The sequence below is a fragment of the Humulus lupulus genome, chromosome 1 (genome assembly GCF_963169125.1).
Source record: "Humulus lupulus chromosome 1, drHumLupu1.1, whole genome shotgun sequence".
Lineage (NCBI taxonomy): Eukaryota > Viridiplantae > Streptophyta > Magnoliopsida > Rosales > Cannabaceae > Humulus > Humulus lupulus.
This window is the reverse complement of record NC_084793.1, coordinates 272,742,246-272,886,424: the sequence shown is the minus strand read 5'-3', so window position 1 is coordinate 272,886,424 and position 144,179 is coordinate 272,742,246. Positions and strand designations below refer to the sequence as shown.

The window sequence follows — 144,179 nt, the reverse complement described above, 5'->3', positions numbered from 1 at the left end:
ATATTGGAGATTTTTAGACATTGGGGAAAATAATTGGTGATTAATTAGATGACGAGATTTAAGTGGTAAACGTTAGGGACACTCGAGGAATTAGCGAGAATTGGGAGCAAATGACCAAAATGCCTTTAGAGTGATTAAAAGACTTGGATTTAATTGGGAGGGGAAAAGGGTCTTTTGGGTTATTAAGGGATATACTTGATTTGTCTGATGTTTTTTAGAGCTTAAGGGGGAAAGTGGTAGAAATTGAAGGAAAGGAAAGGAAAAAAAGAAAGAAAAAATAGAGCTCTCTCCCTTCTTCCTCGAGATTTCTTCTCCTCTCACTCTTCCTTGAGGATTTTGAAGTTGTGATCTCAGAGGAAGTCTAGGCTTGCTTTGGGGTGTTGATCCTTGGAGTAGCTAAGCGATTCAGTTGGAGTTATTTTCCAATTAAGGTAAGTGTTTACCCTAAAAACGGCTACTGATGACGTGGCAAGGATTTCTCCTACGTAGTTGACATGTGGCAGAGAGTACTGCTCGACTATCGACCAGAAGCACACCGCTTCGTCAGGGCTTAACTTTTAGATACGACCAGGCTAGTCGTATAACTTGATTTGTTTCCTTCTTAAACTGTAATCTTATAATTAATACATTGAATATTTCCTCATTATGACCTTGATACGCAGTTATTAAGGAAAGATATGGCCTGTTGGCCCATGTAACCCTCCTTGAGCCTATAAATATGGATGAAATAGCTCAAGGAAGGGACTTTTGATTGCTGAATCTTTTTGCTAAGATAGAGAAAAAGAGAGAGCTATAGTGCAATTATCTATCGTTTTATTATATTTCTTCGAAGGTTTGTGAAACTCAAGAACTCTAGTTTTGTGATCACTGCTTGGAGATTCAATCTTAATAATAGCACTAAGTGGACGTAGGTCATTACCATCTTTTGGGGCCGAACCACTATAAATCATGGTGTTCTCCTCTCTTCCATTGGATTATCTTTCTTACTTGCTGTTTTATCTTTTGTCATATATCTGACTCTATGTCGTTGGCCAAATCGTGGGTCAACAGTAAGGTTTATGATTTTTCTGAGTTACTGAATTTTGTTAAGATTGATCTCTGAATTTGAATATTGGATGGGAATTTAAGGACTTGAGCTTGGGGATTTGAGGAGTTAAAGTCTGGAAGGGCATTGAAGGCAACCTAGGGTCGAATTCACTCAGCTAAGATAAGAAATTCTGATCTTGACCATCTGGGTTTTCTGGTTTTCAGATAAAGTTCTTGAGCTTCAAGATCAATTATGGTTTTCTGTGTTAGATGATGCTATTAGCTAAGTTTTGATGTTGTTAGGTTATGTTGGATGAGATATAGTCGATTGTAGGCTCAATTTGGAGTTTAGTTGAGGTTTGGAGTGGATTTATGGAGTTTTGTCTTGGAAAAATTCGAAGGAAAAACCCAGAAACTTTGCATGTGCTAGTTGTAGCACTGTAGCGCTAGGGTAGGAGCGCTACAGCGATTTGCTTCGTTTTCTGGGGCGGCTAGCTATCTGATTGTAGCACTGTAGCGCCCCTCTTGTGGCGTTGTAGCGCTACCTTGCCTCAAGAACTTAGTTTTTGGGATTTCTTTTAGGGTTTTTGCTTGGGGCTCGGGGGTCAATTCCACTGTAACGCCCTAGATAGCCAAGACCGTTACACTGTGTGTTTATAAAGTGCCAGACTTGCTAATCAAGTCATTTAATTAAAATCGTGTTACTGAAACTATAAAGAAACTAGGGTTAAAAATGTTTTGGTCTCAAAAGCCACATTTTCGTTAAGAAGCATCATCTGTTTACACGGGATCCCAAAAATATTAAGTTTAAAGACTGTTTACAAAAGACACAAGGTTTATATACAATATCAAGCCATATTAAGGCAAAACAGACAGTTAGGCAATCCCTGTCCTGACCCACTCCTCGACCATGGCGATCGAACAGCTGGCTATGTACATTCAACCCCGCAGATCTCCACCTCAGGACTGGTCCAACTTGCTCTTGCCTTTACCTGTACCACGTAGCACCCGTGAGCCAAGGCCCAGCAAGAAAACACAACAACAGAGCATAAGCAATCAATAGACAAGTCAATATCCCACATTGCATCACATAATCTCAACCATATAGTCATTCAGTATAATCAAGTATTTAACATGCTAAACATATCAACTCATATCACATAACACTGCACAAATGATAACTAGGGCTAGCGCTCTCAGGTTGCTCCCTCCGTTATCCCACTGACTCCGGCCCGCTTAAACCGAGCTCAGTGAATATTAAGCTGTCCTTGGCTACCAGTGGCCAAGCCGCGCCCTGTGCGCAAATATAGTGTACGGCGCCCTTAGGCCGCTTTTACAAGTCCCATGGCATAATACCATCATTGACACGATACAAATATCGGGAGCACTTAGTCCCATCACAAACATATAACCGGGTGCAGTTTTCTTACCTTTCAATTCACTAGCTTTGATCCCTCGACTCCTTGAGCACGATCCCCCTCGAGCCCTAGCATTCACCTAAACACAATCATGGACCAAAGTCATCATCAATCCTCAAGTCCAAAACCTAGCCTCGGGGCCAATCCCGAGCCCCCGAGAAGTCCTAGTTCCACCAAACAAGGTGGTGGAATCAAACCCCAAACCCTAGGTCAAAAACCCTTGCAAACAACCCTAAAATCCCCTTCAGAAGACAGGGTAGCGCTACAACGCTCATGGGAGGGCGCTATAGCGCTACAAACAGAAGCAAAACCCCATCAGCAAGCCTAGCCTAGCGCTGTAGCGCTAGTCACAGACAGGTTAACACCAGCTTTTCCCTCCTGCGATTTCCTTGAACCAACCTCAACCAAAACTCCTCCAAATCTTTCCCAAACTCAAAAACAACCTTATGACCATACTCCACTCATCCCAAGCACCCCAAATACCTAGAACTCAAGCACATGCATTCCTAAACTCAAAATTCACCATAGCCACTTCTAGACAATGAAACTCAGCAGGAACCAGTTGAACATCAAAGTTAGAGCTTAGAATTTATACCTTTGATGAGATTTCAACCACAAGTTGCCTCTAGACTTCCTGGGCTTGCTCCTCCTCAGCCTTAGGCATGAATTCCCTAAAGTTTCCATCCAATTCAACTTAAACACCATAGCTCAAAAACCAGAAACAGAAACTGAAGAACTCTAAAGTCTTACCTCAAGTGTTAGTGAATCCTTGCTAAACCTCTGCCAATTCCTCAACCCCAGCTTAGGATCCTTGATGTTCAGTCTATCCCAGCTCTCCTCTGAGCTTTGCTCCAGAAATCCTCAAGATATTGATGAAGGAAGCTTAAACCGACCCTAGAAAACTCTCTCTGTTTTTCTCCCTTTCTTTTCCCTTCATTTGCCTTCTTTTCCAGACTTCTACACTTCTCTACAATTCCCACTAACATAAAGCCTTGGTAATACTTAACTCCTGTAAGCCAAATGACTATTATGCCCTCCCTATTAAGTCTAAACCCTTTAATCCACTTAGGGGCATTTTAGTCATTTTACCCAATTCCCGCTAACTCCTCGAGTGTCTCTAATATTTCTCGCTTAATTCCCGATACCTAATTAATCACCAATAATATTCCTCAATGTCAAGATAGACTCCAGTATACTCACTAAATTCCCATATTTACCCCTAAGCTCACCCCGAGCCGGGTATAAATCCCCGCTATGACTTTTTTGCTACTTTGCTCACTAGGATTGTCTCGAGTCGCAGATCACAGATATATCCACATAATAATGTGGTCTCGACAATTATCACATATATCAATACATTTATGCCCATAATGGCCAAAATTACGATTATGCTCTTCTAACCTAATCAGGGCCTATATGCATACTAATACACATAGTCATGCATCTCAGATATTCAAATAGTCATATAACATGCTTTTACATCATAATCATGCATCTTAATCATTAAAATCACACATAATTCCCACTATTCCCTCCATGCACGCTAATCAAGGCCCTTAAGCCTTATTAGTGAATTTGGGTCGTTACATCCACCACCCTATTTGGTGGAATAAGGCTTCCCGAGAGCTTGGGATTGGTTTCGAAGTTGGGTTACAGAATTGAATGTTAATGAGGGTTCTATTTTACAGTTATGACTAGGTGTACGCTAGGGTTCAGATGGGATTGTGCTCGAGGGTCATCTCAATTAGCCAAAGCGCCCAGACTCAAAGGTAAGAAAACTACCTGGTTATGTTGGGACTAAGAGTTCCCTATACTTGTATGTAATATTGTATGATGGTATTATGCCATGTGAACATGAAATAAATGTCCTAAGAGTGCTGGAATTAATATTGGCGCACAAGGACGCGGCTCGGCCACTAGTAGCTGAGGTTAAGTAAATAATCACTGAGCTCGGCCTAAGCGAGCCGGAGTTAGTGGGATAAGCAGAGGGTGCGGCCTAAGGGCGTTGACCTTGGATATTGTGTGATATATTTATTGTTATTAATCTAATGATTATTGCATGTTTATTACCTAGATGATTGATTATTGGTTTGCAGATTGATATCATTGATTATGTGAACAATGTGGTCTGCTGATTGATGATTTGTGAATTATCTGACTATTGATTATTGTTTATGTTCTACATTATGGTTTTCTTGCTGGGCCTTGGCTCATGGGTGCTACGTGGTACAGGTAAAGTCAAGGGCATGGGCAGAATGTACACAGTCAACTTATCGGCCACCACAGCCGAGGGATGGTGCAGGGGCAGGAGAACCTAAAGTGCCTATTTTGCCATTAGAGTGGCTGGTGGTTGTACATAAACTTTGAAATTTTGTAACTGTCCTTTAAAACCTATTTTGGGATCCCATGTATTAAAATGTTTATTTTAATGAGAAATTTCCTGTTTATGACCAAAATATTTTAACCCTAACCTGATTACAACTTTAGGGTCACGTTTTCAAATATATGACTTGATTAGCAAGTCTGGCACCTTTATAATCACAAAGTGTAACGACCTTGGTTATCCAAGGTGTTACAACTAAGGTTATTTTATAACCTGAACTATGTAAAATCTCAGTGTTAATCTTCTTTATTTTCTTTAAGTTATGTTATTAAGTTGATAGCAAAAAAGACAGTCAACATTTTGGTGTTTTCATTGAGAGCTTGAAGAAACAGTCATGGTGACCACCCATAGAAACACCCTAGACGACGTTGCTCCTGACCACCGCAACTGAAAGGGGAGAACCCAGTCGACCACCTCCACATGACCTCCTAGAGATGGCCCAGGAGGATTACGTTGAGAATGCTGACTACAACAACGAAGATGACGGGTTCTATGAGGAGGACTATTCTCAGCCGATGGACGCGGAGGATCCACCAAAAGTGGTGGTGCTTCGCAGCCAGGTGGCCTCCCACCAGCAAAAACTTGATGCCCATGAGGGGAATATCATCGCACTACAGGAGATGGTGAAGGCCATGAGGACTACTCTAGCAGTGCAAGGGTTACGAGTGGACCCCCATGGCAAAGTACCACCTCGGTAGCCAGCTGGCATGCCACCTGCGCACCTTGCCGTAATGTCACTTGTCAATGAAGCGGGCATGCCTTCTGAGCACCCCGCTGGTGTGGCGCAAGATCCCACAGATGGCCTGCCACCTACACACCCAACTCGAGCTGGAGCCCCACCTGTACCACAAGACAGTGGCAAAGGAAAATTAGTCGAAGATCCTGCTCTGGGACATAAGAGAACTCATCAGGCTTCCGAGCCCATTCATCCCTTGAAGAGGGCCAAAGATAACCAAGGGCGTGGAGCCCAAGGACATGCCTGCTAGTGTTCGCAGAGCCCAGGGCGTTCTGCCCAAGCGCGTTGTGACATATTGCGTTAAGCCTGGAGGTGGTTTCTTGCAGAGACCTCGCCAGCATCGCAGACACCCTAGCCAGGGGCCAACAAGAGAAATGTCTTCACCAACCGAGGGCAAAGGATTAATGTCTTGGTCAATAACGAATATGTTGACTTTGAGGGGGAAACAGAAGTAGGATACCCCGAAGGCAGTGGTTGCCACCAAGCACAACCTGATTGAGAGATAACTTGAACCCTCGTAGGGGTAGGACAGCTCCCGAGGACAATCCTGGGAGACAACAACAACCAGACCTCCGATATATCCTTAATTCTTAGAGGAGAGAGCACCTAGCATAGAGTGCCAATCAAAATCACGACTCTCTCTGCGCAGAATTGGAGAGTTTGAAAAGGATAATGCTGAAGATGGCCCAGAGACAAGGTCATGACTTAGACTCCGAGGAGGATGATGGGGAGTCTTGTACTCCCCACATTGTGAAGGCTCCACTTTCTCGGGGCTTCAAATGACAAACATCGATCCATACATTGGAGGCACATATCCCACCAACCATCTCTCAAATTTTAATAGATTGATGTCGATCTACTGCATCTATGAGGATGCCAAATGCCACGTTTTCCTGTTAACCTTGACGGGATCAATAGATGAATGGTTTAAGAAGCACAAACTAGGATCAATTCACACATGGCACCAACTCTCCTCCTCCTCCCGAAGAAAATTCATAGCTGCGCTGAAGGTGAATTTTGAGGTCAACGCGTTGGCCAACATAAAGCAGTGACCACTTGAGACCCTTAAATCTTACATCAAACGCTTTAAGGAAGAAGCTTCCAGGACCAAGAGGGTTGATGATGGCCAACAACTGATGGCCCTACAATCTGGCATTCGAGCTGGTTCCCCACTATGGGGTGACTTCCAGCGAAGAGGATGTCACAGGCTCGACGACTTCATACGTCGAGCCCAAGAGTATATCGACTGGGAGGAGGCTTAGATTGGAGCGTTTGGAGTACCATTCCCTGTCTCCGTTCTTTTGTTCCCAAAATTCGTGGCTCTATCCCAAATGAGTGTTGTGAGTGCTCCATAGTTTAGCCCGACTGTTCAACCAGCAGGTTTCAACACCATGCAAAATTTTGGTTTTAGTGTCGCCCCAACAGGCTGAGCAGCTCCCACTGGATACAATGATTTTCTTCCTGCATTTAGTGCTGCAATTGCGGCTCCAGCCCAGTCCGAGGCACCCAGCGAGACCCTTAGGGGGAGCAAACATGGGGGAAAATGCAAGGGAAAGAAGCCCAAGAGAACTGGAGCTGCCCCTCGACAAGAATTATGCTCCACGATATTCCAAGTACACGGACCTGGTGGATACCCGAGAGAATATTTTCCTGGCCACTGAGCAGCAGGTCCACTACAGGAAACTACCACCAATGTGGAGGGATCGGGAAGAAAGATACTCCACTAAGTTTTTCCAGTTCCACAATGATATGGGTCACTAGACCAACGAGTGCATGCAACTTAGAGATGAGATTGAAAGTCTCATCTGTTGGGATTTAGTGCTCTTTAAAGCATATGTATTGAACAATGTTTTATGAAATAAATAATTGAAATGAATTTTAGCATATATTTATTGTTTATTATTATTATTAGAATAATATTATATCAACATCAAAAATTCCCAAATTCATTATTGTGACTACAATCTTGTATTGGTACAAGAGGATTAAGATTGTAAGAAATGAATTTAAATAGTTTTCAATAAAACAAAGTTATATGGAATCTTTGGATTAAATATTGTAAGTACGGTTCACTAGTATTATGAATACATGTAATCTAGATCCGGATTACTGATATAGTAGGACATCTTAGTGGAAGTACTTTATATAAAGTGGTTATACATGAACGAGACCCGATATGTTATTAATACTTAATAACATCGTTTACTTTATAAGTATTAAATTAACATATTAATAAGATGATCATATACAAATTGATCTTAATCCTAAAGTTATTATAAACTCTTGTTAATGTCATATGAGTTCTTTGATTCACTCATTATGGTTTGTCAGAATGATCAGGCTGAAAACTTTTGTTTTGGGAACTCATTGATGTAGATGGCTGGGGACATAATGTACAGATATGGAATCAATACATTTTTGAGAGGAATTGAATAATGGTTCACTTAAGGGTTGGCTTTTGGAACTGAAAGGTTATTGAGCTTAAATTCATAAATCAGTTTATGAATTAACCTTCACTAGTAAAGTTAATGGTACTTATGGAAACAAGATATAATTAAAGAGGTTAAACGGTAATTAATTCCTACTTTAATTATAGACCATTAATAAATGATTGAATTGTATGCCGTGATTAAATTGATGGACACTTTTTATATATTTAAAAGTACTCAATAAATAAATGTTTATAATTACAAGAGTGTAGTCTCATATTTTTAGTGGAATAATATTGAGATTAATACATTAAGGTTATTATATTAAAGAGTTTTAATAAATAATCTAAATTTATTGGAGCTTGAAATTATTAGTCCATAGGTCCCCGAGATGACTCTCTCAACACTATTCAAGGTAAGAGTGAAAATTGTGAACAATCAAGATGATGAGATATTTTGAAGAAATTTATTCTTCAGGGTCAAATATGTAATTGAGACGAATTATTTAATTAATGTGGCAATTTTCAAAATTGACATTTTAATTAAAGAAATTTTCAAAATTCTTTTTTTTTTTAAATAAAATGAGGATTTCGAAATTGGCATTTAAATAATTGGACTAATTATTTTTGAATTAATTGATTTTATTTATTTAAATAAATGTGAAAGATATCTTTGATAATTCAAATTAGTTGTGAAATTGAATTAATATTTATTCTTTAATTAATCTGATAAGATAAGTTATCAGGTTTAGATATTTTAGAATAAATAAATTATTAAATATAATTAAAAGAAAATTGGTTGGAACACATCCCTAGAAATAGAGATGCTACACGCCAACCACGGTCAAGGGACTATAATTGGTGTGTAGCTATAGTAACTAATCAAGATTGGATCTTGATATTTTCCTTTTATTTATTTAATAATAATATATTTATAGTTGAGATTTTAAATTTTGAATTTAAGTAATTCTTTTATAAATCTATTAGATAATATAGTTTAAAAAAGATACATAATATTTCAGAATATTCAAGAGAGAGAAAATATATCGTAATATTTTCCCATCCCAAAACTTTGTCTCAGACCTAATATTCCAAGAACTCATGTGTTGAGAATATCTTGTGAATTAGAAATATTTTCCTACCATACGTGCCCACACACATCTTGAGGTGTAGAGATATTTCTTGGAAGATCTCGGTCTGAGTATTTTAAAGAACTACTTTGGATTGGATGTCCGTTGGAGTTACAAAAAGATAGCTAGGATTCTTGATAGTTCTTCAACTGGTAAATCCTCATCTTTTTATTTCTCTATGATTAATGTTTTGCATGTTAATGGATCCGATTATTTAAAGTTTGTTTAAAGAATTTTTTTTTTAAATCTCTAGGCCCAACACCAAGTGCTTTCCGCTACGCATATGGTAAACCAAATACCAACATCATCAAATTGGGGCACCTCCACCAGTATGCTAGGGTCGATGCGTGCCTAGCCCAGGCTCCAAGCCCAGAATTGCCTCCTCAGCAGGTGGTTCTGCATCCCTTTGTCCAAGTGCCTGTGACCCCGCATCAACAGATAGCCCATGGACCTCCCTCGATCAACAGGATAGTAAGGACTATCTCTGGAGGACCCCACCTGGGGGGCACGTTTAGGGGCTCGCAGAATCGATATGCCTAGGCTCTAAACCATGATGATGAAGTGTTGGTGCTAAATTAGTTACCAACATGAATTCCCCAAATGACTGATTGACCAAGTCATCACTTTCTCCGAGGACGATGCTCCATGATCCTTTGGTGGTCGAGAGATAGATTTCCAACAAGATGGGTGGCTTGGACCCTGGTGGACAATAGGAGTTTGGTGAGCATTATGTTCAAGCTAGCTTACGAGAAGATTGGGTTGACTGCTGGTGACTTGTCCCTTTGCACCTCCCCTCTTTACGGGTTCTAAGGAGAAGGTCTCATTTCGATGGGGCAAATCAAGCTACCAGTGATGCTTGGAGAAGTGTCTCGCCAGGACTTCAAATACTGCACCTTTGTGGTCGTGGACTGCTCCTCCGCGTAGAACGCCATCCTGGGGCATCCTACTCTGGTAGAATTTAGAGTTCTTGCCTCCATACACCACATGTGCATGAAGTTCCCTACGGATGTGGGAATAGGCACAGTCCGTGGAGACCAAAAGGAGGCCAGATAGTGCTACAATGTGTCCCTCAAGCATCCAATAATGGTAATTAAGGCAGGAGCCCCCGAACAGCCTCCTCCCGAGGAGATGGAAGTCCAGGCTGTTCAAGAAGAAAGGGAGTCCAATGAGATGGACCCCAGAGTTCAGGAAGAGAGGAATATTGATCCCATGGAAGAGACAGAGGAGGTGATCCTTGACGCCTCCATCCCAGATAGAAAAATGAAGGTCGGTAAAGATCTCAAGGTGGATGTCCGAGAAGCCTTAATGAGTTTTCTCAGGGACAATCCAGATGTCTTTGCCTGGTCTCACTCCGACATGACAGACATTGATTTGAACATCATATGCCATGCCTTAAACATTGATCCTAACCTCGCTCCAATACAGCAAAAGCGGAGAACAATTGACCCGACCCCAATAGAGGCTTTAATGGCGGAGGTGGAAAAGTTCATCGTGAACGGGTTCATCCAAGAAGCTCAGTACCCGAGGTGGTTGTCTAACCCGGTCTTGGTGCCCAAGCCAAATGACACTTGGAGGACATGTATATATTTCTCCGACCTCAACAAAGCCTGCCCAAATGACTATTTTCCTTTGCTCAAGACGATCAGATGGTCGATGTAACGTCCCAAAGTTCCTAATAAGGCTTAGTGGCTTGATTAGGGGCCATGAGGGCATTATTGGATTATTATGTGTTAATATGTGATTTAACTGGATATTTATGTGATTATATGAATGTCATGAGTTATATTATGATATGATTGATGATGCATGTTTAAGCATAAATGTGCGTAACAGGCCCGTTTTTATTTAAAGGGGCATATGTGTAATTTTGACTCGCTGAGGGTATAAAAGTGCTTATATGATATTATATTATTGAGACCACATTATTATGTGGATATATTTGAGATATTCGCCTTGAGTCAGTCCTTTTGATCAAGATAGCGGTCTAGTCAAAACAGAGATTAATACCTGGCTCGGAGCGAGCCAAGGGGTATTTTGGTAATTCGGTGAGTTACCAGGACTCAGTGGAGTATGAGTCATATTTTGGGAAAAATAGTGATATTCTGAGATTGCAATAATTAATTGGTAATTATAAGTGTAATGTGAGACAAGAGAGTAAAATGTCGATTTTGCCCTTAGTGGGCTTTGAGAGGAAAGTAATTAAGTGGGGGCATTTTGGTCTTTTCGACCATTTGAATGTATAGGCTAAGGCTGAGTTTATCAACTCAGAAAACAAAAGTCTCATTCTCTCTCTCTCTATTCTCTCAAACGTTCTCTCTCCTTCTCTCCAAGTTTTGAGTTTTTATGAGATTTATTGAATTCTAAAGTTTGGAAGCAATTTTTAGTGGGAATTGAGTAGCTTTGGGAGAACTTAAAGGCTATTAAGCTTATTGAACAACTGGGAGTCGTCCGTGGCAGAGGTAACTTTGTTTTTTTAAGCTTTTGGTTTTGGTTTTGAAGGTTTCTAAAGAATTACTTAGATGTTGAGTTTCAGTTAAGTTTTAAGGTTGTTTATTGTGTTTCTGAGCTGTTAGGCCATTATTATGGTCAAAACTGGGTTATGTGATGGATTTGGGGTCAATTGCATTTTCTAGAATCGCTGGTATTTGAGTTCGCAGGGTCGCATCACAGCGCTATTCTTGGGGCGTCGCGGCCTAGATGAACTCCCATGCCTCTAACCGCCTTAGCACTGCAATGCTTAGCAGGCTGCGCCTTAGCACAGGTGCAGGGATTTTTGGGATCTCTTCCTAGTTGAGCGTTGTGGCCCTTTTAGGGGCGCGCCACAACTCAAATAGAGAAAAGTGAGGAAAATGTGTTTTGGATTGTGAGAATCCAAACCTAAAGGCTCGGGAATGGTTCTACTACCTGGTTTAGTAGAATTCAAGGTCCCAGAGTCTAGGAGTTAGACCGGAAGCCTTTATTGGTTCATTTCTTGATAGTTATTCCTTGTTATGGTTGTGACTAAGGTTTACTGTTAGGCTCGAGAGGAAAGGATTGCACTCGAAGTCACCATACTCTATTCGTTCAATACTTGAGGTAAGAAAACTGCACCTGGACTGTAATTAGGGCTTGAACCCAATTATCGAACATGATTATAACCATACTTAGAATGTTTTATTAAACATGTTGGTTGCATTGTGCCTACTTGTGTTAAGTGATGACCGTTTATCTGTTATACCTGATTGAAAAGCTTGGCTTACAAGTCGAGGGTGGCAATAGCATGCGGAACGCAAACCGATGTTGTTTATCTGTTCTACCTGAATGAAAAGCTTGGCTTATAAGTTGAGGGCGACAACAACGTGTTGAACTCATGTCAATCTTGTTTGTCTAATATATCTGATTGAAAAGCTTGGCCTATAAGTCAAGGACGGCAACAACGTGCTGAACGCAAGCCAATGTGGTTAAGCAAACCCAGAAGCATCATATACGCTTGAACGCCTAATGGCCGCCTAGAAAATAAATCTCAAGAAGTGTTGGGCTAGCTCTAAGGTTCATTAGATGGGAATAGGGAAATGGGCCCCTGATGTGACTCTATAGTCAGTTATGTGGATTAAAAAGCTTGGCTTATAAGTTGAGGGTTACATTAGCATGCAGAACACAGGCCAAAATGGCAAGGCCAATATAAAAGCTCGGCTTATAATCCGTGGATGGCATTAGCGTGCAGAACGCAGGCCGAGATGGCAGGGCCAACATAGAAGCTCGGTTTATAAGTCGTGGACGGAATTAGCGTGCAAAACGCATGCCATAATGGCAGGGCCAATATAGAATCATGATATACATGGTGCTACGTAGTGCAGGTAAGAGCAAAGGAAAGTTGGACCAGCCATGAGTTGGAGAGCTTTAGGGCAAAGTGTACATATGCGGTCTGCTCAACCGCCACGACCTAGGATATTGGTTGGAACTAGGGTTGGACCCTGATTTTTCCGCTTAGGTCGGCCTTTTGTATTTACTTTGGGTCTGTAACCGCTATAAACTCTTTTTGGGATCCCGTGTAAAAACTTAATCCATTTCTAGTAAAATGGTTACTATTTGACGGAAATTTTTAGTACCTAAACCTTGTGTTTGTTTCAATTACACGATTTAAGACAAAATGACTCGTTTAGTGAGTTAAGCACTATTTTAATTACACAGTGTAACGGTGCTGAATTATTAGGATGTTACAGCCGACGCTACCTTTGGGTACGAGCTCTTGTCCTTTATGGACGCGTACTCTGGATATAACCAAATTGATAGGAACGAGTTTCCTAATACGCAACGGAATGGTTGTGGGGTTGTCCTAGTGTACAACAAAAAAATTTGTAACATATTTAAACTACCTTTAAATATGCGGATCCATTAATATACATACATTAATCATAAGCAAGTTAAGAATAGAAACCATACCTCTTGAAGCCTATCAAGTGTCCTTGCTATCTTTTCGTAATTAGAATGATCTTCCTATCCAAGCTGCTCCCAGGTACTCACACCAAGATCTTCCACATCGTTCTCTACACCTTAAGAAGTGTGTGGGCACTTAGAGAATGAATGATAGTTTATTTGTGATTCTACTTGACGTACTCAACACATGAGATCAAGATAATAGGCCTCAGAATTGGTTCTTTATTTTTCAGGGAGAGAAAAATATCGTTCTATTTATCATAAAGCGAATAGACTTAGTTGTCTTAGTTATCTGTATATTTTATGATTAGTCATACTTAAAAGAAAATATTCGAATTTAAAAAATAAATTCGTAACCAACTTAAAATTTATTTTTGAATTAATTAATTATTTTATTAATGAAAATATCCAAAAACTAATTTTTTGAATTATCCATTAATTAATTAATTAAATAAATAAAAATGAAAATTCTATCCCTGAAAAATAACAGTACACGCCACTGTGTGTGCACGTGTACCACCCCTATTTTTAGGGATATTTGATTTTTCTATTTTTATTTAATTATTTATTCAAACTACTTTGTCAGATAAGATCTAACAACCTGATAACTAATTCAAATGTGAATTCAAATTTAAATTAAATATCTTTTTAACTAATTATCAAATATAATTAATTATTTGAATAAATATTAATCTTTTAAATTCAAATCCAATTTGAACTTATTAGATTATCATCTCCCACTCAAATAAAGATATTCAATTAATTCCACTAATTAATTAAATCCAATATTTTTTAAAATAAATATTTAATTCATTATAATTTCAAAAATTATAATTAATTAATTATTTAATTAAATTTCAAAATTAATTTAATTATTTAATATAATTTTGAAAATTATAAAATAATTAAATATTAATTAATTTTGTTAACTATAACTAATTTATAATTAATTAATTAATCACTATTATCATATAATTGCATATTTGGCCCGAAGAACAAATTTCTTCTTAAATATGTTTTTAAACTATTTTTCCCTTCATATCAACTCTTACCTTGAATAGTGTTGATAGAGCTGCTATGGGGACCTATGGACCTATAATTCCAAGCTCTAATAAATTTGAGATTATTAATTAAACTCTTTAATTAAATAATCTTAATTTATAAATCTCATGATTATTCCACTATAAATATGAGACTGCACTATTGTAATTATAGACATTTCATTTACTGAGTACTTTATAATTATAAAGCGTCCATTAATATAATCATTGCATACAAATTGACCCTCTAATAATGATTCATAATTAATCGGGAATAAAATTACTGTTTTACCCTTTTAATTATCTTTTGTTTCCTTAAGTACCATTGGCTTTACTAGTGAATGTTAATTCACAACTAAATTGTGAATTTGAGCTCAATAATCTTTCAGTCCCAAAAGTCAACCCTTAAGAGAACCATTATTCAATCTCTTATGAGAATGCATAGATTCCATATATGTATACTATGTCCCCAGCCATCTACATTAATGAGTTCCTAAAACAAAAGTTTCTAGCCTTATCATTCTGACAGACCCTAACAAGTGAATCAAAGAACCCATATAACATAAACAGGAGTTCATAGTAACTTCAGGATTGAGATCTATTTGTATATGATCATTAATTGATATATTTAATTAATACTTCGAAACAATATTTAACTAAGTATTAATAAACATATCTTGTCCAGTTCTATATATTCTCTAATATATAAAGCACATCCACTAAAATGTCCTACCACACTAGTGATCTGAATCTAGATCACATGTATTCATAATAATAGTGGACCGTACTTGCAGTAATTAATCTAAAGATGCCATAACTTTATTTTACTGCGAACTATTCAAGTTCATTTATCTCAAACACAATCTTCCTGTACCAATACGTGTTTGAGATCACATATATGAACTTATGAATTTTTCTGATATTTACATAATATTATCACAGAATAATATAGTCCATAAAATATAGGCATAACAAATTAAATTTATTTATTTATTTCATAAAACAATATCTACTAAATATGCTTTCAGGGCATAATTCCTAACACAGATTACCATGCATGTTGCGGATCACGAGCACACCAGCTCGTAGACCAAAAAATGGGTGTATTACTACAAAGTGATGCCCTTCGGGCTCAAGAATGTTGGTGCCACCTATCAAAGATTGGTAAATCATATGTTCAAGAACCAGCTAGGCCAGAACATGGAGTTTTACATAGACGACATGTTGGTAAAATCTAGAATAACCCTCGAACACGTGACAGATCTGGCAGAAGTGTTCTCCGTCCTCTGCAGATTTTGGATGAAGCTGAATCCTCAGAAGTGCACTTTTGGGGTTTCCTCTGGGAAGTTCTTGGGCTTCATAGTTAGCGCACATGGAATAGAGGCAATTCTTGAAAATAACAAAGCCTTGATCGAAATGCCATCCCCTCAAAAGCATAAAGACATACAAAGACTCCCCGGGAAGATAGGAGCGCTAAATCTCTTTGTCTCCAAGGAAATTGATAAGTGCATCTCGTTCTTCAATATCCTCTGACAAGTTTAAATATTAGAATGGATGGACGAGTGCGAGCATGCATTCCAGTAATTAAAGGCGCATATGACTAATCCGTCGATCCTGTCAAAACCCATAGATGGAGAGCCCCTCCTCCTCTACATGGCTGTCTTGGAGAATGCCATCAGTGCCGCCCTGGTCCGCGAGGAAGGCCGCGTCCAGCACCCGATGTACTACATAAGTAAGAGACTCCTTGGGGCGGAATCTAGATATCCACTCATGGAGAAGCTAACTTTTTGCTTAATGGTTGCTTCTCAGAAGCTAAGGCCATACTTCCAAGCGCATCACATCAAGGTCGTCACTAAGCAGCCCTTGCGATAAGTCCTCCAGAAGTCGGAGTCCTCGGGGAGATTCCTATAGTGGGATGTTGAAATAAATCAGTTTGACATCACTTATCACTTGAGGACTGCCATCAAGGGACAAGCACTAGCGAATTTCATTGTCGAGGGCACAGGAGCACATGAGCAACTTGGGAGTACCTCAGTGGTCAGGCCCACATGGAAGTTGTATGTAGATGGCTCCTACAATGAGAGTGGAGTAGGAGTGATACGCTGAAGGTTACTTGGTTCACAGTGCCCTAAGGTTTAGGTTTAATGCCTCGAACAATGAGGTCGAGTACGAGGCTCTCATTGTTGGACTCTGGGTGACCCTAGAGCTCAAGGCCCTAGAGCTCAAGGCCTTGAGATCTTCAGTGATTCTCAGCTCGTAGTGAATCAAGTCCTCGGAGAATACAAGCCCAGGGGACAAAGATGGCCAATTACTTAGCCAAGGCCCTGAAATGCTACACAACTTAAAAAAAATTCCATCTGAGAAGTACCAAGGATGCTGAGCTGATCAACATGGTCCCGATTGACTACTTGGACGCTCCAAGCATCTCAGCCCGCGAGGAGGTAGAAGCAGTCTAACCTCAGGATGGATGAAAGAAGCCTATTGTGAAGTACCTAGTCTCTGGAGAGTTACCGCAGGACAAGAAAGCAACTCGGAAGCTGCTTTACAAAGTCCCCCCGTACGTCAAAATGGACAGTAAGATTTATAGGCGGGTATATTTGTAATGCCCTACTACCTTAGAGTCGTTACTAAGTGAGTTTAAAATGTGCATTTAACTTGCTAATCAAGCATTTAGCTCAAAAGTGTAACCTAACTGTATTTAAACCACATAATTTGAAAATTTAATCGTTCATTAAAAGTTGTAAGTGTTTTACATTTAGGGATCCCAAAATACTGTTTATAAATATTTACAACTCAAAATATGTTTTAAGTCAACTAAACGACAAAATAGGATTCAGTACATAGCATCTCCAAAATATACCCCTGGCCGTGGCAGCCAGGCAGACTAGACATGTACGCACCGCCTCACGCTCTCCATACTCATGGTTGGTCAGCTTTCCCATTGCCCTTACCTGCACCACATAGCACCCGTGAGCCGAAGCCTAGGAAGAAAACTCCACAATTATAGATAACATATGCAAATCAATCACTCAGTATATAAGAAGTCCGCCAACAGGCTAAACACATACGACCATGACGTCCCAGGCGCTTTACCAGGCCCTGGGTTCGCGATCTGCACCGTAAGGATATCCCAGGTATCCTTTAGGGTCCTACCCTGGCAACTCGCACTCTGCGTGCTAAACGCTTCTCCCGGCCCCCTTGCCGTTCTCGACCCTCGCCATTCCCAACCCCTTGCCATTCTCGGCCTTCACTGTTCCCGGCCCCTTGCCATTCTCGGCCTTCACTGTTCTCGACCTATGTCGTTCATTCACATATATGCATACATAGCATGATTAATGAAACACTTAAACACATTAACATAATCAATGGGCTATGCCCTACACATAATCATATAGGGTCGTGCCCTGCAACACAACTAGGGCCTCGCCCTGCTATGTGGGTACATCAGTTTTCTTACCTGTGTCCCGAGCATCTTGAGCACTGAAATCTCAAGCACGGTCCTCTAACCCGAGCCTCGCTGAAAACCTAGTCATAACACATACATAGTACTCTCATTACTAATCAATTCTTAATCATCTCCTGGAACCAATCTCTTGCTCTCGAGACCCCCCGTTTCCCCACACAAGGTAGCGGAAGCGTCCCCCGAGCCCCCTGAGCCAAAACCCTAAAAACACACTTTTTTCCCTGCTCAGAAATTGGCCTAGCACCGCGGCACAACCCTATGGGGGCCGCGGTGCCCAGAATGGTGCCCTCCTCCTGATTCAACCTAGTGCTGCGGCACAGAAGAACAGGGCCGTGGCACTCATACGCGAACCCAGAAAACTAGGTTTTTCCCCAACATTTTCCCGAGCCAAAACTCTTCCAAATAAACCCCAAGGTACTCCCAAGTCCCAAATCAATCTAAAACCCCAAATAAACAGTATGGTAACCCAGAAACAACAACAACTAGCTTAAATACACATTCAAACCCATAGTTCACCAAATGGTTTAAAACTTCATAAAACTTAAACCATAACAGAGCATAACCTCAGAAATGCATGAAACTCTCACCTCAAATGGAGATTCAACCTTGAGCTACTTTCCCTATCCAATTCCAAGCTTAATTCCACTAATCCCAATCTGAATTTCACTCCAATAATCCACAAGACAACACACAATTCAACTCTTAAACCATAACAATCTTATCTGAATTCTACAAAATAATTACTCATATTTACTTACCTCAATATGCAGAACAATCCTCTAGTTTTTCCTTGGCTTGATTCCCCTCTTGATCCCACAAAACTCCAGAGATCATCCTTCCTTCCTCCGTGGTTTCTAGTTCTCTTTAGAGCTCCCAAAACACAATTCTTGCATAAGCCAAAATGTGAGAACGTTCCAAACTTTTCCCTCAGCCAAAGCTTATCTACCACCTAAGCCAAATGACCCAATTGCCCTATTTTCTAACTTAGATTCTAGCTAATCCTTAAGGGCATCCTAGACTTTTCCTTAATCTCTTGCAAGAATACCACTTTCCCACTTAAAGCAACTATCCTCAAGAGTTACCTAAAGTTACCCAACTTACCAAAGTGCCACTAACCATTTCTCAATAATTCTCATACTCAAGTTATAATATTCCCAAAATACCCCTAGGCTCCTCCCGAGCCGGGTATTTAACCTCGTTGTGACTTTTAGCGAAACAGCTCCCTAGGACTATCTCGGAACGTGCATCACAATTATATCACCACTCACACGTCATATCAATCACAATATATACAAGAATTACATTTATGCCCTCAACGGGCTAAAATTACAAATATGCCCCTAACAACCAAATGGGGCCCACATGCATATTTAATTCACCTAAACATGCATTTCTAATCACATATTCATTAAATGCACATATTTAATACAATATAAAAATCATTGCCCTCCATGCACGCTAATCAAGGCCCCAAGCCTTATTAGCAAATTTGGGTCGCTACAACTATCCCCTCCTTACACAAATTCCGTCCTCGAAATTACCTGAACAACTCGAGATACCACTCCCGCATATCTGATTCAAGTTCCCATGTCGCCTCCTCGACTTTGCTGTTCCTCCATAGAACTTTCACCAAGGCGATGGTCTTGCTCTGCAAAAATTTATCCTTCCGATCAAGAATCTGAACCGACTTTTCCTCATACGACAAATCCTGGTCCAGCTCCAAATTCTCATAACTCAATATGTGTGTCGAATCTGATACATACATCCGGAGCATGGATACATGAAATACATCATGAACCCCTGATAAGGCTAGAGGCATTGCCAATCTGTAAGCTACCTCCCCAACCCGTTCCAGAATCTGGAAGGGGCCAACAAACCTAGGGCTCAGCTTGCCCCGAACACCAAACTGTTTCACTCCTCTCAAAGGTGAAACCCTAAGGAACACATGGTCACCAACCTAAAATTCTATGCTCCTGCGTTTCAGGTCCAAATAACTTTTCTGGCGACTCTGGGAGGCGAGCATTCGAGATCTAATCTTCTTAATCGCCTCATTGGTCCTGCGTTTTAGGACCCAAATAACTCCTCTCACCCATCTCATCCCAATGGATAGGTGACCTGCACTTCCTCCCATAAAGCATCTCATACGAAGCCACTCCGATAGTCGCCTGATAACTATTGTTGTACGAGAATTCAATCAAAGGGAGATACTTACTCCAAGATCCCCCAAAATCTAGCACACAGGCTCGCAACATATCTTCCAGTATCTGAATCATCCTCTCAGACTGTCCATCTGTCTAAGGATGATAAGTGGTACTAAACCGTAACTGCATCCCCATAGCCTTCTACAGACTCTCCCAAAACTTGGAGGTGAAGGTGGGGTCCATGTCGGATACTATCGACCTCGGAGCCCCATGAAGTCGAACAATTTCCTTCACATATAATTTGGCATATTGCCCCACAGTATAAGTCGTCCTGACAGGTAAAAAGTGGGCGGACTTGATATACCTATCCACAATCACCCACACCAAGTCATGCTGTCCCACGGTCTTCGGCAAACCAACTACGAAGTCCACGGTAATATCTTCCCACTTCCACTCTGGAATCCCTAGAGGCTGCAACAACCCTGCTGGCCTCTGATGTTCAGCCTTGACCTGCTGACAAGTTAAGCACTTGGCCACATAATCCACCACATCCCTCTTCATGCCTGACCACCAATACAAAGCTCTCAAATCTTGGTACATCTTCATTGTACCTGGATGTAAGGAATAGGGAGTGGTATGCAATTCATCCAAGATCTCTCACTGGATATCAGAATCCATCGGAACACAGATCCGACCCTTGTACTTCAGTAACCCCATATCTGAGATAAAGAAGTCCTTAGTCGCTCCGACTAAGACATTCTCTCTGTAACCTCTCAACTGAGAATCCTTCCCCTGTGCCTCCTTGATCCTCTCAAGGAGCGTAGACTGAAGAGTGATGTTGGCTAATTGACCAACCACCAACTCTATACCCACTCTAGTCATCTCCTCCACTAACTTATCGGATATTTGTCTCGAACTGAACAACTGTCCTGGGCCTTTCCAACTCAATGCATCAGCCACTATATCAGCCTTCCCAAGATGGTATAGGATGTCACAATCATAATCCTTAACCAAATCCAGCCACCATCTCTGGTGCATATTCAGATCCTTATGAGTAAAGAAGTACTCTAAACTCTTGTGGTCGGTGTATATCTTGCACTTCTCACCATATAAATAATGTCTCCAAATCTTAAGTGCGAATACCACCGCTGCCAACTCCAGGTCATGCGTGGGATATCTCTGCTCATACTCCTTTAACTGTCTCGATGCATAGGCTATCACCTTTCTAGCTTGCATCAGCACACACCCTAAACCCTGTTTGGAAGCATCACAGTAAACCACAAACAAATCATCATCTATCGGAAAACTCAACACTAGTGCGATGATCAGTCGCCGCTTCAACTCTTTGAAACTGTTCTCACACCTGTCTATCCAAACATACTTTGTCTTCTTCTTTGTCAATTTTTTCAACAATGTAGCTATCCTGGAAAACCCCTCAACAAACTGCCAATAATATCCTGCCAATTCCAGAAAACTTCTAACTTCCGGAACGTTGCTCAGTCTAGGCCAATCTCTCACTGCTTCTATCTTACTGGGGTTAACCAGAATCCCCTCCTTATTGACGATATGGCCTAGAAACATGACTTGCGGTAGCCAAAACTCTCACTTACTAAACTTAGCATATAGCTTATGCTCTCTCAATCGCTACAATACCAAGTGTAGATGCCGCTCATGCTCTGTCTCCAACTGTGAGTACACCATAATGTCATCGATAAACACAATAAAAAACTTGTCCAGATAGTCCTTGAAAACCCTATTCATCATATCCATAAAAGCTGTTGGGGCATTGGTTAATCCAAAGGACATAACCAGGAATTCATAGTGTCCATACCTCGTGTGAAAAACGGTCTTTGGTATGTCCTCTTCTTTGATCCTTAACTGATGGTAACCTGATCAGAGATCAATCTTGGAAAACATTGTCTTTCCCTGTAGCTGGTCAAATAAATCATCGATCCTAGGCAGTAGATACTTGTTCTTAATGGTCAACTTATTCAGCTCTCTGTAGTCAATACACATCCTAAGAGATCCATCCTTCTTCTTGACGAACAACACTGGAGCATCCCATGGCGAGAAAATCGATCTTCAACTCTTTCAACCCCGTCGGAGCCATTCTGTAAGGTGTCCTAGATACTGGCTCCACTCCTGGCACCAACTCAATGACAAACTCAATCTCTTGCTGTGGCGGAAACCCTGGCAAGTCTGCTGGAAATAAATCTAGAAACTCACATACCAATCTGGTCTCCCCCGGTCCAACCATCACAACCCTAGAGGTATCCACAACATTCGCTAGGAATCCTATGCAATCTCCCTGCATCAAGTCTCTAGCCTTCAATGCTGAAATCATAGGTACTTGTGGTCCACCAGCTGTACCCACAAATAAAAATGGTACCTCCCCTTCTGGTTCAAAAATTACCATCATGCGCTTGCAATCAATCGTCACCCCATACTTCGATAACCAGTCCATCCCTAGGATTGTATCGAAGTCATCCATCGCAAGCTCAACTAGATCAACAGACAACTCCCTACCATCTATCTCTACTGGCAAAGCTCTAATTCATCTCCTAGAGACTGTCAATTCCCCAGTTGACAACAAAGTCTGAAAACCCCTAGCATACAAATCACTAGGTCTACACAGCTGATCTATCACTCTAGCAGACACAAATGAATGGGTAGCTCCCAAATCAATCAACGCAGTAAAAGATGAACCAGCACTAGAAATCTGACCTGTTATGACTGAGTGGCTAGCCTCCTCCTTAGTCTGAGTCAAAGTGAATACTCTGGCAGGAGCGAGACTATCACCCTGCTTCGGCTCTTCTTTCCTGACTTGTGGGCAGTCCTTCTTCAGATGATTGGCACTCCCACAGACAAAGCAGGCCCTGATCCTGCACTCACCCTGGTGTAGTTGTCTGCACCAAGGACACATTGAAAAACTCCTCCAGTTGTCACTTCTGCCCTGTCGGCCACTAGAAGCACCCCGTGCCCTCCTATCCGAGCTAGGAAGAATAAAGGAATCTGGTGCCTTTTTCTTTTGCTCACTGGAGCCACTACCTCGACTGAATCCAATAAAAGGAGGCACCATCCTCCTGGCATCACGCCTAACAGCATTCTCTCTCCAAATCTGATCCTCAGCCCCCTCAGCTGTAAGGGCCTTGTCCACAACCTGAGCATAGGTAGTAGTCTTTGGATCCAAGGTGATCTTTACATCATGGGCGATCACAACATTTAACCCCCGTACAAATCTGCCTCTTCTTGCCGCATCCGTCGGCACCAAGTCCAGTGCGAACTTCACCAACTGGTCAGATTTCAAAGCGTACTCCATAACAGTCAACCGGTTCTGGGTCAGGTTGATGAACCCGTCAACCTTTGCAGCTCGGACTGCCACACTGTGGTATTTCTTGTTAAAGATGTTCCTGAATTCTTCCCAAGTCATAACTGCCATATTCCTTCTCTGAACTACTACATCCCACCAGATGCAGGCATCCTCTCTGAACATGTAGATGGCACAAGCTACCCTCTCGTTCCCTTCAACCCTCATAAAATCCAGGATGGAGGAAACCATATTCATCAACTGCTCTGCCCGTAGTGGGTCTGGTCCACCTCAAAGGTGGGAGGATGCTGCTTCCTGAACCTTTCATACAAAGGTTCCCACCTGTTCTCCATAGCAGGTTGAACCGGCACTGGCGCCCCAACCTGCTAAATTGGCAACCTAGTGACCTGTGGAGGGGCCTGTTGCCTCAACTGTCAAAGTTCTTCCTCTATTCGTTGCAATCTTGCTTCCATTTTGGAAAACATTTCTTGCCAGTTCTGTGGGGCAGGTAGAGGGTCCTGACCCTGAGTGTCATCCTCGGCCCGACTACCGCGGAGTCTAGATGATTGTCGAGGCATCTCAACTATATGCCTGCAATCAACGACGCCACTCATCATGCATGATAACAAAATCCAAAACCACCTCCCAATTCACACCAGCCAACCATAACCAGCAGTCCACATAGCACAAATAGCATATAACACTCAGCAGGTCATGCCCTGGCATCATGCATATGTTAACTCATTCATCATGCTCTATATGAAATAAGCATGCAAACAGAGCATGTAAGCACATATTCAAGCATGTAAATCAATTATTGCCAACCAACCCTGAGTTGAGCTTGTCATTGACGGCGAGCATACATGTTCGGTCAATCTCCAGGAACCATAAACCTTGGCTCGCTCTAATACCTATAACTCCCTACTACCTTAGAGTCGTTACTAAGTGAGTTTAAAATGTGCATTTTACTTGCTAATCAAGCATTTAGCTCAAAAGTGTAACCTAACTGTATTTAAATCACATAATTTGAAAATGTAATCATTCATTGAAAGTTGTAAGTGTTTTACATTTAGGGAACCCAAAATACTGTTTATCAATATTTACAACTCAAAATATGTTTAAAGTCGACTAAACAACAAAATAGGATTCAGTACATAGCATCTCCCAAAAATACCCCTGGCCGTGGCAGCCAGGCAGACCAGACATGCACGCACTGCCTCACGCTCTCCATACTCATGGTTGCTCAGCTTTCCCCTTGCCCTTACCTACACCACAGAGCACCCGTGAGCCGAAGCCCAGCAAGAAAACTCCATAATTATAGATAACATATGCAAATCAATCACTCAGCATATAACAAGTTCGTGAACAGGCTAAACACATACGACCATGTCGTCCCAGGCACTTTACCAGGCCCTGTGTTCGCGGTCTGCACCGTAAGGATATCCCAGGAATCATTTAGGATCCTACCCTGGCAACTCGCACTCCGCGTGCTAAACGCTGCTCCCAGCCCCCTTGCCGTTCTCGGCCCTCGCCGTTCCTAGCCCCTTGTCGTTCTCGGCCTTCACTGTTCCCAGCCTATGCCATTCATTCACATATATGCATACATAGCATGATTAATCAAACACTTAAGCACATATTAACATAATCAATGGGCTATGCCCTACACATAATCATATAGGGTCATGCCCTGCAACACAACTAGGGCCTCGCCTTGCTCTGTGGGTACAATAGTTTTCATACCTGTGTCCCGAGCTTCTTGAGCACCGAAATCTTGAGCACGGTCCTCTAATCCGAGCCTCGCTGAAAACCTAGTCACAACACATACATAGTACTCTAATTAGTAACCAATTCTTAATCATCTCCTGGAATGAATCTCATGCTCTCGGGACCCCCCGTTTCCCCACACAGGGTAGCAGAAGCGTCCCCCGAGCCCCCTCAGCCAAAACCCTAAAAACACATTTTTTTCCCTGCCTAGAAATTGGCCTAGCGCCACGGCGCCCATAATGGTGCCCTCCTCCTGATTCAACCTAGCACTGCAGCACGGAAGAATAGGATTGCGGCGCTCATACGCGAACCCAGAAAACTGGGTTTTTCCCCAACATTTTCCCAAGCCAAAACTCTTCCAAATCAACCCCAAGGTATTCCCAAGTCCTAAATCAATCTAAAACCCCAAATAAACACTATGGTAACCCAGAAACAACAACAACTAGCTTAAATACACATTCAAACCCATAGTTCATGTAATGCCCTAAATTTCATAATAAGGTTTAGGACCTTGATTAGGAGGTCGGGAGAGCCATAATTGATTTATTATGATATTAGATGGTTATATGCATGTTTATGTGAATTATATTATAATATGATGATAAATGCATGCATATGGGTTTATTTTTAATTATAAGGGTATTTTGGTAATTTGGCATGTTGAGGGCGTGATTGTGTATTTTTGTGCATATGGGTGAGTTATGAATGGTACCACATTATATGTGGATTTTCTCGAGCCTTTCGGCATGAGACGATCATGAAATGTAAGTGTTCGGTCTGGTCATAACGGGTTTAAGTTCGAGACTCGGGGTGATTTTAATGATTAGAATATTACTGGGAATTAAAAGGGTAATGGGATATGATTTAATGCTATTTGAGAATAATGAGAATTGGAGGATGTTAATTATGATTAACAAAATAGGTGCGAAAGGACGATTTTGCCCTTGGTGGCTGTTAAGGTTTTATTTTAGACTTGAGGGCATTTAGATCTTTTCACCCTTAAGGATATATATTAGCCATTAAGGCTGTATAAGCTTACCAAAAACAGAGTCTCACTTCCTCCTTCTCTCCCGATGTTTTTCTCTTCCATTTCTCTTTGAATTTTCTAGCTCTTTTTGAGGAACCAAGCCAGGGAGCCAAGCTGTGATAAGCTAGGATTATGCTCTACCATTGGAGAGGGTGTGTTGCTGAAATTGAGGTGAGTTTTTAGCCATTAAAACTCTTGTTCTTGCTTTGTTTTCCTAGTTGAGTTTCAACTAGTTTTTGAGTTGGAAAGTTGGGAATTGATTGGAGTTTTGGCTAGGGTTCTTGGGGTTGTGGTGCCTAGGACATGTGGGGATGGTTTTTGGGTTCATTTGGGACTTAATTTGATGTTTGGAAGCTTTTGTTTTGCTTTAGAAATGGTGGAATCGAAGGGAGAAGTTGTTGGGCATTTTCAAGCTGAAGGTAGCGCTACAGCGCCCACAAGGGGGCGCTACATCGCTACCTGATGTGGCTCTTGGCAGTTTTGGTTCTGTGAAGAGCGCTGGGATGCTAGGGGGGTAGCACTACAACGCTACCCTGTTTCTTCAGAACCCTGTTTTGAGTGTTTTTAAAGGTTTTTGGCTCGGGGTTTCATTCCTTAAGGCCCGGGATCGAATCTACTCACCGTGTGGGTACATTTCGGGGTCCCGAGAGTGGAGTTTAGATCAAGACCCTATTTTTGTTGATTCTCATTAATATAGGTTATATTTGGTTATGACTAGGATACCGCTAAGGGATTAAAAGATCGATTGTTCTCAAGGGTCGTTCAATTATTGTTCTTTGCTCGAACCAGAGGTAAGAAAACTGCACCCTGTGTATATGTGACATGCATGGTTATTCTTGATGCATGTTGGATGTTTAAATGTAATGCACAAGAAATATGTTATTAGGGCATGCTATGAATATTGAATATGAGATTGGCCAGAGCTTGAGCCTCTGTGTTTATGCATGATCCTAATTGTGCTAGCAATTGTTAAGTAAGCATGTTGAATGCCTTGTATTTGGATATTTGACATATGATATATGTTTGGTAGCGTTGCTTACTTGTGTATGGCACTGACTAGTCAGGGTCGGCACTGGTTGTGTACTACGGACCTAAGAGTCGAGAACGGCATAAGCATCATGAACGCAGAGCCGATAAAAGATTAGATCTAATTGATATCAGCATTGAATGACTCTGGGAGCATTGATGCTGGACCGACCCTAAGGTCGATGAAAGTTTTAAGCGCTCGACTAGTCTAGGAGTAGTTACTTAGAGCCAGGGCCAAAGGCCTAGGTGATGGTTTGTCACATGGCTAGGGAGCGGAATCCCATGGTTGTGCTCTATGGTCATGCGATAGGTTATATTGGTGGCTAGTTCATCGAACACCTATCTTGATAAGCTAGTGAAAGGATCACTTATTTGCAAGCCCCAGTGACCCTATCGTCACATGGCTAAAGGGAACGGAACCCATCTTAGTGACTTGTACAATTGTCACTCTTTTATTTACAGCTATAAGCCCGGTATGGTTACCGGAACCACCAGTGTTAAATCACTCATCTGATTATGATTGAATTGATAGTCATCCACTCAGGAGGGCAGGATTCCTTATCTTGGATACCCATCGTTACGTGAACTTATTTGCTTGCATGATTAGGGCTATATTTGCTAGGCGTGTGCCTTATGATTTGATGACATGTTTTTATTGTTCATGATCATATTAAGTTTTCTTGCTGGGCTTCGGCTCACGGGTGCTATGTGGTGCAGGTAAAGGCAAAAGAAAGCTGGACCATCCTTGAGTTGGAGAGCTTAGGTGACGATGTGTACATATGTTGCTGCTCAATCGCCACGGCCGAGGGTTGAAAGAGGAACTAGGGTTAAACCCTGTTTTGTCGCTTAGATCGGTTGGTTATAAATATTGTCTTGTAATAGACCTTTAAATTATATTTTTGGGATCCCAATGTATACAGTAAACGTTCTAATGAAACGTTATATCTTAACCAAAAAATTTAATCCCTAAACCGCTAATCATACTTAGTTACACGATTTTGGCCAAATGACTCGATTAGCGAGTTTAGCATTGTTTATAAGGCACACCGTAATGGTCCCTGGAGTTTAGGGCGTTACAGTTCACCAAATGGTTTAAAACTTCATAACTTAAACCATAACAGAGCATAACCTCAGAAATGCATGAAACTCTCACCTCAAATGGAGATTCGACCTTGAGCTACTTTCCCTATCCAATTCCATGCTCAATTCCACTAATCCCAATCTGAATTTCACTCCAATAATCCACAAGACAACACACAATTCAACTCTCAAACCATAACATTCTTAGCAGAATTCTACAAAATAATTGATCAGATTTCCTTACCTCAATATGCTATAACAATCCTCTAGTTTTTCCTTGGCTTGATTCCCCTCTTGATCCCACAAAACTCCAGAGATCTTCCTTCCTTCCTCCGTGGTTTCTAGTTCTCTTTAGAGCTCCCAAAACACAATTCTTGCGTAAGCCAAATGACCCAATTGCCCTCTTTTCTAACTTAGATTCTAGCTAATCCTCAAGGGCATCCTAGACTTTTCCTTAATCTCTTGCAAGAATACCACTTTCCCACTTAAAGCAATTATCCTCAAGAGTTACCTAAAGTTACCCAAGTTACCAAAGTGTCACTAACCATTTCTCAATAATTCTCATACTCAAGTTATAATATTCCCAAAATACCCCTAGGCTCCTCCTAAGCCGGGTATTTAACCCCGTTGTGACTTTTAGCGAAACAACTCCCTAGGACTGTCTCAGAACGTGCATCATAATTATATCACCACTCACACGTGGTATCAATCACAATATATACAAGTATTACATTCATGCCCTCAACAGGCTAAAATTACTAATATGCCCCTAACAACCAAATGAGGCCCACATGCATATTTAATTCACCTAAACATGCATTTCTAATCACATATTCATTAAATTCACATATTTAATACAATATAACAATTATTGCCCTCCAGGCACACTAATCAAGGCCCCAAGCCTTATTAGAAAATTTGGGTCGCTAAAATATTCGTTCCTCCTTCTCTGTTGTGTTTCCAAACAAGAAGTCAGACTTATACTCTGAGAAGTACATGAAGGCTTTTGCGGAGACCACGCTGGGAGGAAAAGCCTCACTAAGAAAATCTTAAGACAAGGGTATTTCTGGCCCACTATGAATAGTGATGCAATGGACTACATCAAGAAGTGTGACAAGTGCCAACATTCCCCAAGCTCCTCCAAATGAGCTCACCCAGATGACAAGTCCTTGGCCCTTCACAGTCTGGGGGATTGACCTTATCATGTCCTTGCCCACTGGAAATGGGTGAGTGAAGTGTGCTATTGTGACAGTCGACTACTTCACAAAGTGGGTCGAACCTGAACCTCTCACTAAAATCACTTCCAAGAAAGCGCTAGACTTCATCATTAAGAACATCGTTTGCCGCTATGGGCTCCCAAGAAAGATAGTTATGACAACGGCCTGCAATTTGACAATGAGTTGTTCATAGATTTTTGTAAATTCATGGAGTTATGAAGAGATCTCCCTACGTAGCACTCGCAAGCAAACAGACAGGTGGAAGTTGTCAACAAGGCATTTAAAGCCACCCTAAAGAAGAGGCTTGAGCAGGCGAAAGACGCCTAACCAGAGGAGCTACCCAATGCATTGTGGAGTTATCGCACCATTACTAAGACCTCTACCGGCCACTTTCCATTCTCCATGTCCTAGGGATATGAAGCCATGCTCCCAATCAAGGGAAAAATCTCCACACATCGACAAGATACGTATGATCCGATCACAAACCACACTTTACTCTGATAGTCTCTGGAGCTTGTGGAGGAGCTCTGTGAAGCTTCCTAGCTTCGAGTAGCATCCTACCAGCAAAAGGTGGCCAGATATTTCAACTCTAAAGTGAAAGACAGGAAATTTGGGGTTGGAGATTTGGTATTGCAAAGAGTCTTATTAGCCACCCTAGATCCTGGTGCTGGAGTATTGGGTCCTAATTGGGGAGGCACATATCAATTCGAGAGCATCATGTGTCCAGGGACATACAAACTGGCCCGACTAGGTGGGGAGTTAGTGCCCCACACCTGGAATTCCTAGCACCTTCGTCACTATAACCAGTAATATAAGCAATGTATTTTCTAAGTTTTGTAGTCATTTTGTAGCCTCTGGGCACAATTAATGGAAATCATGTGTACAAAACACGATAGATGAAATTCAAAGAAACTACTTGTATTTTAAATTTTAATTTACTAATTTTGCTTCCTAAGGTGTACCCTCTCGCTGGCCTCGACAAGTGAATGCAGACAAGTCTCTGATCACTTGGGGGGCATAGCTGGGTCTCCTCGCAGGATAGCCGCTCGCGGAGCATGACCTAGGAAGCTAAGCTTATCATGAGTGGAGCCAACCTAGTGTCAAAGTTGGCGTAAGCAGGCTAAAAAAACTAAGTAACCCATGAGCGGAGAACTTGACTTCTAGTAGGCGAATGAACCCCCCAAATCATTTATACTCGGGGGAAACTTTGTTTAGTGTAACCTCTCGAGGACCATGTGCCCCAAGAGTAACACTAAAGGTAGCCTAGGAAACTAAGCTTGTAATGAGTGGCACAAGCCTAGTGTCACAACCTAGGGAGTTAACCCTAGTATTGGAAGATCCATGACCTAGGAAACTAAGCTTGTTGCGAGCGCAGTTGGCCAAGTGTCACAGGAACCCGAAGATAAAAAACCTGGGGAACAAAACCTAGTGTTGAAAAATCCAAGTAACACAAAAGTGGACTTATGGTTATCTCTTGAGGACCACACACTTGAGGAGCACTAACCAGTTCCTAAGTCTCGAAAAGTGAACAGAAGCTCGAGTCTGCACTATTCAGGCGCAAGCTTCAAGTTACCAAAATATTGACCACCCGTACTCGCAGAGCAGGACCTAGGAAACTAAGCTTGTCGTGAGCGGAGTAAGAGTAAGCCTAGTGTCAAGACTAACGGAACGACCTAGTAAAACCTAGCGTTGGTAAAACCAAAAGAACCCACTTAATGGGTGAACTTGTGTTACCTCTCGAGTACTGAGTACCCAAGGAGTAGTACTAATTCTCAAGCTCTGAGCCCCCCGTACTTGGGCGCAAGCATTAAGTCACCTAAAACTTGATCACAAGGCCTGTTCTAGAGGGGTAGAGAACTTGGCCAATGTCCTAGGGACTATGAGCCCGAGGACTGGCAACGAGTTTTTGATTTCCAAAAACTGAGTAATCTATACTTAGGGGCAAAGCCATAAACATGACCTAGTGTACCCTACCAAAGACTACGTGCCTAAGGAGTAACACTCTGTCTTCGAACCCTAAGTAAAATTAACCTCCTAAGATCCGAGTTGTTGGAACTCGTGGATACAAGAACACGTCAAGTGTTCCCACTTGACAGTGCATTAAAGTTACTTCTGAGGATCGCGAGCTTAGGAAGAAACACTAAGTTCTTAAAAGAGTCATAATACTAGGTGAGTCGACGAGACTCGATTTACCAGAACTCGAGCACAAGTCCCTAGTTGAACCAAATAGGGCAATAAATTCCTAAGTCTCGAAGACTAAGGCCAAGGAGTAGTGGATGAATTAAGGTGTAAAATTCTCGTGTTGTTAAGTTATGTTGGGTTAGATTTTAAAACCTTGTCAAATTTATCAGACCAAATTACACAATTACTAAACTCTAAAAAAAATTCAAGTGATAAAGCAATGAAGGCAAAGGAATAGTGCAAGCAAAAAACCATTCACAAAAAAATAAGGGAAAAGTATTTACAACTGTGCTCGAGGGCCTGAGTGGTAAACTTGTTTGTACCCCAAAAGTGGATGACACGCAAGCCTATCAAAAGTAAAAATAAAAAATTACAAAGCCGACTCGCCGAAGGAACTGTTGGAAAAACTTATACAGGATCTTTATTTATTTTCATGTATATCTGATATTAAACAAATTAATACGAGATAGCCTAAAACATGTTTCTAAATTGAATTCAAAGAGAAACAAAAATAGAATACTTACAGTATACGCAGCGGAATTAAGAGTCCTTCCTTCAGTTTCTCTAACTCTTGTATCCTCTCTGTCGCAGAGTATTAACAAGAAACTGAACCGATCTTCTATTTTCTTCACGATCTTCCAATGTATCCTTAGAACCACCTAGACTAGTGTGGGCAATTCTCAACACATGAGATAGATATAGAGAGAAGAAGAGAAAATAAGAAAGTGGCTTAGAAAATGACTTGTGTTTAGAGAGAATATAAAACTATCAGAAAATCTGACTTATCAAAAAACCCCTTGTTTTGACTTCTCTATAAGCACTCCTTTTATAGACTCAATTAGGCCATTTAATTTAATTAAAAAATCAATAAAATAACAGTCATTTTGAAGCCCTAGGTCGAAATTATCATGGGCAATAGGCCCGTGAAATTTCCCATTTGATTATAAGCCCATTGGACTTAAAATCAAGGCCTGTATTATTTTCTATTGATTTAATTAATTAAATAATTATTTAAATCCTTTATCAAATTAATTATTTATAATTTGAACCTTGATTTAAATTTATTTATTAATTTAGATACCAATTTATCTTAATTAATAAATCTGCCATAATTTCTCTTTTCTTCTCAAAATTACACAACTCTGTGAAACTATCCAAAATTGACTTGGTCAACTTTGATAATTCTAATTGATGATTAAATCAATTAATTGAGACTATCTAGATGATTTTATCCAAGGTACAATGGGGACCATGGGCCTATGAAATCAAGCTCCAATAAGTTATCATAAATCTAACAAATAAATTTACTAACTTATTAATTCCTCGTGACTCCACTATAGACTTGGAATTGCACTCTTGAATTCATAGAACGCTCTATAACAAATATAGATACGCTATTAATTATCCATTGTTACAACCATAATTGTCACTCAATCCTCTATAGACGGTCTACAATGAGATAGGACTAAAATACCGTTTTACCCCTCATTGTATTTTATCCTTAAAACACTTAGTTCCTTGTAAATGATATTTCAGTAAACTAATTTAATTACTGAAATGAGATCTCTATCATTTAACACCTTGAACCAAACTAAAAGGAAACCATCATTTCACTTCTTCATCAGAAGCTATAGATGTTCATATCTATGATTAACACTCCCACTCAATTATACGTCCGAGTTCCCAAGATGTAAGTATGGGCTAGTCCGTAGGGTAAGCTGGTAACGAACAAGTCAAAGAACTCAAATAATACAATCAGTTAGAATACTAACCACTCAGAATTGAGATTGAATTGACCTATGGTCAACTATATGATATGACTAGAATAGATAATAACGGTATGTTTACTTATCTTATCAACTGTCAATATCGGTCCTGTCCGATGTAACAAATACATCTGATCTTATCTACTTTGCTAATGTTCTGGAAAGAACATAACACTGTAATGTGTAAGTAGATCATATCGTAGATTGGCAAGTCAGTGTAAATCCGGTGCACTGACTAATCTTAGGACTAACTTATTTTTGAACATATAATCATATTTATATTCCACTGTGATTACGTCACTATAAATAAGATTAGCTATATGCTCGGGATTTAATAGAAGTTTATATTAAACAAATAATCATGAAAATAAAACATGTGAGCAAAGTGATTGACCAAGTCAAAAAATGATTTCTATTCTTTTATTGATAATAAAAATGAGATTACAAAGAATTTGGGTTTTAATTAGGGCATAAAACCCCAACAAGAACCTCTGTCACAAGCTCGATCACAAGATTCACCATGGGAGTCTGACCTGTTTCGATGGCCACTTGTGCCTTGGTTGCCTTAGCCTCGTTTGCTCGAAGATGCTCTTCGAGCAGCATCCTCATGTTGGGCTCCCCCATGAAGGTCAAGTCCATCTCCTTGTTGCTTTGCCACGCAACGTAGACGGTGTCCTCAGCCTCACGTCAAGTTCCTATGTTAGCTCCTCATTTTTAAGCTTCAAGTTCTCAGTTTGAAGCTTTAGGTCCTCAATCGCCTTAGCGACTGCCTCGGCTTGCGAAGCCGCCTGCGCAGCCTCTTCTTGGGCCTTCGTGGCCTCCATGAAGCGCTTGGAGGACTCCTCATGAGTGATGCGAAGCTCCTCCCGGGCAGCCGCAAGCTCCTCTGACACCTTGCGGGTGGTTTCATACATGGCTTGGGTGCGTCCCGCCGCATCCTCCAACAACTTCGAGGATGTGTCCTCGAGAGTTTGCACCCTAGACCTCTCCACTGCTAGTTGGGTTTCCAATTTGGAGGCACGATCCTTCTCATCCTCCATGGCCTTCTAGAGTCACGAGTACTCCTCCAGGGGAACTGAGGTCTCCCTAGAGAAGCTTCCCCGCTAGCGGTGCTGTTCGGTCACCCACTCTCCCCGCGAAGAGTCGCGAGGAAGCTCTAAGTCTTCGCGGCTGGGAAGCGGCATTGGGATCTGCAGTATGTCTTAGTGTAGAAACCTCGCTAGGACTTTAAATTTCTCACTCCCCTCATCAATATGAGTGTTAAAATACTTAACCACTCGTTTATGCCTCTCCAACTCTTCCCCTTCATAGTGCTCAAAGAATATGACGAGGAGAGTAGTCCTGGCTGGAAGACTGTCAGGCACCTCAGAGGAATGGTTCTCATTTCGCTTCCGAGAAGGCCCTTCATCGCGTAAGGGGGACCCCTCCAGGTCAATGACCTATTCGGGTGCCACTGGTCCCAGGGAAAGGACCCTTGGAGCGACCACAGGAGCTGTGAAGGTCGCTGAAGATGGGTGGACAATCACCAAGGAACAGCCGCCGAGGACGGAGGCACCACTCCTGGTGCCGTTGGGACTTAAATTTGAGAGGGCTCCAACACCCTCTGGCGTTTTGCCCGAATGTTGTCAGACAAGCCCACGTGGTCTGCCAAAAAGGAAGGAGTTGGCTAACACTCGGAGGGAAGGAAAGATAGATAAATAATAATAAATAAAACGAAATGACAAATGCATGCAAAAATATCTAAGTGCTTAGAATCTCCTCGGGAGCCCCATCGCTACAAGCCTCCTCTGGGTGAAGAGTGGAGTAGGCAAACTCTCGGACGAGTTGGCCCATCTCCTGCGTGGTGTTTGTCTCGTATTGACAAAACCACCTTGCATGCATGGATGCCACCTCATCCAGAGGCGTGAATCCTCGGGGGTGAAGTTTTCTCTTTGGGTGGCGAAGGAAGACATTGATCAAGTCGTGGTAATCTTGAAATTCCTCCTCCATCCATAGATGTTCTGAGACCTGCCTACACTCAAGTAGTGATGGTGAAACCCATATTTGGTCGATACTAACTCCCTCCCTTACATGCTTAGCATGGTAAAAGTTACGGGGATTTACCTTAAGGCATAGAAGAAGACCATACCCCCGCCTCAAGCTCCTCATCCTCTTGGGTCTCGGCAGCAGACTAGACGGCGAGCATTATCTCCACGTGCTCATCGCGCATCCTCTGCTAGTACTGGAGGGCTGCTTGCACCTCGAGCCGCAGAATGTAACATCCTACTAATCCAAGATCATTACACTATGTGTTTAAAATAGTGCTTCACTTGATAGGCGAGTCATTTGGACTTGCATGTGCAATTCAAGTTAATAATTAGGCTAAGTACTAATATTTTTGGCCAAAAGAGTAACACATTCCATTAAAAGGTTTTAGTAAAGCATAAACAAAATACAAAATAGCCATTTTAAGTGACAAAATGAACTATAGTTCTAGATCCTCAAAAGAAGTCTCGACCGTGGTGATCGAGCAGGCTGCATATGTACACATCGCCCCCGAAGCTCTCCAACTCATCGCTAAACCAACTTCTCCTTGCCCTTACCTGGACCACGTAGCACCTGTGAGCCAAGACTTAGCAAGAAAACTCAAAATCAACATAACAAGTAATCAACAAGTTATAAATCATTAATAGCATGCTTAGCAGTTATAACCAACACTCAAGCAGTCATTCAATCCATCTATACGGCCATAGAGCCACACGAGCACATACGACACTCCTTTCTTTCAAATGTCTTTAGAGTTGTACAAGCGCATATCGTACCCCCAGATTGGCCCAGCCATAATGACCTGCATTTCGCATGCTAATGCCGACCATGGCTTATTAGCCAAGCTTTCCAACCAGAGACAAATAGATATGCATTTCACACATAACACAACTATGCGTAATACATTCATTCATGTTTAAACAAACATTCCAAGCATGGTTGTAACCACGTTCAATAACCGGGGCTCAAGCCCTAATCTCAACATAGGTGCAATTTTCTTACCTTAAGACCTAAGTGAATTAATGAGGTGGCCATAAGCACGATCATTTTCTCTCGAGCTTAGTGGTCAACCCTAGTCACAACACATATATAACATAGGTTTAGTTCATAAATAAACCACAACCTACCATACTTTTCTACAGACCTTCCTAGGCTCCAAATGTTCTTTCAACATGCCTCAATATATCTTAGGAACCTTAGGTCATGATTCCTTAGGGTTACGCATCGAAACCCGCTGAAAACAAGCCCAAAAATAAGCTATCAGCAAGGGTCGATCGACCTCCTGGTACAGGTCGGTCGATCATCTGGCCAAAATGGCTAGACCTATCCAACAGAAGGTCGGTTGACTGAGTGCACATGGTCGGTCAACCGATGCAAGTCAAAGGCCAAACCCCTACATTTTCTGCAATTTGTTCAACTTTAAAACTCATCACTATTCTATTCCAACTAGTTCTAGATATCAAATTAAGCCATAAATAGTTTCATACCTCATAAACAACCTATTAACACCAAACCCATCATCGAATTTGACCCAAGAACAAGAATCATAAACTTAGGGTTCTAAATCCCATTTTCCCCAAATCTGAGAATTTTAATCCAAATCTTTGGTTTTTAATTCAAGTTTAAGGTTTAAAAACAGCACTTAACACATATCTAACCCCCATATGCCCACACAAATCAACTAGGACCATCAATTACAAAAATTCAACTCCAAAACTTCAAAGTCTCTCAAGAACAATGAAGAACATAAAGAGAAAGGTTCTTACCTCTTGAATTCGAAATTTCTTAGGGATTAAGGTTGGTTGGCAACTGCTATTCCTCCTCTTGATGCTCAAAAATCTTCACACTCCAAGCTTTGATCTTAGTTCCTAGTAGTTCTTGTGTTTCTAAGAAGAAGAAGAAAAAAAAAAAAAAAACCTATAGGAAAAGTGCCTTGAATGTACAAGACTCATCAGCATAGGATTTACTCTAATCTCTTGGTCAAATGATCAATATACCCTTGTCTTTACTTAACCTCAAGGCTAATCTTAAGGGGCAATTTGGTCATTTTTCCTAAAACCCTATCTACACTCTAGTTTCCCATTAATCAACTTATCCATCAAACATAACTTATTTCACCGCCAATAAACACCAAAATATTTAAATTCCCAAAATACCCCTTGGCTCGACCTGAGCCGGGCATTTAACCACGTTGTGACATTTCCACTATTTTGCTCAAAAGGACCAATGTGTGCCAAATATCTCAAATATATTCACATAATAATGTGGTCTCAAACATATAACACATATAACTACAATTATACCCTAAAAGGGTCAAAACTACAAAAATGCCTCATTTTGACAAAAGCGGACCTTTAAGAACATTTAATACACTTAAACATGTATAATTAGTCATATAATAATACAACTCATATAATTCACATAATCCCATATATATTCAATAAAATCACATAATATCACATATAATCCCAATTAAGCCCTCCCGACACACTAATCAAGGCACTAAGCCTTATTAGGAATTTTGGGACGTTACACGAAAGCTGGACAGGTTCACGGGGCTTATGTGTTGAGCCTCCTGGAGAAGCTTGTACTGACATAGATGAGCCTCTGTGACAAAGAAGGCGAGACCCATCTCCTCGTTTGGGAGGGCCATCATTCTTTGAAACCTTGTGTTGTAAGCATCAACGTGGTGAGTGCGGCAGAAAGGATAGGCAAAAGACTCAACTCATAAGGACCAGCAACAAGGGGAGGACAACGAAAGGAAACAGTTCGAAGAGAGACTTACCAACACGGGAGAAGTCTAGGAGTAGTGTTGGATTGGTTTGCATAGGAAAACCACTCGTCCAGAAAAAATGATCTTTGTAGTCCCACGCATGGCTCTCGTTGTCGCACGGATCCTTGTAAGACATGCCCTAGCTCAGAAGTTGTATATGTACAGGATCTCTGCCAAAGAAAGGGCAGGGCAGTTTTGCCTCCTGAAAAGAACGAAGAGCCCTGCTAGCACCCGATATCCACTCGGGGATAACTGGAATGAGGCTATGTCGATAAACTTCAGGAAGTCGACACAGTATTGATGGAGTTGTAGCGCGTCTCCCGCTTGGAGATGAGAAACGCTCCACACCCCGAGGCCATGGGCACTCTCATGCGCCCTCTCGTTCTCTCAGTACAAGTGCACCAGCATGTCCTAAGTGTCCACTCCAAAGTGGCTTATAATCTTGTTAAGAGCTTCCTGATGTCTTATCTTTCTTGGGAGCTCCTCCACCATGAAGTCTTCGGCGGTGTATTTGTCACCCCTTGTTAAGGGACCCATGTTGGCCTCCTCCTCTGAGATGCCAAGTCGAAGGGGCCTCTCTGCCATCGGAGGGTTGTCTTCCCTCACCACAAGGGCCCAACTCTGCTCCGCGAAAACTTGTTTCCTCTTTCTTGGGAAGTTGTCCCGCGTCTCAAGCCATATCCAATATTTCGTTGTCAAAGTAGTAGAATCCTTGTTGGTGGAGATGGTGAAGCTCTTCGGACATCTGAAACAAAACCAAGCAGTTAGGGCCTTGACCAGAAAAAAGATAGGCCAAAATGAAAACCCCTAAGACTACTGCTTGGGGAGTGGAGGAGAAGGAATTCTAAGGGACTAGGATTTCTTCTTAACCAATGAATTGGGGCCGGAGGACACCACCAGAGTTCATGAACTTCGCTAGAATCTAGAAATTTTCCAAATTTTTGTAGAATGTCCAGAAAAATGAAAAATCGCATAAAGCACGGAACATGCCATTTTCACCATTTAAAACATCAAAATGGGCCCAAAGCAACTACACACTCAAAAAACCAAAACATAAAGCAAAAATGGGTCAAAAATACGTACTCGGTATAAAACACATGTAGGTGATGTGTCGTGTGCAGACTCGAAAGTATATCTTGTTGTTTAACCAGAAGAATGATGTTCCCTCCAACCGTCCAGGTCGTCGAAAAATGTGGGAACTGGTGAAGGTTTTTGGGGTCTGAGAGTGATGAAGCTTTGGGATAGTTTGAATGTCCTGGTATTTTTTGAATATCAAATGGCCAAAGTGAGTATGTGAGAGGCGGTTCTTGAGTTTTATACTCGAAGAGCTTGGGGTGGAAGCAATTCCACCCCGACCATTGATCACCTAAGGGGGCAGACACTCGAACGTGATCCAACGATCATGATTATCAAGGAACGGATCGTGATCATTAGCATGGGAAAAGAAAGCCTTGGATACCGGGCGAAAGAACGCTTCGAGTACGAATTGGACGTCTTGCGCGTGGATCAGACTCCTCATTAATTCCACCGATTGATTGCACTATAGGTCAGTTGTACAACCGACTTACCATGTTGTACACCATAGGTTGGTTGTACAACCAACCTACCATGTGTTTACATGGTAGGTCATTACCTGGGAGGTCAGTTCCAAACTGACTTATGAACGTTTATAGGTCGACTTTTAACCGATTTCACATGCAATTTTTGTAGTAGTATCGAAGATTTGTTGTTTTCGAGTATGATGTCATGAAGAGCCCAAGAGTCACTTCTCAAAGCCCCTTGAAATTACTCGTCTCAAACTAAGTCTCCACTGTCTGAGGACAAGTGAAGACTTAGGGGAAAATTTTGTTCGTGATTCCATCATTGGACACGTGGCAGTAATTAAAGAAGTAATTAGGCTCTTCATGAGGTAATAAAGCTCTGTAGATCTCATCCAGATCTTCTCATAATGTAATCCCCTCCCATCAAGCCATGATTCCTTTTTCTGGCGTGGATGTCTCCAAGTGAGGCCACATCCCAAGGACCACACTAACGGTCCTCTCGTCTCCTTGACTCGATAGTCCTCCAGGCCTAGGATTTTTGTCCTCGGGCCTGAAGAGAGAGCGCCAGGTGTCAGTCATTGCAGCCTTGGGCCACCACAAGATCATCTGACAGCTTTTTGGGAGCCTCGAGTAGTGGCATCAAGTTTGTACACTCGACAATTGATATTTCCCACAACACCGCCTGACACAGAAAAATGTGCAGCTGCACTCTAATAGTGTCAGAGGCGTGTCTCCCGAAAAGTTGGTGGGAAACCTACGAATTGGGCATCGTGCGATACGCACGAGCCCACAGTCTTAATTAGAACATTCGGAGGAGATGAATAGCAATTAACACCCCAAATAATTGGGGAATATTTATAATAAGTGATATTAATGATCCTCAGCCTTTATAAATAGGGCTAGGGTACCATTGTAAAAGGGTTGACAATTCTTGTACTTAGAGCAATATATACGATGCTTGAGAAAACCACCATTGGAGCTTGTCGTCTCAAGCCTCAAGAATACTAATACTAAAGACTCGTGGAGTAGGGTTGTTTTATAACCTGAACCACGTAAAATCTCAATGTTAATCTTCTTTATTTTCTTTAAGTTCTGTAATTAAGTTGATAGCGAAAAAAACAGTCGACAAGTTTAATATTAGGATTATTTGCAGCACAAATACCCAATGTTTCACACTTGTTACAGTTAAATATCTAATATTTTATTTTTATAGAAAAATACACAATGCTCAATATATGTTAAAGATAAATACCTAATCTTTTTTCTAATACTTTATTTTTACAGAAAAATACACAATGTTCAATATATGTTAAAGATAAATACCTAATCTTTTTTCTTTGCGGCAAAAATACCTAAAGTTACTAAAACATTACTTTTGTCGGTACCTTCTGTGTAGGAACGGTTAAGCATGTTGACTATAAACAAACATTTGTCACTCTGTAATCAATCCATTTCATTTTAAAAAAATATTTTATATTAGAAAAATGAATTAAAAATACATTTTAAATTAATAAAAATTAAAAAAAATACATATTTTGAGGACAAAAATACCTAAATTACCTAGTGATACATATCTCATGAGTCAACACTTAACAAGTCCAACAGAGGAAGTACTGAAAAAAGTAATATTTAGCAACTTTACATACTTTTGCCACAAAGAACAAAGATTAGGTATTTATCTTTAACATATATTGAACATTGAATATTTTTGTTGTAAAAATAAAAGAGATTAGGTATTTAACTGTAACAAATTTAAAACATTAGATATTTATGCCACAAATATCTGTTCATCTTAATATACATTTGTCTAAAAATATTGTCATATTTAATTGGTGAACTTGACTAAAATTTCTCAAATTTTAATAATATTATGAATCATTATGAGATTTATGTAGAATCTCATTTACATAAGTCTATATGCATGTTCCCTATAAATATATATATATTCAAAACAATATACATAGTAGAAAGCATAAAATCATACAAGCATATGAATATTACAGAGATACGTAAGTACAATAATAAAACAATTAGAATACTTACAAGATGTGTAGGGGAACAATGACTACACCCTTTGGATTCCATAATCTTTTTTCCTTGTTGAATGCTAGGTATTGCAAGGAATCCAAACCGCTTTGAAACAAGACCACAATCTTCCAAGTCTTTCTTTGAAACAACCTAGTGTTTGTGTGGACAAGTCTCAACACATTAGAAGAGAATTCCTAGAGAGAAAACTAAGAGAGAGTGGGTGGTTGGGTATAGAATATTAGGAGTGAATTTTTACCTTGTCAAATTCATTTGACCTAATGCATTCTATAACACTAGTATATATAGGCAATTAGCTAGGACATAAAATAGGCTTTAGTTTCCCATTTTAATTTTATTGTTTAATAAGTATAATTAATTAAATACTTGTCAAAATTAATCAATTATAATTTTGACATTTATTTATTTTATTTTATTTTATTAATATTAATACCAATCTATCAATATTAAAAAAATTGTCTCAATTGGCTATAATACTCTCTTTTTGAGACTTTGCAATAAAAACATCAAAGTTTCTTCTATTTCTTTTCTCACAAAATATCAATAAATAATTTTAACATTAATTATTTTCATTGACCGAGTCAATATGATATTTTTATAATTAATAATTAAATTAATTATTCAAGACTACTAGGTTCATTTTGATAAGAGATGACATGGGGACCATGGATCCATGAACTCAAACTCTAATAAGTTACCGTAAGTTTTTTTATAACAAATAATCTTAGTACCTTATTAATTCATCGTGACTTCACTATAGACTCAGAATTGCACTCTTGAATTCATAGAATGTTTTACACCAAATATAAATATGTTATCCATTGTTATAACCATAATCATCATTCAATCCTCTATAGACATTCTACTAATGAGACAGGTGAAAATTACTGCTTTATCCCTCATTGGTATTTTATTCTTAACTCCCACAAAGTTCTTGGTAAATGATATTTCCGTAAATTTAATTACAGAAATGAGTACTTTATCATTTAACAATTGAACCAAGCTATAACGAAATCATCGTCTCACTTCTTAGACAGAAGCTATAGATTTCATATCTATGATAATTACTCCTACTCAATTATACTACCAAATCTCCAATATGTAAGTATGAACTAGTCTATAGGGTAAGCTGATAATGACAAATCAAAAGACTTGAATAATACAATTAGTAAAATATTATTCACTCAGAATTAAGATTAAATTGACATATGGTCAACATTGTGATATGATTAGATTAGATAATAATGATACTGACTTATCTTAGCAATAATGAATATCGATCCAGTCCAATGTAATAAAATACATCTGATCTTATCTACTTGGTCAATGTCCTGGATATGACATCACACCAGATGTATAAGTAAATCTTATTGTAGATTACTCAATCAGTAGAAATCCAGTATATTGATTTAATCTTAGGACAAAATGATTTTGAACATATAATTATAATTATAATCTACTGTAATCGAGTCACTATAATAGTAACTATACATATGTTCGAGATTTTATAAACATTTGTATTAATAATAATTAATCATGTAATAAAACATGTAAACAACACAATTTGATTAGACAAAATGATTTCTGCTACTTTATTGATAATGAATGAATTACATAAAAAATGTGGTTTTATAAGGGTATAAAACCCAACAATTTCACTTGTAAAATAATATAAATTATGATGACAATGAAATATCAATTAATAAAGATATTAAGGAAAACAACTTTTTCTCATATATTTTACGTAAGTTTTGTATTTCATCCCAGCTAGCTTCTTCCATATATATGATAATAATAATGATCTATTTTGTAATTTGGGGCAGATTTCATATTTTATATAGATATATAAATATATATATATATATTGTAATAGGGACAGTGACATATATTAAATTAAACTTTAAAAACTGAAAGAATAATGTTTGATGGTCTTACATAGCAAAATGAAAATTACGACCAGGTAAACACGGTTTATATATATAATTAGCAACGAATTTTCTTTAAAAGTAATATATATATATATTTATATTATAAATTTGGATCTTGGAATAACCGGACTTTAGCCTTGCTTTTTGCTATGTAGTTTCCGAAGCTAAAATAAAGTTATGTACTAACGATAAGACCAGAAAACTAAATTGGGTATACAGATTCTGGATGTTTATTATATTTATATATAAATATATGGGGATTTTGTAATAGGAACTTCAAAAAGAGCTGGGTTTTTTTTTATTCTCGACTCGTGAACAGTTTTCTGTCTAATTTTTTTTGTATAACCGTGTATATTGTAGCTATTTAGAGCATTCTCCAAAATTTTAGAATTTTCCGAATAATTTACATTACCGAAAACTATATTCAAAACAAATTATTACATGCATGACTAATTTTGTTATGTGCGTGGAAAACGGTCTGTTTGATTTATACTTATAATTTTGAAAACTTACCTCAAATATGTGCTTGAAATATAAATATTAAGTTAAAATCTCAAGTTCTCACACTTCTTATATTCTCCAAAAAAATCTTACAAATCTATTTAAAAAACACATAATCATAAAAAACTAACATAAAATCGCATATATATATCATCTTAATACTAAACCCATAAGTCTTTTCAAGAAAATTTTCCTCAAAAGCTTGAAAATTTAGAGAATTTCGTAACTTTCAAGCCCTAAAATCGCATAAATTTGCCCTAGCGCAAATGCCTCTATGTAATTGCGCCGAGAAGAAAGAGAAAGAAAGAAGAAGCCACGCGGTTATATGCAGCGAGGACTTCCAATGTCTCCCAGTGGGAGATGTGACACGTGTCCCACGTCTCCTAGCGTGAGACGTTGGAAGTCATGTACTCCTAGCGTCTCCCACTAGGAGACATGGGACACGTGGCACGTCTCCCAATGGGAGGCAATGGATGTCCTCCCTAGACACGTGTTAGGCAAGGATTTTTCAACGTCTTCTCACCTTTTTAATATCTTACAAGTTTAGTGATTAATAAAAAAATTCAATGCCTCCCAATATAAGATATTAAAAATTCCTTCTAATTTTTTTAATGTGGTGTAAGGTATTGTAGGTAGTTATTAAAAGTAGAATTTGTTATAGTGTTTCTAGCCTATAGAATTAATCCCTAGTATAGCAGTCACTCTAATTAGTTATATTTATATTAATTTTGTAGTTTTTTTATTATTTGGATATATAGCAACTCATCTACTTATTTTATCTAATATTATTGAATTGGAAAGCTCGCTCAGTTGTTGGTTTTAGTACGTAACTCTCAATCTCAACTCTATAATACATGAATCGTAAACCCTTACTTGCTATTATACGTACAAGCATCGGTATATACAAAATATATGGATAATACATATTATTATTAATAAAATCCCACATTTAAATTGAGAAAATATGAAAAAATAACACATTTATATATATATGATAAAGGTTTACTTACTTATTACCAATGGGTAAAAAATATGAAATTTACTGTCTGATTATGTTTTTTATGCCTATCATAATTTTCGTAACTAGCCAATCTAACTTGACGGTAATTTTTCCATGCTTTTCATAGATTGGATTGTTGATATATTATAAGGGTTGTTTAGTACGAGAAGTTCATAGTTTTCATATTATTGAGATAGTTGAAGAGAGTAATCTGATAGTCTGAAAATTTACATCAATATGTTTAGTTATGCACTGGAATTTTATATCTATGATTCCTGAGAATATCACTTTCTATGTTTGGTTATGCATATGAATCTGTCAAGCTTTCATATTTTTCATAAAATAATATAATAATATATTTCATCAAAATAATAAATAATATAATCATAAAAAACAAATGACATTTTAAAAAATTACCAATTTTTCATTAGATTATAATTTATAAATAATTTTTCTTATGAAATCTTTTTTTAACAAAATTAAAAAATACATTTATTATATACTAGAATCAAGTATAATTTTAAAAAATACAAAAATACTCTTATTTTATTTTTAATAATGTTTCATTTGTTATTTTAAACTAAAGTAATGCTATAAAAGTTTTATATATCAATTTCTTTAAATAAACAAATATTGTTTATGATTTTATAGTTTGATATATATATATATATATTTGTTTTTATATTATAAGTTTTAAAATTAAAATAAGTCATTAACTAAAAAATTATTGGTTTAAGATTATTTTAAAAAAATATATATATTATTGAAGTGTTACACATTCCTATGTATCTAAAAACCACATGTCAGATGGGTTTCACTTGAATCTAGAATCATGATAAGTTAAAACCTTTGGTGTTATCCATATTTTCCACCTATGACATGTGGCACAGCCAAATGGGTCCATGGGCCCATTGAAGAGGTCGGGGCCCAACCTGGGCCCAGTGAACAATAAACAAGGAAACCCCGTCGACCCGAACCATACCCTACCCACTTACTGGCAAGTAGTGCAAGCATAGCGAAGGGGCCAGAACTAAGTTGCATGCCCAAATCACCTTCTTGGTCATACTTAGTCTATATCTTCCGGGATGTAAATTATGGTGGCGGACGACCCATTCCAGGAGACGGATCCCATCAAGTTGAATCCAAGAGAAGATATTGTCATCAAGATGTCCGCCTTGGTAAATGAACCTGGGTCTTGGTACACAACCCAGGACTTAGGTAAATGAACCTGAATCACCTAGTCGGATAGAACAAGTCCAGTCCTTCCTACAACTGACGTGTCCCCGAGAAATCCAGTAGTTGGTCTCCCTAACTAACCTGCAAAATAGGGTACGCACAGAACGTACAATGTTCCTAGGAAACGGTATTGTCACTACTCTGACAGATCCTCACTACAAGAAAAAGACTCTACAGTGACGACTTTTGTTGTCGCTGTAGGTATACAGCGACGACATGTCGTCGCCAAAACGGCGTCGTTGTAGGTCCATATGTGTAGCAATCTACATCGACAACAAAACACAGTCATCACAGTAGTGTTTTACTACAGCGACGACATGTCAGTCGCAGTAGGGAATCCTTTTTTTCGGTTGGACTGGGATATTGCAACGACATGTTGTCGCTGTTGGTGGTTGCAAATTTTGAAATTTTGAATTTCAAAAACTCCTACAGCGACGATATGTCATCGCTGAAGAGTGCGTGGGTTTATACGCCTTCAGCGACGCCATGTCGTCGTCGTAGTGTCACAAAAACTCAGATTTTCGTATTCAGTGTGCACCCTCTTGTCGTCGCTGTAGGTATACAATTTTTTTTTAAAAAAATTAATTATATTGATTAAAAATTATTTAATAAAATATTAAATATTAAATAAATAAAACCAACTTATTTAATTAAATAATAAAACCAATTTAACAGTATCTATAGTCTTCAAAATGTAAGAGAACAAAACATAAGTAGTATTGTCTCCAAAATAAAAAAAAACAACACAAAATATTAATAAGTTCAAAATAGTAATATAATAAAACTAAATGTCATCAAAATTAATTCCAAAGTCATTATCGTTGGGCTATTGTGGTGGCTGTGGTGGTTACTGTTGTGGTGGCAGTGATGGTTGTGGCTTATGTGGTTGTTGTGGTTGAAAGCTTGTGGACTTGTCATCATAGACTGTATCTATATTCATGTCCAAGTTGACAGACTGAAATTGTGGAGCTTGGATGTTCGGATCTGTTACTCGCAAAATTGTCAAATCTTATGAATAAATTATTAAATTTTATGAATATATATTTTCAAATTTTATGAATATATATTATTATTAGTTATGAATGTATAATAAAGTTTTGTTATATAATAAAATATTGAATTATTATTATGTTATTTAATAATTATCAAATTCTTAATATAATTTTCACTTTTTATTTTTTTAAAATAACAATAAAGTTTAATTATTTTAAAATTATTATTTTAATTTTAACTTAATTTTAAGAGTATAGTTAACTTAATTACTTATTATATCTACATACATTATCAAATTTTATGAATATATTATAAAATTAATTAAATAAGCAAACATTTAATTATAAATTTATTAATTTACCATTAAAGATTATTATTTTAATTTCTACTTATTTTATAAAAAAAAATATTAATAGAGTTTTATACTTGTAAAATTATTATTTTAATTTACACTTTATAATTTTTTTAATTAATTTTTATTAATTGCTTTAAAATTTATTAATTAAAAATTTTAATCACACTAGTTTTAAAACTACTTTGTAATACTTAGTTTTTCTAAATCTATAAAAATTTCAGCAGCATAACAGCTATAATCTAGCCTATCCCAAAATTTAAAATATGCATAAAAACATATAAACCAGTCACTAAACATACATATATAATAAACATCTAATCATATTAATCTAACCTATCATACAATTTAAAAATATAATTCACATCCATATTTATATACATATAAACATATTCAAATATATTCACATTTATATACATATATCTAACATATCATATATTTTTTATAACATAACATTTGATTAAATTAAATTAACATAAAAAAAATTAAAAATCACAAATATAATTAAATTAACAATACAAATTTAAAATAAAAAATAGAATTCAACACTATCTAAAATAACCAATTACCCAATTAAAAACATAATTTAACCATTAATTAATCACAAAATAATTAAAAAAAAACACAAATATAATCAAATTAACAAACATGCAAATATAAAATGAAAAAAAATAAATTAACACTATCTAGAATAACCAATTACACAATTTGAAAACATAAATTAACATTTTATCATTACATTAATCAATCACAAAAAAAACCAATACAAAATTTAAAAATAATACCTAAGGGCTCGGGTTGCGGAGTTATCCAAAGGCAAGAGCTCGGGCTCGGGCTCCAATGGAATCTGAAAAAAAAAAAAAAAAAAAAAAAAAAGCCCATTTATACCAAATACAACACATATATTAAAAAAAAAACTACAATTTTAAGGGCACAATAGAAAGAGTATGGTATAGATTCATGAACCTCGCGAAAAAATGGCAAAAAAAATGGGCTGGGGACGCATCCTACGAGTGCGTGCGGCAATCTGAGGCAGAAGAGAAGCTCTGAAAGTTCAGAGTTTTTGCAGAAATTGAAGAAGAAGGCTTTGCCTGGGGGGTTATATTGCTGTGACCTATAACGATGACGATGTAGGATAGTGAATAGTACATGAATCCTCTCATGTGCTACGCGAATCCCCTACAGCGACGACTTGCTATAGGCAGTGAAAATTTGACTTAAATTTTTTGGCGGTTCACTTTCCCACGTTTTTTTTTTGTCTTATTGCGACGACATGTCGTCACTTTAGAGTACAAAATAACTAACCAGTGGATTAAATTGGACTCTATAGCGATGACATGTCATCGCTATAGGGAGTGAAAAATAGGCAACCAACTCTTGGCGGTTAAGTTTCCTCCCTGTTCTACAGCGACGACATGTCGTCACTCTAGAATAACATATTTCCCTCTTTTTTTCCACGAGGACTCTACAGCGATGACATGTCGTCACTATAGCGGGTGCAAATAGGCAACCAACTCTAGACAATTGAGTTTCATGAGCATCCTACAGCGATGACAGGCCATTGCTATAGACAAACATTTTTCCCTCTTTTTTTTTGACGAAGACCCTACAGCGACGACATTTCGTCACCGCAGAGTCAGTTCCCACCTCATGTTCCCTCCAAATACCTAGTACCCTATAGTGATGATGTGTCGTCGCTGTAGAGTATCAGGAATTTGGAGGGCCTGGTCATGTGTTGTTGACGACCCTACAGCGACGACATGTCATCGTTGTAGCTTATTTTTTTAATGAATTAAGAAAAAATAATTTTTCGTGGATTTTTCCTACATTCAGCGACGACTTTGGAGTCGTCGTAATAGATGTCGTCGATGTACAGTCTTTTTCTTGTAGTGCCTGTGCCCAGGATCTCCTTAGTAGCCCACGTGGATCAGTCCGTGCTAATGTACAAAGGAAAGTTGTAAGGCTTCGTCACGCCTAAGCCGGCCCAATGGGCCCATATTAACAACCCTTAATTATGTTACATTTCTTGTATTATGGCTCTGTTAACGAGCAATTGTAATTACATCCTTATTAGGCCCGGATTAGTCCGACCCAAGTGGCATGACTGCCTATAAATAGGTTCAATCGTGCATTGTAGTGAGGATCCCAGATTTTCTCTTGTAAGCAAAGCGCTGTTGAACTTGCAGAAACCCTCAATTATCAAAACTCTCTAAAGCCTAATACTAGTGACTCGTGGACTAAGGCTCTTTAACGCCTCAACCACGTAAAAAATGTGTTCTCATTTATTTCTTAGCCTTTCTTTCTAGATCTTACTTTTTAATATATTTATAGTTTCCGAAAAACTCGGTAAAAATTTTGGTGTTTTCATTGAGAGCTGAAAAAAGCTTGAATCAATCTTTGTCATCTGTGAAAATGGTGAACACCTGACATACCGTGTTTGATCCCGCTCATCAGCAACAACAAGACAATGGAGAACCATTGCAAAACCAACCACTTTCTCAAGACCAGCCAGAGGATGTGCGTTACCATGGACCTCTACCTGATGACTCCCAAAACTTTGGGGAAGGGGTGAGTAAGATGAAGACTATTACAAGGAAGACAGAGGGGAATATGAAGACCACGAGGCCGAGAATCCCGTTGATCTCGAAGAAAAATAGGTGGAACTTGAACAGAAGGATCCAGAAGTGGTCCGTCTTAGGCAATAGGTCCTGGACCAAGAAGCCAAGATGGTTGAACAACAGGAGACTACCCGCCAGATGTAGGAGTCCCTCTTGGCTCTTCAAGTCTTTATTGTTGCACAAGGATTTACAAAAAATCCCTCAATTGTTCCTCCCCCACGAACATAGCCGCCTGTCCCTCCTACAAAAACTGGCGTGCCCAACAATGCTACCCCTACTCCTCCTCCAGGACCATCCTCACATCCCAGAGTCGGTCCATCAAACTCAGTTCAAGAAAAAGGGAAAGCCAAAGTGGTCGATCCCGTTGAAAAAGCAAACCCCCACAAGAAAGCTTCTCTCGTTCCAAAAATTGGGGCTAACCCAGGACAATTCCCTAGGAAAGAAGGGATGAATCCTATCCTAGGACGGAATCATCCGAACAATCCGCAAGGGAAATGCCCGCAGGGTACTATGCCCCGGAACGCCACCAGACAGGAAGATCAGGGAAGGTGCTTTTATCCCAGTTCCTTAGTGGACAAGGATCACTGAGGGTGCAAACGCGAAGAAGAGCCAGAAACGATCAGTTCAAGAGACGACACATCTCGAGTGGATTTCCGAGACGGCCTCAATGCTCAAAAGGAGACGGCCCGTAAAGAAAAGATTCACCCTCAAGGAGGCGACTTGAGGAACAACCTCAACAACATGAGGAATGAAAGAGTTCCCCTTGACGATGGAATGGAGAAACAGTTCGTGGAACATCTGGCCGCTCTCAAAAAGGTCACGGACCGCTTGGTCCAAAAATAAGAAGGCAGAGGTTCTGATTCTGAAGATAAAGAGAAGGAACCATGTGCCAAGCACATCCTGGATGTCATGTTACCCAAAGGGTTCAAGATGTCAGACATACCCACCTATACCGGAAACACTAACCTCAGAGATCATTTGTCCTACTACAATCGCTTGATAACTGTAGCCCATGTCTGGGACAACGGAAAATGCCTGTGCTTTTCGATCACTTTAGTCAGACATGCCGAAGAGTGGTGGAAAAGGCTCAAAATGGGATCAATCCAGTCTTGGTCTAGATTGCAGTCAGCTTACTGTAAACAATTTGTGGCCGGCCAAAAACTGGACATGGAAGTCAATACGCTTTCCAACATCAAGCAACATCCTAATGAAATCCTTAGGGCTTACATTCAACGCTTTACAGAGGAAGCCTCAAAGACTAAGGTGGATGATGGACAGCGCCTGGTAGCTCTCCAATCCGGAATCAGAGCAGGATCCCCTCTCTGGGACGACATGCAACACAGCAAGGCAGCCACCCTTAAAGAATCTATAAGGAGGGCACAAGGCTTCATCAACTGGGAAGAGGCGCCATTGGATGGAAGCCAGCACCCCAATCAACAGCACAAACCCTTCCCAAGTACGGAGCGCAGTACCCGGCAAACCTCTATCTGGCGCCTCTAGTGGTGTTCGAATCTGTTGGATCCCTAGGGGTGCCATTCATGGCCCCAAATGTCTGTGGACCCACTTCATCAGGATATGCTCCAGCTCTGTCAGCCCCTTTCTCCGGGTACAGAGTAGCATCAACCGGGTATAGTGCCGCTCCCGGAGGTGCTCAACCATCCCAGACCAGAGTGGCTAAGACGAGCATCAACCCTTTCGGGGAAAAAGATCTGGAAAAATTCAGAACCGATCCGAGCCCACGAAGAAGGGAAAGAGGTGGTACGAATCCCAATATACGTAGTATACAAACTTGGTGGATACCCGGGAAAACATCTACCTTACAACGAGCAACGTAGTCCATTACCAAAACCAAACCCCATGTTTAAAAAGGGAAAGAATTCAAAGGACACCATCAAAAGGTGTGCCTATCATAAGGAAGTGGGCCACACGATTGAAGAGTGTCGTCAGCTGAAAGACGAGATCAAGAATTTGATCAAATTGGGGCATCTCCACAAATGGGTCAGGATGCCAACATGAGTTTCGAAACTGCTAGCAGCTCCTAGCAATCTTTGGCCCAGGGCGTGCAAGGACCATACCGAACTCCTCAGGGAGGGTATGCTCCGGGATCGGGAGCACAGGCCCTTCAGGAGGCCCCAATAATGCAATCTTCTGGAGGTCCTGTGGCTCCCGGGCACGAGATGCCATATCCTCCCAGAATCGCGGCTCCTCGAGTATATGGCCACATGGCCACCATATCGAGAGGCCCGCATATGGGAGGACCATCCCAGAATGATCAGAAGAGATAACTCAGCGAGCTCAATCACGACCATGAGGTGTGAGCATTGGTCCAGACTCCAGTCCAGCGCCCAAAACTGATGAACCTTCCCATACTGTTCACGAAGGAAGATGCCTGGAACGTTCATTTCCCACATCATGACCCCTTGGTCATTGATGCCCAAATCACCAACAAATGAGTATCCCGAGTGTTGGTGGACGATGGGAGTTCCGTCAATGTCCTATTTAAGCCAACCTTCACGGCGATTGCCCTAACAGAGACAGACTTAGCCTCATGCCCCCACACATATCTATGGCTTCAACAAGGATTCACTGCTCCCGATAGACAAAATTCAACTCCCCGTGATGCTAAGGAACAAGGTTCACAGCTCGTTCAAGTACTGAACCTTCTTAGTGGTGGATTTCCCCACTACGTACAACATGATTTTTGGGTGCCCCGCTCTAGTCGACTTCGGCACCATCACCTCCATCCGCCATCTATGCATGAAGTTCCCGTGTGATAACGGCAGAGTGGGAACTGTAGGGGAGATTAGAAGAGCGCCTAAAAATGTTATCACGTCTCTGCCCGACCAATCTTCATGGTCCGCGAAGAGCCTCTCGAAGGGGAAAACGCTGATCCAATCCAACCACCACAGCCAGCATGGAGGGTGGTCTGGGAGGATGATGAATTGGATCCACGAATAGAGGCAAATAGGAACCCATGGAGGAGGTTGAGGAGGTGTGCATCAGTGACACCAACCTGACCAAAGTAATCCAGGTAGGGAGGAACTTGAACTTGGAGGTTGGGGCTACCATAATTGGTGCATCAGTGACACCAACCAAGACGTCCTGGCCTGGTCCCACTCTAATATGACCAGGATTTACTGCAATGTCATTTGTCATGCCCTGAACATCAACGAGAACGCAACTCCCATCTAGCAGAAGCGAAGGCCCCTGGGCGCGAAAAAGGGCGAAGGCCCTCAAGCTGGAAATCGAGAAGTTGTCATTGATCAACTTCATCTGGGAGGCCTTGTATCCCGTTTGGTTTGTGTCAAAGCCAAATGAAATGTGGAGGACTTGCAAAGACTTCACGGACCTCAACAAGGCATGCCCAAAGGATTGTTTCCCTCTACCCCGAATTGACCAAAAGGTGGATGCTACATCTGGGTACAAGTTGCTCAGCTTCATGGATGCTTACTCCGACTACAACCAGATCTCGATGCATGTAGTAGAGCAGGAACACACCAGCTTCTAGACAGACAAGGGTGTATACTACTACATTGTCATGCCCTTCGGGCTCAGGAATGTCGAGGCCACTTATCAAAGACTGGTCAACAGAATGTTCCGGAACCTACTCGGGAAAAACATGAAGCTCTACATAGATGATATGTCAGTCAAATCCAAGACATCGGCCCAACAAGCAGATGACCTAGAAGAATCATTTTCCATTATCCAGAAGTACAAGATGAAGTTGAATCCTAAGAAGTTCACTTTTTGGCGTGGCATCCCTGAAGTTTCTGGGCTTCATAGTAAGCTCTAGAGGGATAGAAGCCAACACAGACAAGATCAAAGCACTGATCGACATGCCATCACCACGAAAACATAAAGATGTTCAAAGATTAACAGGAAGAATAGTAGCTTTGAGTCGCATTGTATCGAAGTCCACAGATAAGTGCATCCCATTCTTCAACATACTTTGCAGAAACCAGAGGTTCGAGTGGTCGGCTGAATGCAAAGAGGCCTTCTAAAAATTGAAGGAGCACCTGGGCCAGGCGTCAATCTTGTCGAAACTGGTGGATGGGGAACCACTGTTCCTATATTTTCCAGTGTCAGATAATGCCATTAGTGCCACATTAGTGCGAGAAGAGGGAAAGGAAGTTAAGACCTTACTTTCAGGCCCATGCCATCAAGGTACTAATGAACCATCCCCTACGACAAGTATTACAAAAACACAAGTCATCGGGAAGACTTTTGAAGTGGGCCATGGAGTTGAGCCAGTTCGATATCGCTTATGTTCCCAAAGTCTCCATCAAGGGACAAACTTTGGCCGACTTCATTCTAGAATGCACCGGGATAAGCAAGGACGAAGAACCTATTGACCCCATAGTGCTCTTTTGGAAGATCTTTGTGGACCGAGCCTCCAATGAAAATGGAGTCGGGGCCGGGATCATCCTGATATCCCCTCAAGGTCACCAGCTTCAAAGCGCCCTATGCTTCCAGTTGGAAGGATCGAACAATGAGGCTAAGGATGAGGCAATGTTGGTCGGATTATGCTTTGCCCGGGAAGCAGGGGCAGTGAACATTGAAGTCCACAATGACTCCCAGTTGGTGGTCAAGTAGATTTCGAGAGAATACCAAATGAAGGTGGAGAAGATGGCCACCTACATGGCTCAAACCCGAGAATTACTCCAATCTTTCAAAAGATACTTCATCTGCCAGATCCTTAGGGAACAGAACGTGTCTGCAGACACGCTGGAAAAAATTTCCACAAATGTTGAAGACAAACTCTCCGGGGTAGTCCCCATCGACCATCTACCCATGCCCAGTATTCAAGCTCCAGCAATCATCAACGCCTTCGATTACACTACATCCTAGATGGGCCCTCTCATCCAGTATCTAACCACTAGGGAATTGCCCACGGACAGGGCCGCCGCCAGGAAGCTTCAGTACCAGGTTCCCAGATACGTCATGATGCACGCCAAACTCTATTGCAAAGGGTTATCCATGCCCTATCTCCGATGCGTATCCGTAACCGAAATGAGTGCAATCATGCACGGAGTGCACAAAGGCTTTTGCGGAGATCATACATCCGGACTCAGCTTGTAACACCCTGGATAGCCAAGACTGCTACACTGTGTATTTATAAAAGTGCAAGACTTGGTAATCAAGTCATTTAGTTAGAAACGTGTTACTGAAACTATAATTGAACTAGAGTTAAAAGATTTTGGTCACAAAAGTTGCATTTCATATAATTAAACATTTTAGTACATGGGATCCCAAAAGAAATAGCGTTTAAAAGACAGTTTACAAAAATTCAGGATAAAAGTACAGCTACTAGCCACTCTAAGGGCGAAACAGACATTTAGGTTTTCCCCGTCCTGTACTACTCCTCAGTCGTGGCGGCCGATCAGCTGACTATGTACATTCAGCCTCAAAGCTCTCCCACTCAGGACTGGTCCACTCTACCCTTGCCTTTACCTGCACCACGTAGCACTCGTGAACCAAGGCCCAGCAAGAAAACACAATAACAGAGCATAATCATCAATCAAATAGTCAGATAATTCATACAGTATAATCATATACTCAACAATCCAAAATATCCATATAATCAGGCATTCAGCTTACCAAGCTTATCAATTAACATTAATAACCAATTCACATATAATAACCAGGATCGACGCCCTTAGGTCGCACCCCCTATTTATCCCACTGACTCCAGCCCGCTTAAACCAAGCCCAGTGAATATCAAGTTGTCCTCAGCTACCAGTGGCCGAGTCGTGCCCTGTGTGCAAATATTGATTTCGGCACTCTTAGGTCGTTTATCACATGTCCCATAGCATAATACCATCTATGACATCATACAGATATAGGGAGTTCTTAGTCCCAATACAATCACATAACCAGGTGCAGTTTTCTTACCTTTGGATTCCGGTAGATTTGATCAATAATGACAACCCTCAAGCACGATCCCTCTGAGCCCTAGCGTACACCTAGTCACGGTCACAAGTTAGAACCATTACCAAACTTCAATCTCAAAACCTAACCTCGGGACCAATCCCGAGCCCTCGGGAAGCCCTAATTCCACCAAACAGGGTGGTGGAATCAAACCCTGAGCCCCTGGGCAAAAATCCTAAGAAATAACCCAAAAACCCCCTTCTGGAAACAGGGTAGCGCTACAAGCAGAGCCAAAAAGCTCTGAAGCAATAGGGCCTAGAGCTACAGCGCTTGTCACAGCACAGCCAAACCCAGACTTTCTTCCTTCGATTTTCCCCGAGCCAAACCTCTCCAAAACTCATCCAAACCTCAACCATATCCCCAAAAAAAAGCCTACCAACATCTATAACACATCCCATAAGACCCAACCATAAGAAAATTGACAACATGCACCCCAAAACAAAGAAACCACCATGATTGATCTTCAAACTAAAAAAACTCAACAGAACACCAAAAACTTCAGAATTCAAGTGACCAAGTCCAGAGTTTCTTACCTTCAATGGTGAAATTCGACCTTAGGCTATCCTCCACACTTCCTTAGCTTTCAACTCCTCAAATCCTCAGGCTTAACTCCCTATAATTCCCATCAAAACTCAGCTTAGAAAACCATTTCAACATCAAAACCAGAAACTAAAGAAAACCTTGAAACTTACCTCAATCAGACTAAATTTCAATAGAACTCCTAGTTTCACCAAGAACCTCAAGTGTTAAACTTGACCTAATCCTCCTCTGAACCACAACTCCAATAATTCACAAGAAATGGTGCAAGAAAATGATAAACCGATAGAGAGAGAAAGGTAAGCCCCAAGTGTTCTGTTTTTCCTTCTTTCCCTTTTTGTCTTTTCCCTTTTTCTTTCAGCTTCCCTCAGTTTCTAAACATTCCACTAAGTCATAAAGTAGTATAACACTTATCCCTTATAAACCAAATGACCATATTGCCCTCCCAATAATAACTAAACCTTTAAATCATTCTAAGGGCATTTTGGTCATTACTCCCAATTCCCGCTAATTCCTCGAGTGTCTCTAATATTTACCGCTTGCATCCCAACACCTAACTATTCACCAATTATATTCCTGAGTATCAAATAATCTCCAATATATTTTCTAAATTCCCAGAATTACCCTCAGACTCACCCCAAGCCGGGTATAAATCCTCGTCGTGACTTTTCCGCTAAACCGCTCACTAGGATCACCTTGAGTCACAAGCTGCAAATATATATCTACATAATAATGTGGTCTCAACAATTTATCACGAATATTTACATTTATACCCTCAATAAGCCAAAATTACGAATATGCCCTTATAACCTAATCAGGGCCTACATGCATACTAGTACACATAGTCATGCATCACATTTATCCAAATAATTATATAAGCATGCTTAACACATAATCATGCATTTAAATCACATATAATCCAATTATGCCCTCCTGGCACTCTAATCAGGGCCCTTAAGCTTTGTTAGTAATTTTGGGTCATTACACAGCTTGTCCAAAAAGATCCTCATGCAAGGATAGTTCTGGCCAACAATGAAGAAGGATTGTGTAGATTACGTTTGCAAGTATGAACAATTCCAAAACTATGCGAAGATCTCGCGAGCCCCTCCAACAGAGATAACCTTGATGACCAGTCCCTGGCCTTTTGTAGTTTGCGAAATTGACTTGGTAGGACCCCTCCCAACCAGGAAGGGCGGAGTAAAATATGACATTGTCGCTGTCGACTATTACACAAAGTGGGTCGAGGCGGAACCAATGAGCACCATCACCTCCAAAAAGGCCATGGACTTCGTCATCAACAACATTGTGTGTCGATACGGCCTCCCTTAAAAAATTGTGTCCAACAACGGGAAGCAATTTGATGTCCACTTCACTAAATTCTATGAAAGACATGGCATCATCAAAAGCTTCTTCGCAGTCACAAGGCCTCAATCAAATAGGAAAACAAAGGTCGTGAACAAGATTTTGAAGGGGACATTAAAGAAAAAGCTACAAGCTTGCAAGAGCAAGTGGGGATTCTAGGACCAAACTGGGAAAGACCCTATGAAATCCAAAACGAAGTATGTCCGGGAACATATCGCCTAAAGTGGCTAGACGGAGCAGAGGTCCTGTAACGCCCTGGTTACTCCAAGATCATTACTGTGGACTTTAAATAGTGCTTAACTCCCTAAACGAGTCATTAGGCTATAAACGTGCATCTAGGTGTCATTAATAGGCCAGGGTGAAAAATCTTGGTCATAGGGAATGGATATATTTTATTTAAAACATTAAACTGTACATGTGCCCATAAAAGTGTTTACAAATTTATTTACAATCCAAAATGGTCATTACAATATAAAAATTACAACCCGTCGACCTAAGCGGCAAAATATAGGGTTAAACCCTAGTTCCCCTGAGAAACACCTTGGTCGTGGTGGTCAAGCGGCCGCAAATGTACACATCGCCACCGAGGTTGGGTGAGCTTTTCTTTCCCTTTACTTGCACCACATAGCACCCGTGAACCAAGGCTCAGCAAGAAAACTTATTACTGCATGTATACAATATCAAGAATGATCATGTAATCATTTTGGGGCTTGTAGCCCTAATCAGATAAGAGACTAATGAGTCACTCCCTAGGTAGGTGACTAATGAATCACTCTCTAGATAGGTGACTAATGAGTCACACTCTGGGGCTCCACACCCTAAGCCATGTGACGTTTCAATCACCTGAGCCTTTTGGCCCTGACTCTAAGTAACTAGCCTTTAGACTAGACCAGCGCTTTAGTTTTCTTCGACCATAAGGTCGGTCAAGTATTTAATGCTCATGTTGATTAGATCTAATCATTTCAGCCTGCGTGAAACACATTAATGCCGCTCTTGACTCTTAAGCCAATACCATACAACCAGTGCTCAGTACTACTGTCGATCGTGACTAATAAGTCAAGACTTCACGACCAGTACTATCACCAATGTCGTTTCTGACTAATAAGTCAGTACCATTCACAAATAAGCAAGGCTGCTAAGCATTTACAATGCAATCAATGTCCATATATAGAGCACTCAACATGCCTCATCAATAACCATGCATGTCACATACTGGGTGCAGTTTTCTTACCTCTGGTTCGAGCGTGAAATAATAAAAGAACGACCCTTGAGAGCGATCGGTCTTTAAGTCCCTTAGTGGTCACCTATTCATAACCAAATATGAAATCCCATTAATAAAATAAATCATAAAAGGTTCATGGTCTAAAACCTCGCTCCCAGGACCTCAAATCCTACTAAAACGGTTAGTAGATTCGATCCCGAGTCTTAAGAAATGAAACCCCGAGCCTAAAAACTCTTGAAAACCCATCCTGGCACAAAAAGGAGGGGCGGGCCGCGACTTGACCCAGTGGATCGCGACGCGCCCCCAAGACAGACAGCCTCTGTCTGGGGTACTAGGGGTGGGCCGCAACTTAACCCAGTGGGTCGCGGCGTGCCTGCTAGACAAAGCCCAGGGGAGGCTCTGGAATGGGTCCAGGTCGTGACTTGCATGAACTCAGTCGCGACTTAACCCTGTGAGCCCAGCTCCCCTGCCTTTCTCTCAATTCAAAACCAGCCAAAACCGCAACAAATCAATCCCACAATTAAAACCAAGCATCATCACAATATATCCACCAGTTTAACAACAAAACCTAAGCCTTAAATCACTCAAAACATCAATACATACCCAATTCCATGATCAAAACCTCAAGCTTTAAACTAACCTTAAAAACAGAGAAAAAACTTGAAACTTCAGCTGGGAACCTTACCTCAAACTTGAATCGAACCCTTTCCAGTGGCTGAACCAAGATCCTAAGCTCACAACCCTTAATCCCTTAGCTTGAATCCTCAAGTTTCCTTCAAAATCTCAACCTGAGAGAGAGAGAGAGAGAGAGAGAGAGAGAAATGATCGTGAGTGAGGAAGGGAGCTACTCTGTTTTTGCCTTAACCTTCTATAGCCATCTAACCTTAAACATGTCCCATGGTCAAAAGACCAAAAATGCCCCTAAGATCAATTAATTCCTTTACAACCACCCAAGGGCAAAATAGTCATTTCTTGTTTATCCCGTTAATTATAATTAACGTCCTCCAATTCCCGTTACTCCCAATATTCTCAAATAATAATTAAATCATATCCCATTACTCGTTCATTCCCGGTAATGTACTAAGCATCGAATTACCCTTATGTTCGCCCCGAGCCTGGCAATTAAACCACGTTATGACCAAACCGCTTATCTTGCAACCTAAGATCGTCTTATGCCGAATAGCTCAAACATATCCACATAACAATGTGGTCTCACCCATAAATCACCAACATGCACATAAATATACAGATATGCCATCAACGGGCCAAATTACGAAAATGCCCTTCTAATAAGAAGTGGACCCACATGCATGCAATTATCATCATATAATAATATAACTCACATAATCATGCATATAATCACATAATTGCATAATAAATCAATTATGGCCCTCCTGGTCCCCTAATCCAAGCATTAAGCCACATTAGGGAATTTGGGACGTTATAGGTCCCAAGGGCCTTGAACGAGGAACACCTCCGCCGTTACTATCAGTAGTCAGGAGGATTTAATTATGCTCTTTCTAACATTTTTAATTTCAAGTAATGTACGCCCGAGGGCCACTTCTTAGTTAATGAAAATGGTGTGGACAAAACACCATAAAAAATGTGTTGTAAGAAAAGAAAAAGTTCACGCCCGCCTTTAATTTTTACATGAAAAAGTGACCTAAGACTACACTCTTTGGTCATTTAGGGGGTAGAAGGACCATCTATGCAAATCCAGGAATAAAAACAAAAACAAAAAAGATGAAAAGCTCAAAGCTTAGTCCTGATCCAGATTCGTATAGACTGGGGGTCCAAAACCCAACTCCTGAACAAAAAGGATGCAAGGCTCAAAGTCCAATCCTAACCCAGATCCGTATGGTCTGAAGGGTCCAAAACCCAACTCCTGAACAAAAAGGACACAAGGCTCAATGCCCAGTCCTAATCTGGATCCGTATGGTCCCAAGGGTTCAAAACCCAACTCCCAAAAAAGGATGCAAGGCTCAAAGCCCAGTCCTAATCCGGATCCGTACGGTCCAGACCAAGCATGGTCTAAGATATCCTAATGCCTATCCATGGTTCCCCTAGAACGGTCCAAGACCGTTGGAAATTAAATCTTAGGTTTTAAATTGATTAAATGAAGTCTTGAAAACAGTCATGATCGTTAGAACCTGAACCTCGGGTTCAAGATAAGTTAATAAACTAATTTCTACCTAAGTCATATTTTTAATGGTCCAGACCGTTAAAATTAAGTCATGTCTGAAAAGTCCATAACTGTCTAGACCGTTGGAACTTGAACATCAAAGTCAGGACAGGTTAAACATATGACAATTAATAAATCCATAACAGTCTAGGCTGCTGGAACCTGAACCGTAGAATCTAGTTAAACCAGTGGAGTTATATTTGGTAAGTCCAAGGTAGTCCAGGGCGTCAAGACCTAAACTTTGGTCTCAGGACAAAGTAATTATCGTCTAAAAAATTTCCTGATGGTCCTGGCCATTGGAACCAGGACTCCACCTAATTCATGCATAGTGGTAAAACACTTAGTGAATTTTTTAGGAAAAGTAAATGAATGTGAAGCATGAATCATTATGCAAAGACATAAACCAATATAATAACATTACAGACAGATAAGAAATTGTCTTAGACGCATCTGCGCCCATAAAGAAATAATATGTTTACAAAACAGAGAAAAGGAAAGATGGAGCCCTAAATTAGAGTACAAAGGCTCAGGCCTGGGCTTCGTTCTGGTCCGGGGCGTATGGAGCATTCTCATCTTGCTGATCCCCAACAAGAAACATTGCATCCTCCTTTTCCTTGGCTTCAAACTCGGCCCTCTTCGCAGCTGGATCCGGATAGAGGATGAGATTCATATCCTTATCTAGGAGTCAGACCATGTAAACAGCCTCGTCAAAAGTGGCCGCCAACAATTTGTCAGCCTGCTCCTTCTCCTTGTGAGCCCCCTCTCTCATCGCGCCTCGCTCCGTTTCATCTCCAGCTGGGCCATGGTCTCCAAAGTCTGGTTTTGTGCCCCGAGAGATACCACCTTTTCCCACTCCTGGCAAAGTTAGGCATCGGCCACCTCCAAAAGTGCCTTGGTAGAAGCCTCTGAGCCGCTAGCACGGGATAGCTCCGACTCTAGGTTTTCCACCAACTTCTTGTGTTCAACATCTCTCAGAGACAAAGCCTCCTCATGCTCAGACCTGGACAACCTCCTTGGCGAGGGCTTCCTTGGTAGCTTCTCGTTGATTGACAGCCCCCTCCAGCTCCATTTGGGTCGTCTCCAACTTCATCGCCAGCTCTGCCATCAGCTCCGCGTTCCTGTGAACCAACAAGGCATCCTGGAACAAAGCAGAGTTAGAAAACACAAAAGAACAACGATATTAAAGAAACAAGACAGATGAGTGGCTTACCGCAGTGACTTGATGACGAATGGCCTGGGAGACGAAGAGCGCTTCTTTTCTCGCCCAGGTGGCATAGCGTTTGAGCTGAAGGGTAAACATGGTAGTCCTCACCTGGGCCAGCAAGTCTACAGTAAGGGGGGTCGTATCCTGCCCCAACTTAGGCCGAAATCCCATCTTGGCTGCTAGCTGATCCATGATCTGTTGAGGGGCATTGAAGGCCTTCGGACGTTTGGAAAACTCCACCTTTCGACGGAGGATCAAGGCCCGGGCTACCTCGTCCCGTTTATTGCACCCCTCTTCCCAGGCCCGGGTCACCATCTTTATCCTCTCCTCCAGGATGATTGAATCCTCTTCCCCAGGAAGGGCAAATTTTATGGGAAGCTCGAGAGCATCCGGGAGCTCTATCGTAATAACAAGGCTTTCACCAAAGGAATGCTCCTCGGACAGGGTGAAATCCTTTGGCCTTCTTGGCCCGTTTTGAGGAATCCGCAGCAACAAAGTCCGTCTTCATTTTACTATTCCCACCTTCTTCCGAAGGCTTCTGCTCCAAGTTAATAACTTGGAGAGGAGCAGATGGAGATGGATGCTACTCAATCAGCGCCGCCAAGACCAAAGCAGCAACTTGAACTCCTTTGGAAGCTCCAAGGTTCATTTGTGAGTCCCTGAGTATTAGTTCGATGATTTTCTTCTTAGCCAGGCCCTTGGCATTTTTCTTGGCTGAAGCCTTGGCCGCAGCAGCCTTGACCTCGATCATTTCCTTTATTTTGGCCACGGGATTAGACATGTCCAGGTCACCTGAGACAGGAATAAAAAATGGATTAGTAATGTAAAGGAATGGGGGTGACAGACAAATGTAAAAGAAACATGCAAGTCTAAAGTCCTCCGGGACAAACCCCCATCCATGGAATGGGCATGACTTAAGTCTCCTAGTGAAAAAGCATGAATTTGGTCCCCCATGTCATCAAGGTCCAAAAAACTACCGTACTGAAGGAACTAGGATGAATACATGAGGGTCAGCATGTATACGACAATGGGGCAAGGAATCCCCAAGTTGCTAATAGTCCCGGTCAAATAATCCTGGTACTATTGCCTATTCCTAACTAATCCCTCAATATGAGGGGCGTAAGTTAAAACCGGAGGCGTTTTACCTTGCCCCGAAATGTTGGCCCCAGGAGCTCCAGTGTTGGGCTACCTCCCTTTGAGAAGGGCATCCAGCTCTTTAGATTCAGCCCACTCCACACGGCGCGCCTACTTCTTTTTCAGCTTCTCCACGTCCGCCTTAACCGCAACATCCACTGCTTCGTTATGAATGAGAGCCAGCTCCTCTCTCAGAGCTGGATCCCTCTCACATTGCAGTCCCCAGAAGCTAGGGGTATTTATCCTGGTTCTCCGTGGTCACAAACCCTCCTACATCCAGCTCCTCGGCACTGAGGGTGGTGTAATACTTTTTTTTTATCTAGGATCGACTTAGAGAGTTGGGTTTGAGCATAGGGACATGTTCATAGGAATGTGAGTTTCCAATAAACAAAACAAAGTGCTAGACGAATAATGAAGAAGGGTGACTTATCCACACGCTAAAAGTCCAGCACAAGGGTGGGGTTCTTCTCTAGGAGGAACTCGAATATCATGAACCAGTAGTGTCTGATATCTGGGGGATGTTTCTACGTGTTGTATAAAGCCAGACTAACGCCACAGGCCTTCAACTTATAAAATCCATCTCGCATAATGTCTTTGGAATTCAGTTGCGGCTCCAACCAGTGAAAGTACAGCACCTCCGTGGGGGTGGGTGTCGCGATCTCCTTCGAGGCGCAAAATACACGTCATCCCGTAAGTAATTTGTACGCTTGGGGTAGAAGCTGGAAAGACGCGTTCCCCACGAACTTGACGAACTGCGTGTAGAAGTCGTGGAGCAGAAGAGTGGCTCCCGCACTGATATGGCCTACGCTCCAGGCCCTGAATGTGCCACTCCAGTGTGAGCCTTCTCTTCCCTCCGGGCAACCTGTTGTAGAAAATCCCTGTAGTCAACTCTACTCTAAGGGCCTTTTCCAACGAGTTCAACATCTAGTAGTTCCGGAACTCGTTCACTTCCCCGTCCATTTCCCACGTGTTACCAATGGGAAGCTTATGCCCCTCTAGGACCATGGGGCCTGTGTTAACAGCATCTTCCGGGTGCAGAGTGACACCACGACTCATAATTGGAGACCTGGAAGCGAAAAAAAAAAAAAAAAAGCGAGAACCAAGCAGTTAGCACCAAAACCAAAGAAAACTAGTTAAGGTATGGGGGTTCTCCTAAAACTGCTTGGAGAGGTCCCTTCCAGACCCAGATCTAGGACCAATAAAGATCCCAGGAACATAAGTCAGGAACTAAAGGCCAAGGGTGTTTGCTAATAAAATAATTCACCTAAATGGTTTTGAGGCATCCGAGTTCAATGATTCAGGACAGTTAAGCCCGTTCCATCAATCAAATTACCTATGGTATGGGAGGTTCACCTAGAATTTTCCCTACTATTCATCTCTACCACCGCCACTACCTAGGACCATCGTACACGGTGGTCGCGACCCTAACGGCTATACGGTCGTGAAAACAACATGGCAATAAAAATGACTAATAGAAATAAAGAAATGACCAGAAAACTTACTATGGGGTAGTGGATCTAGAATTTGTTTAAATTCAGGTGACAACGCCGGCAGGAATTCGGTCTTGAATCGGAGGAGGCGGCACAGCAGCTCGTCGACGTTTCTAGACCAGTTGGCCGAGACAGAATTGTCTTCTTGCTGAGTGAAATAAGGCTTCGTCGGAAATAAATGGGCATGAAGATGCACTAATCGTTGGAGAAGTTCGTCGACAACTTCGGACATATAAGGCTTTGGCTCTCTGCTCTCTAATTTGAGAATTTGGGATCAGTAAAAATGTGGAAAGGAGTCTATTGAGGTATTTATAGGAAGAGAAGTTGCTATTCAATCCAACAGTCCACGATGAGGATCCCAAGATTACCTTCATCCGACGGTTCCGAAAAGTGCAGAGGCATTAATTGGCCCAATCGGGTACTAAATCATGGATTCCTCAATCCACGATTCGCACCTACCTTATTCAACGATCCACATTGAAAACCCTAAAACAATCCTCATCTGTCAGCTCTAGATAATGCAGAAGCATTAAACAGCCCACTCGAGTGCTCAAGTCACCTTTTTGTATGGACGGGACGATTCGGGAAATGCACTGACACCCATCAGTCACCTAGGTCATCAAAAGATTTTCCCCATATATTTTGGGCGCGAGTGGCACAGATGTACCATCAACCTGGAGACATGTGTCTAGGACGTTGGGAATGTGAAAGGACAGGATCGACCAAATGGCCCCCAAGTAAACAAAACCCGGATCTCGGTAAATGAACCGCGACTTAAGTAAACGAACCGGGATACATGTGATTGATTCAGGAGGAAGAAGGCAAGTCCCCACCGTGCAAATACGGATGAAGACTTGGCGGGTAAATATTATCCATATTTTCCACCTATGACATGTGGCACGGCCAAACGGGTCCATGGGCCCATTTAAGAGGCACGGGCCCAACCTGGGCCCAGTGAACAATAAACAAGGAAATCATGTCGGCCCGAACCATACCATACCCACTTACTGGCAAGTAGCGCAAGCATAGCGAAGGGGCCAGAACTAAGGTGCAGGCTCGAACCACCTTCCTGATCATACTCAGTCTATATCCTCCAGGATGTAAATTATGGTGGCAGATGATCCATTCCAGGAGACAAATCCCATCAAGTGGAATCCATGAGAAGACACCACCATCAACATGTTCGCCTTGGTAAATGAACCCGGTCCTAGTACACGAACCATGACTTAGGTAAATGAACCCGGATCACCTAGCCAGATAGAACAAGCCTAGTCCTTCCTACAGCTGACGTGTCCTCGAGAAATCCGGCAGTTGGTCTCCCTAACTAACCTGTAGAATGTGGTACGCACGGAATGTACACTATTCCTAGGAAATGGTACTGCCACTACTCTGACAGATCCTGTCCCCAGAATCTCCTTAGTAGCCCATGCGGATTAGTCCGTGCTAACATACAAAGGACAATTGTAAGGCTTCACCATGCCTAAGCTGGCCCAATGGGCCCAGATTAACAACCCTTAATTATGTTACATTTCTTGTATTATGGCTCCGTTAGCGAGCAATTGTAATTATATCCTTATTGGGCCCGGATTAGTCCAACCCAAGTGACATGACTACCTATAAATAGGGTCAGTCATGCACTGTAGCAAGGATCCCACATTTTCTCTTATAAGAAAAATGATGCTGAACTTGCAGAAAACATTCATTGTCAAAACTATCTAAAGCCTAATACTAGTAACTTGTGGACTAAGACTCTTTAACGCCCCAACCATGTAAAAATTGTGTTCTCATTTATTTCTTAGCCTTTCTTTCTAGCTCTTACTTTTCAATATATTTGTAATTTCTAAAAAACTCGGTAAACACCTGGAGTACAGTTTCCCAGGTTAGAAAAACTCAAATCCAGTATCAAACATAGGAAAGTGTTCAAATTCTCATTCCCGTCTCCAAATTCATGCATACAAAACGACTTATAGTATTGTTCATAGGCTTAAAAACAATTAACATTAAAACATAGAAATTAAAGTTTTTCTCCTGTTACTATAAGGGTGCCTCCATGATCACATCGGTCTCTCCTAACACATTTGTTGTAATTATTTTAATGAAGATTATCTTTACTCATAAAAATTTATATAAACGCCCAAAACTAAAGTTATATTAACAAAAACTATACATATAATTGATATTACTTAATTTTTGGTTATTTATAATATATTTAACAAGGTCATGTAATAGTTACTTCTCTATTTTTCTTATTATTATTTTTTTCATGGTACATATATTGAGACAAAACTTAGGAGAAAAACAAAATAAAGAAAGACGATCAAAAAATACAAAAAACGTTGTAAAATGTTGGGATGAATAATTAATTACCTAGCATCTTTATTTACAGTATAACATGATTATTAGAGCATTCACTTTAGCTTCTCTTAATATTTTTTGAAGGAGCTCTATACCCTTCTATAGCTATAGAGAAAGGATAATACATTTTAGAGAATCTTTAAATAAAGAATCAATTTGCATTATCCAAAGGAGAGTATTTTTAATTTGTTTCATCAAATTTTTGAAGAATTCTCTATTATAAAGCATCTAATGTGAAAGAAATGTACAATATTATATAGGTTTCGAAAATTTAATTAAAATATTGTAGCTACTAAAGCATATTAATTGGGTAGGAATAATGAAACCAAACCCAAATAATCGAAGTTTCGTGTTTGTATATTAATATCAGGTAATAAGAGACAAAGAAGGAGACGAAAGTAGACCTTGCTTCACCTATTTATTTAAAATCATATTAGCTTAAAATATTATAGCTAATCAAACACCCACCACCACCACAACCAAAAACACTACGTGTACTTCTTAATTTCTTATTTAATTGTTTTAAAAGACTTGTTAGTTTATTATATATGTGTAAGCAATTGTTTAATTATTTGATTTTTAAAAAATGTATTTTAAAATTATATCAACTTCGTACTAATATTCTAATTGAAGTAGTCTCTCTTCTTCCCTGGCTATGCTTCTTTGCATGTATTATTCTACTCCATGATACAAGTCAAACCCATTTATCAAATCGTTTTCTTTTCCACAATTTCTAATTCCCTTTTGATGTTTTCTTGTCCTTTGAAGATTTCAAGGTCCTGATTCATCTGTGTACATGTTCTAATATGCTTTTAATAAGTTAAACAAGGTGCCTTTTTTTCTTTCATTATATACCAACATATATTCCATGTGTCTTTCTAGGGAAATATCAAGAATTTTGGTTAAGTTGAAAGAAAGTCAGATACCTACAAGCAAAAATAGAGAAGAAAATGAGTATGAAAAGACTTTGGCTTTGCTAAAAGCTTGGTAATGAGGACCAAATGGAGAAGTTAAGACGATGATGGAAAGGTTGGTCAACAATTGGGTTTCAAGGGTATTTGAGTGTTTTATCTTCTGCTTCTTCCTTCTACCCCAATCAACTTCTGCCCAAGAAGGTAAGCCATAATAAAGATAATGGTACGAATTTTGCTATAGATTATCATAGATCAAGATATATAAACATTAATAAATTGCTATAACTGTTGTTGAATTAGGTTAAAATTATATCTATTTCAGATTAATTAATTTGTGCTCAATTAGGTTTCTTTCTATATCAGTTTTCCTGAGATAGTTGTATATGTAATTGATTTGTTTGAGTTAGGATTTCAAAAATACTTTCAAGACATGGTAGGCAGGGAAGGAATAGGGATCGATTTTGGTGGTCATAGGCTGATTAATTCATTTGCATGCATGTGGCATTTTCTACTGATACCTTATGATAAACTTAATTAGTAAAATCATGATTGAAAAAAAATACATGTGGTAATTCATTCTAAAAAAAAGGTTAAGGGTTACACAAAGCCACAACCTCGTGAATTAGCAAGTTCCTCTTTATACAACTCGCCTATATATATATATAGTTACATTTTTCAGTTGTCTAAAGATATTCCCTAATAAGAGACTAGTTTTAGCCACAATACCATAAAATTGCAAGTCACAGAAACATTAATTTTTATTAAATGAGTTATTTTCAATGCAGGATTTCTCAGCCTAGCATGCTGTAAAGACAATTATAGTGATCCTCAAACCAACATAAAGTGGGAATCAGATTACAATTGGTTCCCTGATAAGACAGGTTGCCAAAAAATAACCAGGGCAGCTGGTTATGATGAAAATCGAATATTCAACATAGATTTTTCAGGGAAAAGATGTTATAGACTAGACACAATAAAGGGTCAAGATTATCTCATAAGGGGTACATTTTTATACAACGATGATACAGTATTAAAACCATCTTTTTCCATTTTAGTTGGTGTTACTAAAATTAGTCAAGTAAATTTTCCAAAAGAGCTGGAGGTTGAAGGGGTTTTTAGAGCTACTAAGAGGTACATAGACTTTTGCTTAGTGAAAACAGTGGGAACCCCTTATATTTCTCAGCTTGAATTGAGGGAACAGAAAAGTTTGGAATATTTACGAGGGTTTTCTAATATTCTGAAAGTGGTCAAGAGGGTTGACTTGGGAATTCAAGAAGGAGACATAATAAGGTATGTTTTCTATTTTTATTCAAAACACATTAACCATGTCAATGGATAAAGTTTACTTGAACATAACTGTACAAACAAGTTAAGAAAAACAAAACCCAATTTTGCCCAGATATCATATAACCATGCAAAGAATGACCAAATCAAATTGATAGTAAATAGGAAGTATAAACTATGACAAGATGCTAAAGTCACATTGTTATGATTCATTTCAGATATCCAACTGATCCAAGTGACAGAATTTGGAAGTCAGAGCCTAGTTTTGAACCCACAAGCAAGCCAAACCAAGTGGCTGATGCCAAAGTTGTGAACTACAAAGCTAATCCTGGAGTACCTTTACTAGTCCTACAGACAGCTTTAGCTAATCCCAACCGATTGGACTTCACCCAAAATGACCTCGACACAGAGGATTCAACGTACCGTGTGATTCTCTACTTTCTTGAACTCAATCAAACAGTTCAACCTGGTGCAAGGCTGTTTGATATATCCATAAACAATGAGGAAAAGGAAACCAGATTTGATATATTGGGTAATGGCTCCAACTACAAGGAGCTTAGTTTTGATGTAAAGGCAAATGGGTTTCTTAATGTGACCTTGGTAAAGGCCTCTGGATCTAGTTTAGGACCCATTTGTAATGCTTATGAGATCTTTCAGGTGCTCCCATGGGAACAAGAAACCAATCCAAATGATGGTGAGTTCAAAATTTCAACCCAACAAATTGATAACTGTTCCGTTCTTAATACTCTCTCTTTCACTTACTGAATTCAACTCTCTTATTTCTTTTAGTGGATGTGATTTTGGATGTCAAACATGAGTTGATGGTTTTTAACAAGCAAAACAAAGTTTTGGATAGTTGGACTGGAGATCCATGTCTTCCAAGTCCCTGGGAAGGCCTGACTTGTGGAACCATGAATGGTTCCACAGTCATAACCAAACTGTAAGTTTTGCGTACTTTGTTTGTATCAATATTTAAGCTTGTTAGGTTATTGAAAGTATTGAATGTGTTCAAATACATGTGTTTATGCTCACCATGCTTTATTTGAAATTAAAAGGATTATACTTGGTCAATTTAGGTATGCAAGTTATTGCTTCTGAATCTTTTTTTCCCATTTGATGCTACATTTTTCAGGAACCTTGCTTCAACAAATCTTAATGGACCAATTCCTCCAAATATTACTATGTTGGCCAACTTAAAGACTCTGTATGGTGTAAAGCAGTATTTTCAATTTGTGGTGTTAACTATTGGTGTGGTAGTTGGACTAAATGACTAGCTCCTCTAACTCAATTTTTTTTTTTTTGGTGATGTGTAGGAATCTGAGTAACAATGGCTTCATTGGTGAAATTCCAGCCTTTCCTTCTTCCTCCATGTTGACATTAGTGTAATTTCTCTTTTTAATTCAACTTTACTGGGCTTTAACAAGTAGCTTTCACAGCTTGTGTTGAGATAATAGCTTATTATAATAGTCTCCGTATGCAAATAGTTCCGAATGAAAGTTACATGACTAGAGATGCACATTTTCCCCATGATTAGAGATGCACATTTTTCCCATAGGGACGCCCCCCGCGGGAACCCGCCCCTAATAGGGTGGGGAATCCCCGGCTAAATGAGGAACGGGACGGGGATGGGAATAATTTTTAATCTCCGAATGTTAAATGGGGAGGGATGGGGGATCCCGTTTAAAATTTTATATATTTTTGTAATATTTTATATCTTTTTTTTAAGTGTTATTGTAGTATAGTAGTAACTTTTTTAATATTTTAAATTTTATTTAGGATAATGTTTAATATTTTAAATAATAAATATTTTGAAATATTTTAATTTACATATAATTTATTACTTTTATTTTAAATTTTATTTTTTAAACAAATGGGTTTCCCGTGAGGATTCTCTACCTCAATAGGAGACTCCCCACCCCTCCCCGATGAGAAATAAGCGGGGATGGTGATTAAAAATATAAATAGGGATGGGGACGAGGAACACGTCCCGCCCCGTGTGCATCACTACCTGTGATTTCCCTAACTTGGTGAAGTTTCATAATATTTACATAAATTACTCCAAGTACTGAATGTTATTTCCGTAGCTTAGGATAGATCTCTTCTCAGGGGAATATTATTCAAGCAAGCTTTTGCAAAAACTTTTTTTTTCCTTGCTTGGATTTGCAGTACATGTTCCAAACAAGTATTGCAAAACAAATTTTACACTGACCGTTTTTCATTTCTCACCTAACAGAGATCTAAGGAGCAATGATCTTAGTGGGTCACTTCCCAGATCTCTTTTAATGCTGCCACATTTGGAAATGCTGTAAGTTTTTTTCTGTTTCATAAATTTAGTAAATTCCCATATTAGATTATATCAATCTATGGCTTAGAAAGCAAATGACATTAATCAAGCGTATATCAACTAAAAGCTGTTTGATAATAGATATATTGGCTGCAACCCAAAGATTGTCCAAGGGAATCCATATGGCTTTAATAGCTCAATACTTGACATATGGTATGAAACACTGTCACAAGCATTTACCAAATAATTATATATATATATATACACACAAATATTTACACACATATATAACATAATCCGAAATTTATAACTATATCAGGTCTGGAACATGCATCTCTATCAGTGAAGGACAAGCAGCACCAAATCGAAGTATCATCATAGGCTCTGTTGCAGGTGGAACTCTTCTGTTGACTGTGGCAGCTGGTGTTATATTTTTTTGCTATTACAAGAAAAAACTGATACCTCAGGGAGTACTTAATGGCAAAGGATTTAAAGGACCAAGATCAAAGAGTGGGTACACTGAATCCATATCGAAAGCTTGTTAATGCTTTGCTGAATCTATATTTTGTGTGTTTGTTAAGATCAGTTTCGAGCATATTTAATTTGATTTGCATATTATTTTTGAACCAGCAGAAACTACAGGCGTGATATTCTCGTTACCCATCATAGAAGAGACGGTGGTGAAGTCAATATCCATACAAACATTTAGTCTGGCCAACATAGAAGCTGCCACCCAAAATTACAGAACTTCCATTGGAGAAGGTGGCTTTGGTTCTGTTTATCGTGGCACTCTTCCTGACGGCCAGAACGTGGCAGTCAAAGTCCGATCCGCAACTTCAACTCAAGGAACTCGAGAATTTGAGAATGAGGTATCACATCTTTCTGCAACAAGCATTCATTTGCTGTCATCAATTGTCACTATGCCGTTTTTTAAACATTTTCTTTGTACAGCTAAATCTTCTTTCAACTATATTCCATGAGAATCTGGTGCCTCTACTTGGTTATTGTAGTGAAAATGACCAACAAATTCTTGTTTATCCATTTATGTCCAATGGTTCCCTCCAAGATCGCCTATATGGTACATTTCACATCCTCTTTTCTTATCTCTTCCTCTGTACCGACATTGGTTTTTGACAGATAAAAAACTTGCTTTCTTAACAGGAGAAGCATCGGCAAAAAGAAAAAAGTTGGACTGGCCAACAAGACTTTCAATCGCTCTTGGTGCTGCACGAGGCAAGTGATTTCTATCTGTGATATTGGTCCATTTGACAATTTTCCAATAAAATGTCTGATGCAATGAGGTTTGAAGAACTCTTTCATGTGAATCTGCAGGACTAACGTATCTTCACACATACGCCGGGTGCGTTATACATAGGGATGTGAAATCAAGTAATATACTTTTAGATCAAAGCATGAACGCCAAAGTTGCTGATTTTGGTTTCTCAAAATATGCTCCTCAAGAAGGTGACACTGTCGTTTCTCTGGAAGTTAGAGGAACTGCTGGATATTTGGACCCAGAGTATGATTTTTCTTCAGCTCAACTTTTGCTATGTAGTTTTCCTTCACTTTTGTTAATCTAACTCCAAGAAGACAGTTTCTGAAATCTTTTCATTTCCTCTCATCAAAACATATTGCTGCCTTATTTTATAAAAAAATAAAATAAAAAAACTGCATCCTTTGTTCTTTGAACCAACATGGAGCAACTTTTGTTTTCATACATGAAAACTGGAGAACGAGACCAAACTTGCTCAAATTTATACTCTAATGCTTTCAGGTACTATACAACCCACCATTTATCTGACAAAAGCGATGTCTTTAGCTTCGGAGTTGTGTTACTTGAAATCATAAGTGGTAGAGAGCCACTCAACATACGAAGGCCACGGAGTGAGTGGGGTCTGGTTGAATGGGTATGAATGATCAATTTCATAAATTTCTGAAAATCACCATATTGTAAAGTATGATTTCATGTGTGCGAATCTTGCATTTTCACCTGTTAACGAGAAAAATCCACCATTGTGAAAGATAGAACTGTTATTTGAGTCAACCCAGACTACATTATAGATATAAACATAGTGCTATAGACGCATTGAATTCACATACAAAATATGCACATTATTATTACTCATATCATAATGTGAGGATTCATAATGTATATATTTTTTGTGAATTGGAAGTTTCCGTACTATCTCATATATCATAATGTGAGGATTCATAATGTATATACTTTTTGTGAATTGGAAGTTTCCTTACTATCTCATATATACTAGAGACTAAAAAAACACCACCTCTGTTTGCAGGCTAAACAACATGCAAGGGAATCAAACGTCGATGAAATTGTCGATCCAAGCATAAAGGGAGGTTACCATGCGGAGGCTATGTGGAGAGTGGTGGAGGTGGCATTGTTATGCACTGAGCCCTACTCTGCTTATCGACCTTGCATGGCCGACATCGTCCGTGAACTAGAGGACGCTTTGATCATAGAGAACAATGCATCAGAATATATGAGGTCTATTGAGAGCTCGGCTTCCATAGTCTTGGACAAGAGAATTGTTATACCACCGTCCACTCCAACAGAAGCTTCACCTACTTTAATACAAGCCTTGCCTCCTCCAGAGCCAAGATGATAAAAATAATAATAACTGCTGTAACAAGCCTTGAAATGACAAAGAAATGAGGATCTTTTCTTAGACTTCTCTCCCTTGTTGATTTTTCTTCTCTTAGACCTTTTTTTTTTCTTTTTCCACTATTCACTCGAGCAATATACATTCTGAATCACGATGAATGGGCTCTGTTTTGGCACTATTTTCCCAGAATCCAAAACGAATACAAGTGTCTATAACTACAGCCTCATAATTTTATATTATCCGGAAAAAAAAAATCTCTAGTCTACCAAATGGGACAACATGGGTCAAAGCCCATTACATAACAAAATAAGAAACTTCAACCAAGAAGATTCGTGTTCAGCTCTAGAACTATGAACCTATGTACATGGTAGACCGAAAAGCAATTAAAAAATTCACTTGGGAATGTAAGCAGAAAAACTGTTATTACTTCCTTTATACTAGTTCCTCTACAAAATAGTAAATACTACAATCTTCGATAATCAAGAGACTGTAAAATCATGAAACTTAGATTATTAGGTATGCTCCCCCGAGGAATTGAATCAACCCTGAAAAATGTATGACAATCCGAATCCCATATCTCATGAAGCAAATCATGGGTCCTTTTCCTTATTCCCCCATGGTTAGGCAGGAATATAATTGTGATTTGTGAAAGTTGGCTACGACATGATCAGTAAGTTTCGTAAAGAAATGAAAAATAAATTGGTACAGTGGGCAATGTGTGAAAAGAAATTATCATAAATGGAAGAACCCAAAATGGATCAGCATATAACATGAAACGAAGGCCAGCTTATTTATTATTGTACATATGTAAATATATGCAGACAAGACAGTAGCTGAATGGTAGCTAAAACATTAAAAATCGAATAATTTAACAAAAAAGAGAAGAAATACAATAATACTTCGAAACTGGGTTTACAGAGATCAATAGAAATGAGGCAATGTAGTAGTAGAAGTACAAGGGCAAAGGTTGTTTAATTTGAAAAAAGAGAAGGGTTAGCTGAGGCTGTACCCACTTGGACTTCAAGAAGTTCAAGTCTACGTTCCAAAGTATCAAGCTTTTCATTCAATGTGGCCAATTTGCTCTTTGTCGTAGCCTCTGACCAAAAACAGAAAACCATAACAACATTCTTCAGGAGATATATACATATTGATTTGGGGGCAATTGTAACCTAAATTAAAGAAAGAGAAACCTTTAGATTGAAAAACAAAAAAGGGGGGAAATTAGATAAATACCAAATTGAACAAGGAAATCGAAGAGGCGGCGAACGTTGAGGGAGATATGAGAAATGAACTCGCGATTCTCCCAATCGGCTTGAACTGCTATGCCTACGTTTACCGCATTGGTTATTCCTCCTGCCCGAGCCATTCAATCAATGATCTCAATGATCAACGATCTGCAATTGCAATTGCCCTAAAAAATTTACATAAAACAACAAAGGGTTTTGGTCTGGTCAGGTTGGCAGCTTCAGTTGACCACTAATATACGTTTTAATACAACTTAGTGGTTTAGTGCCCAACTCAAATCTAAAATAAAATCCACTCTAACTAACCTTACTTTTTTTAATAAAAGAGCGAAAAAAAATCTAACTATTCTTTCAAGCAAAGTAGTATTGCCGTTAGGCCAATTTAATTTCTTATTATATAAATAAATTTTTATAATTTACCAGTAGTATAAATAAAATTAAAATGATGTCTATAACTATACTCTATAAATTAACATACACCTCAAATTATAAATTATAAATATATTTATTTATAAACACACCTTATATATTATATCTTGAATCATATATTCCTTTAACAACAAAATTAAATCAATAAAATCGTACACCTCATTTATAAAAAAAATGATGAATTTAAATTTTTAATAGAATAAATTATTAAATAAAGAAATAAAGGTTTAATACAGTCTAAAATTCAAATTTTGGGAAAATATTTAAAGTGAAATAAACCTATTTTTATATAATATGATTTTTATAATTAGAAAATTTTATTATTGTGTTTTTTCAATGATGAAAATAATTTTAAGAGATTAGAAATACTCAAAGAAAAAAATAGAATTTTAATCTACTCAAATTAAGGTGTGCTTAATAAACACTTTTTATTTTTATTTTTTTTGCAGTGACATTTTTTATAAATAAATCTGAAATGATATTTTTTTAGTCATTTTACTTAAAAATTATATAAAATTGCCATTAATTATTCGCGATGATAAAAAATTTCCCGAACTTTTAACGTTAGTGATTTATAAAACTTTCGTTACATTTCGTCAATATGGCTAAGGAGTATTGATGTGAGATTGACACGTGTGTAATTCAAAATAAAAAATTTATTTATAATTTAAAAATTTTATATTTTAATAAAAAATAAAAACCAAAATTTAATTAAATATATAAAACAAAATTTGACATAAAAGTTTCTGCAAGTGCCCAAAATACCAAAATCAAAATCAAACTTAAATGTATAACGATTCTAGAAATGTAGAGAAAATAAATGGGCAACATCAAGCTTTTCTTCATCATGAATTACATCAAACAAATTACCAAAATCAATTTTCATCATGCACCTCAAAATCAAAATAAAATACATCACCGAAAATCAGATTTCAACACCAAAAATCAATCCCATTGTGAAGCTTCCATAGACCACATACTGAGCTTTTTAAACTAGTGGAGGACCTCGTCTCTCACAATCCCTCGCCCAAGACCCATGAACTTCGTCTCTCACACAAAATCATGAATCTCGTCTCCCACAGACCCCTTGCCCATGACCCACGAACTCTAGAGCTCTTCCCCCGTCAGCCATTGCTGCCTCTCTCACAAATCTAGAGCTCGATTGACGTCGTCGCCTCAGCCCAAACCCATCCAATCCTAACCCCATAGTCCTCAAACCCATTCGACCCCGACAACGTCAGATCCAACCAAGCCTGACCTCTTCAACGCCAGTCCAATTAACCCTAACAACCACCACCTGAGAAAAAGAAGAAGAAGTCGGAGGAAGAAGGAGTCGTGACTCGTGAGGAAGAAGAAAAAAGAAGGAAATAAAAGTAAAAAAAAATAGTTTTAAGTTAAGGACCCCGATTTAGTCTCACCCAGCCCAGAGACGAAACCAGTTTCGTTAGTGAATCTAGGCCGTCCTTTATTTTTTTATCTAATCCAACGGCTTGGGTGCAAAGGAAGAAAAAAGGAGTTGAACTGACATTGAAGTGACATTTACAGTCTAGTAGTAGGGGTATTGAAAAGTGTTGTAGGGTCTTTGTTTATTCTTGGTAACTGGTTGCCTTGTGCACCATTACAAACCAAGAGTCTTTAGTTTCTTCACCATTGTTCTCTGTTTCGAAGCTATTGTTCTTTTATGGGAAGATAGAAGAGGAGACGGAAGGAAGTTCATGCTTGTGAAGTTATAATCCAGACGGAGCAAGCAAGATTTGGTGTATATCCTCATCTAGGTGAGTAATTTTTTTTCAAACCCATATGTTAATGCTGGTGCTATCTGAAGTTCATGTTTTTTTTACGTTTAAACAGAGTTTTTTTTTTTAAGTTTTAAAAAATCCATTAGAGGAATATAAGCCCTATAATAATCGAGAAAGATCATTAACATTGTGTGATTTGCATTTTATTTTTTAAAAAAAATATTTTCCAGAGTAATGGATTTATCTTTTAAGAAATCAATGCATGTCTAGTCAAATTTTTTTATAGGGTTATGGAATAATGGAATTTTGTATGTCTTAAATAGTTAAGTTAATGGGTTTCTCTTTTAAGCACCCAGTGTATGGTCAATATTTTTTAGGTGTGTTGGTTATTATGATTGCTATGTGAAATTTATATCACCTATTTTCAACTAGTTTGGTTACCGAATCTGAGATATAGATGTGCTTTCTATATGATAATCTTTTTTTTCATTGTTATTTATGAAAATCATATATTTAGATTAATCTTGAAATTTTTAAGAATAAGATTAATTGAATGATGTGGTGGTTAAATTGTTGAGTATCTTATTCATATTTGGGAAATTTAGGGAATGACCTTAAAACGCAAACGAGGAGGTGTGGGTAGGAAACAAGGTACTGGTGGCAAGAACGATGAGGATGGTGATCTAGGGTGTGTAATTTTTTTTTTCTTGTCCCTATAAGTTTAGTATTTCCTTAATGATTTTTGGTGATTTAGTTATCGGCTTGATTTCAGGACATATTGATAACTCTAGGAATTAGAGTTATTTTACCATATTTTATATGCTAATTGTTGCTTAGTTCTTGAGTTTTTAATTAACTTATTAAGTTTTTATGTAATTTTTAATTTATTAGTCTTACTGTAGTTTTCTAGATTTTTATATGTTTTTATAGATATTTTATTATAATATGTTGTAATTTAATTATTTAAAATTTGTGTTGTTAGATTATAAGTATAAAAAAATGTTATTTTATTGATCTTGGTTTCTAAAGTAGATTAAATTTCAATTAGTATTTTCATGGACTTAATTTGAGTTATTTTACAATTGAAAATATTTAATTCTAATTTAATATTTACTTATTTTGTAATAAATTGTTGCATTTTAATGCTCTTGAAAAGAGAAGAAAAAATGTTAGTTTTGAAGAGAAAAGGAAATAAAAGTGATATTTTTGTAGAAAGTAACAAGAAAATATTTTCTTTACAGGCCCATGCTAGAGCCCAGGCCCACGGTCAGCTTCAGCTCCAAACCAGCTTTCGGGCCTCTGCCCCATTCAGGCCCAATCTGGGCCCGTTCCCTTCCTGCCCAGCTGCCAGCCCAAGCGCCTGGCCCAGTTGTCCCTCACGCCTGGCATCACACCTCCAGCATCGAAAGCTTCTCCTGCCGCCACCTGTCTCCCATTTTGCCTCCATTACCTCCTTGCTTCATCAAGCACCTGCCGCATCTCCTCCCAGCAACAAATCCAATTGGGCCAGCTCTCCACAACATAGCACATGGCCCAAGCCATCTCACAGGCCCACGCCTGCCATCTCAACAATTCAGCCTCTCCAGCACTCAGCGCCTGCCTTCAATCTGCCTCCAAAGCAGCAAGCAACTAGCCACCTGCAACCGCCTGGCCCAGCTTGTCCTCAGCCCACAAGGCCGCCTGCCACCAGCAGCCTAAATGCTGCATTTTGACACTTTTTAGCCTAAAAATGTCTAAGTGTACCAATTGTCCCCTAGGTTCAAAATGCCACTTTTTGCCCACTTTTCTACACATTTTTCACCCAAAATCATCATCACTCCTATAATTTACCCCTATTTACCATCTTATTATTAACTTAATCAATTTACTTAATTTAAATTGATTATTTTAATATTGTCATTTTGGCTATAAATAGGGGTTTTGAAGACCATTTTAGGGGGCTGAATGTTTTGGTTACCATCTTTTTATCTCATTTTCTCTCTACCATTCTCTCTTCCATTTGGGTTTTTCAAGAGCATTTTGCAAGTATGTATGTCATTTATTTTGTAATTTCTACTCTAGTTATGTGCTTCTAATCTTTTTCATAAGATTATTAAGATCATGATGAAGCAACTTGTAACTAGGTAATATTTATGTTGTATGTTGATTTCCCTTGTAATACAACAAAGTTTATGGATTTTTCTTCTACATATATTTCTTTCATCTTCAATATCTTGTATTTTAGATTGTTAGAACATATTTACACTTTGTTCTTCATTAGTGCATAAACATAATATTCTTTGTGTAAGATGTGTCATTAAATTGTACACATCCATGCTTAGAACAAAATTATTATGTTTTGCCATATAAATAATGTTCATTGATTTATTTGTTATTTCATTAGATTGATTTACACTAAATGCTTTGAAATTATAATTTTGAAAAGTGAGGAAAAATCCTATCTTTTTATAAGAAATTTGTGTTTGAAATTATAAATCTTTTTGAAAAAGGATAGTTTAAATTATTTTAACTATCACTAACACTTGGGAATCAATATACTATTAAATATTATTAAACTTACATTTTGTGGATTCTAGTATCTTAATAATCTTTTCTTTTAACACTTATTTTCAACTCATTATTGGTTTATTTTCATTATCTTAAATAGCTTTATTTTTCAATCTTTTATTTTATGTTCATAATATTAAAACTTATCAATCTTTGGAACTAGGCTAGAATTTATTACTTTTGATTTAAAATAGTTTCATTTTCGATTTTAGACAACTCCTTTGGGTTCGGCATCCTTGCTTGCGATCACTATTCTATATGGACGATTCGTGCGCTTGCGATATATAAATTTTTAAACATACCCGTTTTGGGTCCACCACATATAGTCTGGAAACAGTTAAGAATGAGACATCCAAGCTCGAAAATTTGCTAAGAAAGAAGAGATGACTAGAAAATGCACTTGTAAGCCACATTTGTAGAATTACTTCCTTGTTGTGCAAGATTTTATGTATATTGTTTGACTGTTGATTTTTTTTGTTTAGATTCAGAAGGAGCTAGCAACCCAATGGAGGTCTGCCCTAAAGAGCATTTTGACTGGTAAATCGAAAATGGGGAAGGAGGTGGCACCAGTTGATTCTGATTGTGATTCTAAAGGTGAAGACCAAGATGGGACTGATGATGATGACGATGATGCAGAAACAGAAGTGGACTCTCGTGAGATTGGGTCATGTGACATCGTGACCCGATGCTCATTTGAGAGGGTATCTCGAATTGTGAATAAATTATCTGATGAACAGAAGGCCATGGTGCATGAAGCTGGGTTTGGAGCATATTTGAGAGTTGACTTCCCTAGTATGTATACTCCTTTGGCGCAGTGGCTAGTTGAGTCAGTCGATGTTGAGAATAGTTGTATGAAAATTTACGGGAAGATGTTTCCCATTTCTGGTGATGTTTTCCAACGTGTGATGGACATTACAAACGGAAACCACATTATTAATGAGAAAGCAAAAGTTCCTGAATGTGAAATTAAGAGTAGAATGATTGCTGGAAAGAAGCGTGTGTCATTGTCAAGCCTAGAAGCACAGTTGGTAAAGTATGTGAATACGGACGAATTTTTCTTGGCAAGTTTCATTTTGGTGATTGTTAGCAGCGTCCTCGTACTTGGATCGGGCAACCAGTTGTGCACAAGTTACATAAACATAGTGCGCGATTCTTGTAGAATTCCTCATCAAAACTGTGCCACCCATAGCGTTCGATGCCTTATGAAATCTATCAGAAAGTACCAAGCCGGTAACTTGTTCCACTTGAATGGATGCACTGTTTTCCTTCAGGTACTTATTCTTTCTGTTACTTTAAATTTGGTTTAAAGGATTATTTTAATATGAAAGGGACAAATAAATTGTTGTTTTGTTTTATACTATGGCAGTTCATGTACTTTAACCACATACAAGTCCCCAACACGTATGTTGACCGATCCGTTCCAGCCATCACCTTTTGGACTGATGAACAATGTAAAAAAGTGAAGGGCTACATATGCCAACGTGGAGGTTTTAGTAACTGAAAAATTGTATGTGAATTATTATTTTTTATGTAAGTTGTACATTACGCACCTTTCTTGGTGGACTAATTGGTAGCTTGTCGATTCTTATATTTTTTAACAAGTTCACGTTGTCACTGAACTTAGTATTGGCCCTCAGCAAGGATGGTCTAGCCATAGTGGGGACTATAAGGAAAGTAGCATACTGATGGAAAAGCTTACAAAAGTTGGTCATCAAGTGGAGGGGTTGATGGCACTAGTTGTTGCTTTACCAAATAAGTTGAGGGTTATGGCCACTCAGGAGGTAACTAAACTGTTAGGGCAAAAATTTATAGGAGAGGAGAATGTCAATCAGGGAGGAGAGAATCCAGTTGATGGAGAAAAACACAATAATGTTGGAATGAATTTGTCATAGGAGTTGCTAGATGTGGTTGTTGAGGCAAGGAAGTCAATTGCTAAACCCAAAGAGCCAAATCCTTGGGGTGACACTGGGCTAGAACATTTTCGTTCTAGTAAAGGGCTTGTAGTAGGATCATTCATACTTGCAAACCTGAAATCCCTACAGATATACAAGATGACAGATTATATTTTCAACCATAACTTTGAAGATTAGTATGTATAAGTTATTTAAGTATACTATTCAGCTATGATTTTAAGCTTTATTAATGTTAATTAATTTTTTATGCAGCGCTCTGATTTGTGAATATGAAAGATTGGTTATTGATTGCGAGTGCATGCGGTCATTGGAACTTGGGAGATGGGTTCGGGGAGAGGCAAGTATTAAATTTAATTGACTGGCATTTTTAATATGAAATCCAATTTATCTAACTCAGATAGTGAACTTGTTATGCATATTGTTTCTGCATATGCCAGGATATTGACTAGAGCTGAGCGTAAGAAACAACTAGACGAAAATGCAGCCATATGGTTTATGCCTATGAATGTATCAGTGAGTTGGATTTGTATAAACTTTTGATCATGTTTATTTATATTCGCCTAGTTGAAATTACAATGTTATATAACTGGTTTAATGAAGTGTTTTTATATTAAAACTATTTGTAGGAAAAACATTCTGGTAAAGGGTATTCAATTAATTGTGCTGCACGAGAAAACAAATGGAGAAAATACCATTTTTTCTGATTTTGGGAAGTGCCAAGAGGTGATTTATAATGCAATTTGTTTAGTTAGACTTATATATTGACTATGTGTTTCATTACCAATACAACCTTGTATGAGTTTTTCATAATTATTCTTTGTACTTTAGATGGTGGTTCCGATAATGAAAGATGGAGATCTGGGAGCTAGACACATGTTCGTGGTTCGATTGGATCTTCTAGGCAGAACCGATGTGCTCTGGGATTCTTTTGTAGCAAATGGGGATATGGATGATAAATTCGATTGTACTACAGAAATGGTATGAGATTTTGTTAATTCAAAATTGATTACATGATTGACTGCCTAATACTTTGTCATATGTGGATATAGTTGGAGACCTTGGACACTTTATTTGCATTTGATATTAATGCCACTCAAGAGAGTGGATGGAAATTTGCTGGGTTTGAGATTTCTGTAGAAAAAGTTTGCCTCAGCAAGCTAATAGCTACGACTGTAGAGTGTTTGTTTTGAAATACATGGACGCCCTTAGTGATGGAAATGCCACTACGTACGAGGTATGTAAACTTTAGTTTAAGGGATGTGTGGTTCTATTTATTTTTTCTATCGTACTGTTATTTATGAAATTGACACAAAAATTATATACATAGTTTGATGCTATTGCGGAGCGTTTTCGATTTGGAAATCTTTTGGTATGTGATGAATTCAACAAAGGAAGGGAGCGGATTGCTCGTGAAAGGGAAGATAATTATAATATATTAATCAGTGTGGATGACAGTGGCGAAATTGACAGAATTGGGAATAACAATGGTGAAAGTTCCTAGCCACTTCTGATCCCTGTTAAGTCACAGTCTGATAGTCGTTTTTCAACCAAGAAAGCTAAACGGGCAAACATGATTCCAACTGTGTCTTCTCGAACCAGGAGTGCTAGTCGTAATGCAATTGCTCGAAAGCTTTAGGTTTAGGTCGTTAGAAGTCTAGGCTATCATATCTAGCTTTATACATTTTCAGTTGCATCTTAGACAGTTGAATTTTAATTTTGAGTCTTCCTCTTTGTGGTAATCTTCAATGTGTTTGATGATGGAAGAATGAACTATGTCTATATATGTTCTTGATGGGTTGGTTTACTAAAATCCAATACATGTAAGATTACTACCTTTTTTTGCCAGACATATGGACTTTGTCCAGTTTGGATCATAGACTTGGACATTAATGGTTAATATTTTGGTTATGTTATATGGATTGGAGGTATGAAGTAGCAGTTAATATAGCTTCCTATTTATGAATTGGATTTAACTTTGAATCTCTAATTTTAAAAAAGAACCTCTAAATTTGACAAAACTTGAGATTTGTAATATTAAGCCATTGAGGAATGTTAAAATTTTGTATTTCAATGGCCAAGTACATGAGTTATAGTTTAAGATTACTTGAAAAAAAAATAGTGGCAGTAAAACACATATTGGTATTTATAAGCAATATCTTCAAACCATTACTATACTTGTCGATTAAGTGATCACCAAAACGCTTGATCAAATTCTTTAATCTTAAAAATACAATCCAATATTTATTTCAAACAGTATTTATTTGATTGACAAAAACGAGTACAGTTTATGGTTTTGATTGGAACCAAGTTTTAGTAAGGCTTGTGCACAAATTAGAACATAACCATTACACAAAAGAATACGACAAACAGGCATATAATAAATAGCCTAAGCCACATGCATTCTTTCTTCTTTTTTGCATAATTTTCCTTTGGCACTTTCAGACGCTCGATTAAGATGCACATTGCTTCCGTTGACCTATTAGAAAATTTAGGTTCACACCAACCGAAGTGGCCCCAACCAACTTGATACAAGGTGGTCTATTCAAACCATCACAATTTGTATAAGATTGTGTTAAAACCGAAGAAACAAAAAATATAAACTTGTAACAAATAAAAAAGAAAGTTAGCAAGAGGAAAGCTTACATAATTGGGACAACCATAGAACCGTCTGCCTGGATTTTTCGTGGTCCATGATACTCGAATCACAACATCCTCTCCACAACGACATTTTCTTACATTATCTGAGAAGTTGCTAGATCCCATACTAAGTGTGTAACGCCCTACTACCTTAGAGCCGTTACATAGTGAGTTTAAAAATAGAAATCGTGCTTTTGACTGACTCTAAGTGGTTTCTAAAACCAAAAGTGTGAATAAATCAGAATTTAAGGCTGTACTCTTTGAAAATGTTTAGTTCCATTGAAAACGTTAAGTATCTAACATCTGGGATCCCAAAATAAGGTTTACAAAATATTTACAACTCAAAAATAGATTTACACCAGGTTAACTATCAAAAGAATGGGTTAATACAGCCATTTACAAAATGCCCCCAACCAAAGCAGTCGGGCAGGCCGAACATGTACGCGCCGCTCCCACGCTCTCCATACTCATGGCCGGTTGACTGACTCCTTGCTTTTACCTGCCACACGGAGCACCCGTGAGCCGAAGCCCAGCAAGAAAACCCAAATAGCACATAACATATGCAGATAATATCACTGGCATAATTCACTGATAAATAGGAAATCATTAATTAAACAAGCACGGCCATGCCGCCCCAGAGGCCTTACCAAAGCTTGGGGGTCTCGGTCATTACCGTAGGATAACTCATGTATCCCTTGGGTCCCACCCTCGCTATAGCATCCCATGTGCTGAGCGTTACTTCCGGCCCCGCTGCCGTACCCGGCCTACGCCGCTCTCGGCCTTAGCCGTTCATTCCATTACAATCACACATATAACACATTCAGAAATAACCATTCAAACATACAATAATTTATCTAAGATTACACATTCGCACACAACACAATCTAGGGCCGCGCCCTGCAATCACACAGTGGGCCTATGCCCTATTCTCAGGTGTTACGGTTTTCTTACCTGTATTCCGTGCTTTCCGATGCACCACGATCACGAGGACGGTCCACTAGTACGAGCCTCCCGAAATCCTAGTCACAACACACAAAAGACACTTTTAATACCAACCAAGCCCAAGACCACTTCCTGCGACCAATCCCGCACTCCCGGGACCTCTAAATCCATAAAACAAAGCATCGGAACCATCCCCCGTGTCCCCGGGAAAAACCCCTAAAAATCCAACATTTGGGCTGCCAAAATGGCCTAGGGCCGCGACACACCCATCAAGGGCCACGGCGCCCAGAGCCCATGCCCCCATCCTGAAGCCTCCTCGCGCCGCGGCGCTCCATCGCGAACCCAGATTTTCTGGGTTTTTCCTGCATTTTTCCCGAGTTTTAACCTCTCCAAATCACCCCAAACCAATACCTAAACCCCAAAACTCAAATCCAAACCTCATATGAACAATCTAACACCCCATAAACACTAGAATCAAATCAAAACATCAACACACTCAAGATCCACTCCTTTGATTTCAAATTTCAGCAACTAACCCAAAACTCAACCATGCTTAGCTTAGGCATTTAAATTCCTTAATTCAAAACAAAAACCCAACTTAAATATGTAAAAAACCCTTACCTCAAATGAAGAATCCACACAAAGTCCTTGATCTCCTCCTAGACTCCCACTTCTCCTTCTCTTCTTCTTCTTCTTCTTGCTTGCCCTAGCCTTTCTCTCCTCTTCTTTTCCTTCTCTTCTAACTTTATCAAGACACTAAATGATCCAATGCCCAAACCGTATACCCCATATACCCAGCTGAAACTTGCCTATTTGTCTTGCCAAAAGACCAATTTACCCCTTCCTAATAATCCCTCCTTAGCTAAACCTTCAAGGGCACTTAAGTCTTTACACTTTCATTTCAATTCTACCACTTTCTATCTTAAAACTTGTTACCCATAGCAGTTACAAACGGTTACCCAGGTTACCCAATTACCAATAACTAACCACTCATTCTCAACTCAACTTATAAGATTCCCAAAGTATCCCCTAGGCTTCTCCCGAGCCGGGTACAACATCCCGTTGTGACTTTTAGACTAAATGGCTCACTAGGACCGTCTCGATGCGTGCATCCTGATAAAAACACCACCTCACATGGCACAATTCATGTAGTACAATTATCACAGTTATGCCCTATCATGGCCAGATTACAATCATGCTCATTATAAGACAATCAGGTCTACATGCATACTAATTCACATAGTCATGCATCTCAAATAATCAATTAGTCATATAACGTGCATTAAATGATAATCATGCATAAAACTCAATAGAAACACACACCAAATCCCATCATGCCCTCCAGGCACACTACTCCAGGCCCTTAAGCCTTAATACTGAATTTGGGGTCGTTACAAAGTGAGCCTTCAATGTTTGTCTCTCTGTGATAGTTCACATTATTTTCACATTGCACACCTCCCTGGTGGCCAACACATCGTAAGTTTAAAGGGTCAATGTTTTTTTAATGTTCCATGATATTTTGAAAGAGAACCAATACAAGTTAAAGTTGTCAATGGTAAATTCATAAGTGGTGAATTCATATAAATTCATAGGCAGAGTTTGATGGACGGAAATTGAAATTTTGGAGGGGTTGTCGATAAATGTGCATCTCAGACTAGGGAGTAGGGATTTGGTAGGAGTAGTCAATTGCTATAGTCTGCTAGCACAAGTTCGCTCTATGAACTTAGTTGGTATAAAAACATCTCAAATAATGTCGAACATTGCCATGCAATCCGGGGGTCACTAGAGAACACCTTGCCAAATAAGAGATGTGTACAACAGGGTTGCCAGTGCGGCTCGAGAAGAAAAACTAAAAACAGATGTCGAAGGTGCATTAGGATTCCTCGATTGTTTGTCAAGACGAGATCCAATTTTTTGTGTGTACCACTAGGCAAACACAGAAAATAGGCTTGCCAATGTTTTTTGGGTTGATGGACCCACAAGAAGAGACTACATGGCTTTCGGAGATGTCATAACTTTTGATGCAACGTACATGACAAACACCTACAACAAGTCGCTTGCGATATTAATGGGTGTGAATCACCACTTCTCCACTTGCATTTTTGGGTTTGCCCTGCTGGTCGATGAGAAAATTCCTTTTTACACTTGGATGTTACGAGTATTCCTACAATGTCACCATCAGAAGAGACCATTGGTTGTAGTCACAGACGGGGATAATGTCATGCGGGAGGCAATAAAAGAGGTTATTCTAGAATCAACACATCATTTATGTGCTTGGCATCTAAGCACAAATGCTTCTAGAAATTGCAAGGGTCCAAAGTTTACAAAAGGTTTTGTTCATTTAATGTACACTTACTACACCGAAGAAATCTTTGAAAGAAAATGGAAAGAATTGATAGAGAATTTTGAAATGGAAAGTAACGAGTAGTGCCAACTCCAATACAACAAAAGACACATGTGGGCAAAAACCTTCCTCCATGGTCAATTTGTGGCTGGAATGAGGACAACACAAAGGTGTGAGTCTATGAACTTTTGTTTGAAAAGATTTCTCTTAAAGAGATACAGTTTACGCGAGTTTGTTACAGCAATTGACATTGGAGTTACTAAGTTGCGTCACACTGAGAGTGAAGATGACTACCTCAGCAAGCACACACTCCCCCAAATCCCACCCCAATCGGATGCACTGCAGACCTACTACGATCAGAGTGCGAAATTTTACACGAGAGCTATGTATGACAAAGTGGTCGAACATATCAAAAAGGAGAATGGATATTTCATTAGTAGCCACGAAGACCAACTTAATTGCACTATATTTGGGGTGGGCAACTTTCAAGACGGTCAAACAAGATATAGGGTCACTCGTACCTTAGGAACCGACCACTTTACATGTAGTTGCTTATTCTATGAGACCAATGGCTACCCATGCAGACACATATGGGCTGTTATGAAGTCTTGTTGTGTGAGAATAATTCCAAATTCACTTCTCCTGAAGCGGTGGAGCATTCATGCAAAATTCGAAGATGAGAATACAGAGGAAACTCAAGCAGCAGATGAACACATAGTGCAACGTGAGATGTCAAGATTTGGCACACTCAATTCAGATGCGACAATGATGAACTTTTATGCCTCAAAATTACCAATCTACTTTCAAACTGCAAAGAATGAAATTGCTCGACTCACAACAATTTTCAAGGAAGGTTTCGAGATCCACGGAGACACAAATAACGCCCATGGAACACGTAACTACCGAGACAACCCAAACATAATACAGGACCCTATTCGGGTGATAACAAAGGGTCAAGGGAACACAGGACCACGCAGGGATGCCGGACCAAGTATTTCATCGGATGGAACAGGCTACAAACAAAGAGCACGTGGACAATGCAGCAAGCTAGCCCATAACAGCCGCACATGCCCCAATCAGGGTGCACGATTGGGACGAGGAAGAAGGGCAACTACTAGCAGCCAAGAAGTAGCACGATACACAGAATCAGGGAATGAATTCATGGAGCATGACAATGACGTGCATTATTCAACGCAAGAATCGTTTGGGAATGATTACAATTACCACATGTAGTTGGACAATGTGTCTTTAAGATATTATCATCTACAACCAAAATTATTTAAGTATTGTTTTATGTGACTGATTACGAACTATATGTGACCAAGATATTAGGATGATTGTGTGTAGTTTAATTTCTTTTGAATTTTTAATGGAATTAACCAGTGAATGTTTTAATATAAAGTAATGATTTGTATACTAATTAAACTCTTTAAAATTTATTAAATTAATGCGTCCTTAAATTTAAAAATGTCAACTATTGTTTCAGATCATTATGGCACCTTTACTCCCGGTAAGATCACACATTAGAGAAGCTGAAACAATCCAATTGCTACAATTAGGTTATAACGAGGACTTCTTCCTCCCAGATGGTCTTCATCCAAATACAAAACGTCATGAAAAATGTATATACAATAGATGGTATTTCGATAATTTAGCAGCAACCTATGCAATTATCTTAAAATCAAGACCATACCAAGCAATGATAACATATAGACGGAACATGCAGGATAGTTAACTTCGAAGACGACAAGGTAAACAATTGTAATTTGCTTAATATTACATTAAATAGTTTAAATATAAATGAAGTCACATTACCTAACAAGTGTCTTCTCAAAGCAGGTTCAAAAAATATTTTACCCATCAGATCAGTTTAAATCTTGTTGCTGGTCAAAATGTTGGGAAGTAGAGACAGAGGAGATCGACGAAAGTACTAACACGTATTTAGTTGCATCTGCAAATGATTTTATGGAAACATCTGCATTCGCCTCATGGGAAGTAGAGACAACTGAATTCAAGGCGGGGATATTCCACCAAAGAGATGATCTAACCCTACCACGTCCCCAGGAAAAAAAACATTACCATGCTCCAGTTCGAAATCCTATGTTGTATGGGATTGGTGGAGGCAATATTGTAAGACTCTATGATGTCAGAAATGGAGATAAGATTTTGCAATAGTATCTAGCAAAACCCTTGCATACTACAACCTTCTCGAATACCATACACTGGCGAAACAGTCATTTAGTGGTCACCACAGGAAAACAAGAGGTAACAGTGTGGGATTTGAATACGGCCACAGCAAAACGTGTGCTTACAACAGGGGTCGAAGTTTGTGAAATAATGGCTACTTATGTTGAACATCAACCAGGGGACATCACTTTGAGAAATTATTACAGGTAATAAATAATTATCAAGATTATTATTTTTGGTTTAAGTTAACTTCTACATTATACTCCAATTAGAATATTCATTTAATAAATACACATCCCAACTCCAACATTTCACTTGTACCATTATAGGATGCCAAATGCAAGTGGAATTCATGAAGTCTACTGCACAAACCATGCACTTTACATATTTGATCTTCGATCTTGCACTACCTGTCAAATACGCCTTACACACTTTATCTCCGCAGTGAAGTGTCTTCACTATAATGATGACACGGTTGTCATAGGATATGAAAGTGATGTACTCAACAATAGAGGGGATGGAGTTCAATTGAAAGAAGATCACGTGGTGGTTATCCCTATTAGAACATTAACCCCGATGAAATATTATAAATTGTCAATCCCGACAAATAGTGTGTACAATACAGGAATTTCAAATTTCTGGTACATCAATGGTAAGGTATATGTCGTTAATGAGGTGAGACTAAATGTGCTCTATGAGGATGTGATCTATACTCAGCATGACGACGAACACTATACGGTGACAAGTGAAGCACTAAGCATATGTGATGTCTTTGCAGGTCAATTACTCATTTCACCAAATATTTCATCAAGTGACACTGACATCATAGTTACGTCAACTTGCGATCGACCTTCTTGGTTCACCAACAGACTTGACTAAGCAGACCAACCAATCCATTTATTATCACCTAAGTGAAACTCTATTACATAAGTAACTAGGACAACTTTATTAGTATAAACTTGTCTACTAGATAATTATTCTTTTTTTCACGATCTTGCAATATGTTGTATTATTAATTTTTTTTTAATTTTAATCAATAAATTCTTACAATATAAAAGTTTTGTAAACTTCCAAGAAACATATTGCATTCATGAAATTTTGGACAATGTTCACTAAGTATAAATTCATAAAAACACTAAACATTTTAATTAACAACCATTCAATAAAAATGATTTCAATATCAAATATAAATGAGTCAAGACACGTTTAATGATTTCGTCACACTAGTTCTAAAAAGTCCAATTAATAGCCTTAAACTTATATGACCAAAAATAAATTTGGTAAAATCACAAAAAAAAAAAAAAAAGTCTACGATTTGTATTTTAAAGGAATCAATATAATTAACGTGAATCGTAGTTTAACTAATGTGTTAAAAACAAGGAAATCAATGTGTATTATTGCTTTATGCTACTTACTTGCATGTGTCTCACTAATTTGGAATCTACAAAAAAAAATTATTATTCTAATAATATAAAAAGCACTGAAGAAGACAAAATCAATAATACCCTTGTAACAATTTTAATTTAATCCAATTAAATTATAACCGGTCATCAAAACCGACTATGGTAAGTTTTTATTGGTTTTTTTATTTTTTGGTGGGTATGTACCTATAAACCATTGGGACAAAAGTACCATGCCGCAACTACTTGGTTAAAGCCACTTCAGAATCTTGTCAGTTAAAGCTACTTGGTTTGTCAATGCAGTTTGTAAAATATGCACATATTCTGTGCGGGAGTCGACCTACAGCCGTACAAAGCGGGATGAAATCGGCCTCCTTAAGTTAATGGATTTATATATTTATTTGTTAAGTTTTAAGTTTTGTTTTATTTTATGTTTTAATGAAAATTAGTTTTTTAAAATTGAATTTTTAATTAATTCTAATTGTTTTTATTTTATTTTAAAGGTTTAAGTCAAAATGACATGTTTAGTCAAATCAGCCATATTATTACCACATCACCCCTTACATTGCCGCATCATTATTTTTTGTCAACAGTGTAATGCAACATAAGCATGTAAAGTGAAAAATTGAACAAAATGTAACGAAAGTCTCATAAATAACTAACATTAAAAGTTCGGGGAAAATTTTTAACATCGTGAATTATTTGGGGGCAACTTCTGGATTGATCGTAGTTCGAGAACAAAAATATTATTTATTCTAATAATAATATAGAAAAAATGTACATTTATACTAATTTGGGATATGAATATAACTCAATACAAAAGAAGAAATAGTAATAATAGGATACGAATTATTTATAATTAAACTACATACATATTGATGTGATAGTTTTATTACCTATTAATAAAAAAATTACATGATCTTATTTTTAAAATAATTATATGGTTTTTTAATATTACATATTACAATCAAGTACAAAAACATGTTATGTTGAGCTCTATTTTATAATAGAATTATCAACTAGAAAGGGACTTCAGATGACCAGTCATCATTTAGCACATTTTTGAGGAAAAGTAGTGTCAAGCAACTCCGAAGGAGAGGGATGGATACACTACTACAAAAAGGAATAACACATACCACATGAAGAAGACAATATATGATCTTATATATAATTTACAAATAAGGGTTCAAGGATTGAACCCTAAACCTCATGGGTACCAAACCACGAGGGACACCACTATACTAAAGGTGTGGTGAAAATAATTATATGGTTACAAACTGACACATTAGTACGGGTACAATTTATGTGTGTAAGAATATCTCTCACTATACTAGTAAAACATTACCTAAAATTAAAAAAAAATAACTAAATTGTCAAATTAGTATCATGTGGTTGAAAGATTTTGATCTAAAGCAGGCACACTTAATTGGAATTTGCTATTTTTTTTAGAAGATAGTTATCTGAGCCAAAAATATGGTCGACATCAACTTAAGAAACCACTTTTGACCCTTGTGTAACAAATTAAAATGTTGTTGTACTGAGCAAACTGGTGTTAGTTATATGAGTCATGGTAGCAAAACATCTTAAATTCCTATATGATTGAGCATAGTCACCACCCACATTCCCTCTTCCCTTTTGTTTAGCTTTCCAAAGTTGTCTATTGGTGGCCTCAATTTCAAATTTGTTTTTCAACTCAAACCTCACATTTTGCAAACTCATTTAAGTCTGAAGTGCTTATCTAAATCTCTGCCTAAGCACTATCTTCTCATTCTCATAAATGCTCTCGCTTATTGGCTTTGGCAGCTTACTATTTGGATATACTACATCATCTTCCCTTTGTGCTCTCTTGTAATTTCTATAACCAGCATCATCACTAGCATAGTAATCTATATACCATGCCTTTGCGTAAGATTTCAGTGTTCTTCTAATTTAGCATCATTCTCATCTGTTGAACTTTCATACTTACCTTTTGTCCACTCTAAGTCGCTATCATCTAGTGGAATCAACAATTGGTTATTTTGGCTTCACCTAGATCAACTTTTTGGGAAAGGAGTAAGTATTGGATCAACTTCTAGGTGTCATTGTGGGCAATGGGTTGAGTTCGACTGGGTAGTTTTACGAGGAAAGGTGAGAGAGAGAGAGAGAGGAGAAACCAAGAGGAGAGGAATGAGGGAGGGAATTATGAGATGGACATTTTGGTCCTATTTGCATTTTGGAGTATATTTTTCCAACAATTTGTAACTTAGGCATATTATTTAAACAATGGGTAATAAGTTGCATGAAAGCTTAAATTTATCTGTTGTAAATGATATTTCCTCTCAATGCCATTCCATCATGAAAAAACCATTCTATTATAATACTATTCAAATACTTTAAATTGCAACCAAACAAAAAAAAATAGAATGAAAATAGATTTTATTCCACTAACCCCTTAAATTCCAAGGCATGTTATTGTATATTTTGATTGGCTATTTGGCTTGATATGGAAATATGATTTTATGTTTCAAAATCTTTAAAATTGTGGGGCCATATAAATCCTTTGATTAGTTGTTCATTTCTAAAAGCTCTATCCAAATCAAATCCTAAAATTTTGCTTACGTTTTCCTCTTATTTTTTCTTTTTTGTTAAAGAAATGATATTTTATTAAATACGAAGGCTGACAATCAGCTAAAACATGAGAATGAATAAAAATTGTGGGGCCACCAACTTTGGGACTTTCCACGTTTGAGTGAGCCACTTCATTCGCAATCCTAGGGGGAGCGTTTAACCAAAATAGAATGAAAATTATTTCACTCTAAAGACATCACTCGTCACTGGGCGAAACGATGATAAAGTAGCTTGATGGCTGTTGAAGGTTTGTCACTCATCACTAGGTGACAAAATAGAATAGAAATTATTGCTTACGTGTTCCTTGTTTTTCAGTTCATAACTTTTTATTTTTTTCTAGCAAATAAATTAACAAACACACCCATCATCTGTTTTGTTCATTTACTATACTATTTCTATATGACAAGTCCCACAATATTTTAAAAATATTATATTTCTTTGGGTCATTCTTTCAAAAGCAATAATATAATAATGTATCCAAAACAAGTTTTGAAAAAAATATTTTCACCAATCATTTCATATTCTGTGTTCCTATTCACCTTTTTTTAAAATATATGTTTTACGAGGCAAACATGTTCCTGTCCAGTGAGCACAAACAAACGACAGGCCAAGTTAAAACTGGGGAGCAGTTCGTTAAAAAAATTTCCTTTTCATTATATTCTTCTATGCACTTGCAATGCTATGCTCTATTATTGCAAACGATGGTTGACCAAACATTAATTAAGACAAGTGCCAGACATCCCCTTAGAGTTTTAGCTTTTAAAGTTGAAGATTGTAAGGCAACGTGTTCAGACGATTGCTGCTACTTCTTAAGAATATTCCAGGCAGTTATTTCCACACTTACCCAATTCAGAATTCATGGCTGGCTGGTTTTTACAATCACCGGTGTGCTCGACGATTAGAAAACCACACAAACAAGCCTGCAGCTCCATTTCACAGCTGATCATCAACATTGGAAATCAAGCAAAGGCTGCAACATCTAAAAGTCCATTGTGCCTAAGTAGTGCCTCTGGTGAAGGTTCGCGGCCTCGGAATGCTATGAATACCTGGTGGTGTCCAGAAAATTGGCTTAATGAGATTTAGAAACTTGTAACCAATAAGAGCAATCATTAAGAATCACAAAACAATGGTACTGGAGTTCCCATGGCAAGCCCCAATTTATGTGTGGATTTGAGTAAAATAGCAAGAATATCAAAATGAACAGACACAACAGTTCTCAAGCAAAGAAGAAATGTTGGATTCACATAAAAATTCTCCAGAGAGAAACAGGAAAACAAAAATACTGTATCACAGAGTCTGACCTCTAGCGGCGCTTTTCCACCTCCAAGAGCAAGGACAGTTTCTCTGAATTTGTGACCTGTTTCTTTGACAGCCTATAATTACAAGACAATAATTACTTAGCTATATGATGCATTGAAAACAACAAAGATTTCTACACTGAATCCAAACTAAATGTTAAGCAAAACTCAGACAGCATACAAGTCTTTTGTGTTTTAAGTTTTAAATACCATTATGGGAATATACAAGAAGTTAGAGTTTAAGGCATTGTTTACTTCATTTCACCATTATGAATAAAGTAACTTCCAGTTCCAAATTTGTAATCAATAAAACTAAGTTTCGGCAATATTGAATGTTTAGTTTTCTAAATCCTGCCTCAGGTTTTGAAATCGAATCTTTCACTATTCATCGGGCTTCAATTTATACTAGTGTCACAGAATGCTATATACCCAAAAAACTGATCCGAGCTAATGTTAAGACATAGATAATTTAATGCCAAAGTTTAAAGTAGTATGATATGAAGGCAGATCCTTCTGAGGAATTCTTTTACACTTACCTTGATGTCATCCAATCCAGCATCCTCAAATGCAGAGAAGGCATCCGCTGACAAAACCTCAGCCCACTAAATAAAATAGAAATTTGCAACATGAGAGGAAAAAGATAAACCTTTATTGCTCACAGAAATATAAGCCTAGAATTTTCTTGAAAGTGTTTTTATTCCAATCCCCAACCTGCTGTCTTTCTGCAGGTACCCTTTAGAAAAATGAGGATTTAAAAACTAATAAACAATACAGTGCTCCAAGATCAATTAAAGATTTCCAAATGTTTCATTACTGGTTTTTTTTAACCACCTCTTTCTGCAGGTAAACTCAGGATGAAAGGTGGGTGGAATAATATCATCATATCATGGAAACAGTTCCTGCAATTAGGTTATAGCCTTATAGGAAGCATACTATATAAGTACCTTATAGCTGTAGTACCCAGCTGCATAACCACCTAAAAGTTACAAAGAGTAACATATTGATAAGTATAAAAGGCCATGTTGCTAAGATGAAAAACTATCGAATTTGAAATCATTTAGGGGGGAAAAAAGGCAAACCTGCAAATATATGGCTAAAACCGCAAAGGAATCTGTCTTCAGGCAGTGGAGGGATCACTTGTGTTCTTTCAGAAACCTTGCGATCAATATCGTAAATGGATTCTGAACCACCGGGAACATACTTTGTATGCAGCTCCAAATCCAGACTTGCAAATTTAATCTGACAATAAAGAATATCAATACCTTGTATAAGAGACCTTAATTTTAAAAATATTTGTCATGGTAATTTTTATTATCCAGATATTTTAAAAGCAATGAAGTGATAAAACAAGCTAGATGTCCCATTCTTGTGGAAGTAAATTTAATATTAAAAAAAATTACAACAGTTTAACTAAAAAAAAAAGTTGCACAAACCTGACGAAGACTAAGAGACCCTGCACGGAAAGTCTTAGCAGCAAGAAGCTTCAGATATACTTCTTCAGGAAGACTTTCCCCAGTTTCATAATGTTTTGCTATACTCATTAAAGTATCCCTACCACATTGAGCAAGTTTTATCAATCAGGAAATTTATCTACATATTTGTGTACCTAATTCAACCATGTTGATTGGAAGTCCCTAATTTGTTTTTGAATAAATACCTATGATAACACCAGTTTTCCATGAATTGTGACGGCAATTCAACAGCATCCCATTCAACTCCTCGAATACCAGCAACCAAACCCTCATCCTGCTTAGTCAGCATGTGCTGTAGTGCATGACCAAATTCATGGAAGACAGTCTCTACCTGCAAGACATATCATACTTTCTCAACTTGTTTCTTACCCTATGTTTGGTTGAAAGGATGTTAGCTATATATATATATATATATATATATATATATTAGTAGTTCATATTAACTGTAAATTAGCTATAAATTAGGATTAATTAGTTTCCTATTCTCTCATAGTTTCTTAGAATAACTTCCCTAGATTGTATATAAATATATGTTTATTTCTCATTGAAAAACAAGTGAATACAATTCTCTTCACCTCTTATTACAGAAAGATAAATGATGAAAGATAGAATACGGGGGAGATAGAAAACAAACATTGTTTCTCTTATGTTTATGTTGTTTGGTATGTAGGGTGGAAAGAAAATAAAGATAAAAGTGAAATTACAATTTTATTATTTTATATCAATTATTTTAAATTAAATACAATGATAAATAAGTAATTTTATATAACTGCATATTATAAAAATATTTATCTTTTCTTTTCTCTCCAAAATTGGAGAGAAAGAAATTAGTGGACCAACTCTTTTTTTTCCCTCTCATTTTTCTCACTCACATATCTTTCCAACCACATAAACATTTTTTCTCTTCTCTCCACTTTTCTCCCCAAATTATTCTTTCCTCCCACTTTTCTCCTCTACCAAACATAGGATTAATGATCACACATTGTTGCGGATTAGATATTTTTAGTTAGGGAATTCAAGTTTAAATCTCTAATTAATCTGTTTCATATATTTTAGGGATATTAATTTGTAATTTAAATTTATCATTTTTTAGTTATTTAGTTTATAGAGTTTAGGCTCAGATACTTTACAAGTTGTTTTATAAACGTAAAACTTAATGTTAGTCTATGTATGTAAGTGTATATATATATATATATGATTAACCAATAAATCAGGTTTTATTCGTCTATATGGAATCAAAGCAACCTCTGTACCTCCATTCCTATAACTAAAACACTCCAAACAATGGCCAAAACAGCTGACCCAAACCCAAAGAATGACTCCAGCGAAGTCTCATCTGAGTCTCAAACCACAGCCATGACCAATCTTACCCCCACTAGGTGCTGAAAACCCCTCATTACAGATTACTCTGCATAAACTAAATGACAAAAATTTCTCGCAATGGTCTCAGTCAGTCACTCTCTTTCTCCGAGAGAAAGGTTGCCTCAGATATATCAATGAAACTATACCAGTTCCAGATTCTATTGACCCCAAATGTCCAAAATGGGACTCTGAAAATTCGATGGCGATGACTTGGCTCCTTAATTCCATGGAAGTAGAGATCTGCCAAACCTACCTCTTTCTCCCAAGAGCAAAAGACTTGTGGGATGCAGTCCATGAATCATATTCAGACTTGGACAATTCGGCTCAAGTTTTCGAGATCAAATCTCAACTACTTGACCAGAAGCAAAGGCCTCTATCTGTAACCCAATTTTATAATGTCTTGCATAATCTATGGCAAGAATTGGACTTGTTTTATGAATAGGATTGGCATTGCTCAGATGATGCCACAAAATATAAGATGCTTGAGAAGGAACGTGTATTTGACTTCCTGTAGGGTTTAAATAAAGAACTTGATGAGCTGAGAGGCCGAATTCTAGGGAAAAATCCATTACCATCTTTGAGAGAGACATTTGCTGAGGTGAGACGTGAAGAAAGTAGAAGGCGTGTGTGATGATGGGTACTCCAAAGGAACCATCATTTGAACATTCAGCTTTGATTTCTAAAGGAGCTAAATCGATTAGAGATCACAAAGGGAATCACCGAGGTGATCAACCTTGGTGTGATCGCTGTCATAGAAGAGGACACACGAAAGAAACCTGCTGGAGAATCCATGGAAAACCAGGAAATTGGAAGCCCAATCGTCCATCCAAGCCTAGAGGCTATGCTGCAGAATCAAACTCAGTCATCTGAGCCTCACTCCTGATCAAATTGACCAGTTGCAAAAGCTTCTCAGTCATTCCCAACCAGCTGTTTCCCAGCAATCCGAACCACCTTAGGCCACTTGTACAGTGGCTCATACAGGATGATTCCTGGATAGTAGACTCGGATCAAATGACTGGTTCCTCTCATTATTTTTCCTGCTATACACCTTGTCCGGGTGACTTTAAGGTCAAAATAGCAAATGGATCTCTGTCTACCATTCTTGGAAAGGGAACAATTAAACTCTCTAAAACCCTCACTCTTTATTCTGACTTACATGTACCTAATTTGTCATGTAATCTACTTTCCATCAGTAAATTAACCAAAGTTCAGAAATGCATAACTCATTTTTTTTCCGAACTCATTGTGAATTTCGACAAAAACTTGACGTGTGTCGTATGTCGTATCAAATTGAATTATATTCTATTATTTAATTTTTCCAACTATTTTAGTATAGCAATAGATAAAGGTCGAATCCATGAGAACTTCTATTCAATTTATTATTTGAAATTAAAAACAATAATTAAAAAGAGAATTTCAAACTTTGAAAATTAAAAATAACATAAAACGATGAACAAAACAATTGTACTTATAACAATGATTTTAAGAAACAGTTAAGAGTCAATTCTCCACCTTGAACAATCATTCAATATTAACAATGATTGCTATTATTTCAATCAAATTATTATCCCCACACAGATACCAGATAAGCAATCATTATCCCAAATTTCCCTAATGTATTTTATAAAAGCAAAGCGCTATTAACAAATTATTTTCACTAAACAACCTAATGCACCATAGATTTAATCTAGCAAAAACATTAATTTTTTAAACCCATTACACCATAGATATATTTGCATATTTGAATTGTGGGGATGAATTTTAGTGAGAGAAACATTTATTGGGTCTTTAAATGGGTTTGTGAGTTGAATGTATATAATTTCTATTTTCTCCAAAATGAAATTCAAAATGGATGATTGTGAAAAGTTCAAATCAAGGTTTTAAAAGGCGAAATCGCGAGGCGAGGCGTTTTCTCTTAATACCGCGAGGCGTAAGCCTCGAGGCGCAACGAGGCGTACGCCTCAACTATAAGAACAAATAAAATTTTAAAAATATAATAAAATTCATAAAATATCCTAAAATTCATGAAATTTCATAAAATTCATAGAATTCATAACAAAGAACACATAAGTCCATATCAAAGTCATAAAAGTACTAGTTATATAAGTCTTAAAATCATATAGATAAAATGCACTAATCGGTAGATGCTGCTGTGAGATGATGGTAGAGAAGAAAAGTGTGAGGGAGAGAGCATAAAATGCATGAAATGAGTGAGGAGAGAGCTTCTTGCGTGAAAATGAGAGAAATGAAGAGTGTGAGGGAGAGCTGAGATGAGATGATGGAGAGATGCTGCTGTGAGATGATGGAGAGAGGGGAGAAATTAGGGGAGATGCTGCTGTGAGATGATGGTAGAGAAGAAAAGAGGGGATTGCCGTGAGAAGGTTAGGAAGAAATTAGGGTTTTTTTTAACTTAAAATCTGATAAAATAAGCCCAAAATTTAAGCCCATTTAGTTAAAAGAAAAGCCCAAAACACTATTTTAAGAAAGCCCCACGTGTGAGGCAATAAAACAGCCAAAAAGTGCAGAAACATGAGGCATACGCCTCAGTCCGCCTCACTCATGTGAGGCGTGCGCCTCACTACCACTCTATGAGGCGACGCCTCAGAGGCGTTTTTTTACCGCCTCGCCTCGAGGCGTGCGCCTCAACCGTTTTTTAAAACCATGGTTCAAATAAAAAGTTGAAGAAAAAAAAACTTTTGTAAAAATACAAGTGTGGGGGGAGAGATCAAATGAAACTGTGTATGGGAAATGTGTGGGAGCATTTAAAGTAGAGAAAATGTATGCTATGGTGTGATTTGAGCCTTAATGTATATTTCTCATCCATCACTAACCTTAATCTTATATTACAAGCTTATGAAGACCTTTTGATCCTTGATTATGTCTGTCTATTTAGTGGAGAGTGATTAATTAGTGTCTATGGAGTGAATGTTTCATTTAAATATTTGTACAAGAGACATTGTTGATTCAATCATGGCATGTATAAATTGATTTTGGTGCATGTGAGTTGGTAAATTTGATTATGCATAAATACACAAAAACCGAGTTTAAGTAGTGATTATACATTGAAATTCTAAGTATGAAATTCATATTTTTCCTAAAATTATTTGTTTGTGCAACTTTTGAGACAATCATCACTTTCAACAAGACTATGACTTGCGTGTTTAGTTTTTATTAATTGTTTTTGCAAGGGACTAGCAAAATCTAAGTGCAGGGGAATTTGATAAGGTGTTTTTTAATATATATTTTTAGTTCTTTCTCACTTAGGTAATGTTGATTCTTAGTGTTTTTAACTTCGTTTTATGAATTTTTTTATTTTTAGACCACAATGCATTTTATAATGAGTAATCGTGCAATTTATACTAGCAAAAGTGTAGGGGAATTTGACAAGGGCATTTTGGATTATATATTTTTAGTTCTTTCCCACTTAGGTAGTGTTGATTCTTAGTGTTTTCAACTTCGTTTTATGAGTATTGATTTTTAGACTACAGTGCATTTTATAATGGGTAAATTGATAGATTTCATGCATTTTGTGGCTAGACGATTGATGGGATACACGAAGACTCAAGAAAATGAAGTTTGGGAGTGTTTTCGAGTCCCTAAACTCGAGACTCGAGGCTGGAGCCGAGGAAAAGTTAGGTTTTGGCCTAATTGAAGATCGTAAAAATCACGTTGAGGCCGAGGATGACACATTCCAGGCCATGACCTAGGAGTTTTCTAGGTCTTGAGGCTGCGACGGTGAAGCCTGCAGGCAGCGGCCTAATCCCGCATTTTGGTGCGCGACAAGCTGAGGCCGCAGCAGTGAATATCTCATGTCGTGGCCTACAACATGTTGGGACCATGGTAGGCCTTGAGGAAGTAGAGTGATTTTCCTTTCTCGCCTACATTATCATCTATCAACCAAAATAATCCCATTTTATTTACCTAATTAGGTAGCTCAAACAGTTAGACATGGGACTATCCCACAAAGTTAGAGATTAGAATTTCTCCAGGGTACCTACACAGCAATTGCTATAGTTTTCCTGGTCTCTAAATTTTATAGGGTTAGGTGGGAGCGGAGAGCCTGATTTCAATAATAATAATCTCATTTTATCTCCTTGTTGCACTTCTCTTTCTCCAAAAATTATAGCTGAATGTTATAATAGTTATAGATCATCTTTATTAGTAAATAGCTTGTCAAATTCTAAGTTAAGGTTTACCTCACGGAAGGTCATTAAACTTGGCTTATTTCCCACTGGTGGTGTCTGATTGCACACCATGTGAGCCACAGGCAACCTTGCAGATGTGCCATCACGCGACAACACACGACTTCGACCAACAACCTCATCCATCCACGCACCTCCTTTTTTCTCTGAGGGTCTAGCATATGGATCAAAATAAAAGTATGCAACAGGTTTACCCGAAATATCTTTGATGCAGTAGAATCTAACATCCTTGTTCCAAACCTGAAAGATAACCAAATATTATATAGATTATAAATATTAAAAAAAACATATAAACCACAAATAAAGTGGACAATATCCATACCGGAGCCTGACCATCGACAGACGCAATTTCAATTCCAAAAAGTGTCTTTGCAAGGTCAAAAAGCCCATTCATAACCTTTGGTAATGAGAAATATGGACGCAATTCTTCCTGTGTACAAAGGCTCACACATAAGTTTTCGAATCAAAACTCAGGGCTTGGATAAATTCAAAATGATAATTAAAAATGAAATCAGAAAAACCAATTTAGAACCAAATAAAGATTTCATATTTTTTTAAATAATTAAATAAAGTATCATATGATAACTTACATCATCAAAACAAAAATACACAACTCTCATAAATGGGAAAATTTAATGATTCCTTATAACATAAAATTAGTAATATATTTTTGCAATATTTTTTATATCAAATATTAGTAAACCAAAATCATACAAATGTCAGTAAGATTCTCGTATTCTTTTACTCAAAATTAGTAAATATATTGTGCATAATGAAAGCTAATAGTTCACAATGGTTTCATACTAAATTGGAACTTGCAAAGACACACACAACTTCACATGGAGAGAGAATAAGAGAAATCCAACCTCATTGATGTCATATTTTGACTCACGAAGCCTCTCACTCCAAAAGGTCATGTCCCAGTGGCTCAAATCATCAGCTTCTAATGCCCCTTGCTTCTTGGAGAAATTCTTAAGGTCTTCAAGATCTACAAAGAAGGAAAAAATAAACCTCAACAGCTTCTCCCCGAAAAGTTAAAAGGTATCAACAGATGTAAGATAGTTATAACACAAGACTTTGAAATCCAACTGAAAGAAGACCAGCTTCTACTTAAAAGTGCAAAGAGATATTTTTAGAAACTTAGGATTCTACTTAAAAGTTTAGAGAGATATTTTTAGAAACTTAGGATTAAACTTGGTAAGGGGCTTAAACCGAGGGGCCAAAGTGGTGATTTCTTATATAATATTATATATATGAGGACTTCTGTGGTAGAAACTCTGTTTTTAATAGAATAGGGATTTGAACTTCTCCCCCTTCCACACACACTCACACACCCAACCACTTGAGTTAGCCCTATTGGTAGGAACTTTGTCTCTTTTCGACATATGGATAAGTTGTAATTCCAATTTTTTTTATATGACAGTGTATAAAGGACATAACTTAGAGTACCGAAATCAAGATTACAGTCTATTTCACGTGCGTATAAAAAGTAAAACAGAACACGTATAACAAGTTGTTTAAATTCTAATTTCGGCACTCTAAATTATCAAAAATTTAATGTGCACCGTTATATAAAAAAAATGAGATTACAACTTATCCATGAGCCCACCATGAGCCCACCATGAGCCCAGTAGTGCAAAAAGACATTTCCTACGTAGACGCTCTCATATATACTTATATATAACAAACAAGGAACAAATTTGAAAAGGGAACTTGTAAACAATCATACGAATGCCTCACCTTGAACTGCAGGACCCCATGAAGCACTGCGAAGCTTTTCCAGAAGTTCTTCTGCTTTTTCAACAGTTGCCATTTTTCTTGCCATGCTTACCTGTAAGATTGTGTTTCATCATACCCTTAGCAGTTGAGTTGCAGAAGACAAATTTTATTATAATAAAAGATACTACCAACCTCAGCAAAGTTACTGTAATTAAGAAGCTTGGCCTTCTCCAATCTAAGCTTCAAAATCTGTTCAATGATTGATGTATTATCTAGATCACCACTAGAAGCACGAGTTATATAAGCACGGTAAATTTCTTCACGCAATGATCGGTTTTTACAATGTTGCATGACAGCGAGAAAACTTGGAGCATCTAATGTGATCATCCAGGGACCATTCTCGGCAGTGGCATTTTCATGCCCCTGAAGACAAAAACAGATGTATCAAGCAATACTGATGAAAAGCAATTGTAACGAACTTGAAGAATGAAACTTATAGAGCAGCCAGAAGAAACAGCTAGATGAAAAGTTGTTTCAAAGGGAATACCTTCGAAACAGCTGTTTGTGCAGCCAACCCGAGAGCAGTAGCTGGCAATCCCTCAATTTCTTTCTTATCAGTAATTAATTTCTCAAACTTCTTTGTTGCGTCTAAAACATTCTCTTCAAACTTTTGAGATAGTCTTTCCAGTTCCTGCAAATAAATTTAAGATTTATTAGAAATGTGATATAAAATTTTTGTCCTAAAAAGACCGAGGAAGAAACCTAACCAATCTTCAGCTTCAATAGTTCCCATATCCAATACTAACTTAAGCATACCTGTTGAATTTTGTTAAAGTTGTCCTTTTCATCATCTTTAAGAGCAACACCACTGAGAACCGCTTCCTTTATTTGGGCTGAATAAGCACAATAAATATACACGGGGAACTGTTAGACTGGACAATTAAGCTAAACTATACAAGTAACTATGTAATAGTAAGTATCAATCACTCCCCACATACTATAGCTTTAACATAAGTATTTTTATGTAGACATGTAGAATTGGAAACTAGTCGGCATCCATAACGAGATTCACAGAATATAAATACGCTGTCATCAGAAAACAGCAGCAAGGTACCAAAACTGCTATCAACAGCAATACACTCACGATGTTGCGCAAGAACAAGTTTAGATTACAGAGCTTTTGATGATGATAACTTAACAATACCCACCTTTGTGGATGACACACATGACAGAGCAACCCCTTCATTACCGCTATAAGCAACATGGAAAGTTTTCTATCTTACAACATTTAACGACAAAGAAACGAAGAGATATATGGCCTCCATTCACGTAGTATCAAATAATCTTAGTACTCACCTTCCACTATACGTTTACGTGCTTCACTTAGGGTATGCCAATCAGGAGATGCTTGAATTTTTTTGAATGCATTGTAGATGGGCTTACTTTGTCCTAACCTTAGCTCGAACTTGACCTTCTCTGGCTGCAAACCACAAACAAACAATACCATCGTATAAGGAAGATATATATAAACATACACTTTCACTTTCTATGATTTCTTTGTCAAGACTCGACATTTCATCGTAATTGTGGAATCCAAAAAAGCATCTTTAAAAGAAAGCACATTCACATGTATTAATAAGTGGATACCTGGACTTCTTCAATGGCAGAACGAAGCTCGGCAGAATCCTTGACAGACTTGAGATGGTTGACAACCCCCCAAATGACAGTCAATTGGTCAACGATCTTCTCCAAAGGCTCAACCAATTTCGGCCATGATGGCTCAACTGTAAGCTCCAGTTCATCCAAATCAGCCTCCTAAAATAAAAACAAAAACACACAATCAAATCAAATCCAAAACAATCAAAAGAACAAAAGCCCAAAAAACGAAATGGACAAAAGCTTTTTTTTTCCGATTTTTCAAAGAAGGGATTTCAATCCGCACAAGTTTTTTCAACAGGGAACGAATGCCGGGCCTGACGTGCGTGGCTTCGACGGTATCGAAGGGCGGGAATTCAAAGTCTTGGAGAAGTGGGTTGGCCTGAAGGGAATCTTCAAGAGCATTCGAGGCGGCAGCAGCAGCCATGGATGAAGAAGGGAGAGCAGAGCAAGAGCGAGAGCGAGAGTGAGAGAGTGAAGAAGGGGTAGCGGTGGTGATAGTGGATTTGTGGAGGCAGAAGGAGAAGGAAGAAGACCAGAGTGGGCAAGGATGGGATTTGAGTAAATGTTTAGGGGCAGAAGGACGAAATGAGTGAGAGTTTTTAAGAAGAGGGTGCACTGAGCGTGAGAGGCCAATGCGTGTTGCCATGACCATATTCATTATTAGAAGAGCTCCTAACAAGCCTCTCTTTCGTACGTGAAACTGCCCCACTACTCCTACTACTGATAACTTCATTTTACTAAGAGAACTTTATCCACAAAGGGGACAAATATCTTCGGATTGGACCTATGTTGCGTGATGAAACTAACAATTGAGGCAATGCATACACTCACTCATCCATCCCATCACTTTCCACGTACGATTTTAGCAACTACTTGGTACCAAGACTTTGAAGTTTACTTTTGGAAAATTGTAGTTCCAATCAACTTTTGTAGGTCAACCATATCAATATGAAAAACTAATTCACATCATTGATGAGGCTTTTTCCCTTCTTTTTTTTTTAATAAGGAAAATTAAGCGGTTTTAATCAGTATAATTCTATATGCAACTTGAACATGTTTCCGTCAGGTTTTAAGTAGCAAACTGTAACTTGTAGAACTAAATGATTCATAATCGGGATTATCCCATAAAGATGAAATCAATTGGTTTGAGCACTGGCAGGATTTTGCTTTTATTGGAAAAATTAAGAGAGTTTGCTACGCCATCATATCACATAAAATGAAAGAAAAGAGATAAAAGAGTAGTTGTGTTGTTTTTATAAGTAGTTTTATTGCATTACATGGCCTCAAATAGTATTTACATATATTTCTTGAAGAACCAAATTGAGATATCCTAGATCTGTAGGTATAAAAGCTCTAGATCATACTCCTTCGCATATGGTCCTTCTCATTTGTCAAATGGGAAAACTCCTCTTCACGTCTGCTTACAGTGCCTGTGTTCTGTCCCACACTTGTAATCAGTGGCAAAGAAAAAGGCAAAAATAGGTCACTTGTGCAAAAGATGATGCCAAAAATATAGCTTTGTGCAATCAAATGGATTTGTTTGGCACATCTTTTAATTCTAAATAAGGATATAAAATAAGAAATTTATTATTATAATAATAATAAAATGGAAAACCTCAAAATTTCATTAAAATTCAAATCAGCTTCCCCAAACACTTTCCAAAGTAACTTTTAGGCTTTGAAAGTACTTTCAAAGCAATGCCAAACAAGTCTAAAGAATCCAAACTTTTCAGTCACCAATGAATTAGCTATATGGATATTCATTCATTTGCATACCTAGAACAGGAAGATGTCTCCCTCAATTCTTGTACTTCATGGTTTCCTTCTCAAACCCAATTGTAGGAAACTGCTTGGCATACTCTTCCACATCATGTTTGAGCTTTGCAACCTCAGATTGGATGTGGGGGGCCTGCAAGGTGGCCACAAAGTCCTTCAACTTTGTACCTGCTGCTTCTCCCTTGATTTTCAAGGCCAATTTCACAGCAGCATCAAAGAATTCCGCAACCTTGGCAAAATCTTCCTCAATAAATCCTCTTGAAGTAAGAGCTGGGGTTCCTGTAGTGCACAAGAAGATATACTGAGTGAAACTGTTTAGTAAAGAAAACACTAGTACAATCCAAATAAGAAGAAGCTTTTTACCCATCCTAATACCACCAGGAACCATGGCTGACACATCTCCAGGAACAGTATTTTTGTTAGCAGCAATGTGAACAGATTCCAAAACCTTCTCAACTCTGGAGCCATCAATACCCTGCACAAAATTCCAGGGAAGAATAAGAGAGATTCATTGCTCTTTACAAAATTTTAGGATGTTAGGATGGATCAATACAATATACTAACAGGTCCATATTTATATCAACTTGAAGCAGTCGAAGAAAGAAAAAAGAACAGTTATATTTATGTCTATTACCTTCTTTTTCAAGTTAACCAAGACTAAGTGGTTATCAGTTCCACCAGAAACAAGCTCATAGCCCCTTTCAGCCAGAGACTGCAACCATGTCAAACTTCAGGTATGAGAATGCTTGAAGTAAATAAATCAGAGACAAATGGTTTATGTCTGCAAATATTTATTTATTTCCCTTTCTTACTACAACAAAAAAAAAGCTTGAGAAAACATTAAAGAAAAAACAAAGTTTCCTACATTTCTTAATATACAACTTAGAAATCCTTAATATGATACCTGTGCAAATTTTGAGCAATTGTTGAGAACCTGCTCCTGATAGGCCTTGTATTCTGGAGTTGTAGCCTGCATCCATACAACAGGTGAAATAAAAGATCATAAGTATAATGTTAGATCCAAAGAGGAATCACAAGCCAAGTATGATAACTTCGCATAAGGACTTGAGGGAGGGAAGAGAAAAGTAAGATGGTTCAGCCGTTCAGGAGGGTAATGTCCCTACTGCCTCTAGGATATTATAAAATTGAGGTCAGAGGAAGTTATTTCTTCTTAAAATTGAATCAAATATATGCTTCCATACTAATTAGTCAGTCTTTCAAGCATCTGGTTTTTCTTTTATCAAAATCAAAGGATGGGTGATGAGCTCTAATCACAAAATGCAATAATGTTTTTGACAATGAACAATACTTTAAAAATCAGCAGCACAAATAAAAATATACTACAAAGAAGCATATACAGCCTTATTTTAAAAATAAATAAATAAACATTTTCATTATGCAACGAAGGCTGAATTCAGTACAGGCTATCTCAAGATAAACAAATGGAAATAAACCTTTCAATTCCACAAACAAGTCAAAGAGCAGCGGTTACAGGTTTTTTCTGTCTAAAAATAACAGCAAAATTACCTGTTTCAATGCTACTGCCAAACCAGTAATTGTGTGGTTGTGTGGACCACCTTGAAGTCCGGGAAAGACAGCCTGATTAATTTTGTCTTCATAGTCATACAACACCTTCAAGAGGAAATATGAAGCAGCATCAGTTAGATTCAATAACAATCTTAAGTTAACTATATAGAAAGAATATATTGCAAGTATACAATGAATAGTAACAATGTCAAAAGGCAAGGATCAATAAAATTTTGAAGTCAATTTCTCAGCAATTTACCTCTTTTCCTTGTTTGTTGATCTCTTTCACTCCCTTCCTGAAGAAAATCATGGCTCCACGAGGTCCACGAAGTGACTTATGAGTTGTGGTGGTTACTACATCTGCATAGTCGAAAGGTGATGGGATGACACCAGCAGCAACCAATCCACTGATGTGTGCCATATCTGCCAACATTATGGCTTTTTGTTTGTTGCAGATCTATCAAATACTAAGAAAATTATAACCTTGGACTTTTCACCATAAAAGAATTCAGTATGTCAATTATAAAAAACTTGGAACAGATAAGTTTAAAGATGGTTACCTTGCGGATACGGTCATAGTCATACAGACGTGCATACGCGCTAGCACCAGCAACTATTAATTTTGGCCTGAATAATGTGGCACTTTTCTCCATCTACAAATCATAGTTATTAATGTCATATAGTCCAACTAAGAGTTAGCTATCTTCTCTTTTTCTGTCCCTTTTTTTTCAACTAGAACATAAATCAGAGAAATGATCATTTTTGTTTAAATTTAGTCCAGCATTGTCACTTTTCACTGAAAGAGAAAAAGTGTAATATGACACTGAATGGAGGAAACCACAAAGCTACCTGGTCATAGTCGATATATCCAGTGCTCTCATCCAATCTATACGGCATTGTCTCAAAGAAAATAGACACAGCAGATATCTTTTTGGTATCAGTCTGCACATATCAAGTAGTGAAAGAGGTGGTGTCATTCTCCTAATATAACAGAACAGACCATATGACCAATAATGTTTCTATGAAAATAGAGAACGATTAAAGACTTCCAGACTAAGACAAAAATAAATTCAAAATGTAAGGCGTGGAAGGTAAATTTGAACAGTCTCCACACTAAACCACGTTCAGTAACAAATTGCCAAAGAAAAATGTAGACTTCAAGAGTTTTTTAAGGCACTCCAGGTAGATAGATAACAGTAAAGAATCATGGTTAAACAAGTATTGCAACTGGATATATCAGCTAGAATTTATAAGTACCTGGTACCCATGAGAAAGATGTCCACCATGAGGAAGATCAAGTGCCATGATTCTCTCATGAGGTTTTAGCAATGCAGTGTACACCTGAAAATTAGCCGGAGATCCTGACAGGGACTGGACATTCACTGCCATTTGAAATGAAGATTCTGACTTTTAGATATGATAAAAACAATAATCATATGCAAAAACAAAGAGCCTATGAACTTTTTTCAAAGAAGAAAGCTACTGGCACTGGCACAATCTCAATCACCACCAAGACTAAATCTTAGATGTATTCAGCAATATTTGATTATTCTTGATCAGAAATTACCAACCAATAAAAATTAAGGATAAATTTCATCAAAATTTAAATTCATGGGATCAACAAGAAAATGCTATTCATGCTGTTTTAGCAAACAAATGTCAATTACTTAAGCAAAAAGTACCAAAGAAAGAAACTGAACAAGAGAAAGGGGGGAGGTTCTCATGGCATATATGTATCAAGAGTACTTACCTCCCCATTTCTCTGGATCCAACCGAAAAGCTTCCAAAGCACGCTTCTGGCACAAGGTTTCTGCCATATCAATGAACCTGAAGTATATTGACTTTTCATATCAAATATAGCTACAAAAGCTGAAACAAAATACATAGGGAAGTCCAAACACAACCATCAACCACAGATTTATTATGATAAGCAAGATGAAGGAGTAGAAGGGGAGTCCACATACTCATTTCCTCCATAGTATCTAGCACCGGGATATCCTTCACTGTATTTGTTTGTCATGACAGAACCAACAGCTTGCATTACAGAGACTGAAGTGAAATTCTCGGAGGGTATGAGTTCTAGCCCCTTTACATAAAAAATTAATAAGATCAAAAAATCCAGATAGAAATAGTCCATACTCATGCTAGCATGAAATAAATCGTGCAACTAACGAGTGAGGAAACCTCTCAGGCTTCAAGTAAATTTATTTTGTTTCATATCAAAAATTGAAGTTTCCCATGATTTGAAAAACTGGAAAGCATGGAGAGGTGTTTTTGCAAATATAAACCTGAATAAACAGAATATTAGCAAAGCTCCTCTATCAACTAAAACACAAAACAACGTTATACCTTCCATTGCCTAGCTTTCTCGTGCTCAATGATGTCTGCAATTTCTGGATCGACAGCTTCCAACGGAGCATTCAGCTGTTTAGTCCACTGTCCCAAGAAACAAAACAAAACTTTAAATAAACTCCAAACATCAGATGTAGAATCAAAAGCAAATGAGATAAACAAATAGAAAAATAATAAAGTTTTGCTTACCGAAACACCATTTTTCTCTTTCTCGTACACAGCTTCATTTGGAAGAGACGACTAAAAGAAAATGAAAAAAAAAAAACATATGGTGAATAAGAAAATTGCATCTGTTCTATTAGATTCCCGTGAAAAACCAGCCATGTATAAACAATCGAAAACGTAGAAAACAAACCACTTTCAAGAAAAACCAAATAAAACCCAGAAAAGAGAGAAGGGAAAATAACCATATAATAAAGCGAGCCTCCATTAATGCGTGGACGGACGGACTTGTCAACAGAAGAAGAGAGCCTCCGCAGCGCCAATGCCATGGCCATCTTTTTTTTTTTTCTCTCTCTCAAACACACACACTCTCTCTCTCTCCCTCCAACCCTATGAGAGGCTCTGGTTAAGGGTGAGGTTTTGGTGGTGAGTAGAGAAGTTTGGCGTTTAGGAGATTAGGATGGTTTTCTCTACTCCAAAGGTTCGATCGAGATCTCATGAAAATGAGAATTGGTGTCCTGCGATCCACTTCCATCAGTGGCTAAGGTCCCACCACCTAATACAAATTATATTGTAATATTAAATTTAACATTCATATATATATGCATTGGTGCCACTTCCACACAAACTTTTTTTTTAAAAAAAAAAAACCACATGCATGGAGATACTAGAAAAAATCTCAAATGTTATTGCTGAAATACTTTTAGAAAAAAATATTATTTAGTTGAAAAAGATTTTATTGTATTATGATTTGTGTACGAGTATTTGGTTTTTTGTTAAAAAATATATATTTTATATGTAATAAAAAACATATATATAATCCGTAATTCTATATAATGATAAATTATGATAATATGTTTATGCTTGTCTCTTTTTTTTTTGTGGGATATAAAAAAAATAAAATAAATAAAGTTGGTGAACAAAGGAAGATGTGCGTTTCTAAAATTAAGAGATGAGACCAAAACTAACCATGAAAGGCCTATCCAAACGCACCATTTCTTAACCACAAAACTAAGTGTGTGTGTGAGAGATCAGATGTAATGTCATTTGTGAGACAGATTTGGCCACCGAAGACTAGATTGGCTTCTCACCAACCCACGCGTCCATATCAGTTTGCAAAATTATTCACTATATTTTATTATTCATATTGGAAGACGGACCGGAGATCTACTTTCAAGCCTAGGCCCAAATGTCTCGTATGACCTGGTCCGGCCCAAATATCAAGTTTCAGTAAAAGAACATAAAACATGGAAGTTCAATTTTCAAGCCTAGGCCCAAATGTCTCGTATGGACCTGGCCCGGCCTATATCAAGAGCCTAAAATATCGCTAGAAGGAGGGTTCGAACCTCCGACCTTGTGGTTAACAGCCACACGCTCTAACCAGCTGAGCTATTCCAGCTTGTTGGCGATGACTAAATAAAAATTATATTAATAAAGTAAATAATTTATTTGCACATGAATTCGTTTAACATTTTAGTTAAATAAATTTACTCGTCTAAAATGATTACTTTAAGTCCCAACCTATTAAACATGAGGAAATTTTACTTAATTCATTCAAGAAATTAACTTGTACAATTTGGGACTCTACACACTTTTTCAAAAATTATATAGGGAAATTTGTGGCAATAATACCTATATAGTTAAATTTGTTGCACTTAAATGCCTATGTAAAAATTTTAGCGCCAATAATACCTACCGTTACGAATTTGGTGCAGTCGTTGGTCATTGACCATTGAGTCTAACCAAGAACCTATGTGACAAATACATGGCCACACCTAATTGGCTCAATTTTTTTTATTTATTAAATATTTTAAAAATTATTAAAATTATTTTTAAATTTTTAATAATTAAATTTAAATAGTAAAGAATTCAATAAATTAATTGAAATCAATTAAAAAATCTAAAATTTAACATCTAACATCTAAGAAAAATAAAAAATAAAAATTGTTGATTTTGTAGGCATGAACACGAACTCAAACCCAGAAAATTCCATCAAAATACAAAAACCAAATTAGTGTCTTTGCAAAGAACAAACCATAACTAGATACAAAGCCCATATTTGTGTCTTTTTTTCTCAATCTTGTATTCATTCAAAGTAATAAAACAAATACAAAAAATCTAAGTCAAATTCAACTTAAACAAAATCAAAATCATTAATAATTAAAAACTTCAAGAACAATATCCAACATTCATGCCCATAACCAAATATACTCACATTTCAAATCGACTTTCACCCATACCCAAATTAACTATATCTGAAATCATCAATGTCATCTTCATTGTCTTTAACCCAGATCTAGCTTGTTGCTAAAAAAATATATATGTTCATCATTATGATCTAAACCTAAACTTACTAAAATATGTTCTTCACTTAACTATATTTTTCAAAACAGATTTATACACAAAATTCTAAAGCACAAAACCATTATAAAATCCTGAAACCATTGTTCATCATCTTCAAAAATTATCATCATTGTTTCAGATGAAATCAAATAATGAAAAAATTTGCTGAAAACAAAAAAGAAAATCATAAACTTTCTCAATCTTTATGCTCATCCAAATTATACAAACCCAATAAAATAGGTATGAACAAATGAATAGACTTGCAAAATAAAGACCACAAACTCATTGGCTTCAATGGTCATCGTGTATTAACCGATTTGAAGAAAAAAGAAAGCAAACCCATGCCTCAGCCCAACCTCCCCTTCATCTCGCCCAAATGCATGACCTTCTTTTCTAGCCCCATCCATCATAGCCGTGCTTGCCTAAGTGCAAGACCTTTGAATCTGGAGAAAAAAAAAACGAACTCAAAAAGCAAGCAAGAAGAAAAAAATGATCCTTCTCAGATCTAGAGAGATGAATCCATTGGGAGAAATGATGAAGAAAAAGAAATTGAAAAAAAAAAATAGTTTTCAACTTCAAGCTTCTAGGTTTGTGTGGGGCGATGGGCAAAAGAGAATGCTAGGTATTCGAGAAGAAGAAAAAGAAAATGAAGGTTGGGATTCGGGATGAGCAAGAGGGAGGAAGAAGGGGAGAAAAAGAAAATAAAAAAATGTGTAAATTAGTTTGATTGAATTTTTTTTATTTTAAATTAATTAGATTTAAAAAACAATTTTTTAAGGGATTTTAAAATATTTAATAAGTTAAAATTAATTTGACACAATCGGGTGCTGCCACGTGTACCCCTTTATACATTTAACGACTCAAGGACCAACAACTGCACCAAATTCGTAACGGAAGGCATTATCGCCACTAAACATTTTATATAGGCATTTAAGTGCAACAAATCTAGCTACATAAGTATTTTTAATGTAAATTCCTATTAACAATTTTGTAACTCTAATTTTAACATTAATAGATACATCTTTCTCTTTGATTAGGTGACACAAGTTTGATTAGCTTATGTAGCTCTCTCGGCTTCATAAGATTATGGGATGAAGTGGCCATTTGATCAGCTATATATTTTGGTTGTTTCAACATAAGTAGTAATACAATTATAAATCAGCTCTATAGCTTCTATACCGTATTAATTATTTTGATTTAACGTCTCTTATTCAAATTATCATCTCAATAGTAGTTATCTCATTTCTAAGATTTTGGTTTTTTTTTTTGGGTACTTTTTAGTAGATTTTCGGTATGAATGACAATAGTTTATTAGTTCTATTAATGTTAGATTAAAAGTTGTGACTATTCTAATGCTGAAAATTTATTTGATTGATAATTAGAACATTTTCTAAGGATATGATTAGTCATGTCCTTAAAATTATGAGATATACGCACAGTTACTTTTTTCTTCTTATTGTATAGTTACTACACTTTGTATAGTTAATATATTTTATATATAAAAAAAAACATATAATTGTATGCATAGTTAAAAAAAAATCATAATAGTCTTATAGTATTTATAATAATTGATACCCAGCAGGTTTAAAAAAATCCATTTCATATAGACCTGACAATAGTTTATTAACTTTATTGATGTTAGATTAAAAGCTGAGCCTATTCTAATGTAGAAAATTTATTTGATTAATTAGAACATTTTCGAGGGATATGATTAGTCATGTCCTTGAAATTATGAGGTATACCCACCGTTATTTTTTTCTTCTTTGTATAGTTAATATTTTATATAAAAAAAAACATATAATTGTATATATAGTTACAAAAAAACATATAATAATAATAACATATTTTATAAATGTTCATAATCTTATAGTATTTATAATAATTATAGCTGACACCCAGTAGGTTTCAAAAAAAAACATTTCGTATAGACTAATAATAATAATAACCTATTTTTTGTAACTGGTCATATTTTACAATAGTCCTATTATTATGTATATATATAAAGACTATTATGTTTGCTTTAGGGAAAGTTTTCTTGACAAAAGTCTTTTGTGTTTTGTTGTTTTATATTTCAACTTTGTCCTTATTTACATCATGGGGTACTCTTTTCTTCAACACTTCAATTATGATAATGATAGATGATAAGAATTCAAGTTTCTAGGATATGGGAATCAATTAACACGAATAATGGAGAACTAATTAGTTTGTACCTGATTTTCATTGATGAAAAGGTCTATAAAAATCTTTTTATCCTATTCTATTCTCTCTTTTTTTTTCCAATTACTTTATGCTTCACGTAAATTTTTTTTCTTTGCCGCAGAAAAATCTTATGCATGCAACAATCAGAAAAAATTTAGTTACTAAGTTTAAGCACCTTTTGAGTAAAGGTTGTTTATATAGTATAAAAAAATTGAAAGTTGTTGCAAGCAAATGTGAGTACTATTGAGGTTTTATGCTCTAATTAAAACTCAATTTCTTTATAATCTCATTGTATTATATATAAAAGAATAAAAATCATTTTTTGACTTAGTCAATCACTTTGCTCACATATTTCATTTTCATGATTATTTATTTAATATAAACTTTTATTAAATCTCGAGCATATAGTTAATCATATTCATAGTAACGTAATCACAGTGGAATATAAATATGATTATATGTTCAAAAATAAGTTATTCCTAAGATTATAGTCAGTGCACAGGATTTACACTGACTTATCAATCTACGATATGATCTACTTACACATCGCAATGTTATGTTCTTTCCAGAACATTAGCAAAGTAGATCAAATTGGAAGTATTTGTTACATCGGACTAGACCGATATTGACAGTTGATAGGATAAGTAAACATACTGTTATTATCTATTATAGTCATACCATATAGTTGACCATAGGTCAATTCAATCTCAATTCTGAGTTGTTAGTATTCTAACTAATTGTATTATTTGAGTTCTTTGACTTGTTCATTACCAGCTTACCCTACGGACTAGCCCTTACTTACATCTTGTGAACTCAGTAATATAATTGAGTGGGAGTGTTAATCATATATATGAACATCTATAGCTTCTAATGAAGAAGTTAAACGATGGTTTTCTTTTAGTTTGGTTCAAGGTGCTAAATGATAAAGATCTCATTTAAGTAATTAATATTAGTTTACTGAAATTTCATTTACAAGGAGCTAAGTGTTTTAAGGATAAAATACAATGAGGGGTAAAATGGTATTTTAGTCACATCTCATTGTAGACCGTCTATAGAGGATTGAGTGACAATTATGGTTGTAACAATGAATAATTAATAACGTATATATATTGCTTATAGAGCGTTCTATGAATTCAAGAGTGCAATTCTAAGTCTTTAGTGGAGTCACGGGAGATTAATAGGTTAGTAAATTTATTTGTTAGATTTATGATAACTTATTGGAGCTTGATTTCATAGGTTCATGGTCCCCACTGTACCTTGGATAAAATAATCTAAATAGTCTCAATTAATTGATTTAATTATCAATTAGAATTATCAAAGTTGATCAGGTCAATTTTGGATAGTTTCAAAGAGTTATATAATTTAAAGAAGAAAAGATAAATTATGGCAGATTTATTAATTAAGATAAATTGGTATCTAAATTAATAAATAAGTTTAAATCAAGGTTCAAATTATAAATAATTAATTTGATAAAGGATTTAAATAAGTATTTAATTAATTAAATCAATAGAAACTAATACATGTCTTGATTTTAAGTCGAATGGGCTTATAATTAAATGAGAAATTTCACGGGCCTAAAGCCCATGATAATTTTGACCTAAGACTGATAATTGGCTATTATTTTATTGATTTTTAATTAAATAAATGACCTAATTGAATATATAAAAGGAATGCTAAGTGAGAGTTTAAAACAAATGACAGAAATACTATCTGACTGAAAATCAGAAGATCTAGTAGGTTTTGAATTCTCTCTACAGCATAAGTCTTTTTCTAAGCATCAATATTCTTTTCTATTAGTCTCTTTGTATCTATCTCATGTGTTGAGAATTTATCACCCTAGTCTAGGTGATTCTAAGGATACTTTGGAAGACTGTGAAGAAAATTGAAAAACGGTTCAGTTTCTTGGTAATACTCTGCGATAAAAAGGATACAAGGGTTAGACAAACTGAAGGAATGACTCAATCATTACGCTGCGTATAATGTAAGTGTTCTTATCAATATTTCTGTTTGAATTCAATTTTAGAAGCATGTTCTCGGTTATCTTATATTAATATGTTTAATATATGATTTACATGAAAATAAACATGATCCTGGATAAGTTTTCCCAACAAGTACACACCTCTTTCAAATGAGCACACACTTTCTTTTTTTTTTTTTTTGCGTACAACTTCCCTAAAGAGGTTCGAAGAAGGAATTGTTAAGATTCCAATCAATGGATTTTAATTCATATCTCAAAGTTTAATTGATTTACGTGTCAATGACAATACAATCCTATTATGTATATATATCAATTTTAATGTTTGTTAATCTATATTTGAAATTTTGTCTTTATATTCTAACATCTTTATATTATTTTTTTAAGGATATTTTAGATGTTGTTGGATGTTTCTGTGGTGTGGGTGACATTGAGATTGTTGGGGGTGGCTGGAAAAAAATAGACCTAAAAATTATAACAGATTAGTAAGTTTAACATAGCCAACAAAACTAAAACTCTATATACTTTTTTTATTATTGTCGGTTTATTTTATAAATCTTTCATATTTTATCTTTCTTTTTTTATTTAATTAGCTTTTTTTTTCTTTATAGTTCGGTGACAACAAAAAACACTTTGTAGGGTGAGTTGGGGGAAATGTTTGATCCTAACTTGTATAAAAAAGATGACAAACCCTTTATTGTGATACTCATTTCTACAACAATAAAAAAATTTCAAGGTGATAATTATATTTACATCATACTAATTATATATATTTTTTAAAATTTAATGTGTTGTCTTACTTTTTTTTAAAATATATATAATTTTCTTGAATTTTACAATTACTCCGAACAGGTGAAGTCATTTTTTCCACCACAAGTGCAAGCAAAATATATATTAATCTTTAAATAGATTATGTAGCATCTTTAATCGAAAGGTTTTCCACCATCTCCAACCGAGTGCAAGATATGGAAAGCTCCACACTACTAGAAATATAGGTTGTTACTTTGGTTTTTATACTGAGCATACAAAAAAAAACTGAAGTAAAAACCTTTTTAAACTCTTTTACTTCGCTTTTGAATTTGACGCTTTCAAAAAAATTACATACTACTTCGTTTTTTTTAAAAAGCGAAGTTAAAAATTCAAAGTGAAGAGGGTCATGTTTGGTTGCACAGGCCCGTGACTTCTGTTTAGAGAGAATAAAGATGTGAAAAAATGGTCAAGCCAAACGTGTCCCTTGTGCACCTTTTACTTCGATTTTTAGGTAAAAACTGAAGTAGAAAGTGCACTTTCCACTTCGGTTTTTACCTAAAAACCGAAGTAAAAGGTGCACAACCCAAGCCCTTCTACTTTGATTTTTAGGTAAAAACCGAAGTAAAAGGGTTATATAACCCTCATCTCCCAACCGAACGGTCATTTCTCTCTCTCTCTCCTCTGTAGAAAAAAACCTCAAAACCTCCATTAACAACCGTGAGCCAACACCATTTTTTGTTTTTCAAACCCTGTTTTTTCTTTATTTCTTACCACTTTTCTTCATTATAAACCGAAATATAGCCCCAAAATCATTTTTTTTTGTTTTTTAGAGAAAAAAAATACATTTGGCCGTGGGTATTATTTCTCATGGTTTCTTGGTGTTTCTTGCCGGATTTTGACCGGATTTTTGTCATTGCAATGTATTTTTGTGCTTCAAAACAGGTCTGGATTACTAAAACATTGTTTTGATGATAATTTTTTTATTTTTCTATGTTTTTTTTAAAAAAAATTATATTATTCTGAATTTTATAATTAAAATTATTAATATTTTGTTAACTTTTCTAATTATTTGTTTATTTTGTTATTTTAAATAGTGTGATAAAAATTTGGTTTATTATAAATATATATATGTGTGTATATTAGTAAATTTCAGAAATTGTGACAAGAGATGAATTTGCTTTTTAAATATTTGAAAAAATAAATAGCTTAAAGATGATCAAAGTGTTGTTCATTAGTTTCTATAACTAGTTTGATTTTTTTTATTTATTAGTTTGATAATTAATTATGTAGTTTACTAATTATGTAAGTAATGTTTTAGTAGGGTCGTCGATTGAGTGTTGAACTTTGTTGTTCATTTCGGGTGAATTGAAGAGTAATATTGAAGGTTAGTTATTATTTTTTTTTTATTTATATTGTTGACGCCGTTTTTCGCCAACAGATAAAAGAAGAGAGCACGTAAACAATTAAAGACAATGGCTAAAACAAACAAACGAGTCAGACACGCGGTTTTTACGTGGTTCAGCAGTTAAATATGCCTAGTCCACGAGTCTCTGTTATTAATCTCAAGATTATCTCTGAACAATCCTTTAGCATGAATTCTCCAGAGTTTTCTCTCAAGAATCAGAAAATCGGTCCTTTACAATGGTGCATCACTTCTCTATTTATAGAGAATGATGCAGAATACTATCCCACATATTTTGGGTAGTTACTCTTTTGTGAATAAAAATAAATAGCCTTAAATGCCAATAATCAGATATAGAAGGAAACGTTCCCCAAAGATCAGGAAACGCATAACTGACTAAATAATATCCCACGATTTTTGGGGATTTACATCAATAAATGAGGATCATATCCCATATCTACAACACTTGTAGATATTCAAGGTAGTCATTGCGTATCTCCAAGGCTTCACGTCATTGTGCGAGCCGCTGACACTTCCCGAGCTGACATTTCTTTCGAGATGGCATATCGAGCTCGAGATCCCTGCTCCGAAGTTACTTCTGAAGATGAGGGGCTCACAGAGCTATCCTTCGAGATCGAGATCATTTCGAGGTCACCATATTCGAGGTCTGTACCATACTTTGCAGGCTCCGATTTACAATCGTAGAGCATACCCTTAACCCTCACGAGACCATTTAATGCGAACTCAGCTTTCGAGGTCATATTTGCTACGGCTCGAGATCTGGGTATAACATTTTGCCCCCTCAAAAGTATTTGTTCGAATCCTAAGAGAAGGAAACTTTTGAACTACTCTTTTCGGGAACCATACCGTCACACTCTTAAAAACGGACACGTGCCAGATGGGTATTGCTCACTTTAGGTACTTGAGTACCTTGGGAACATGCCCACGATCGTTCGTCTGACAGCTTTTCGGCGCTATCTTATCATCGACTCCCCTCCATTCGATCTGTTGAGGATTTCAATCAACGTTCCTGATTAATTCAGTTTTCCCACCTATTTATGCAAGACTCCCTCTTCGTCTTTTTCACATTTTCTCATCACAGACCAGAAAAAAGAAACACTCCCTAAACCTCTTACCACAGTTTATGCTCATTACATGTTTTCCAGGCCGAAGAAACAAAAGAATCCTGGTTTGTACGAGTCAGTGAGTTCTTTCCTGCAACCTCTTCTCCACTCGACGATTTCGCTGCACTCCCCATTACTGTGTAAGTACGCCATTTTTGTTGTTCCTTTTATATTGTGCTTGCTGTGTATGTTAGTTTACGTTATTAGCATGATGCGATAGGAGGGTTTGAACCGATAGGTTTTTAGGCTTTCTGGATTTTCACTCTGGAAGTTCGTCTCTGGTTTATATTCAAATTCAATCGTTTGAATGTGGTTTCAACTTTCTGGGTTTTGAAGATTTTAGGCTATGTTTCTTGTACACCAAGTTTTCGGGTAAAAACCCTTATTCTTGACAATTACACGAAACCCGAAAAAGCCCTTTCCTGGTTAACCGCCACCTTTCTTTCCCTTGAACTTCGGGATTTTCAAAAAATCATCCACGTTCTTTTTCTTCCCTGTGGAATACGCGCTCTGACTCTTTAGTGAGGGTCTTAATATTTAGTTTCTTGCCCTTAGTTATCCGAGCTTATCTTATCGAGTTCGTGATCCTTGCATGCATGGCCCTCACCATTTTTTCTTTCTCGTTAGATGTCACAGAATCTGGAAAGACGGTGGGGGTCATTACGAGCAATCCTTTACGAGCCCAAATCTCCGAGCCCGGAATCGGTCTTTGTTCGGAACCAGCGTCGGATTAAAGAGTACGAGATCGCACGCGGGCAAGAAGACATCCGAGCCCACTATCGCCGCCAGATTGACGAGGTCATCGAAAAGAAGAGAAGGGTCCTTCGGGAAGCCATCTATCCGGAGCCGAACCCCGGACCTAGGCCAGTTCCCCTCGACCCCGTGTTAAAAGTCACGGTAGCATACCATCCGGGGGAACTTCAGTTTTCCTTAATGGCGGAGCCTTCGCCTTCGCAGCCTAGGAGGGAGATGTTTGAAGCCGAGTTCTACCAGAGCTCGGTTACCACCTCCGACCAGATAACTGACATCCTGGCCCTTCATGGCCTTAGCTCGTTGGACACACTGAACTGTCGAGCTCCGACAAGACATGAACGGAGCTGCTTCGCTCCTGGGGGCCGTGATTCCAGTGTGAAGTACGCGGCCTGGAGCCAGGAACACCTAAAGGCAGGAGCTTTGCTGCCCCTGAAGTCCTTTTTCAGAGATTTCACCGATTTCGTGGGTTGGCTCCATTCCAACTCATACAGGGTGCTGTCTGCCCTGAGGTCCTTATTCCACGAGCTGGGGTGGATAGGACCTTCACCCCAAGAGATTTTATACCTCTTTTGTTTGAAGAGTAATCCCTCCCGAGCTCGGGGAGGAGATGGTTTTTACTATCTTTCGAGCTATCCCAAAGAGACAAAAATCTTTGAAGACCTTCCGAACCATCCCCCTGACTTCAAAAGGGCTTTTTTCTGGACAGACGGTCTGTTCCCGTCTCGACATCGTTCGTTTAGGCGAATTCGTAAGTATTCTCGTTACTTTCTATTTTTGAGCTCGAATCTTTAGTCCTTGTATCCATGTTTAGTTGAAGTGTATCTCGCCTTTCAGCTAACTTTCAGCGTCCCACCCCCGACGAGACAATGAAGGAGCACAGAGGGAGCCTGCTCCAACTCCCTTATGGCAGGAGGTCTCTTTCATTTCTGTTACATGAGGACAAGCTTCGAGCTTGTGGCTTGTTGGGACAGGGCCAGTCAACCTCTGACTGGTCCAGTAAAAAATACGAACGCTGGGAGGAAGTGCCTCTGCCCACAGGCATCCTTCCCCCGAGGAGGGAAAGGAAAGCATCTCTCCCAATTCGCTCGAGAAGTCCGCGGTCGGGGAACGAGGCCAATGATGAAGCCTCGAGCTCGAACTCCGGTGGAGGTAAAACCCTTCCTACTTCGCGAATGTGGTCCCCCACTTTATTAAAACACAGGCCCAATAGACTAGTCTCGTGCCCACAGGATAGATACCACTTCTACATATGGAGTTGGGTAGATGACTGTGTCCATAGGTTTGACAGTGGGCTCGGGAAATACGACACTATGTATACCACGGACGAGATGTGGAATGGGATAGCTGTGCAGTATGGGACCAATGATTATAGGGACCTTTCGAGGTTATCACCAACTTATAGGGAAGGCCCTCCCCCCGCCTCTTCTGAAGACGGGGGAATTTCATGGTCCCCAAGCTCAAGCTCGGGGGAAAGTTCCAGTTAGGTTTTTTCTTCAACTAGTTTACACCTTTTCCCAAAGTTATTATCTTTGTTTAACTCACTGTCATTATGCAGGTGCCATGAATCCCGACCTCGATGCCGTGCTCTTTAGTGATGGGGGAGCTGGCGCCCAGAAAAGCAAACGCCCGAGGATACCAAAGAGGCCTGATCGACAGTCCAAGGTACCTAAACGTCACGAGACGACTCCCACGGCCCAGATCACTGCGGACACCTCCAAGGAGCCGACTGCTCAGGTCGATGGGTCAGGCTCAACTGCATCCATCTCTCAGCTTCCCACCGATACCCGGTTAATAGTTGCTCGGCCTCCGAAGAAACCTTCTACCTCGACGGTTCAGCTGCCAACGGCCCGAACTCATACTGAGGAATATGTACTTGATGGCGCCGCTGGGGCAGAAGGGGAGCTTCTCAGCTCGGACGTCCTTTCTCGGGTAGGTCAGAGCTTTTCTGGCTTTGGTGCCGACCACTGGGACCTCGTGCGCAAGGCCTCGGACTGCAACACTCTTTATGAGAAGAGTATCGAGCTCTCCGCCGCGGTAGCCTTCTCAAACACTCTTTATGTCTTAGAGTATTCATGTCTCTGATTATATTTCTGATTCATTCTTTGTGTTTCAGGCCCTTGTTGTTTCAGCGCAACTCAACTACAAGCTGACCAACGAGGTGCAGACGAGCTTAAATCTGGCTCAAAAGTCGAAGGATCTCGAGCTGAAGATGATTGACGAGCTCAAAGACTCGAAGTCTGAAATTGAAAGATTGAAGACCCGTCTCGAGGAGCTTGAAAAGTCAAACGCTGAGCTCGAGAAGGCCAAAGCCAAGCTCGAAGAGGAGAAGTCTGCAACCTTCGATTTCATGGAGAGCGAGAAGACCCGCCTCCTGGATGAGGCTAAGGAGCTGAGGGAGAAAGCGGTCGATCAGGCCATGTACAAACTTTGGGCCGACAATGCCGATCTTGACACCAGCTTCCTGGGTCCTCTCGAAGCCACATATGTTGAGCGGTGGAATGCCCGTCTTTTGGAAAGTACAGCTGCTCGAGAGGCGACCCAGCAGGATAGTCATGCTATTCGTCCTGGAGGGTCTGGTGATATTGATGCTGAGAAGGCCAAGGATACTCTTCTTTCTTAAATCCGTTCTCGGAGAGATCAGCTATCGGGGCTGCGTCCCCTCATTCTTGTAACTATTTAAATTTGTGCCCACAGGGCTGACACAATTTCTTTATATGCTTTACATTTCTTGGCTCGAAATATTTTACATTTTTCTTGCATTGATGAGTTATGTTTATTTAATTCATACAAACATAGTTTAGATTTAGGCTCGAAATTCGATGCATTCATGCATAGTTTATTCGAATTATCCGTTTCCGACCTCGTTATTTATCAAGGTCGTACATTACTTTAACCATGAACTAAAAAGTACTTATATGGCATGTAATATGAATGATTTGGTTAATCTTTTAGTCACTTTTCCTCATCCTTAGTATCTTAGCTCCGAGGTTATGAGTTCGAAACTATTTTAAGATGTTCCAGCCTCGATCTCGACATATTTCGTGATGGGTTTAGGCTCCCATTTATCATTGATCGATAATTTGGCTGGTTTGTTCCAAACCTGTTATGCTTGCACATCTGGTTAACTCCAAACGTTTTTGGTTTTTGGTAGTTCGGTAATGTCCGAACTATCTAAGCCCGTGTACTTGGTTATTTCCAAATATTATGTTTTTGATAACTCGGTTAAGTCCGAAATATCTAAGCTCGCTCGGTTAAGTCCGAACTATCTAAGCTCGCGTATTTGGTTATATCCAAATACTTTTTTTTTTTTTGTTTTTTTTTTTTTTTTAAGCTGGAGGTATGTGTATGTATACCAATGATGCCCCCTTAATATCCTATGAGTGTGACCATAGGTTATTAAATTAAGAGAGATTGCAAAAATAAAAATAAATTACATGTGAAACAAAGTAGACCCTTTATTTGAAATTCAAAAACAAACTAAGTACAGAAAATCATGGTTACGGGCGACACTTCCTTCACTATTGATAATATGGTCTCAGGTGTTCGCCATTCCATGCTCGTGGTATGAGGCTCCCATCTAATCTTGCAAGTTTGTATATGCCAGGGCGGATGACTAATTCTATCTGGTATGGTCCTTCCCAGTTTGGCCCGAGTACTCCTGCTGCTGGATCTCGGGTTGCTAAGAATACTCGTCTCAAAATCAGGTCTCCCACTCCGAACTTTCGGTCTCGAACCCTCTTATTGAAATATCTCGTGGTCCGTTGCCGGTAAGCAGCATTTTTCAGCTGAGCCTCTTCCCTTTTTTCTTCGATCAAGTCTAGGGTTTCTTCGAGCTGAATATGATTGGAACTTTGGTCGTAAATCTGAGTTCGAATTGTCGGAATTTCGACCTCAATGGGCAACATTGCCTCGCAGCCGTATGCTAGAGAAAACGGGGTATGCCCAGTTGATGTCCGAGCTGTAGTTCTATATCCCCAAAGGACTTGGGGTAATTCCTCAGGCCATCGTCCCTTTGCTTCTTCCAACTTTTTCTTCAAGGAACTCTTGAGAGTTTTATTAACGGCTTCGACCTGACCGTTCGCCTGAGGGTGAGCCACTGACGAAAAGCTCTTTATTATACCGTTCTTGTTACAAAAGTTGGAAAATAAGTCGCAATCAAACTGGGTTCCGTTGTCAGACACAATCTTTCGTGGCACTCCATATCGGCATACGATGTTCTTTACCACGAAATCCAGGATCTTCTTCGAAGTTATGGTCGCCAATGGTTCAGCCTCCGTCCATTTTGTGAAGTAATCAACCGCGACCACAACATACTTTACTCCTCCTTTGCCAGTTGGGAGTGAGCCTATGAGGTCGATGCCCCATACCGCAAAAGGCCATGGGGACGTCAACATGGTTAGTTCGGAAGGTGGAGCTCGGGGTATCGTGGCGAATCTCTGGCACTTGTCGCATTTTTTCACGAACTCGAAAGAATCCGTCTTAATGGTTGGCCAGAAATATCCTTGGCGTATAATTTTCTTGGATAGGCTGTGCCCCCCAGTATGATCTCCGCAAAACCCTTCATGAACTTCTCTAATAATCTTCTTTGCCTCGGGGGGAGTCACGCATCTGAGCAATGGCATGGAATACCCTCTTCTGTATAGCCTTCCATCCAGGATGGTGTAACGAGGAAGTTGATACATTAGTTTCCGAGCCTGACTTCGATCTTTGGGAAGAATTCCATTTTCGAGGTATTCAACGATCGGGCTCATCCAGGTCGGTTCTGTCTCGATCATGCACACATCTTCCTTGTCTGACTCAGTAATGCTGGGTGCTGACAGATGTTCTATGGGCACAACATTCAGCTCCTCATTTTCAGTGGAAGTGGCGAGCCGAGCTAAGGCATCTGCATTTGAGTTTTGTTCTCGGGGAACTTGTTCGATTGCATAAAACTCAAAAAACTCCAATGCGTACTTTGCCTTCTCCAGATAAGCTGCCATTTTTGTGCCACGAGCCTGATACTCTCCCAAGATTTGATTAACTACGAGCTGAGAGTCGCTGTAGCAATGTATAGCTCTGGCCTTGAGTTCCTTTGCTATTCGTAGTCCCGCCAGTAAAGCCTCGTACTCAGCTTCATTATTAGATGCTTTAAAGCCGAACCTTAATGCAGAGTGAAATTTGCTCCCTGCAGGGGTGATCAGAATAACTCCTGCCCCCGCTCCATTTTCATTTGACGACCCGTCGACGTAAAGTTTCCACAGCTCGTGGGCCGTGGTTGTTACTTCGTCGTCGGCTGTACCGGTGCACTCTACTATAAAATCTGCCAACGCTTGTGCCTTAATGGTTGTTCTCGGATGGTAGGTGATCTCGAATTGTCCGAGCTCAACAGCCCACTTAAGGAGTCGACCAGATGCCTCTGGTTTGGACAAGACTTGCCTTAATGGTTGATCTGTCAGTACATGGATAGGATGTGCCTGAAAGTAAGGGCGGAGCTTTCGAGATGAGTGGATCAGACTGAGGGCGAGTTTCTCCATCAGTGGATACCTTGACTCTGCCCCCAGTAATCTTTTACTGATGTAGTAGACGGGTTTCTGTATTCTCTCTTCCTCTCGGACGAGCACCGCGCTTATCGCGTGTTCAGTTGTTGAGAGATATAAGAACAGTACTTCTCCCGTCTCAGGTTTCGATAGGATAGGTGGTTCGGCTAAGTGCCTTTTTAGCTCTTGAAAGGCTAGCTCGCACTCGTCTGTCCATTCGAACTTTTTACTTCCTTTCAATAAGTTGAAGAACGGGAGACCGCGGTCCGTTGACTTCGAAATGAACCTGCCCAGAGCTGCCATCCTGCCAGTCAAGCTTTGAACATCTTTATGCTTCCGAGGTGAAGGCATATCGATCAGGGCCTTTATTTTATCGGGATTAGCCTCGATTCCACGAGAGTTGACAATGAAACCCAGAAATTTCCCTGAAGACACCCCAAAAGTGCACTTCTGAGGATTCAACTTCATGTTGTACTTTCTGAGCACGCCAAAGCACTCTTCGAGGTCATCAACATGGTTCTTGTTAAGTTGAGACTTTACGAGCATGTCGTCAACATAAACTTCCATGTTGTTCCCTATTTGCTCTGAGAACATCATGTTTACGAGCCGCTGGTACGTGGCTCCGGCATTCTTGAGTCCGAATGGCATGACATTGTAGCAGTAGAGCCCTTTATCCGTAATGAAGCTTGTATGCTCTTGGTCGGGGGCATGCATGGGAATCTGGTTATATCTAGAATAGGCATCCATGAATGACATCAGACCATGCCCCGCCGTGGCATCCACGAGCTGATCAATTCTCGGTAGGGGAAAACAGTCTTTCGGGCAGGCCTTGTTGAGGTCTGAGTAGTCAATGCACGTCCTCCATGTCCCATTGGGTTTTGGGACCAACACTGGATTGGCCACCCAATCAGGGTAAAAAGCGTCCCTTATAAAATTATTTGCTTTCAGCCTGTCCACCTCCTCCTTTAGTGCTTTCTTTCTGTCTTCATCCAGCTGCCTTCGCTTTTGCTGCTTCGGAGGAAAGCTTTTGTCTATATTCAATGCGTGGCTCGCTACATTAGGGCTTATTCCCACCATGTCAGAGTGGGACCACGCGAAGACATCCTGGTTTTTCTTCAGAAAGCAAATTAATTGCTATTTTGATTCGTCTAGGAGGTGTTTCCCGACCTTCACCTTTTTCGAGGGACCAGATTCATCGAGCTGAACCTCTTCGAGCTCCTCCAAAGGTTGGAGGTCAATCTTCTCTTCAATCCTTGGATCGATCTCCTCGTCAATTTTTAGAACTGTCCCGTCTTTATACTGTATGACAACAAGTGCTTGCGCGCTTGTTTGTTTCTTTCCCCTTAAGGAAATGCTGTAGCACTCCCTTCCTGCCAGTTGATCTCCTTTCAATGTTCCGACCCCGCTTGGAGTTGGGAACTTAAGGGCTAGATGCCTTACAGATGAAATTGCCCCCAGCCCGACCAGGGCGGGTCTCCCGAGCAATACATTGTAGGCAGATGGTAACTCTACTACCACGAACTCCATCATCTTGGTCACCGAGACTGGATAGTCTCCCAAGGTCACAGGGAGTTCAATGGACCCCATACAGGCGGTTCCTTCTCCAGAAAAGCCGTACAAAGTGGTTGCACAAGCCCTCAGGTCGCGAAGGGAGAGCCCCATTTTCTCTAGGGTTGCTTTATAAAGAATGTTAACTGAGCTCCCATTGTCTATGAGAACTCGGCGCACTCTTTTGTTGGCAAGCTGTAGGGTGATGACGAGTGGATCATGATGAGGGAACTGGACGTGAGAGGCATCCTCCTCGGTGAAGGTTATAGGCTGAGTCTCAACCCTTTGGCTTTTTGGTGCCCTTGGTTCGGGTTCATATGGAGACCCGTCCCCTGTCTTCAGCTCATTCACATATCATTTTTGAGCATTTCTGCCCCCTCCTGCGAGATGAGGACCTCCCGAGATGGTTATTACGTCCTCTCCATCTATCGGTGGAGGCCTATCCTCATCCCGAGATCGGGAGTTATTATTCTGTGTTGCCGGAAGCGCGGCTACTCTCTGGCTGGCAGTAGCCTGTCCAGTATTCTGGTTTTTGACATACTGCCGGAAATAACCTCTCGAGATCAATCCTTCGATCTCGTCCTTCAGCTGTCGGCACTCATCAGTTGTGTGGCCGGTGTCCCTATGAAATCGACAATACTTGCTGGAGTCCCTCTTGGACTTTTGATTCCTCATAGGATCCGGTCGCCTGAAGGGGACCTGGTTTTCATTAGCCAGGTATATGTTTTCCCGGGACTCGTTGAGCTCGGTATGCACTTTATATACGGAGAAATATCTTTCTCCTTTTTTCTTCTTTCCTCCATTAGCCTCGGGATTATTTCCCTCGCTTTTTTTTCTCTTGGAAGGATTCTCCGAGGCAGGCTGTGTAACTAGAGGGTCAACCGAGGTTGAGGCGGAGTTAATGTTTATCGTTGTAGTTTCGGTCTGCGAGGTCGCTTTGAGTGTTGACCTCGCTTCCTCTACATTAACAAATTTCTGCGCCCGTCTGTTGAACTTGGTTATCGACCTCACCGGTTTCCCTTGTATGTCATCCCAAAGTGCACTCCCGGGTAAAACACCAGCTCGGATGGCCATCAAGTGCCCGCTGTCATCCACGTCACGAGCTCGGGCGACCTCTAGATTAAATCTTGTCAGGTAGCTCTTTAGTGTTTCGCCTGGTTGTTGTCGGACGTTAGTCAAAGTGGATGCTTCGGGTCTGACTCCCACCATAGCCCGGAACTGCTTCTTGAAGTCTCTAGACAATTGATCCCACGAAGTTATAGAATGTCTCTTGTACTTCTCGAACCAACTCTTGGCAGGCCCGGCTAATGATGTTGGAAACAACATACATCTGAGCTCGTAACCCACGTTACTAGCTCTCATAATAGTGTTGAATGTACTCAGATGGCTGCATGGGTCGGTTTTTCCTTCAAACGCTGGGACGTGAGGAATCCGGAACCCTTGGGGGAACTGAGTGTTAGAAATATTGGGAGCAAACGGCTCGAGCTCCTCATCAGAGTCCTCATATCGACCGTTTCCTCGCTCATTCTTCAAAAGCCTAAAGGCTTTTTCGAGCTGATCGATCCTTTCTTGTACTGGGTCCTTAGGCGGTGTTTGGAATTGATAGTCATTAATCGCGATCCCAGGCTCGCGTCTCCGTGAGGGATCTCTACGCCCATTCAGATGATTCCTAAGATCCGGGTTTGTCTGATCTCCCTTTCCCCTGCTCTGATTCAGGTGATTGCGCAGGTCGGGATGGCTATTGTGATTCCCAGTATTTTTACGACCCCGGTCGTGTTTACTGACAGACCTTGTTTCTCCGGACTCATCGCTAGTGAAACTCATCGATCGGTCATTTGGTGGATCCTTTCTACGTCGCCTCGTCACTGCAGTGCGAGATCGGGACGTCTGACTTCTCTCGGATGGCGCGCCTTTCCGCCCCTGGAACGTCTCCCTGTTTCCTTGTCTCTCCCCTGTACGCCCTTGATCCTGATCTCGACCAGGTTGAGCGTTCCTGCGGGGAGGTGAAGGATATCTTATGGGAGACGGAGGAAACCGTATAGGTGACGGTGGTTGCCGTCCTTGCCTCGGCCTGGAAGGTCCAGAATTTGCCCGAGATGGGCCGGTTGCGTTTGGTGCGCTACCAGGAACCTGAGTCCGAGCCTCGACAGGAGCTTGGTTGTTCTCAGTTCCTGCAGGCACTTCCACAGGTGGATTAGGCGGGACCCGAGCTCGGGTACTCCTCTGAGGCCTAGAAGGAGCAGATGGCTCTGTTGGTGCTGGAGGCTGAGCTGGCCTCCTTGTGTTAGCATTTTTTCGTGGACGTCCACGGGGCTTCCGGGGAGGAACGTGCACGTCCCTTGGAGGAGGGGCTCGGTCTTCGCGCGGAGGTGGGGGCTGAGCCACCTGCGCCTCCGCGGCTATCCTAGTCAACTCCTCGTTACGTTTGTTGGCATCTGCCAGCAGTTGTTTCAGCTGCCGATTCTCCAATTCTACAATAGGGACATAACGCTCAGGGTTATAGTACATGTCCTCATCCCTTGGTTGTGGAGGTGGTCCCCGGGAATCAGAGGACCCACTCCTTTCATCAGCGTCCGGGTTCTCCATTGGCTGTTTTCCAGGACGCCTTGGGTAATTTTCTTCAGGAGTGTTCTGATTGTTTGTAGCCATGAATCTCTCAGGGATGGATGCTTGAGGCTCTCAATGAAAGCACCAAACTGTTGACGCCGTTTTTCGCCAACAGATAAAAGAAGAGAGCACGTAAACAATTAAAGACAATGGCTAAAACAAACAAACGAGTCAGACACGCGTTTTTTACGTGGTTCAGCAGTTAAATCTGCCTAGTCCACGAGTCTCTGTTATTAATCTCAAGATTATCTCTGAACAATCCTTTAGCATGAATTCTCCAGAGTTTTCTCTCAAGAATCAGAAAATCGGTCCTTTACAATGGTGCATCACTTCTCTATTTATAGAGAATGATGCAGAATACTATCCCACATATTTTGGGTAGTTACTCTTTTGTGAATAAAAATAAATAGCCTTAAATGCCAATAATCAGATATAGAAGGAAACGTTCCCCAAAGATCAGGAAACGCATAACTGACTAAATAATATCCCACGATTTTTGGGGATTTACATCAATAAATGAGGATCATATCCCATATCTACAACACTTGTAGATATTCAAGGTAGTCATTGCGTATCTCCAAGGCTTCACGTCATTGTGCGAGCCGCTGACACTTCCCGAGCTGACATTTCTTTCGAGATGGCATATCGAGCTCGAGATCCCTGCTCCGAAGTTGCTTCTGAAGATGAGGGGCTCACAGAGCTATCCTTCGAGATCGAGATCATTTCGAGGTCACCATATTCGAGGTCTGTACCATACTTTGCAGGCTCCGATTTACAATCGTAGAGCATACCCTTAACCCTCACGAGACCATTTAATGCGAACTCAGCTTTCGAGGTCATATTTGCTACGGCTCGAGATCTGGGTATAACATATATTACTACAAGATTTATGTATAAAGATAAGGATAATTAAATCATGCATATTGGATTTAGTGAAAGCTATGTTTGAAAATTAGTGAAGTAGGCTTTGGGAAATTTGCGTGCTGTGGTGATATAAGGATGGATTCATTTCTGCTTGATTATTGTGTTTGTTTGTGTTAATTTTATAGGAAATTATGAAATTGTGGTATGCTATAGAAACATAGGATACTCTACTGAATTTTTAAAAAAATTTATAAGACTAGAACCTAATAATGATGAATTCATTTATGCTTGATTATTGTGTTTGTTTGTGTTATTTTATAGGAAATTATGAAATTGCGGTATGCTATAGAAACAGAGGATACTCTGCCGATTTTTTTAAAAATTTTATAAGACTAGAACCTAATAATGATGGGTTCATCTATGCTTGATTATTGTGTTTGTTTGTATTGGTTTATAGGTAATTATGAAATTACGGTATGCTATAGAAACAGAGGAAACTCTGTCGATTTTTTAAAAAAATTTGTAAGACTAGAACCTAATATAAATTTTTTTCTAACTTATTAGGAATTTCATATTGTTATTAGTATGGATAAATCATGGATGCTTAAGAGGAGAGAAACATCACAATTTCAAGATGGATTCAACAAATTTTTAGAGTTTTGCTTAAAGAATTGTAGTGATCCACAAAAAATTTGTTGTCCTTGTATCGATTGTGGTAATGGAGTAAAGGGGAATATTACCATGATAAAGGATCATGTATTTTGTCGGGGATTTGATATAAGTTATAGTAAATGGTATTGGCATGGAGAATTATTAAATGACGACCCATATCCATTAGGTAGGCGAGGTGTAGATGATTTTGAGAGTAATGATTTTGATAACCATCCTATAGAATTGCTTGATGAAGCATAAGAAGAGTTTTTTCATAATCCAGAAAAATTTGATAGTATGGTTAGAGATGCAGATAGACAATTGTTCAATGGTTGCAATAAACTAAGATTGCCAACAATGGTTAAATTTTATAACATAAAAGCAGAAAATGGAGTTAGTGATAAGTGGTTTAGTTAATTTTTAGCTGCTTTCAATGAGATTTTGCCGCTAGAAAATTGTTTTCCAGAGTCTACATATGAAGTAAAGAAAACATTAAGTTTGATAGGGTTGAAGTATGAGAAGATTCATGCATGTCCAAATGATTGTATTTTATATCGTAAGGAGTATGCAGACATGGACACTTGCCCAGAATGTGGTTTATCACGGTACAAACCTAACAAAAGTAAGGAGATTAGGAAACTTATTCCTCAGAAAGTGCTATGGTACTTACCTTTGATTTCGCGGCTGAAGCGATTATATCGAAGCGCAAAACACTCTAAGAATTTAATATGGCACGAGACTGGACGAGTGAAAGATGGTAAACTCCAGCATCCTGCAGATTCACAGGCCTGGAAGAAGGTATATTATATCAATCCAGAATTCAAAAATGAACCAAGACATCTTCGTCTCGGTTTAGCTGCTGATGGAGTAAACCCACATAGATCTCTTAGTAGTAGGCATAGTTCATGGCATGTCTTCCTGGTTATGTACAATCTTCCTCCTTGGTTGGTCATGAAACGGAAGTTTATGATGCTTTCATTAATGATTTCAAGCCCAAAACAACCAGGACACGATATCGATGTTTATTTGACACCATTAATTGATGATTTGAAAGAGTTGTATGAAATTGGTGTTGAGACATATGATGGTTTTAAAAAAGAAGTATTTAATTTGAAAGCGGTGTTGTTATGGACCGTTAATGATTTTCAGCATATGGTAACCTATCAGGTTTGAGCACAAAATGTTATCAAGCTTGTCCAATTTAGAATGGTTATGAGTAATGCTCTGTGATCTGTTGCAAATTTTCATAGTAAATTGAACGTTTACAGGTTTGGGTAGTCCTATTTATAGGGGAAGCTCTGCCGAAATTTTTCAAAAATATTTAACACTTAAGAAAATTTTGCAGATGCATTTGGGAGTCCCTATTTCCAAATCAGCATGTCTTTTACAAGTTTTTTGACATTGAGCATCTTAGCATTAATAATGTTAACGATGTAGAACGATCAACCATTGACTTGGCAAATTAGTTAATGACCATGGATAGAATTGGTCAACTATATTTTATACCTTGGAACATACAGTAAAAAATACTATAAACAATTATTATTTGATTATTCATATATTAAAAATTAAATTTTTTTATTTAACATGCTTATTATTTTAGGGAACATTGGATGTTGGTGATTGCTATGCCAAAAGGATAAATCGTGTTCTTGGATCCACTGAAAGCACACAAACGTCCTGAAGAAATTGATTAAATGATAATGAGGTAAGTTTTAAAATTTTAAAAATATTTCTTAATACGCAACAACTATTACATGTTACTACATTTTAATAACTTTTGTTATTTTTCTTTTTAAATAGTGCATATTATAAGGCTTATTCCAATGAATTACTCGGCAATCCTACAAAGATATTCAATGTTTCATGTCCAAGACAACCACAAAGTCATGAATGTGGTTTTTATATGTTGAAGTACATTAGAGATCTTGTACGGGCATCAAATGCAATAGAAACCTTAAAAGAAAAAGTAAGTTCATTTTTTATAATTTATTTTGGTATCGATAATCTATAAAATAATAAATGTTGTTATTAATTAATTTATATTTATTAATTTTACAGTTTGATGGGAAGAAGCAATATTGTGAGATTGCAGACCTCTTGCCAATCCAACACGAATGGTTAGGTCGATTGATGACATACATTTATCAATAAACCTATTTTGTTTATAAGTTCGTTTAGTTCTAAGTTTAGTTTTACACTACAACAATTATAGGCATTTGCGGCGTGGTCATTAGCGGCGGGCTCAGTCCGCCGCCATTAGAGAGACTATTAGCGGCGGACAAGGGTGTCCGCCGCTAATAATATTTGAGTATTTTAAAAAATAAAAAATAAAAAATATCTATATTTATATCTATTAGCGGCGGACATACGATTATTAGCGGCGTATAGTCCGCCGCCAATAGACGTAATAAAAAAGCCCGGGAATTTTTTAATTATTATTAGCGGCGGGTAATTACTATTATTAGCCGCAGACTACCCGCCGCTACTATTATTAGCGGCGGGTAATTACGATTATTAGCCACGGACTTACCGCCGCTTATAATATTAGCAGCGGGTAATTACTGTTATTAGCCGCGGACTACCCGCCACTAATAATAATATTAGCCACGGGGACTAATAATAGCGGCGAGACCCGCTGCTAATGCTCTTGAGCAGTTTAAAATTTCATCGCATCCCTTCTTACTCGCCTCTCACATTCTCTCTTCTCCGTCTGCTCTCTCTAACCAGACGAAACCGCCGAGAAACACCGAACCAGTGGAAGCATCACCCACGACGAGAAACACCCACAGTCGCCGCCTTCGTCGTAAGTTACATTTCATTTTCAATTGCTACATAGTTCCTATTTCTATAATGCCCTTGTTAAAATTAGTGTCATCTGTGGCAGAGAGGTTTTATCTTGTTATTCGTTCTTTATTGACTCAAGAGGGCATCTATTTCACTTTGGAGCCAAACTTCAAGTTTCTCGAGGTAGGACGTTTCTTGACAGATTTTTCAAATACATTGACTCTAATTATAGTGTTCTCTGATAAAGGATAATATATATATATATATAAAGTACATTATAGAAATGAAGGATATATGTTAATAATATGTATGTATCGTCAAATTGATTTGTTTGTCCATTTTCCTCTCTTTTTCGTTTTTATTTCTCAGTAGTTGGGTGTTGCAAAGGAATTTTATTATTATTTTTTATTACAAAATTTCAATGTTTATATTTTGTAATTTTTAGATTCTAAAATTGAACTTTTATCAATTATGTATTGGTTAGAACTTATCAATTTTTTTTTCTTTGTGTTCCGAGAATTGTAAGTAATACAATTTCTAAGAAATCATATTCAATATATTACACAGACTTGAGACATTTTGATATTGTTGTTTATTTTTTGTTTAAAAAAAAATGAGAATATAGGAAACCATTTGATGAATTGTTTTCAATGAACAATAGTTTCACTAATGTTTATATATATATATATTATTTTATAAAAAACAATTAAATGGAAAAAATTAATAAATATATTAATGGATAAATATATTAAGTTTCTCGAGGAAAAATTAATAAATTAATTGATAATTATATTTAATAAAATTTTAAAAAATTATGAATAAATAATAATTTATTTTTAATTATTTTTTATTAATTTGATTAATTAAATAATAAAAGTTTGATATAATATTGTCTAATTAAATAATTTAATTTAATTTTTTTATTGAATAACATTATTTAATATAAATGACGTGAATATAGAAATTGATAATTATATTTAATAAAAGTTTTAAAAATTAAGAATAAATAATTATATAAATAATAATTTATTTTTTGATTAATTTTTAATAATTAAATAATAAAAGTTTGATATAATATTATTTAATTAAATAATTTAATTTAATTTGTTTATTGAATAACATTGTTTAATATAAATTACATGAATATAGAAATTGATAATTATATTTAATAAAATTTTAAAAAATTATGAATAAATAATAATTTATTTTTAATTGTTTTTTATTAATTTGATTAATTAAATAATAAAAGTTTGATATAATATTGTCTAATTAAATAATTTAATTTAATTTGTTTATTGAATAACATTATTTAATATAAATTACATGAATATAGAAATTGATAATTATATTTAATAAAAGTTTTAAAAATTAAGAATAAATAATTATATAAATAATAATTTATTTTTTGATTAATTTTTAATAATTAAATAATAAAAGTTTGATATAATATTATTTAATTAAATAATTTAATTTAATTTGTTTATTGAATAACATTGTTTAATATAAATTACATGAATATAGAAATTGATAATTATATTTAATAAAATTTTAAAAAATTATGAATAAATAATAGTTTATTTTTAATTAATTTGATTAATTAAATAATAAAAGTTTGATATAATATTGTCTAATTAAATAATTTAATTTAATTTGTTTATTGAATAACATTATTTAATATAAATTACATGAATATAGAAATTGATAATTATATTTAATAAAAGTTTTAAAAATTAAGAATAAATAATTATATAAATAATAATTTATTTTTTGATTAATTTTTAATAATTTATAAATAACATTATCTAATAAAACATCATAAAATAGCATAAGATATTATAATATTGCATAAGATTTCAAAAATGATAACAAATCTCCTTTGTTATCCATTTCTATTCACATTACTAAAACTCATACTCTTATAACACTTTAGATGGCGATTCACAAGACTTTGACAACATTGAGAAATCGTGGTTGTCAAGAATATTGGAATGGTCTCCAAGCTTTTTTGAGGATGGCGTCGGAACATAAAGATTCTGATGGACGAATTAGGTGCCCGTGTGTGAGATGCAATAATAATAGATTTGAATCTTTAGATGTGGTTCGGGCATACGTATTCGATAGGGGCTTTCATCAAGCTTATGATAAGTGGATTTTTCATGGTGAGGTGGAAGAAATTGTTGCTGATGAGGTGGTTGATGAGAATGAAGACGATGAGATGATTCACGTTGTGGAAGACTTCCTTTTACCGACAACTGAGGAAGTAGAAAGGGATCCTGGTAGAAGTCAGTATTATGACGAGTTATTTGAGGAGATTGAAGCGGAGTTGTATTGTTTAACGCCCAAAATGTGACAACCACTAAGCGGTGGTTGTAGTATAATCGGGCGGTCGATCCACAAGGAGGTAACCTAAATCAAAAGATTAGTAGAAAATAACACAAAAAGTTAGTAACAAGAAATAAATAAAATTGTAAATGGAAAGAGGTTTGAGATTTTGATATTGTATTTTTTTGATGAAATGATAAAGTGAGATAGGTGAGATAAATGTAAGATGTAATCAAGAGTTTGAGAAATGGAAGGGTTTCAAGAATCATCCATATGCTTGCTTAGTTACTTGGTTACTTGATTTAAAAATACACAAGTAAATAGTTCATATCCCAACATTTACTTGGAAAATCTAACATTAAAGTCCATAGTTTTTTCTAACAAAAGTTCATTTGAGTTATAAAGTTCTTTACTTTAAAAGCACAATGTTAATCTTATGAAAAATCTAAAAATGACAAAATACCCAAGGGCAATAATGTAATAGAAGATTAGACATAAAATTATGTATCAATATTACTTTTACTAATTAGAAGCACATAGAAAGAGCATGACTAATCCTATATACTATTAGCATAAGTAAATAAAGATAGCAAAATAAAGATAGAGATGAAAGAACATAAATAACTCAAATATATTACATTAAGAACATAGTAAATCAAAGTAGCAAAATAACATCACTTGCATATGGAATCATCCCTAACCTTCCTAGGAAGATTAGGCCATTATGCTCATGATTCTCACAAAATTCTAAGAAGAAAATATGAGAAGAAAGTGAGTGGAAATTTTGCTATAGTTTCTCTACTCTAAAAATTACATACCAAATGTGAAGAAAGTGTCCCTATTTATAGATGGGGAAAAGGACTAAAAAGAAATTAAACAACAAAATGGGGTTTACAAAATAAATCTGAAATATTAATAATAAAATATGATTTTGAAAAATCAAATCTTATTATTAACATTACCCTAGCTATTTTGGTGTATGGTCAAAATGTTCTTTTTCTAAAATACCACAAAAAGATGAGTTTTAAGCTCAAAATAGGAGTTTTGCAAGGCCCAAAGTGCTTGAAATATTGGGCTGGGAGCACTGTAGCAGCTGGGGGGAATTTGGGCCGAAATTTGTTGGGAGAGGGAGCTGCTGACACACGCGTCAGGCGCAGCAGCGTGGCAGGCGGCGCTGTCAGGTGGCAGGCGCTGCAGGCGTCAGACGGCAGGCGCAGAAGTCAGGGTGGCAGGCGGCTCGGCTCGGTGGCGTGGCGGCGCGGCTCGGCTCGGTTGAGGCTTGGCTGCGGGCTGCTGGACCGTGGGCCTCCATTGGGCCTCCAATGGAACAAAGAAAAGGAAGTTACTACAATAATATCATTTTTAGCACTCATTTTTCAAGTTTAATTCTTTTCTATATTTTTTTCTTTTAATTAGGCTCAAATGCATTATAATTCATATAAAATATTTTTAAATTAAATTAAAACTAATATTTTCCATTTAAAGAATATATCATAATAAATTCAAGAAAATATTATTCAAAACTTAATTTAATTTGAACTTAAACTTGATAAAATGACATCTTTTGAGCACTAATCATGTATCCTGGATGTGATTGGATTTCATCCCTGAACTTTTTAGCAAAGTTATTGCATCTAAAAGTTAGAGGGAAGATGCCTAACAACATATTTGATGAATTGCTAAAGTTGTTAAGGCTTGCATTTCCTAAGGAAAACAAAATCCCCGGATCGTACTACGAGGCGAAAAAGAGATTGAAAAAATTAGGGTTGGGATACGAGTCCATTCATGTGTGTCAGTATGATTGCTGCTTATTTTACAATGAGCATGCATCTAAAGAGACATGTCTAGTATGCGGAAGTAGTAGATGGATTACTTCCGAAATGATGAAAAGAAAAAAAGTGCCACACAAGGTGATGCATTACTTTCTGTTGACCCCTCGGTTGAAAAGATTATACAGTTCAAGGATTACAGCGAAACACATGATATGGCATCACGCCGGAAAATCAAAAGATGAAGGGGTGATGCGACACCCGGTGGACGGCTCTGCGTGGAAGGACTTTGATGCCAAGCATCCTGATTTTTCAAGGGATCCCAGAAATGTTCGTCTGGGCTTAGCTGCTGATTGATTTAATCCATTTGGCAACATGAACCTTGCATACAGCATGTGGCTTGTGGTGTTGGCAAACTATAATCTGCCACATTTTGTTTACATTTGTATAGGAGAACCCGGATGCGCATGTTGTTGATACTTGGAGGATGCTCATATGAGAAAATCAACAAGATCTTTTGTCAATGAGGCAGCTCATCAAGATTATGTAAGTGAATAGTATTGTTTTCTTGTTTCTAATTTTTGTTTATAATTTTATCTTTATACAGGAATAAATGCCGGCAGAGGTTCAGAGGTCACAACTTGAGAGGCAAAGTCAACAGCAGAGTGAGCCATCTCTAAATGTATCTAGCGTTGATTCGTCCCCGGTCGATCAATACGAGATACTAAGTAAAGTACTCGGGGAGAGATTTGACTACCAAAGAGGAGTGGGTTATAGGGCGAAAGGGAAGGCAAAAAAGACATCCTCTAGCTCTACAGATCAAAGTCAGTCCCAAGCAAATACTGCTGCTACGCCTAATGAAGATATGAAAATTATGGCTATGATGATGAAGGCAATTCGTGAGCATTTGAGACTGTGGTACCTGAGCATCCCAGTAAACTGTATGACCCAATGTTTGACAGTTTTCTGCAGAGGTATTTGCCACCACAATCCGAAGGTGGTTCGTCTTCTCAGAGTAACACTGCCAATCCTGACCTTCATACACCGCCACAACAGCAGTACCAGCCTCCTTCACAGCAGCAGTATCAGCCTCCTTCATAGCAGCAGTTCCAGCCTCCTTCACAATATCCGCCACAGCAGCTGTACCAGCCTCACCCAATGTATTCACCACATGTGTCGTCGCAACAACCTCCTCAGTATCAAAACCAATACACTTTTGGACCCTCTTCCCAGTCTCCTCCACTATATTTTAGCTTTACCGATTTTTCAGGAGGATCGATGCAGCCTTCGCTACCTAATGTTAGATATGGGGAGGTTGGAGGCGGGTCGCAGCCACAGCCTCGAGATCAGTTTGGGGACCTCACGCTCGGACGATCATCACAACAACCTTATATTCCTTCACCGCCACAGCCACAGCCGTCACCCTCACCGCCACAGCCATCGTCCTCACAGCCAAACCAAAATGTTGAAGATGAAGACAATTTCAATATTAATCTTAATGATTTTATTTAGTTACTAGTTTATGTATTTAGACTGAATTAATACTTTATTTATTTTTAATGACAATAGCGATATTTACTAGGTTGATAAATATTAAAACTATTCATATTAATTTTAATGTTAGTTATGTTTAAATTAATTAAATGTTTATTTTTGTTAAATTATATTATGAATTATTTTTAAAAATAATTAAATTTAATAAATATTAATTTATTAATTTACTTCAAATAAAATTTAAAAAATATTATAAAAACAATATTAGCGGCGGACTCCGCAGCTAATGATAATGCCTCTGACAAAGGTATTAGCGGCGGGGCCCGCCGCTAATATCCGCCGCCAATAAATGATTATTAGCGGCGGGTGTGTCAGTCCACCGCTAATAATGAATATTAGCGACAAATATTTAGGCGCGGCTTATTAGCAGCGGAGTCCCGCCGCTAATACCCATTAGCGGCGGATGTCTCCATTATTAGCGGCGGAGTCCCCCGCCGCTAATACATTAAATTCTTGTAGTGTTATGTAAATGTATTAATGTTAAGACTAGCTATCTTACTTAAGTACTTGTGTTTTATATGCTTTTATATGCTTATGTATGACATTTCTAATTAATGAAAGTTAGCATATTTTCATTAAAAAAAAATTCATAATCAATTCCAACTGTAAAAATATATATAACTATAAATTCATATAATTAGACCGTTTAAAAAAATTAGGCCAAAAAATCTATATATAATTAGATCATTTAAAAAAAATTAGGCAAACATATATATATAAATAGAATTGGGCTATTTAAAAATAATCAGAAATAATTATTAAAAAAATGAGCACTTTCTACTTCGGTTTATAGGTAAAAACCGAAGTAGAAAGTGCCCAGGATGGAGGGGTACCCCACTTTTTACTTCGGTTATTATGTAAAAACCGAAGTAGAAAGTGGGGATTCTACTTCGGTTTTTAATTACTTTTTACTTCGCTCCGAACTACTGCGGTTGAGAATTTTAGCGAAAACTGAAGTAAATCAAACTTAAAAACCGAAGTAAAAGTCTTTTTTCTTGTTGTGCCAACGTCAATAAGCTTTCTATTGAGGAAGAGATGTTCCTCAACGGCATGAGTATTAAAGAAATGTTAGAGGCTGATTGGAGTGATCAAGTCAAGGTAATTATTTTTCATTATCTTTGTCTTTTCCTTACTGTTTCATTGTTTATTCGTTAGTGTTGCTATGTCTAATTGTCTAAATTATATTTTTGAATGGTTTGTATTTAATTGTAGGAATCCATTGTTACTGTAAGGTGCAAGATTACTGGAATAGACAACACTTTAAGATGGTATTATATATCGTGCAAAACGTGCTTAAAAAAGTCATACTTACAAATAATGTTTATATGTGTGACACTTGTAAAAAAAAATATGTGACTGCCCTCTTGTGATGTAAGAAAAATAATGTTAATTTTTTTTAAACAAAAAACCTTTGC

General features: G+C 38.1%; 4 protein-coding genes and 1 non-coding gene across 7 annotated transcripts; 1 reads left to right on the top strand and 4 right to left on the bottom strand.

Annotated features, from left to right (window-relative positions):
• Nucleotides 1–68,562: 68,562 nt before the first annotated feature.
• Nucleotides 68,563–75,321, top strand: LOC133806750 (nodulation receptor kinase-like). 2 transcript variants are annotated; one of them, XM_062244840.1, is made up of 16 exons: nt 68,563–68,752; nt 68,859–69,091; nt 69,676–70,180; nt 70,393–70,868; nt 70,964–71,114; nt 71,307–71,378; nt 71,488–71,556; nt 72,408–72,479; nt 72,600–72,671; nt 72,778–72,968; nt 73,092–73,327; nt 73,410–73,536; nt 73,620–73,691; nt 73,791–73,977; nt 74,233–74,365; nt 74,756–75,321. In XM_062244840.1, the coding sequence occupies exons 2-16, from the start codon at nt 68,995–68,997 to the stop codon at nt 75,080–75,082; spliced, it is 2,787 nt and encodes a 928-aa protein (XP_062100824.1). In that variant the 5' UTR covers nt 68,563–68,752; nt 68,859–68,994; the 3' UTR covers nt 75,083–75,321. The 2 variants fall into 2 exon arrangements, with proteins under 2 accessions (XP_062100824.1, XP_062100830.1); XM_062244846.1 differs by having other exon boundaries at nt 68,563–69,091.
• A 527-nt stretch (nt 75,322–75,848) lies between these two features.
• LOC133806776 (protein BRICK 1) lies at nt 75,849–76,586 on the bottom strand. Its single transcript, XM_062244868.1, has 2 exons — nt 76,316–76,586; nt 75,849–76,178 (listed from the first exon to the last, which is right to left on the bottom strand). The coding sequence occupies exons 1-2, from the start codon at nt 76,446–76,448 to the stop codon at nt 76,054–76,056; spliced, it is 258 nt and encodes an 85-aa protein (XP_062100852.1). The 5' UTR covers nt 76,449–76,586; the 3' UTR covers nt 75,849–76,053.
• Nucleotides 76,587–95,704: 19,118 nt separating this feature from the next.
• Nucleotides 95,705–107,531, bottom strand: LOC133806761 (probable cytosolic oligopeptidase A). Its single transcript, XM_062244853.1, has 17 exons — nt 107,067–107,531; nt 106,772–106,939; nt 106,481–106,604; nt 105,941–106,017; nt 105,672–105,815; nt 105,317–105,547; nt 105,146–105,236; nt 104,272–104,393; nt 103,728–103,835; nt 103,400–103,645; nt 98,027–98,172; nt 97,803–97,920; nt 97,449–97,608; nt 97,314–97,345; nt 96,906–96,971; nt 96,373–96,444; nt 95,705–96,117 (listed from the first exon to the last, which is right to left on the bottom strand). Exons 1-17 carry the CDS (start codon nt 107,514–107,516, stop codon nt 96,031–96,033), a joined length of 2,442 nt encoding a protein of 813 aa, XP_062100837.1. The 5' UTR covers nt 107,517–107,531; the 3' UTR covers nt 95,705–96,030.
• A 396-nt stretch (nt 107,532–107,927) lies between these two features.
• On the bottom strand, nt 107,928–113,089 carry LOC133806766 (serine hydroxymethyltransferase, mitochondrial). Of its 2 annotated transcripts, none has more exons than XM_062244860.1 (15): nt 112,846–113,089; nt 112,628–112,678; nt 112,436–112,522; nt 112,051–112,172; nt 111,837–111,913; nt 111,344–111,468; nt 110,936–111,028; nt 110,647–110,739; nt 110,346–110,543; nt 110,087–110,191; nt 109,464–109,529; nt 109,194–109,271; nt 108,923–109,034; nt 108,560–108,838; nt 107,928–108,230 (listed from the first exon to the last, which is right to left on the bottom strand). In XM_062244860.1, exons 1-14 carry the CDS (start codon nt 112,933–112,935, stop codon nt 108,582–108,584), a joined length of 1,554 nt encoding a protein of 517 aa, XP_062100844.1. In that variant the 5' UTR covers nt 112,936–113,089; the 3' UTR covers nt 107,928–108,230; nt 108,560–108,581. The 2 variants fall into 2 exon arrangements, with proteins under 2 accessions (XP_062100844.1, XP_062100841.1); XM_062244857.1 differs by having other exon boundaries at nt 107,928–108,220; nt 112,846–113,088.
• An 836-nt stretch (nt 113,090–113,925) lies between these two features.
• On the bottom strand, nt 113,926–113,999 carry TRNAN-GUU (transfer RNA asparagine (anticodon GUU)). The gene has a single exon. It is a non-coding gene; the product is annotated as a tRNA-Asn (tRNA).
• Nucleotides 114,000–144,179: the final 30,180 nt, after the last annotated feature.

Coding starts and splice junctions, on each gene's coding strand:
- LOC133806750 (XM_062244840.1), top strand. CDS start 68,995: ATGATGGAAAGGTTGGTCAACAATTGGGTTTCAAGGGTATTTGAGTGT. Junction 70,869..70,963: donor AGAAACCAATCCAAATGATG/GTGAGTTCAAAA, acceptor TATTTCTTTTAG/TGGATGTGATTTTGGATGTC. Junction 74,366..74,755: donor AGTGGGGTCTGGTTGAATGG/GTATGAATGATC, acceptor CTCTGTTTGCAG/GCTAAACAACATGCAAGGGA.
- LOC133806766 (XM_062244860.1), bottom strand. CDS start 112,935: ATGGCCATGGCATTGGCGCTGCGGAGGCTCTCTTCTTCTGTTGACAAG. Junction 110,544..110,646: donor ACTATGACCGTATCCGCAAG/GTAACCATCTTT, acceptor AGTATTTGATAG/ATCTGCAACAAACAAAAAGC. Junction 110,192..110,345: donor TCAACAAACAAGGAAAAGAG/GTAAATTGCTGA, acceptor TTCCTCTTGAAG/GTGTTGTATGACTATGAAGA.
- LOC133806776 (XM_062244868.1), bottom strand. CDS start 76,448: ATGGCTCGGGCAGGAGGAATAACCAATGCGGTAAACGTAGGCATAGCA. Junction 76,179..76,315: donor CGATTTCCTTGTTCAATTTG/GTATTTATCTAA, acceptor GTTTTTGGTCAG/AGGCTACGACAAAGAGCAAA.
- LOC133806761 (XM_062244853.1), bottom strand. CDS start 107,516: ATGAAGTTATCAGTAGTAGGAGTAGTGGGGCAGTTTCACGTACGAAAG. Junction 104,394..105,145: donor ATGGGGTCCTGCAGTTCAAG/GTGAGGCATTCG, acceptor CCTTCTTTGTAG/ATCTTGAAGACCTTAAGAAT. Junction 97,921..98,026: donor GAAAACTGGTGTTATCATAG/GTATTTATTCAA, acceptor TCAATGTGGTAG/GGATACTTTAATGAGTATAG.